General features: G+C 39.6%; 5 protein-coding genes across 11 annotated transcripts; 3 read left to right on the forward strand and 2 right to left on the reverse strand.

The window, feature by feature from the left end:
- Positions 1 to 20,865: 20,865 nt before the first annotated feature.
- nsfl1c (NSFL1 (p97) cofactor (p47)) lies at positions 20,866 to 30,952 on the forward strand. 2 transcript variants are annotated; one of them, XM_008412824.3, is made up of 9 exons: positions 20,866 to 21,025; positions 23,147 to 23,247; positions 23,366 to 23,443; positions 25,777 to 25,942; positions 26,022 to 26,117; positions 27,729 to 27,838; positions 27,919 to 28,056; positions 28,158 to 28,328; positions 29,977 to 30,952. In XM_008412824.3, the coding sequence occupies exons 1-9, from the start codon at positions 20,924 to 20,926 to the stop codon at positions 30,137 to 30,139; spliced, it is 1,125 nt and encodes a 374-aa protein (XP_008411046.1). In that variant the 5' UTR covers positions 20,866 to 20,923; the 3' UTR covers positions 30,140 to 30,952. The 2 variants fall into 2 exon arrangements, with proteins under 2 accessions (XP_008411046.1, XP_008411047.1); XM_008412825.3 differs by having other exon boundaries at positions 23,369 to 23,443.
- A 708-nt stretch (positions 30,953 to 31,660) lies between these two features.
- Positions 31,661 to 37,660, reverse strand: LOC103466914 (E3 ubiquitin-protein ligase TRIM21-like). The gene is made up of 2 exons (XM_008412826.3): positions 37,122 to 37,660; positions 31,661 to 34,760 (listed from the first exon to the last, which is right to left on the reverse strand). The coding sequence occupies exon 2, from the start codon at positions 34,749 to 34,751 to the stop codon at positions 33,141 to 33,143; it is 1,611 nt and encodes a 536-aa protein (XP_008411048.1). The 5' UTR covers positions 34,752 to 34,760; positions 37,122 to 37,660; the 3' UTR covers positions 31,661 to 33,140.
- Positions 37,661 to 42,754: 5,094 nt separating this feature from the next.
- fkbp1ab (FKBP prolyl isomerase 1Ab) lies at positions 42,755 to 53,636 on the forward strand. Its single transcript, XM_008412827.3, has 5 exons — positions 42,755 to 42,898; positions 43,033 to 43,080; positions 49,746 to 49,858; positions 51,098 to 51,251; positions 52,797 to 53,636. Exons 1-4 carry the CDS (start codon positions 42,862 to 42,864, stop codon positions 51,224 to 51,226), a joined length of 327 nt encoding a protein of 108 aa, XP_008411049.1. The 5' UTR covers positions 42,755 to 42,861; the 3' UTR covers positions 51,227 to 51,251; positions 52,797 to 53,636.
- A 5,234-nt stretch (positions 53,637 to 58,870) lies between these two features.
- sdcbp2 (syndecan binding protein (syntenin) 2) lies at positions 58,871 to 73,343 on the forward strand. Of its 2 annotated transcripts, none has more exons than XM_008412829.3 (9): positions 58,871 to 59,029; positions 64,405 to 64,456; positions 65,263 to 65,359; positions 67,253 to 67,353; positions 68,998 to 69,162; positions 69,653 to 69,828; positions 70,104 to 70,275; positions 70,983 to 71,074; positions 71,936 to 73,343. In XM_008412829.3, exons 2-9 carry the CDS (start codon positions 64,406 to 64,408, stop codon positions 71,988 to 71,990), a joined length of 909 nt encoding a protein of 302 aa, XP_008411051.1. In that variant the 5' UTR covers positions 58,871 to 59,029; position 64,405; the 3' UTR covers positions 71,991 to 73,343. The 2 variants fall into 2 exon arrangements, with proteins under 2 accessions (XP_008411051.1, XP_017161240.1); XM_017305751.2 differs by having other exon boundaries at positions 69,001 to 69,162.
- Positions 73,344 to 76,752: 3,409 nt separating this feature from the next.
- snphb (syntaphilin b) lies at positions 76,753 to 99,748 on the reverse strand. Of its 5 annotated transcripts, none has more exons than XM_008412831.3 (7): positions 99,333 to 99,748; positions 91,086 to 91,218; positions 87,705 to 87,860; positions 85,113 to 85,286; positions 84,579 to 84,686; positions 83,333 to 83,479; positions 76,753 to 83,223 (listed from the first exon to the last, which is right to left on the reverse strand). In XM_008412831.3, exons 2-7 carry the CDS (start codon positions 91,133 to 91,135, stop codon positions 81,288 to 81,290), a joined length of 2,571 nt encoding a protein of 856 aa, XP_008411053.2. In that variant the 5' UTR covers positions 91,136 to 91,218; positions 99,333 to 99,748; the 3' UTR covers positions 76,753 to 81,287. The 5 variants fall into 5 exon arrangements, with proteins under 5 accessions (XP_008411053.2, XP_008411054.2, XP_008411055.2 ...); XM_008412832.3 differs by lacking the exon at positions 99,333 to 99,748 and adding an exon at positions 98,913 to 99,314; XM_008412833.3 differs by lacking the exon at positions 87,705 to 87,860 and having other exon boundaries at positions 99,333 to 99,747.
- Positions 99,749 to 144,179: the final 44,431 nt, after the last annotated feature.

The following is a 144,179-nucleotide window of genomic DNA, read 5'->3' on the forward strand; positions in this document are numbered from 1 at the left end:
TTTCTAAGTTTCCTTTACAAATCTGGCCTTTAAATTTGTTCAAAGGTGCTATCTTAACCTAAGAGCACGTACCTTGTTGTAGTACTCAACAGCAATCTTAGTCTCCAGACTACTTGCTGATAGTCTCATCTTGAACTATCAAGACGAGACTATCAAAGGACATTTGATAAGCTGAGGACATGTGTCCTTGGTCTTGTCCCTGGACTTGGGATTTTATTTCAAGACTAGCAGTCACAGCCACATCTGCAGAAATATCACTAAATTGCCAGAATATTGTCCGATTCATTTATCAACATTCTTGCTGTCACTGGGCGTAAATCGCACTGATTCAAATCTAAGCAATAAAGTGACTTATTACTAATTTTTTATTTTTGTTTGCACTGCCACCCACTCCCACTCACTTACACTCAAAGAAAGCGAGGTGTGGTTGTCTGGAGCAGGAGGAGATGTAAATCTTCAGTAATACAATTCAGCTACAGAAATCAAAGAATATATTTTAAAATAACATCCAAAATGTTGTACAAATTTAAAGTAACAAGTAAATTTGGTGTGCTTCGATTTCAGAGGCAATGGGGACAACAAACTTTTAGTGTCACTTAGAAAGGAAGTACAAGGGAGGTAAGTTCTGTGTTAGCGATACTAGCAAAGCTATCTAGCTAATGTTAGTGATCTTCCTCTGTACCAAAATTCTTTCCTTCCCACCACGCCTGTCACACAAAGAGACTTAATTAATATTAGGTATGTTAAGTTAGCTACCTATGTATCTGGATGTTTTAGGGCACTGGTTTCTGTTTCTTGTCAACTGTTTGTCACCTAGCTAGTTTGGTACACAAGCTAACATCACATGTGGTATATTGAGGGAAGCAAAAAAATGTAATGTTTCACATTTTATTGTGTGATGCCCCTGTGGAGGGGAGGGTGCTGGTCTTCATCTTGACTCAGCGTCTCAGCCCCTAAGAGTCTTGGTCTTATCACAGTCTCGGTACGCCCTAGTCTTGGTCTTGACTTGGTCTCAAGTTAGCTGGTCTTGACTAACATTCATCCCATGTCGAAGCATGATCTGACACAGTAGCTGTAGCTAGCTAGTGGTGTGACATTATAATTCCCCTCCTACTGAAATCTGACTTTTCAAAGTAGAATTCAGACATTAGGAGGAGTTCATGGCAAACAAATAAGTGATGGACATTCAAAAATGCCCTGCTATAACACATTTCAACTCATTGAGGCTTATTTTCATCTCTAAGAAATGCCCCATCTTTCTGGGCAGAGAAGCTTGCTGCTTGTCTAGTAAATGTCAAGTTCAAAGGAAGAGCTGAAAAAGGAATTTCTAGAACAGTAAAAGGCCAATACTGATGGAGAGCAGAAAGAAAAACAAAAACATTAGCACATTGTTAAAGTGTTAGTTGGAATTTCCACAAAAATGAATGTATGTCCATTTGCTTGTCTGTAAGACAAATAAAATGTTATATCTTTGGGACTGAAACAAAGATGTTCGCTGTTTTAAAGTTTATTGCTTCTTATTTCTTGCCAAGTTGTTATTCCTTCAAAAATAGAAAAATCTGAAATAATGATCAGCAGACAGAAACCTTCCTGATGGGCTCAATTGTTTCTCAAGTGAGTTTATTCGGTGTTGCAAGAACTGTTCATGCATCGCAGTGTAATCTGAGGAAGAACCCACGGCTGGTGTGGAATTTCACCAGAGAGCGTGTGGATGTCTGCATGTGTGTGACGCAGTGATGGCCAAACTCATTTCTGTTTGGATGTGTTTCTGAATAGAGGACATTGTTCTTCACATCTAAAACAGTTTAGCTCTGTTTTTCTGAGAGCTAAACATCGCTGCTCTTTTATTACTTCCCTTTGTAAGAGAAATTATGAAATTATATGTCTGCAACAGCAAATGGATTTTTCCAAAAGGAAAATTGCTCAATTATGGATTCCCATAATCGCAGGCTGATGGCAGTTGTTGCAAAGTCTGAAAGAACTACTGTTGCAGCTCATTTCATAAATTTTTAAGCACTGTGTCATTTTCAAGGTTCATATAGACGCCAATATTTGTTGTTGTGCCTCAAATCAACAGTTCGAGGCACACAATATTTCTAAGACATGTAGTTTCCTTTTGTTTTTTTTTCTTTCAGGATCCAGATGGATACTGAATGACTTCATCCACATTTGTGTCATATATTTTACAGCCTGTATTGACAAATGGCAATAAAATGTTGCATTGGACAAGCCCAACAAAGCATGTGGTATGTGGTAAAGCCTCCCATTCAACAGGTGGCACCAGAGGCAAAGAAGACTGAGTACAATGCCAAGAAAAACAAGAGATTAAAGTAGAGAAGTTTACTTAAAACAGATGGTGGATGAGGAAATCTGGGTTCAGGGTGAGTTCAACCCTTTACCACTCAGATCCCTACTTTTTATGTAAGTGTTGCCATTTTGTTCCTCCTATCTCCATTTTGTACTTGTAAACAAATCAGTTCACACCCAGGCAAACGATCTGTGGTGTTACTTTAGAGCAGGGGTGTCAAACTCCAGTCCTGAAGGGCCGCTGTCCTGCAGTTTTTAGATGTGCCACAGGTACAAAACACCTGAATCAAATGGCTTAATTACCTCCTCAGTTCTCCAGAGCCTTGCTAATTACTTAATTATTCTATTCAGGTGTGGTGCAGCAGAGGCACTTCTAAAAGTTGCAGGACACCGGCCCTCGAGGACTGGAGTTTGACACCCCTGCTTTAGAGGATTTCCATTAGTGGAAGGAGAAGTAGTGATAAAAGTACTTAAATCCCATGCATAATTTAATTTAATACAGTGAATGCTCAAACTCTTCACTAACTGAATACTTTGCTGTGGTGTCCCAACCATTCAACTTTGACGCTATATAGGAGCTCATTCTGCAGATGTTTGCTGGAAGTTCAAGTGTTTATAACTTTTAAACTTAACTTTAAAATCTATTTTTCTTTCTTTCTTTGTTTAATCAAATAAGACCAATTTTAGTTACTTTTTTTCTAAAACAGTATTTCTATAAAAAAAAATGAGTGGTGCAAGTTTTGGAATCTTGCTGATACCACACCTTTAATAGCACAATTTAGATGCCAAAATATAACTTTTAAATATGTATTTTAATGGATTTAAAATACAGACCTCCAAAGAAAGAAAGTCCCATCCACCAATTCAGAGACTATGGCCCAAAAATTAGGGCAGGACACAACTGTTTAGATTATTATTTCTCCCATTGAGCTAGATTTCCCCTTTAGAATTTCATCCGGGCCAAACAGTGAACAGAAGGAGGAGTTGATGATGTTTCTACGATGTTTTAGAAGTGCAGTTTCCCTGTGGTTGTAGTCTGGCAATGGCAGCAAAGGAAATGAATGAAGCTGTTCAGTTCATGTTGGCCGCGCTTCCAATTAACATTGAATTAACTGAATTTGAATTAACATTAACAGCCATGTGGTTCGGTTTGGTAATTCTGTCTTCGCAGTGGGGGATGGTAATTTCCAGAAAGCTTCATCCTGTATGTACTGGTGCAGTAAATACAGGATGTTACGGCCAAATGCTAGTGACTGGCAGAGTCTACAAATCCAGGAAGCAGTTTCTCAATAGCTGAGCGTCCAGACACTATGATCGAAGCAAAACGAAGAACAACAGACTGGTTTTTAACGGGATAATTAAATTCTAACACATCCAGAAAAACACACACACCCTTCCGCTGTCTCAGAGGCTGAATCACCTGTGGCCGTCACTGTGACGGTGAGGTGAAAGAAGTCAAACGTAAAAGGCGCACCGCAGGTAACTGGGAGTATTCCATAAGTTTACCCAATCTCTCATCTTTCAGCATCGGTAACCCAAACAAAAAACACACATGTGCTCTGGATCCAGCACTTGTGAAACGTCTTCAAACCTCCTGTTTTTAGTTCCCGTTAAACTTCCAATCTCTTTTCCTTTTGAGTCAACTCTCCTTATGTTCCAATGCAGCGCAATCTGATTAACACATGCCACACACATTGTTATGTTTGGCTATTGGCATGGAGTCTTCCTCTGTGGAGTAAGTGTTCTGACAAACAGGCTTGTTTAAGCTTGTGTTATCATCAGTGAGAACATGAGAACAGGTCCAAATCTGTTTTTATGTGAGTGGAGAGTGATGGATAATATTTTAATCAGCCCTGTTTTTATTCTGACTCACACTGGAGGTTCTGAGCTGTGATTTGTGCTCATTATTCCTAACCCTTTCTTTGCTCTGTAGAAGTATTCATACCTCAAAGTTTTCTTTATACTTATACAAGTATAAATTAATGTATTTCAATGGAATACGGTGTGATAAAACAGAAATTAGTGCAGAAAATAAAAAGAATAATTTGATTTCAACAAATTGCACCAAACATATACAACATAAATAAATGACTGAATAAATGTTAACTCCTTTTGAAGTGACTGAACTAATTCAACAGAGGTAAAGTCAATTGGTGCTGTAGTCTCACAATGAGTGGAATGGGGGTGATATGAGTGCAGTGAGTGTTGCTAAAAGATGGCACCAGTCACTTGATAGAAATTGTTAAATACAAAAATATTTAAACAAATAGAATCTACAATGGAAGATTTAGATTGAATCATATTCATGTTTGAATCTCCTGGTCAAGCCGAGATCTATGAAATATTGAGAATCAGTGAGGAGACCTGAAAGGTTTTGTTCACACATGTTCTCCATCTGTTAATAGAGTAATTAATAGAGTAATCAAATAAAAAAAAATTGGATAAAGTAAAGTATTGGTAAATACTACCATAACATGTTTCACTGGCAGGATATTTCACATATACCATGGGAAAAATATATTTTCAAAAGTGAAATTATGTACCAATGGAACAAGTACTTTTTCATTAATATTAAGGAATTGTTGACTTAAAACAAGCTTCTTTATCTTCCTGAACAGTTACTTGAAAGTTAGTTCTCTTTTATTTCAAGTGTACTAACACATTTATTCAAGAAACCAAAAATACTTAGTAATAGTTTATGTTTTCGTGGTGCAGGACATTCATTCATTGAGCACAAATAAAGTGAACTTTTAAACACCTGTATAGAAAGGATGATGGGAAGATTTCTGGACAGACGAAGGACTTCATACACCTACGTTCTGTGTTGATATGGATTTGATCTTGCTGGCATTACATGTGACCTTCTCGTCATCATAGATGGGTCTTTAACCTTTATCTGTCACTTTGGTTTTGTATTTGGATTATTTTTGGGTTGTATTTTGGTTTCTGTCACTGACGGGGTTCCATACAATATTTACAAATGTCAAAACCTTTTGCACCTTCTGTTGGGGATGGATCCTCAAGGCTACAAAGCTCGACACGCCTTGTGGAATATTGTGCCTAAATATTAAAATTATATTGCTCTAAGTGATATCTATAGCATCAGAAATTACATTTTATTTTCATGTCATGCAAATGACTCTTGGTTGATGTAATGCAAAGACTCTGAACGTGTAATGCCACACACATAAAACAGAAGAAATGGTAAAGAACACTTCCTGAGACCTTTAATGAAACATTGATTGCATGGTGTTTCTACTGAATATTTCATAAACAGCCTCACTTTTTCCTTTTGAATTGGCACAAATATGGGAAGTTGCAGTGGACATAAAATATGGAACTTTTTCGTAATGTTTTAATTGCCTGAGAAGTACATTTATGTTCTTTAAAACCCATAAGGAGGGCAAAAAACTGCTCACCGACCATGACTACCACTGGTTTTAGCTGAGAAAGCTGTCAATATAGCACACTAAAGCTTAAATGTACGCGTGATATATAAAAGAAAAAGGGACCCATTTGCTACAAATTGTGAACAACTAGAAAACAAGAACTGGTAAAAGTTGTAATTTAAAAAATAGTGAGGGAGAGGGAAGTAGATCAGCTATGCTAGCTTGACTGAGCGAATTTTGCAGTAGATACATAACATGTACATAACATGTCTCAATGTACTTGAGACATGTTATGTATCTACTGCAAAATTCGCTGTTTCAGTTCACTTAAAAAACAGAAATGCGATCTACACAACAAATCTGTGTGTAGCATAGTCCACAGAGAGAGAGAGAAATGAAGAATACTAGTAGTTTCGAGTTGTTCTTCAAAACATTTTCTGGATTATTGGCCCTTTGTTGTGGCACATTACACTATCAGCGTTGTACGCATGTGCCAAAATTTTCAGTCGCAAACAGTGACATGCAACGTGTCCATAAGATGTCAAAGACGGCCTCCCAGACCGGCATGACTATACGGGACAGGAAGCTGCTTGGCATCACTTCCCCTCTGCTAACTCTGGTCCTGAAGGAAAATCCCATACAGAGAGAGAGAGAGAGAGATGTGAGGGGGGAGGGAGGAGGGACGCAGCTGTCTGGTTGCTGATCAAACACAAACGGTGGAGTTTGACAGGCAGAAGAAGCCGTAGATGTCGGAGGCGTTTATAAAAGAATATATTTACTGACGCTTCCCAATTTTAATTTTTTTATTTTTTTTTTGCATTCATAACGGCGAGACAAAATGGGAGCTGTCACGCAACCGTGCAGTCAAATCCATGTAGATAAAAAAGACAGAGAGGAAGCGCATGGGGGAGGATGACAGAAAGTTTGAAAGAGCTGTGAACCTCCAGCACACAGCGATAACACGGCAGCATAAAGTGTCACGATACCCAAGGTCTTGTTTTGTCTCAGAGAGAATCACAGACGAGGTGGTGGATGGGGAGGGCGGAGGGGTGAATGTGTGATGAAGACAGAGAAGTGTATGATGCTGGTGTGTGTCTGCGGTGGAGGGGCGGAGGAGCTCCGGGGAGGGGAAAAAAAAAAAAAAAAACCTCGACTCAGCCTCTAAAAACCTCTTTCATGTGCGATTGGGGCCGAGCGTCTGACTCCTCGTTATCTCGCCCAACAGACCGGCTATCGCTTTCTCCGCGCCGGCTGGCTGGGAACGTCTGAAACTTTGGCCTGCTTTCCGCGTCCCAGTTCTCCTGTCTGGAATGATTCCAGCAAGACTCCGTAGCACCGGGCTCCACTGTTATTTTTTGACACGTCATGCTATTCAAATGTCATTAAACACGTTAGGAGGAGAGAGTGAGAGTAATAGCATTTTATAGAGGCAAAAGATATGACTCATGGTTGTGTAACGTAGGGGGTAAGGATCACTGCAAAAGTATTCACATCCTTAAACTTTTTAAATGCTTTTTGACATTAACCACAAACTGCAGTGTATTTAAGGGATGCAAATGCAAATTAGCTTATCTTCAACCTTCCTAAAATAACCCTAACCACAGAATGGTTTAGATCAAAGCATGTGATTGTGATGTCCCAGTCAAAGTCCAGAGCCCAGATCCAATTAATCTGGGCTCTGATTGGATCTCTGATTATATCCTCTCATCCAATCTGACTTAGCTTAACATATTCTTCAAGAAGAAAAGGCAAAAATCTAACCTTTCTCAACCCACATTTTTAAAGTGACGATAATATGAAAAATTGACTTTTTTGAGCTTTACATTACGTTATAATGTTATTCCCTCATCAAAAACACACTTGGAGTGTTGCTTTGATTCTCTTCATGCATGTTTGAGAAATCCTTTTAATTTCCACGGCAACCACTCAGCTGTACAAAACTCCTGGTTGGACTGAGCCCTGTCTTCAAGGATAAAGCTCCTCCTCCATCGTAGAAACACTGAAGCTTTCCAGGCTTCAGAGCTTCTACTCCTTCAGACTAGCCAGCTGAAATTAGCAAACATGGAACTGCTCATCTGCTGAGCTTATTATACGAGCTACTTCTCATTTCTACCAGCAAAAATCTTGTTAAAGGGTTAATAGAGGGCTGCACAGTGGCGCAGTTGGTAGAGCTGTTGCCTTGCAGCAAGAAGGTTCTGTGTTCAATTCCCAGCCCCGGTCCTTCTGCATGGAGTTTGCATGTTCTCCCGGTGCATGGTGGGCTTTCTCCAGGCACTCCGGCTTCCTCCCATAGTCCAAAAACATGACTGTCAGGTTAATTGGTTTTTCTAAATTGTCCCTAGGTGTGAGTGTGTGTGTGCATGGTTGTTGTCCTGTCTGTCTCTGTGTTGCCCTGCGACAGACTGGCCAGGGTGACCTCGCCCGGAACGTCAGCTGGAGATAGGCACCAGCAACCCTCCCAACCCCACTAGGGACAAGGGTGTACAGAAAATGGATGGATGGATGGATTAATAGAGGAGCCATGTTGTGATAACTTCCTGAAGACAGAGTTTCAGAAAGAGCAGGAGTTTCTTAAAGAGACTTTAAATTATAAAGTCAAATTTCTTTTAAGTCATACAACCTCATTTTTATAACTATGAAGTTAACATAGTTACTTTATTGCGCTATAAAATATCACTATGTGGCTGGAAAACACATAATACAGCCCCTTTAAACATCTAAAATCACAAAATCATGGAATATTTTTCCATAGTCCCTCTGTGACAAAAAAAATGGACAAAATCTGCTATGGATGATGATCATGCAGCCTCTGTAAGGTAAAAATTGATTTAGTTATGTAGCAGACCTGTTCATCTGAGAGGAGAGTGATTTGTAAGGCTTTAGCACCAGTCAAGCATCTGCATAATCCTGTTAATCACTCCTTGCCTGTCTCTCTCTCCCTCTCTCTCTTTTTCTCCTTTTCTCATCTCACTGGTTTTCTGAGGCTCAGCCTTGTCTGCATCTTACGTAAGCTCTCGCGCAAAAAGAACGAAAAGGGAATCCTGGATCGGGGAGAACACAGAACACATCCCAGCCTCGTTTTCTTTATCAAAAGACCTACTTAGGAAATCCATATTTCATCCTGACTTCTCATTCCAGCTGTTAGTGGGTGCACTGAGCTCCAGATATTTTGCAAAATCTTTGGAAAAAAAAAATGTTTCACAATATCAAAGACTGTGAACATCTCTGATGTGCCCAGAGGGTCCCAGTAGTCTCAAGTCGTAAAAAAAAAAAAAAAACGGCAACCAGACTGGATTCACCTCCCCCCTCACAATTGTTCACCAACACACACTCAGCGGACCCCGAAGGCTGCCAAATGTCAACTCCGATCTGGGGCAGGCTCCTTGCAGGCACGGCATGGACGGACACACAGCCAGATGAGCTCCCACATCCAGAGGAGCGTGTGGTTACTACGGTAACCTTTGCCTCTCCATCGTAGAAACACTGGAAACCTGTGGTGTTGGGTGAGGGGATGGGGGAGTTGTATTGTCTGGAAGGCAGTTAGTGGTTTGTCATGCTGTATTATGCCAAGCAGAGAGAGATGTGTGTATGTGGAGCAAATGTTGGGCATTTAAAGTGTGTGTGTGTTTTTTGGGTGTGTGGGGGGTGTAATAAAACACAAACAAAGAGCCCCACTGGTTCAATATTCATTTATAGTGGTTTTTATTATCTTTTTTTACAACGTCTGATTTAGATTTAGTGGCCATAACAGCAGCACACAGAGCCAGGGGGCTTGGTGTGCTAATGATTACTCAGACCTCTTCTCTCTACTTGTAGGCTCCACTGTGAGGCAGACGTAAACATGTTTACTTCTAGTAACTGCAAATGTAAGATTTAGTCGTAGACTTTATAGGTAAATGAGAGTAATTTATGTTGCTGCTAGCATCTTTAAAACAAAGTGAGAAGTTTTGTTTCACACTCTTTGTCAGCCAGATCAGTGTGTCTTTCTGAGCGGTTTCAGTTATGGAGTTAGTTATGGAGAAAGTTATGGAGTAAATTATGGTTTGGATTTTTTTTTTGTGAAATTACCTCAAAATTCTGCAGTTTTCTTAAATACATTTCTAGCTACAGCTGTAGCTAAAAATGTTTTCACTACTTTTATTTATTTATTTTTTTTTCCAGCAGTCGGTCACAAAGATATTATTTGTAACAATTCACTTATCTGAGTACATAAATGATACCAAAAATAACACAGTTCCACAGAGAAAATGCAATTTTAGCTCCAATATGGAAATTCCCAGGATCTGCTGGGAAATTGTATCAACTGAATAATGACGCATTTTTCAGGTACTGAGTTTAATTTATGCTAGATTTTATTTATTTTTTACTACAAGCACATTCAAATGGAAGACATATTTAATCATTGTAATTATTTTTTTAACCCTCCACTTACTTGGTTGAATTAATTCCTCCAAATTCCCTTGAAGACTTAGACCCTAAACACACCGGATCTGTTTTAGTATCCAATCTGACAGATCGGAGCACAATAATGTATGCAGCAGTTAAAAAACGTTAGCAGACTGATAGCGATTTTCTGGGACTCCTTCTCCCACTGTCCTACCAAGGTAGACCCGAGGTCTGTTTTATTTTGAGCAACATTTGACGGGAGCACCATGAGTGAGACAGAAAGTGAGACGCAGTGGCAAAGTAAACTCATCTGCTTTGGGCGGAAATATTTTGCTAGCAAAAAAAGTAGTTTACTTACCCATGGTTGGAGCTCAGAGTTGAGTTTATGTATGTTTGCACTGGCAGGACTCAGATCTTAAAGTGTAGGTACAGATGACACATTCTGTCACAAAGACTTGGCGATCAAGTGGACATTAGTGTGGACTGGGAGGTTTGAACTAGGCCATAACCCCATTCTGCTCAGTCACCATCAGGTAAATTAACCTCCCAATAAAAGAACACAAAGTCTAAAGAAAATCTCTGAAAAACCGTCACCTTATGTTAAAGGTCGCTTCAAAGGTAAGTGTGAAGAACTGCATGCCAGTTCTTTTGAATTTAGACTCAAAGTGGACAAAGTAGCAGACTGGATGGTATTTACTACCAAATAAACTCGACTGATTTATTCTCTTAAGCTTACATCTCTATTTGCTGCCAATCTGTTGACCGTAACTCTTTGGAGAGTTTCATTAATATCTGTTCAGTGAGTTACAATGAGGGAGTGGTGAGTGCTTGACCTTTAGTGACCCTGGGCTGTGGAAGGAATAAACATGGCATCTTACAGAAAGACCCAGAAAGAAAAGACTGGAACCAGCCATAAATATGGTTCTGGCAGTAGAAAATAAGGAGAACCCTTTCATTTTGCTTTACAAAACATTCTAACTGTCAAAGCTAATACCACAGCATTTCATTATATATTTTATGATCTCCAACACTAAGCTGAAGAGTTCTTGCAATTCAATTCACACTTGATCCATGGACACTCTTTGTATGTGGGTCAGTAGCTTAAACCCAGTCTCTGCAGACCTGCTTTGGCTGACCGCATCAGATGATTGTCTGCTGCCATGAGAGAGAAATGGAGCTGGCTCTATCTTTTTGAACAGACAAAAAAAGAGACGGTTTGGAATAACTGAGCACGTGCTGAGAAGCATCTGTTAACATGGACGCTAAAACTAACAGCATAATGGCTATGGTGGAGATAATAAGCTCCTTCCTGGCACCTCCTTCCTGTTGATAGAAGATGTTTTTTTTCTGTAAACATCAGAGGCTGAATTAAATGTAGAGAAAGCTACAGATAAGACGGTCTGTACATCTGCCCTGCCCACAGAACCCAAGGGAAGCCTTGGTGATTGAGAGAGAAGATTCATTTTACCTACAGAAGCTGTTAGTTCTTTGAAAGAGGCAGAGAGTAATTAGGCAGCGTCTGGGCTGGGTAATATCTGGCCTCACCTTTTAAGTGGATCTATATTCAATTACACATCTTGCACACGGAGCTGATGAGTTGCATTAGTGTCTTCCTGGGGAGACTTTTTTTTTTAAACTTTGTCCCTCCGTTGTGAGTTTGTTGAGGGATAAACATACTTTTCTTTTTACTGTTACTCATTAGTGGTCAAATCTAAACCTGGAGCAAAATGGCAGTAAGTCAGTGGGTCCTTAAGGACACAGGTGTCCTCGTGACAATTAACAAGGCATTATGGGCCCAAGTCACATATTAACATCGCTCCTCTATTATATCTTATAAGCTGCATCCTGTAGGGCTGTTTCAATCACCTTCTTATGTTTTGTAACGAGACCCCGGATAAGCCCCTGTACAATAATGCTTACTCTGGTTGTGTCAATGTCATCGTTGACAGTGGCTTGCTTTAAAGAAAGCAGGAGTGTACTGACAGTATGACATCAGTATTTCCCCTGGGAGACATTTTTAGACGGTTTGACAGACACCGTCATGCAAATCCAGGTAAAAATGCTCCAACAAAGGCGACACCGGAGGGGCCCTGTCAGTGTGGGTTTTCTTCCTAACCGTCATCAGCCTGACCACAAGCGCTGAACTGCCAGTCATACTCTTCTCAGGAGCGAGCTGATTTGATACTGCTGCAACACGATAAAGGTGACCTATGGTGGTTTCCTGTTCCAGTAGAGTGAAGGACCTCCGGCGCTGCATACAGTTTAAATCAAATCCTTATGAGTAAACCAGAGTACAGAAATGAAACATACTTAGATTAGTTATCAGATTAAAAAAGGACTAGTAATATGAAAGTTTTTCATAGTCCACTTAAAAAGTTTTCTTTAAGCGCAATATAATATAAAATCAACTTTTTTGAGCTATAAATCCTGTAACACTGTTATTCCCTCCTTAAAAACATACCTGGAGTGTTGCCTTGATTTTTTCATGCATGTTTAAGAAATCCTCTAATCTCCCATGGCAACCATTCAGCTAGGCAGAACGCCTGGTTGGAACTAGTCCCGCCTTTGAGGACAAAGCACCTCCTCGAAGCTGCGGTTTTGGAGAAGCCCTCCCCCAGGACTCCCTCACTCAGCTCCTTCAGACTAGCCAGTAGCAATTAGCAAACACCTGGTGGAATTGCACATATGCTGAGTTCATTATGGGAGCTACTTCTCAGTGCAACACTGGTAAAAATGTTGTTAAAGGGCCCTTCGGAGACAATTGACGCGTATCCGAGTCTTTTTTACATGTCTGATTTGGCGCGTCGTAGCAGCAAGACTCCGCCTCCCCCAGTCTCACTTTCTACTGGTGTTTAAAGTGCACATGTTAAACTACACAACAGTTTTTAAATTGTGTTAATAGGCCAAGTAAAACCGGAGTTATGCTTAAATATGTAAACCATATTTGTTTCAATTAGCGAAATTGTAAAACCCGCTCCGTTCCACAGTGAGACGGAGCGCTCTCTCAACACAAAGAATACAACAGATCCCCTCACTCGAGCTCACGTATTCAACTGATAAGAGTTCACATTTTGTTGCAGATAAACGAAGGTAAGTGACGCAAGTAACGGCGCGAAAAAGTAAAAAAAAAAAAAAAAAAAGTAACGCGGGAACGGAGAACAGAAAAAAGAGAGGCACGTCAACAGATAGTTGTGATATCAGACGATCAGTAAAATCTACCTCGTAATTTGTATTTCGGACATTGTATTTTGTTTTTTCTGTAAAGAATGATGAGAAGAATGAATGTGGAGCAGGCAGCAAAGCTCTTTTTTGAGCTCTAAGATGAGGGAGACTCGCAGTCTGAGTCTGAAGCAGACAGCGAGGATTCTGATGACAATGTAGCGATTCAGTCATTCATATCGGGAAGAGAGAGAGAACATGGGTATCAGGAAGAAGATGAGGTAGGGACAAACGTAGGGACAAACATAGGGACAAACGTAGCTAAACGAAGATCGAAACTGAGAAGTAGGCGGCGATGTGCAACTGCGCGGTCTCGATCACCGAGAGGTGGCGCTGCTGAGCCACTCCCCCACAGTGATCCCTGGAAGACGGAGGAGGATCCTGACAGTGTGCCGGGAGTAAAGCAGGTTTCAGCCACGGCGAACACCCGGTGTCCAAATAAACAACCTGTCTTCTCATAGTCCAAAAGATCTTTTTTTTTATTATATTTTGCCACTGACAGTGAAAACAATTTGCCTCAACACAAACAAAAATGCAGCAAAAAAATACTTTAGGGAAAAAGTACAAATGGAATGACATTGAAATGGAAGAGCTGTACAATTTTTTTGGTCTACTGACCAAAAAAATTGGTCACTGCCCTGAATACCCAGTATTCAGGGCAGTGAAACTACCCTGAATACTGGGTAGTTTCACTGCCCAGTATTCAGGACTATTGGAAGCAAAACAATATTTTGTCTGTGCCCCTTCCATGCAAAGTGATGTGTTTGTGCACAAATGAATGAATTACCTACATTTTGTTGATGATAATCTTCTAAACATGAGTTGTTTCCTGTATTTGTACATATTGATTTTGAAATTTATAGTGTGCTAAAATTGCCAGGAGAAGTAATTCCCAGGATTTAAATATATTTAGGAAAGTTATACATTTTTTGGAATCTTGATTTGATATGTTGTAAATAGTAGCACAGGAACGAATGGATTACCTACATTTTATTGATAATAATTTAATATACATGAGTTGTTTGCTATATTTGTACATACTAATTTTGAAATATAGAGTATACTTTAGAATTCTAAACCATAAAACATATTTGTTATACATATTTGTGGGTTTCACAGTGACAAAAATAAAAACGTTTTCTACTCGAATTTTCTTTTTTTGTGTGATTTTAGGCCCAAAATGCAATGTCAGTATGTCCAAATGACAAAAATATGTGTAAATTGACAAAGTTCAGGCTGTCCTGAAAAAAATGATAGCACATAAAGCAATATTAATGGTTTTTATTAAGAAATATAAAGGTAAAATCAAAAATTAGTCAAAAACGGCCATTTAGAACACTGACTCCCAAGGGCAAAAAGTGTGATTGTATGTTTCATCACCTCTCTTTTGGAATGTGGTTATGGATGTCTGTAGTGATTCCAGATACAAAGTCTGGGTAAAGTATTCACACCGAGGAAGCTCTAAGTGTATTTTATTGGGATTTTGTACCAGAGTAACACAGAAGCAGTGCAAAACAGCGTAAACTGTTTTGCGCGATTATGCAACTATTATGCATTGTTAAAGATTTCAGTTTGACAAATAAAAATCTGACAAAGCATGTGGTTTGATGGCATAATCAAAGTCCAGAGCTAAATTCGGTTGAGTAATTACAGGAAGACTTGAAACCTGATCCTCGTAGGCAGCGTGGCCACTGCTTTCCTATGAAGTTCTTACGGCATTTCAGTTCTCAATCTGGGATTTATCTCACTAAAGTGGATTTCTCCGGTTTCTCAGGTTCCTTTTTGTTGCGGTCTCTTCTTTCTCAAGCATTTTTATACCAGATGTTAGTTTTTTTTCCCCTTGACTCTGGTTATCCTTTAGTTTTTTTATATAGAGTACAGAAATACCATAACTTGTTCTTTTTGATTAGCTTGTGGAATATTTTGTCATTAAGGCTACAATGTTTAGCTTCGAATGCTGAAAATAATTTTCTCTGAGATTTTCAGCAGTACTTTAGTTAAACTAACATCCGTGCTGAGATTTGCACAGTTCTGCCCATCTCAAATAACATTTCTGCTGGTATTTGCATGTCTGTTTCCACTCTTGTATTTCCATACATTGTAAGTAGTCTGTATTTTTAATGCATAAGTACACGTGTCCCTGTTTTTTTAAAATGATCCTACTCAGCTATACATTCCTTTGGATGAAAATCTGCTATTTTTAGTAACTTCACATATTTTATGCTGCTATGATGCCCTTACAGTACAATATATTGTTCTTCATCGTGATGGATCGTGTGTGTTTATTATATTTTAATGATTTTTAATATTTGTGTGAATCTACATGCTTCTACTGTATGTCCTTTCACTTTGCTGCTGTTACAACTGAATTTACCCAAAGTATAACGATTGTATTGTCAACAATACAGGAGGCATGTATTGTTGACAATACATGCCCCCTGTATGTATTGTCAAGAACACATTTGTGTTCTTATCTATTGAATATTTTCTAATTATGTCTGATTGCAAGATTAAACTTTATGTATTTTATTATTTGTGTGTGTGTGTGTGTGTGTGTGTGTGTGTGTGTGTGTGTGTGTGTGTGTGTGTGTGTGTGTGTGTGTGTGTGTGTGTGTGTGTGTGAGTGTGAGAGAGACAGAGAGACACCAAATGGTGCATAAAAAAGTGTAACAAAATAGAATGTCTAGTTTCCAGATTTACCTCTGCATCTTTTGAATCAGATTTACACACAAAGTCTGATTTCTTTTGCCCAAGTTCAAGCTCAGTCACATTGGATGGAAAACATCTGTGAACATTGCTTTTCTGCCACACATGGTGTTTTGCTCTATACATTATATAGTTCAGTTTGGGTTCAGTCAGAACATTCTTCAACATGTTGACTTGTCTCATACATGACATCATAGCTTTCAGGTTTTTACTTGTAAAAAAATAAAAAGTTTCATTTTTAAGGCATTGGAAAAGAACAGAAGCAGCAGAATTTGCGAGGGCAAGGAAATAAACTCAGAAGCAATTTTGTATCAATTTGCAAATTTGTAAAGCTTATACACACATAATTGCACCAGATTCATCTTTTTAACACAATAATTAATTAATGCGTCTCAGGTCAGTTAGTCATCAGACCTGATAACCCAGGACAGGAGGAAAATAAATTGTACTTAGTTTATTATCATTCCTAATCAGTGGTGGGAAGTAACGAAGTACAAGTATGTCGTTACTGTACTTAAGTACAATTTCCGTGTATCTGTACTTTACTTAAGTAGATTTAGTAATGGATACTTTCTACTTTTACTCCACTACATTTTACAGTAAGTATCTGTACTTTCTTCTTCACTACATTTCTACAAAAGTGTCGCGTTACTCGTTACATCCAAGTCGCGTTGCTCTTTATTTCCGTTAAAATGTGAAGTTCAGGGATTTAAGGCGGCGCCGTAAAATCCGAGCAATAACGTGACTTAGTGTCTGTTGTCACCCATCGGCTCCACCTTTACTCACACGTAGCTCTGAGACATGTGCAGTGGTTTCCTCTGAGCGGGAGGAGATGTCTATCTAATCGTCAGTAATATAATAGCTGCATAAATTGATATGGCGACATGTAAAATCAGCAGCGCTTCGCTTTCACAGACGGTGGGACTTCGTCCAACTTTTAGCGTCACTTGGAAGGAAAGCTTAAAGAAAGGTAAGATCTGTGGACGTGATGCTAGCAAAGCTAGCTGTACTGACGTAGACACACATGTTGCATCTGCGATGAAAAAAAGTTTGTCACTCATGCACTGAATTATTGTGTGGAGGTGTTGACTGAGGTGTCGCATATTTGGGACAACGCTGTGACCAAAGTGCAATATAGTGATATGACATTCCGATGAACAATCCGATGCTTCTGGACGGACGGATATTTACTGATTAAATTTATTTCAGCTCTAAGTATTTAATATCTAGTTTTTTTTATGGGAATGTGGAGCTTTCAGATCAATTTGAGAAGTAATTTTGATAGGTAAAAGTAAATTTTTTGTGTCACGTAGCGCGGGGTGCTGGTCTTGACTTGGTCTTGGGTAGGTGGTCTTGACTACAACACTGCTACTGTCTCCTTGGTTGCCTGTCCTCTCTTACCCACCTTCTTTCCATCCCCTTTCTGTTGTATTTCTTTAAAAATAAATGCCACTAGTGGCAAAAAAGTGAAGTTCATGTTATGTTCGGACAGGAGACAAGATGTTTCCATCCCTGAAATTATGATGCATAGAATCACATATCTAAGTCTAAACTATGTTACAGAGTAAACACAATAAAAACATGCTTTATCTGTGGCATTGTTCATTAAAATGGCACATTTCTAATGTATTAAAATTAAATACGATCGGTACACTTAATGATATTAGCAATTAGGTAATCCATTCAGCGAGTACTTTTACTTTTAATACTTAAGTATTTTTAAAAGCCAGTACTTTTTTACTTTTACTTAAGTAAAATGTTAATGTGGTAGTTTTACTTTTACTTGAGTACATTTTTGTCTGTGCATTTGTACTTTTACTTAAATAAATCTTTTGAGTACTTTCTCCACCACTGTTCCTAATAAAGTTGTTGAAAGTCTTCTTTTGTGTGTGACATCACATTTGGCTGTCTTCATGTAGATGTCTCTTCTGCAATATAAATTACGCATCTGTTAAAGGTATTATCTATTTTCCAGGCACATAGTGCCATTTTATAGTACAATAAAGTAATCATGTTACAGTTAGTTGTTATAGAAATGCTACATATACAAAACATGTAGAATTTCCTCGCATTGTCCAAGCAACTCTGAGGAGGAGCTTCATCCTGAAGGCGGGGTTGGGTCCACTTATGTGTTTTACCCAGGTGAATGGTTTCCATGGGAGATTAAAGGATTTCTTAAACATGCATGAAGCAATTAAAGCAACACTCCAAGTATGTTTTTGAAGAGGGAATAACATAATAACATGATGTAAAGCTCAAAAAAGTACATTTTACATAATACTTCCCCTTTAAACATCGGCAGCTAATTTTTTTTGTTATAAAAAGGATTTTTGTCTTTTATGGCCACAGCCAAGTAAAACGTCACTGGACCTCTTAGACATGTGAATGACAGCTTTTCATCTCATTTTCATAATCTAGTTTAATTGTCGTTTTGATAGAAGACAAAGTCAGTTTTTTGTATCTTTGTCATTTCTTGTCACTTGCCTTGTCATGAGTAGGCTATCTCTTCAAACTGAGTCCAGCTCTCCACCTCTAAGCCTCTGGAACAGGACACTTCGTCGTAATATTACACTGCAACTCCAGCTTCAAGTTTCATGGGAAGGCAAACATTAGCATCCAGCCTCACATGCCTGCAGGGCTTACCTGAGGAACGACTCCCTGATTTCAACCTGTCATGTGGATTTTCTTTGACTCATAACTATGCTGTGTTACTTAAACCTTAATAAGTCTGTTCCAGGCCAGAAGGTGTGACATTGTTTGTGGTACTTTACCTTCTCCTCTATCTGAATTCTTCTTGCTGAGTCTTTCTCATCTCTTTCTTGTTTTTGTCTGCTCATTCAAACCTTAAAGAAAGAGGGGGAAAAAATCACCCAGAGGGAATATAAAACATAACCCCTGCTGTTTAAGCCTTACCCATCTTCACTGTTCATCTTTTATCTAGCTTTGTGTTGGCATGTGCTAAGAGACAGAGTGTGGTGCTACAAAAGGTGAAATGCCAACAAGGTTTTCTCAGATTAATTAGTGTTGGAGATCAAACAACCAACAGCAGGTTGCACTAAATTCCCACCTAGTCTTTTCCCTTCCTGAAACAATTAAGATGCTCTCAATCTGTCTCTGTTACTGCTCTATCACATGTGACCACTCCGTCTGCAGTCACCTTATTGGGAGGTGCAAAGGTGTAACTCTTGTGGGAATACGCTCACCATCTGCTTATCTTAGTAAAATCAGAGCCTCATGTTTGCTGGAACAGTTTTTGGAACAGATGAGGGGCCTCGCTCTCAGTCAGCATCTGTTAACCAGAGACAGTCTCTGAATAACATGATGAGGGACAGATAACTATGTTTGGGTTTTCACAGAAGCATCATACCAAAGCATGAATAAATAAATGAATTGGGTGATACAAGCAAAACAAGTTGACTAAAATAAAACACATCATGAAGTTATCCCTGGTATTCTTCTGGGTCTCCTGGTGGATCATACCCAGAATACCTCACCAGGGAGGTGTCCATCCTAACCAGACAACTGAGCCACTTCAATGGCCTCCTCTCAACCTAAAGAAGTAGCCTCTCTACTCTGAATCCCTCCTGGATAACCGAGCACCTCATATTGCCTCTCAGGGAGAGCCCAAACACTCTACAGAGGAGACTCATTTCAGCTGCTTGCATCCGCAATCTCTTTCTTTTGGTCACTACCCAAAGCTTTTGACCATGGATGAGGGTAAGTAGGAACGTACACCAGGAAATGAGGGTCTCTCTTCACTACAACAGACCAGTACATCACCAACAGACGCAGCACAATTCCACCTGTCGATCTCCCACTCCATTGTTCTCATTCTTAAACAAGACCCTGAGATACTTAAATTCTTCCACTTGGAGCAAGACCTTGCCGGGGAGGACACTCTATTTTTTCTTGGCTCAAAACAGTCATCTTGGATTTGGAAGTGGTGATTTTCATCCTGGCCGCTTCACACTCGGTTGCAAACCGCTCACAGTGCAAGCTGGAGATCATGATCTGACGAAACCAACAGAACTACGTCATCTGCAAAACCAGAGACCCAATCTTTGGGCCACCAAAGCGGATCTCCTCAGCACCTTGGTTCTGCCTAGAAACTCTGTCCATGAAGTTTATAAACTGAATTGATAGAGTACACCTGACTAAGGTGCACTCTCAGTGTAAACAAGTCTTACTGTTAGCAATGTGAATTAAGCTCTGACACTGGATGTAGGGACCTAACAGCCTGTATCAAGGTGTACCCTATACTCCCAAAGTACACCCAGGACTACCTGAATAACACAATGAAACGCATTGCAGGTGATGGGCACAAAACACATGCAGAGTGGTTGGACAAACTTCTATGCACCCTCCAGGATCCTACTGAGGGTGTAGAAATGGTCCAGTGTTCCACAGCCAGGATGAAACCCACACTGTTCCTCCTAATTTTGAAGTTTGACTATATAACTTCTTCTCCAGAACCCTTGAATTTACCTAGCCAAGAAGAATATCATTGGTAAGAAAAGATTTTTTAGTTGTGCTAAAAATATACTTTTAATACAAATAAGTTTTAGACATTCTGTATTTTCAACATGGATGTTTAGTTTTGAATATCTGAACTAATGTCAAAGTTAGGTTGGCCTTTCTAATGTGTGCTTAGACTGCCCCCTTGTGGTTTTATCAATGCTTGCTTCAGTAAGCAAGTATGCGTGATATGCATGAACCTTAGAAAATAAGTCATTTGAGCGTGTTTTAATGAAAAAAAAAACTTTTTAAAATTCTGTATATTTTCAGTTTTATTAATTTAATTATGGTTCAGTCATATTTCTTAGTCATTGTTTCTACTTTGAAATCAGACAGGAACGAACAACTGTTGCTTGTTTCCTCAGGTGGAAGCGGACGGCTCGTTGAAGGAGCAAATCAAAATGGCGAGTCAAGAGGAGTCAGTGAGGGAGTTCGTCGCTGTTACCGGCGTGGAGGAGGAGAGGGCCCGCTTTTTCCTGGAGTCCGCCGGTTGGAACCTGCAGGTAGAGATTTTCAGCGGGTATCGAGCAGAACCGCGCTCTGTCACAAGCAAACTGCGGTTAAACGGTGTGTTTGATGAGTAGCTTACCGGCTAACGTTAGCCTGTGTCGCCAGTCATTTGTGCAAGTCACCCCTGGACAATACCGACCCGAGTGATTTCAGACACCAACAGAGACGTTGTCTGACAGCCAAATAGCGGTTACATCCACGGCTACATGAACAGCTGTACTCGTCTGTATGCGGGCATCTTTCTATCAAGTTTTAGCCGGTGTACCGTGGTTCCAATGAGCCGTGCTAGCCAGCGTTAGCCCCCTGTTAGGTTGGATTAAATTTAGTTGACGCAGTAAGGGTAAAGCTGCTAGCCTGTAATCTGAAAAGAAAGCAGAGTCAACAATCGAATTCAAATATGACATTGGGTTTATGGTTACAGACATATTAATAAGACACCTAAATAAAGGAGGGCATTTAGAGAAACTAAATAATCTCGAGTTTCTGCTTAAAAGCGACTCCGTAGATACAAAAGGAAACTTGTCAATATGCCAGTCATGTGAGCACAAAAGCAGACATTGGATAACAGATTTAACGTTTTTTTTTTCTCTCCAGGCATTGTTAAACTGTGTTGGCTTAGTTTAGTGAGAATTTCTTTGACATCAATAACTAAATGTAATAACTGTGAAAAACTCTTTAGTGAAAAATAAGAGACCTGGCAGCATTTTAGTGCAAGCAGTTGAGTTATAAAAACCTAGACCAACTACCTCTGCTGATTAGATATTTGAAACGTTACTTTAAAGAAATCAACATGTTTTTGTTTTTGCTTCTTGTTTTTAATTGTCAAACCTACAACAATGGCTGTGGGAAAACATGACGCTCCATCTTGGCGGTTTCAGTTTCATTCTAAAGGTTCCTTTGTTCTCACTTGGTTTTAAGGTTTGGCCTGAACGATCAGATATGAGTTACTTACTGTACAGACAAAATAAACATGTCCCTCCCACAGTGGTCAACAACACTGTTGACATGCTTAGCGGGCAAAAATAAACTACTTTTTTGTGTGTTGGACGTTAGCTAAGGGTTTGATTGTTAAAACCAGGGGTCAGCAACATTTTCAAAAAGCCACCTTATCTCTATTACTACAAAATTAAAAACTTGTCTATAGCCACATGAAATGTCTTTTTGAATGTGTACTAAATTAAGGCTTATTTTGAAAGCTACAGAAGCCAAGAGCAGATGTTTTCCTGCATATATTTTTTTCTGATAGTTTTCTTTTAAGTTGATTTCCTTTAAAATGCAGGCACAACCACATGCATTGAGGAATGGAGGTTAATGCACACTTCAATCTTCTCGTGTTAGTTTTGAGAAAACAAGGTTTGATTTTACGAGACTAACTCATCTTCAGAAAACCACTGGTAAATTAACTTATTTCAAGAAAACCACAGGGAAAAGTAAATGCAGTAAATGTCCACTCTCAGCTTCCATAGAAAGCAAAGGAAATTCAACTAAAATCGAAATATTTTTCATCAAAGTGACTCTTCTAAAAATTACAACAAAAAAACCCCTCTATTTTGTCATATGAGGACAGGTGAATAGACCTTGCCCATGAATATGTCAAATGAAGAAAGATGGGTAGCATAGTGTAGCGCTAGTTACTTTTGAAAGCTTTGGACAATTGGTGCCCTTCTGTTTTAGAAATGGGGATACTGCATAAAACCTACAAAAGAACTCATAAACCATCCTTTTCTTATTGTCTTCTATTAAAAAATATTTCTTATTGGAAGAGCCGTGGATGGAGGAGCCAAAGAGCCACAGGCTGCAGACTCCTTGTTTAATAGTAGTTTTCAGAAATCCATTGATCAATATATTTCTCAGCTTTCTAATGTTAGGTATCATACTATTGGCTAGACTTCAACCCCCATTCCTCATAGAGAGTTTTCTGTTGCTCACTGTGCATAAAGAACCAGCAGACCATGGAATGAAAGTTTGAAGGGAAGTTTTTCTTTGTCCGCCCTGACCCAGGACAGATGTTAGTTTCAGGTCGGTGGACGGTGATACTAGTTCACCAGTCAGGTGCTGAGTGAAAGCTGCCTGGCAGCATTCTGGCGTCTCATTTCCGTCTGTTTCCTCCCCAGCTTGCACTGGGCAGTTTCTTTGAAGATGGAAACGATGATGACATTATCACACTTCCTCAACCTGAGGGCGGCTCCTCTGTGTCTCGATCTACTGGGCCCAGGTGGGATCTTTTTTTATTTATTTTTACATTCTTCAACATTTGTTCTATTCAGACTAGTATTAATATTATTATTTTTGTTTAGTAATTTTGCAATATAAAAACTACCATTTATGTACAGTAGTCAGCCCAGGGTGACCTCCTTCAGAGATCTGATGCATGAGGCAGAGGATGAAAGTGATGAAGAGGAGGGTCAGAGGTAAGTGGACTGTCTAATCCCTTTTTTTCTTTTTCTCACCTGGAATTATTTCTACATTTAAATGTGCAATTAAAGAATAAAAGGTTATTCAGAGTATATTTTAATAGCTTCTTCATGTTGGAGGTTTTAGACACCAGTCATCCAGGGTGCCTAAAATGCTTTTTTCATTTGCATTTTTATGTATTGATTTAGAAAAGGTTGATGGAAACTGAAAAATTCTAAATAACTTGAAGTTTGTCCACTCACTTGACATGGTTTTTGGCTTTTCCAAAAAAGAGTTAATGTGCTAAAGAGGAAATGGAAACACATTTTCAGGATAAGTTCTGACATAGCGAACTTTCCTATCCAGTGGTGGGTCTGTGCCTTACCAGAGAGACAAAGTTCAAACCTCTAAAGTTTAACAAAGGATTTTCCATTTTCCTGAGATGTGTGCTCCATGCTTGTTATCAACGTCTGCTTCCTGTTTATTACGCCATGTGTAACATCAACATCTGACAAAATCCCGCCTTGCATAGCCTGGTTGATACACTCCAAACCATTAGATGGAAACACACTTAATTTGCCTGTTTTCTTTTTTCTTTTTGCAACGGTTTACAAATTAGTTGAATATTCAAATGACAATCGGATGGGAACATAGCTAACGTTAAATATAAAAATAAACACGTGGATATTTCAGAAGCTTTGATAAGTTCTAGATTAATGAAGGGAAAAGCGATTTGTACTTTCCCTTATATATGGCTGTTGCATTCATAGCAGCTCTCTGTGGCATCCTCATCCTGACTGAGGCCGACACAAGAAGAGGCACACCTTAGGAAGCTGGTTCCAGAAAGCACCAAACCAGTTTGGGCCCCCAACTCGTTCACTGGGAGCCGCTGGTATTTCTGCTGCATAAACAGATTCCTCTGCCAGGGCGATCCGCTGGGCTGCTTTGTAACGGATGAGCGAGGATTTAATGCCAATTTTATTAAATCGGCACATGAACCGAACATTTTGTCCAGAAATAGTTATCAAATATTTTACTAATCTACACTCTTGAAGTGGTTTTATGGTCTTAAACCAGGCTTCAATCAGACTTTTTGTTGGAAACAAAAGGTAGTCATCCTTTGTGTGTTTGTTTACTGGTATTTTCTGCACTGTTTGTATTGTGTATCTCAGACTTGAGTTGGTATGACTAGCTGCTTATTCGCTTTTTAAACAATGAACATAATAGTTGCTCACCTGACAGATGGTTTTTTTTTTCTTCTTTTTGAAATGCGTAAAGAATGCCAGTCCAAACCAGTTAGCTTCGATTTGACATATTTCTGGTTCTGTGTGCTGCTGAGAACTTTAACCTTTATGGAATAACCCAAAAACCGTTTGCGTTTTATTTTCTATTACTTTTAATATGCTTTGAGAAAATAAAGGCCCAGATCAAGATATATAATGTTGTCTAAATACTTTTAGTCAACATTAAATTGAGATTTCCGATAATCTCAATTTAAACTAACCCTTTAAGATACAATAACTGCCAAAACAGCTTCACAGTTCTCATTCATTAAAATGCCACGTATCTGCAACAAAATAATCAACATTCCATTTTCGACATCAGCGTTGTGTCCCATTCAACACCCTCCACACGAGCTGCGTTTTCCTTCCAAATGTGCGCAAAACTTAAAATTTCCGCTAATGTCTAACAATACAGTTTTACGATTGCAGTGTTTCCAATAAACAAATGCAATTAAAATTACACATGAAGTTGTAAGTTTGTTTACACAATAAGTCATTAAATACATGGGACTCCATCATCCTGCTACTACTTCCTGTCGTCCTCATCTTTTCCACCAGTTGTTGATCATGTGACTCGTGTGATGCACTACAAGTGTTTCCATGGCAGTTTTGAGTAAATTTCGATAGTCAGAAAAATCACCTCAATCTAGTGCGAAAACGTTTTAGTTTAAACAACAGCTTTGTTTTTGTTTTTCAAAATTGCTGTGTTTGTATTAAGTTAATTCATTTTCAAAATGTTAATTTGCGCAATTATATGGTCAGTGGAAACGCAGCTACTGACCCAATTCAAAAGACGGAAAGAAACTGTACTGCTACAGTGAAACTCATGTTTTGCTCTTGAGAAACATGTTTTCCCATGAAGCAGTTTACTCTGGCCAGGCTAATGATTGAATCATTCCCTACTGATTCATTTGACTCTGATGATTTGACCTTTAACAAAGTTTTGTGTGAAACACAAATTTACAGAGAAAGCTCCCTCGTTTTGCAGAGGTGGGCATTTATCGTATCGTTTATATCTTATTGTGAAATACAAAAAATTTTATTTATCACTGTTTCAATCATGTCAGGTTTTTTGCGGGGGGATCAGAGCGCAGCGGGCAACAGATCGTTGGTCCGCCAAAGAAGAAGAGCTCCAACGAGGTCGTGGAGGATCTGTTCAAAGGGGCCAGAGAACATGGAGCCGTGCCGCTGGACCGGACTGGGAAAGGACTAGGAGAATCCAGCAAAGCAAAGGTCCAGTTTACTTACGTTTTTACCGTCTGTTTTCTGTTTGTCTTTCACTCTGTTTTCACAACCTTGTGTCGTTTCTTAGGCTTTTGTTGGTGGAGGTTACAGACTGGGCGCCGCTCCAGAAGAGGAGTCAACCTACGTAGTTGGAGAGAGGCAAGCGTCTAACAGTCAGCAAGATGTAAGAGCAGATCCTCCTTCCCTTCACTTCCTGCTGGGTTTACCTTGGTGTTATAATGCCAATCAGATCCATGTTACCCTCTGTGATGCAAACAAACATGGAGCCACCTTACAAACAGAGGCTGTTTTCTGAGCAATAAAGAGACCACTAATGATCCAATGCAGAAAATTTACCACTTTAAAATCTCACTGAGTGTTAAAATAAGCTAATCTGCTTATTTTAACATTTTTAGTAATTGCGGTGTTTCCATTAAATAAAGCAATTAAAATAACAGGTGAATAAGTAAGTTCACATAGGTCATTAAAAAACACACTACGTCATCCTCCTATCACTTCCTGTTGTCTTCTTCGGTGTTTCTGCCAGTAACAACATCTGGTTATTGATCATGTGACTTGTGATGTGAATAAAGTGTTTCCATTGCAGTTTTGCAAAATCCACTTAATTTTTATATGGCCAAAAACACAACCTCATCCAAGCATCAAAACTTACCATCAAAAAACATTTTTCAAATTGCCTTCAATCCTATTAATCAATCCTATTTAAACACATCTAGTGTCCTTGGTGTGGCCATCCATCCATTTTGGCCACTTGTACCCGTGATCTCGTTCTTTCGGTCATGACCCAAAGCTCATGACCATAGATGAGGGTGGGAACAAAGATCGACCGGTAAATCGAGAGCTTCGCTTTTTGACTCGGCTCTCTCTTCACCACGACGGACCGGTACAGCGCCCGCTTCACGACAGACGCTGCCCCAATCCGCCTGTCGATCTCCCGCTCCTTTCTTCCCTCATTCGTGAATAAGATCCCCAGATACTTAAACTCCTCCACTTGAGGCAGGATGACCCCCCTGACCTGGAGAAGGCACTCTGCCCTTTTCCGGCTCAAGACCATGGCCTCGGATTTGGAGGCACTGAGCCTCATCCCGGCCGCTTCACACTCGGCAACGAACCGCTCCAGCGAGAGCTGCAGATCACGGTCTGATGAAGCCAACAGGACCACATCATCCGCAAAAAGCAGAGATGCGATCCTAAGGCCACCAAAACGGATCCCCTCAACACCTCGGCTGCGCCTAGAAATTCTGTCCATGAAAGTAATGAACAGAATCAGTGACAAAGGGCAGTCTTGGCGGAGTCCAACTCTCACCGGAAACGAGCCCGACTTACTGCCGGCAATGCGGACCAGACTCTGACACCGGTCATACAGGGACCTGACAGCCCGTATCAAAGGGCCCGGTACCCCATACTCCCGGAGAACCCCCCACAAAGCGCCCCTGGGGACATGGTCGGAACGCCTTCCCCAAGTCCACAAAACACATGTAGACTGGTTGGGCGAACTCCCATGCACCCTCCAGGACCCTGCTGAGGGTGTAGAGCTGGTCCAGTGTTCCACGACCTGAATCCGAGGTTCTACTATCCGACGGACCCTCCTCTCCAGGACCCCTGAATAGACCTTACCAGGGAGGCTTAAGAGTGTGACCCCTCTGTAATTGGAGCACACCCTCCGGTCCCCCTTTTTGAAAAGGGGGACCCCCCCCCCCAGCTGCATCAGAATTATACCCAGGGTGTAGTGATATTGTCTCATGTGGGTGTGGTGTGTTTCTTTTTGCGTTAGGTACATGTGGTTCTGAAGTTATGGAAGACGGGCTTCAGCCTGGATAACGGTGAACTTAGAACCTACAATGATCCAGGGAACGCCAACTTCCTGGAGGCAATCAGACGAGGGTGAGAACAACTTTTACAGGCCGTATGTCCTAAGTGGATAAATCCGATACAGCATCAGTCACATTGATGTGTTCCTGTAGGGAGATTCCTCTGGAGCTGAGGCAGCGTGCTCGAGGCGGCCAGGTCAACCTGGACATGGAGGACCACAGAGACGAGGACTTTGCTAAGCCCAAGGTCGCCTTTAAAGCCTTCGAAGGTGAAGGACAGAAGCTAGGAAGGTGAGATTTCTAACCAGGTGTATATCTGGCTGGATATAAACAATTTTTATAAATTTAACCTGATTATTGTATCTTTTTGGTTTTTCTTCTTTTTTCTCCAGTGCCACTCCAGAGTTGACTTCAGCTCCACCCACCTCCCAGCAGGACCAGGCCACCAACGAGGCCCAAGCCAGTTCCTCCGTCAGCCTTGACCCCTCCCAACCTACTACTAACATTCAGATCCGATTGGCTGACGGTGGCAAGCTGGTCCAGAGGTTCAACCACACCCACAGGTGAACGCTTATAGACTTCTGGAACGAGACTTCTGGAAGTGGAATAGTTATAAATCAGAAAGCTGCAGAACTTTGTGAAAGGAGCAGTATTACATTAAATTGACTTTTTGAGCTTTACGACAGGTTAAGTTGTTACTCCCTCATCAAAAACATATCTGGCGTGTTGTCTTCACTCTTATGCATGTTTGAGGAATCATGGCAACCAGTTGTACAAAACACCTGGTTGAACCTACTTTTTCCTTCAAGTTGAAGCTCTTCCTCAGCTGCAGGTTCCAAGCTTCCTCCTCACAGAGTAGCCCACCCTTGTGGCTCCCACACTCAGCTCCTTCAGACTAGCTAGCAGCAATTGGCAAACACCTGGTGGAATTATGCACCTGCTGAGCTCGTTATAGGAGCTACTTCTCAGTTCATCTCTGGTAAAAACGTTAAGGTTTAATAGAGGAGCCATGTTTTGATGACTTCATGAAGGTGGAGTTTCAGTAAGAGCAGGAGTTTCTTAAAGAGACAGAGTCCCAATTTAAAGTAACATTTCTTTTAAGTAATTTGATATATAAAGCATTTTATAATAACTGAAGGCAACATGGTTACTTGATTTGCTATAGTCAATAAATACTAAATATTATGTGGCTGGAAAACACATAATATTGCCCCTTTAAGATTATCAAAGCTGTAACCTAAGCGTGAGTTAAAAAAAAAAACTTCACTTTTTAGTTAAACCTCATTTGTCTTTTGGAATTTTTTAAATTTTTTATAATAAAAACGATAAGAAATAGTCAACTTCATGCAGACAAATAACAAGGAGATTATGTGATCACAGTTCTTATTGTCAGCTTTCTTTTCTGTAAACGGATGAGATCTGACCAGTCCCAGGTTCAACATTATCGGACACCATTTAGGATGATGCCTTCAGGTGCCATCATCTGCAGAAACAAAACAAGTGCAAGTATTTTAAATGGGTGTCATAACGTAGTTAAAATACTCTGATGGCGATTGTTCATTCAGAAAGGGAGCCTCCTTAAAGTAAATATTTGGTCGAGTAATGTTAAGCTAATACACCGCCACACCCTCATTGGAGAGAAGTCCCAGTTTTCTTCGAGAAACCAAAATATCTAACTGGTGCAAATTCTAGTGCTGGCAAATATTATTCAATCGATCTTTTTATTTATTTATTTATCTTTTTTTTTTTTTATGATGCCTTGGTGAATTTAAAACCAGTGGTCATGCGAGGTCAATCACTGTTAACTGAAGATTAATCAAGCGGGGCAATTAGTTTTACAGAGAGGCAAGTTATTTTTTTTCTTTTTTTTTTTCATAAAATCAAAGTTTGTTTGAACAAACATCTCGTGTTTCGCTAGATGTCTTTATTGGGGGAATAACGTCAGCAGAAATATCCTTTATTGTCCCACAACGGGGAAATTCAGTTGTCATAGCAACATGTTGGAACATGCATAATAATACAAAGGTTTAAAAAAAAAACTCACAAAAATAACAGTGAGACTGTACAGTAAGTATGTTACAGAAGTAAATGCATGTGCGTTAGCCTGTGAAGGGAAAACTAACTGATGAAAAACTAAAATAGTAAAGCGTTCTGCATCATTTTCTCTCTAAGCTAATGTTAGCTTTCCTTGTTTCTGCCGGTGTTTCTCAGGATTTCGGACCTGCGGCAGTTCGTGGTGTTGGCCCGACCCGCCATGGCTGCCAGAGAGTTCGTTCTCATGACGACCTTCCCCAATAAGGAGCTGGCAGACGAGAGCCAGACGCTGCAGGAGGCCAACCTGCTGAACGCTGTTATCGTCCAGCGGCTAAACTGAGGCTGGGACAACGAGACAGCCAACATCCCCTTGAATCCCCCCTGACCCTTTGCTTCCCTCACCCCAAAGTGGCTGAAGAACCACAGCCCCTCTGAGGGAGCAGAACACACAGACTTAAATGGACTTCTAGTTTCTGATTTTTGTTTTTCTAAAATGAAACATTAAGATGTTGCTCCCCCTCTCCATCCTGTTTTCCATTCTCATCCCACTCAGACTCCAGAGGGCTGAAACGCTGGTGAACCAGTCAGAAACCACCAGATGCTGGTCACTTCCTCTTGTCTTGATGAGTCTAGCTGAAGGAACATTATGCTGGTCCACTTTGGAGTCCAATCTACACTTTAGCTTGTACTATAATCTGGCCACTGAACAAAGTTTATATTCTGGTACAGGAGCAGATTTCCACTTGTAAACTGCACAAACAATAACAGAGATTAGATTCATCATGTTTTATTTTCCCCACACAAGGATTTAAGTAACTGATACCAGTAGCCTTACTCTCCTTTCTTCTATTGTAACGCCACAACCGGTCCGTTGTTGAAAAGCAAATGACTTTATTTTTTTAAAACGCCTCTGTTTATTAATTTCCTTTTCTCAGTTAAAGATGCTTTGCCCTGTTCCCACAGCAGCACATTAGCGAGAGTCTGGTCTAATAAACTGGTTGAGCAAATGAACATAGAGATTGTAAACACTGGTTTCCTTTAGTAGAATCTGAATTTTTGTGACAATGACATCTTCTATGCATCCTGGGGCAACACAGAAACACGTTTGGGCCTCCAGTGAAATAAACTCATTTTATGGTTGATGTAAGGAGAACCTGCTGTCTTGTTTTTATTATTAATATTATTTATTTAAAAGGTGCAGGTGGAAGATTTATTTATTCATGTAATATTGACTTCACGACTTTATTTCTCCATATGGCTTTATTCTCGTACTTTACTCGCGTAATACAACTATATAATAGTGTTCATAGAGGCAGGAGCCGGGGGAACGGTTCCCGCTAATATTGGAGACAGTTGCGTTTGCTAAAAATATTTGATTTTGAAATCTTCAACTCGCATGCTTTTATTTTGAAGGCACAACACAGCCTTCAAACCCCCCCCCTCCTCTTTGACGGTGCAGAGTGTTGGAAAGGCGGGAGGCATCAGCAGGAGTCAGAAACTCCTTTGAATGAGGTAAAACGGTGTCTGTCGGGAATGTTGCCTTGAATATTGCTTTGCTATAACATTTTGTCAGTTTACTTTAATGTACAACCAAATCTTTTTGGCAAAGTCGTTTTAATTCTGGAATAGTCACCTGTGCAATATTTTATTGCTAATTATGTCTAAAATTATCTTGTCATTAACATAAGATGCATTACTCCCACTAGAAATATTACATTTGTTATTCACAGTTGTGAAAATTTACAAAACTTTACCAAAAAATTACAATAAAGTAAAAATTTTTTTGTTAAAATCACGTTTTGTTGATCATGACTGATTTGTAAAAACAAAAAGGCCAATAAGAAAAAAAAAGACAAAAAATGTGTGATTACTTCATATACGACAAATCAAGGCACAAGTAATGACAAAGGCAGATGCAGTTGCTTCACTGGGTTTTACTTGCAGTAAGGAGAAAATACAGTTCATATCAGAACATTCTTTAACAAAAATTAGAAAAGATTGTGCTTATAAACAGTACATTGCCTATGCCTGCGCAAAGATGAAGAGAAGATGCATTTTCAACCTTGCAGAAGACAGACAGGAAATGAACTAATTACTGCAAAAATTTAAAAATGTTACAATGAGCAAATGACATACTTTTCCACAGTTAAACTATCTGGAAATGAAGGATAAGAACATAACAATTAGTACAAAAATGTAATGATTAAATGCCAAATGATTAATATATTGAGAAAAATATGTGTGTAAATATGAGTAGATAAGTAAAAGATAAAAATCAGGATGAGAAAACAAACATTTTTTCCAACAAAAACATAATTTGGTGTATTTTTTGATGAATGATTTGATTTTATTTTTTACATCCAACAGGTCAGTTTTCCAGCTCATGATGCAACTTAAGATGTAGACCAAAATAAGACGTAGACCATACAGTTCTGTTCTGTCATTTTATTACCAACCAACCAGGTCTCTCCCTTGATACGATTATTAGTTTCTCTAGAGTACAGTATAGAATTTATCTGACCTGATCAATAAAAACAAACTAAACACCAGTTACAATCAAAGTAAAGAAATATATTGAAACACAAATATGTTTGTGTAAAGATAACAAAAAAAAATTAGTCTCTGTATATTTTACTTGTATTCAATGATCTAACCAACAGTTCATCTTAAAAGAAAGAGAAGAGAACATGAAAGTGATGCAGGAGGAACATGTGACTGGCTCTGGTTCTGGTCCAGAACTGAGAACCCAAACCTGCTTCTAACAAGCCCAGAATTATAAACAGCTGGGTCTTGTTGGCATATCTGTTATCATTATCTAAGATTATTTGTGTGTTTTTCAGTCTAATTTCACTGCTGGTTTTAAATGAGTTCATTTGTGTTTCTAGTTTTTGAAGAAAGTTTTTCAGCGGAACCACGGACTGGAAGCCTGCTTCGCAAAACCAGGATAGCAGAATGAGCCGGGCTTCTGGGTACCCTGGCTGAATGAAGCTTTGATTCGGTTTCACAAAAGCAGTAGTACGTAAGTTGCAGTGGGAACTTACATTGTCCAGATAACATGGAAAAGGTAGCTCTCATGGTCTGTTGAACGAAATCTGAAGAGGCGCATTCACCTGAATTACTTCAGCCTGGCTCAACATAGTCGCACCTCCTGAGCCTGGTTTTGGTTTTGTGAAATGGAACTGATCCCATTATGATTATGTCAAGCCTGACTGTATCTCATACCCTGGATTTCTGAATCCTGCTTTTGTGAAACAGCCCTCTGATCATAAATACTCTAAATATTTATGATCAGCTCTAAATAACAAATGTATAAAAGAAGTTCTGGATGGCACTTCATCAGATCAACGACCGGCCTGATTTACGGGACAGATGATCATGGGAGCAGAGTTTCTACCTCCATCTTTGTTACAGGGGTCAAAGAACAGGTAGAGTTTCTGAGCGAAGCTACAGCATGTAAAAGAGTAGATCCGATCTCCAGCACCTGCGTCATAGAAAGAGACCAGACCCCCCTCATAATCCACAAACACCCCCACCTTCTCAGGACCAGGCTGGAGATGGAGACGGACCGGGGAGTCAGCACAAGCTGTGTACTCATCTACATTTCTCAACATAATGGTCCAGAAGCCGTTCTGAGGACTCAGTGGAGTTATTCTCTTCCTGTTGATGGACTCTCTAGCCACTCCTAAACTCCATTTAGTCTTCCCTTTAACCTGAACCTCAGAGTAAAATCTGCCTGAAGAGAAACTCTGCCGGCCAAAGACAGAAACACACTTGGAAAATCTCTCTGGGTTGTCTGGAAGGCTCCTCCAAACATCAGCCACTTCCACTCGTTTTCTGTCGTCGGACAGGACGAGCTTAGGATGAGCTGTGTCAGGATCCAGAGTCACGTCCACCGCGAACTGCCGGACCCTCTTCAGTTCTGCCTCCTTTATAATCTTCTTCATCTCCTCCTCCAGCTGAGCCACAGCTCTCGCCACGATCTTGTCAATTGGCGGTGGACAAACTCTGACATCCATCCAGGTCTTGGTGGGTGGAGTGACTTTCAGGGAGGAGAAGCTTTGGACCACATGGAGGTGGTCTTCAACCTGGGAGAGCAGCTTCACCTCGGAGCTCCTCTTCATCAGCACAAAGATCTCCCGTTCCAGATCTCCGATGAAATCTTCAGCCTGTTTCTCTGTAGCTTTCTGTTTGTCCTCTATCTCCTTGATGAGCTCTTTCAGGCCTCGCTCAGCAGACTCCTTCAGCGCTGTGAAGACCCGAACGCCTCCCGCTTTCTCCCTGTCCGCAACAACTTTGCTGATCTTCACCGACTCTCTGATCTCCTGAACCTTCAGTCGCCTGTTCTGGATCATCTGCTGAACTTTGACCTCCGTCTTCCTCAGCTCCGCCTTTGTTCCTTCAGATTCTTCTCTCAGAGGGACCAGTTCGTGATTATTGTGACCTAAGACTGGACAAAGCGAGCAGACACACATCTGGTCGGTCCTACAGAACAGCTCCAGAGGTCTGTCATGTTTCATGCACATCCTGTCCTCCAGGTTCTTCACAGGCTCCATCAGCTGATGGTTCTTCAGCCGTGGAGCGGTCAGGTGAGGCTCCAGGTGTGTGTGACAGAAGGAGAGCAGACACACCTGGCAGGACTTCAGGGCCTTCAGTTTGGGTCCCGTGCAGATGTCACAGGGAACCTCTCCTGGCTGGACAGCTTGTTCTTGAGCTTCACGTCTGAACTGATCAACCACCTCAGAGAACAAAGTGTTGGTCCTCAGCTGAGGCTTGGAGGTGAAATGCTCGTTGCACAGAGGACATTTGTAGAGACTGCTTCTATCCCAGATTTTAGTGATGCAGGTTCTGCAGAAGTTGTGGCCGCATGGTGTGGTGACCGGATTCACGAACACGTCCAGACAGATGGAGCACAGGAACTGATCTTCAGACCACAAGTAGGTGCCAGAAGACATGTCTGAACTCTGAGAACAGGAGACACAGATCAATGATTTATCAAGATACTGTGAAGGTCTGCAATGACGTTCTGATCAGGTTCCATGTAGGGAGATCAGTCGACGGGATCAAAGGAGTAGAAAGTCTGATCACCCTGAGCCCAGACGGCATCAGGAGCAACGGAAGCTGTTACTTCAGGACCTGTTGTCTAAGCTTTCTGAAACACTTTCAGTGAGAAATAAGATGAATCCTAAACATCGATTCTTGTTCTCTAATGGTTTCAACACGTCCAACCAAATCAGACAAAGACATAAATGATCTGAGCCTCTCTGAAACACCAGTTCAGTTTCAATTTAGTTCATTTCTATTGCGGCAGTTTACAAGAAACATCAAATGGAATACATACATTCCAACGGATCCTATATATAAATCACTATTTTTAGTGTTTATATAACACAATAAATAGTGTTATATAAATAGTGTTGTTAGTTTAATGTAATTGATTGAGAGAAGGTTTCTTAATTACAGCTACCTTCATAGCTTGTGGTACATGTCCATAGGTTAGTCATAGCTAACTTGGCGGTAATCGACTAACTAAAAGTGTTATAGTTTGGCGAAGGGTCTTTTTTACACAGCTATAGACTATTTTTATAAGTTAAGTAGGATTCCTCTAAATGTGTAGCATCATTTTCTCTCAGATTTCCCAGTGTTCTTCTTCAGAGTACGCAGCACTGAATTAAATCAAAGGGCCAACCTGTTTTTTTAATGGGGCTATGTTGTCTAATGCCACATGCAATGAGGAAGTAACATTATGAAGCAAATGAAATTGCTGCCTTCTGATGTGTTTCTCTGAGATTCTGAAGTAATATGGCATGAAATAGATTCTTTTAACATTTTTACAGCATTATCTATCTGATAGAGATTGTCTATAATGAGATTTTATTAGAGGTTATCAAAAATGTTCAGACAGCACAGGGGCATTAGGTTATTGCCGTTATTTCTTCACACTCTGTCATGTGTCAGCACAAGGTCTAAGGTGATGACCAGAGTAGGTAGAACTGTGAATTTTCTTAATAAAGCCAATTGAGTCTAAGATAGCATTAAAGGCGGCATTTAGGCTATCGCCCTCAGTGTCAACATGGATGTTAAAGTCCCCCACTACATTGAGCTTATCAGTATTTAACACTGATTCAGATAAAAAGACTCAGATAAGATCTGAAAATTGAGAGTAAGGTCCAGGTGGATGATACAAAGCAACTAACAGAAGTGATTTTATTGTTCCGCAACTAGGATGAGGAAAACTAAGGGTTGGATGTTCAGAAGAGCTGCAGCTATTAGTAGGTGCAGGACTAATTAGTAAATCTGAATAAAAAATAGTTGCTACTCCGCCTCCTAATGTTATACTTTCAGGAATATGAAAATATGAACAATTAGAAGGGGTTGGCTCAGTTATACTAACATAATCTTTGTGCTGCAGCCAGGTTTCTGTGAGAACAAAGCAACTCACAAATCAAGTCATAAATTAGAAAAGCCTTCGAAGAGAGAGATCTGATGCAAGTTAAACCGCGTTTAACTTGTTTCCATTTCGTTAGACATGTTTATCTTTATGACAGTTTTATAACTTGCTCCTTTCAGGTTAATCTTTAACTCATTTGACATTGGCACTGCCCTAATGGGGTGATGGGTGAGTAACAGTGCAGAAAGAGGTGCTAAACTGCAATTATGCTTCCTGGTCTGGGCCGTGTTGTAACTGTAATACTCACCAAGCGATGCTCCAGAAACCACCAGAGGTCCAACTGTAACATCTCAGTTCAAAGTGGTCCAGAGAAATGACTGAGACAATGACAGAGATGATCCTCTGGATGTTTTCTCATCCAGAGAACACACTTCAGAGTTTACAGCTTTAATCCAGATGCTGGATAGGCTTCAACTCCTCCTGGACTAACTTTGACTAGACCGTCACGGCAGAAGACCAAAAATTGGACGAAACACGAACACTAGTCCCTAAGAAGCTGGAGAATCTCCCAGTGGACTTTGTTTTGACACATTATATAATCTCCTCAGAGGCATTAACTGGGATTATTCTGCCTGCAAGAGTCTCTCTGTGAACTTTAAACTGGGTGGAGAGTACTTGTTATTGACTGGAGTTCAATAAAACCGACTTTTGAACCCCACCTCATGTTCCATTTTTCTTAATGGAAGTAAACGAGAAAATACACTTTGCAACATTTTCATTTAGAAACAACATACACAAGACAAATGATTGCAGATGATTTGTGTTTCCGAAAGTAATGAGATGATTTTCCCCAGTTTGCTGCTTATTGAAATCTTTAAGTTGGATGTTGATGCTGGTGGTAAGGAGCACAATCAATAACATCAGCTGTACTCACCGATGGTTGACTCAGGTGTTGAAGAAGAAAAAAACAAACTCAGACACAGAGAAGCCAGTCTCGACTGCAGCTCTGCTCTTCTTCATTAACTTTGACCTTCATTTGCAGAAGGAGATGCTTAAATTTTCCGTTGTTGCTCCGCCTCTGTCCAGAATCATCATCGGTATGGGCAAGAAGATCATTGGCACAGAGCAAAGGATGCTGGGAGATTTATACAAAAAGATAAGAACAAAATAAATGACCCATCAAATTGTGAGTGATTTATTCCATGGCCCATTTGGGGAATTTAAGCTTCCCTCTTGAAGGCACTTTTAACAAGAAATCATTTGTCTCAGATGCAATAATGTTTCTAAACTGTTGACCATTATTCAGACTGTCTTGTCAGCTTGTGAGTCTGTGACTTTAACTGAAACGCTTAACTGATACCAATGTCAGTTGGTATCAATAATTGTTGATATCAATAATCACTGATTCGTTTTTTGTTTCATCTGAAATGCTACATAGAAACTGTCCACATTTAAAACTCTCTCCAATAATTGTTAAACCTTCACCTTTGTCTCCAGACTTTATCATGCATGTTGGGTTAGGAAGAGATTGTCTTAAATCATATTAATTGTTATTATTTATTTTAATGTTGAGCTTTCGTTTAATTAAAGATATGTGACAATAGCTGCTTCCTCCCCAGACTTTTATTTTGAAGAACAAGACAGGTGGTGCATGATGAGAAAAGCCAGACTTAACAGTCTGATCTTAATTTTATATTTTGCAATTATGTCAAACAAGATTTTAAAAAGCATTCCAATTAACGATGACTTTTTTCTTTTTTTTTCAAATCAGCATTCATCCTGAAGCCCTGCACACCCGCAGTCCACATGTCTGACACTTTCTCCATGGTAACAAGAAACAGTCCTGATGTTTGGTTTTTCTCATGTAAATGTTAGAGGATTAGAAGACAGGTATGGTTATATATTAGCGTTTAAATCTCCTTATTTATTTATTTATTTTTTTATTTTTTATTTTTTTGTATAATTAGAAACATCTAAGTTCTTCTTTACTCTGTATTAATTCTACACCCCATGTGTCTGATGAAAGGATCGAAGTAACCAGATCTATAATAATAATGGTTGTTTATCTCTGGATTTTCTTTGTGAATAATTATGACTTACATGTAGCAAAACGTACTTCTGACCACAGAAGAACAGAAACCAATAGAAAAACTCCCACCCTGCTCACTTTGCTACGCTGCCCACCAGATGTCAGGTTAGTCAGAAACACAGGAAAATGGTGCACCCAGTGGACTTTCAAAATAAAAGCAGGAAAGCTATCCAATTCTTTATAACAAGGTTTACTTTTAGACTTTATTTGTAATCTTTACTCTGCCAGTCAGGCGCGGAGCTATTGGGAGGGTCGGGGGGCGGCTGCCCCCCAGCCCGGGCCCGGATGGGTGCCCATGGGGGCCCGGGTCTGGAGGTGCCAGGGAGGGAGGAATGGTTTCAAGTCGCTTTAATGTTTGATTATAGACGGAGAAAGTGCGCCCTCGCCTATTAAGACAGATTTATGTAATGTTAAAGTTACTGTCCCTCAATGGAATATATAGCAGTCAGTCCCAGTGACTGACTCACGGTTTAGCCAATGTGCTTCCTTGGTAAAAATGAAACGAGAAACGCAGCCCAAACCGCATATATATATATATATATATATATATATATATATATATAGAGAGAGATATATATATATATATATATATATATATATATATATATATATATATATATATATATATATATATATATATATATATATATATGATCCTAAAGACCTTTATCGGAAATAAAGGCCCCTCTTAGAGGATTAAGAGGCAGAGCGACCACAAAGCTGAATTGTTGGATTCTGTGAAGACGTTTGCAGGCTAAAGAGGAAATCCCACCCAATTCAGGAAGAATGGGTCTAACTGGTTCCAGCACACAATCTCCTCCTCAGGGTGAATTGTTTGGAATAAAATGCTGAACATAAATATTTTGTTGATAAATTACAGGCCTTAATATGTTTAATTTTTCTTAAAAGGATCAATCAATTAATTAATTTTATTTATAAGGGACCCTTTCATACTAAAAGCAGCTCTAAGAGCTGTACCAAGAATTAGCCCTCAGGTTTGTCTGACAAACTGTTCCACACACAGGAGCCATAATACTGGATGGATAATAAATGGCTAAAACTATATGATCATGTAAAAGGTTAAAATAAGATTTATAAATATAAATGTATATGTATAGAAAACAGCAAGGAAAATGACAAAACAAACCCTAATGGATTTCTATTTGCTTTTTCTCTTTCCCTCTGTCTGAGCCTCACGCAGTGCATCTGACCTCTGACCTCAACTCCTCAAACCTGTCCTCCCATGGACCAGATGATGTCCCTCCTACTAAACCAGCCAATGAAAATGATCGAGAACATCTGGAGGATCAAGAAGACAAAAAAGATCTCCATCACCTCCAGGGGTGTGAGACTGAGCTTTAACAACCTCCGCTGGTCTGCTGTCCAGTATCACCGTAGAGGAAGAAAAGCTAAACATGCTTCGGAGCTGTGAGAGAAGAAGACTCTGAACTGTTGACGCTTGTTTCATCTGTGGACAACATGGACATTTCCTGAGGGACGATCTGGACAACCCAAAGATCCAACGCCAAAACCAGTTGGACTGACAGGAAGCCAGAGGAGAGAGACGGGGGAGGATTTGGCTGCAGCAACGCTGAGACTGAGTGGGGGAGAGGGGCGAGAAGGAAGGAACAACCTGGATCCACATCAACCACTGTGAAGGACGTCCTGTCTGTAATGTCCATCTAGATCATGACTTTAAATCTGACACAGCAACAGAGTGAGCAGAAAAACTTCACTCTACCAAGTATCAAGTACTTCAACTTTTGACACCAAAGAGGACAACGTCCATAGCAACAGCTAGTTTAGATGTTTCTGAAAGGCTCTCCAGTCAAAGAACTATTGCTGGTCCACTGGCGAGTGACTGAAGAGGAGAGTGAAGATTTACACTGTCCTGTTATCCTTAAATATGCATTTAAAAGAGAAAATCAACTTCAGAAATTACTTGGTTTTTCATATGTTTAATTTTGACCAAAGACGATGAAATCAGATGTTGCCTGGTTGTTTATAACTTGGGTTTATTTAGAATCAGAGAGGATGAAGATCACTTTGAAACGGTTTTGTTTTAATTTGAAGTGTTGGCATTAGAATCAGATGGGGCAACATTAACATTTTACTTGTTGATTATAACGTGAGTTATATTAAAATCAAAGAGGATGAGAATATATAAAATTTTAATTAGATTTTCATAGGAGGATGACTTAATATCACCTAAACTTTAAATTCACATTTAGGATTTAAAATTAGTGTAAAACCTACATTTTCATGAACAAATTATTCATAATTATCGTGTTAGGGATGTATAAGGATTGAAATGCATGCACTTATTGTGCAGGGAAGAATTTGAGATTAAAATAATTTCTTATTTAAGCAATTTCAAATGTTACTTAGAAAACGGTTTGGTATCCCGCTGCTACTTTACTTCCAAATTTCAAATTCCTCCTTTTAAAGTTTTGTGAAAGATGACAAAACATATAGATGACCGTCTCCCTGGCAAGGAGAGGCTGCAGGGTAACTTTTCCTACCTAACAGAGGTGAAACAATAAATGGATGAATGCCAGTGGGTTTTTTTGTATCCTGCGTATGATTTTGTTTCATCATATAGAATAATGTTTCAATGACTAAATGAATATGTAATGTCTTAAAATATATGGGATAATTTTTCACTTCTCACCATAAAAATTGTAGAAATGTCCTTTTAAATAAGACTCATGTTGTCTCTGCCTGGCAGAGCTTTCCATCCAGAATTGCTTCATGATTGATTGTCCTACTCTGTATTGTGCACAATTCATAAATAAACCTGATTGAGTGATTTTACCTGAACAGTGCTTGGTAACAGTTTTTCCACAACAATGGACAAAAACATTAAAGGCTCTCAAGTGAAAGGCGTGGTGGTTTTAGCTAATGTTGGACCCATGAGCAACATGCTAACATTAGCATATTAGCCTGCAAAGACTTTTGTGCGTCATCTTTTTAAAGAAAATTCAACCTGTAACCATATGTATGCGAGTAGTAAAGGCATACATGACACATGAAAACATACTGAAGACGAATAACTCGCCTTTAAAGAAGCTCTGCTTCTTCCAATGTTTCCCACGCTGAGCTGAAGCATTCACTCCAGTAACAAAAATAGTCAAATCCAGTTTACTCAAAATAATGTAGTCTTGTACTTTTCTCAGGCCAAACATGTACATTACTCACATTACTTGAGTTGAATAAACAATATAGTGAGACTTGAGTAAAGCATACAAACCTAATTTAAGTAAGAATAGGTAAGCCAAGATACTGCGCAGAACCGTCAAGCTCCCAGGCCTCTGGTAGAGGACCGAGCTCAGAGGATGAGAGAGAGAGAGACCAAGAGAGAAGGGCTATATGCCAGTTATCTTGTTTTGTCACATTCAGAATAAATAAGAATATTTTAGATTTATTTGGTGATTTAAGTTACTGAAATGAATGATTTTTTTGTTAGTATTATTCTGTTTTATTTCATGGATCTATAGTTGCACTAATAAGATATATTCCAATTATATGCAGAAGCGAGGCTCCCAATTTGTTTTAGGTTTTCAGACTGAGATGACCAGACTAGCTAGTGATGCTAAAAGACAAGACAAAATCAATTAAATCTGAATAAATGACTTTCACTGGAGTTCAATCTGAATTCATTTCCTCTTGTTTCAAACAAAAGACAACAGGAAGCTCCCTGACAGGAAACTCTGAACATAATTTTCTTTTCTTCTTCTTTTTTTGCGTATAGAAATTGATCTCATTCTGTCTGCAGAGCAATGCTGTTTACATACAAAATGTGTATTAAATTTCTTCTTAGAGATTACATCATTATTTTATAAATTTTTTTATTAACATGTTCTGTCTGGTGGTGTGACACAGAATTGTTGTCTGAGTGCCAAGGTGAAGTCCATCAGATTCACTTTCACATGTGGAGCATTGCAGCTTTCACACTATAATGCTCCATGTGACATTTAAAAATATTTATTAGAAGTTGCTTTGGGTTTATCTAATGTGTTAAGCACATGGAAATGGAAAAGAAAGGGAGAGAGGTGGGACAAGAACTTTACAGGGAAAGAAGGAAATGAGAGCAGAGGAGACAAAGAAGGATTAAAAGGATAACAGAAGTCTGTTTCTACACATGCAGAAAGAGAAAAAGAAAAGGAAAATTGCAAATATGTATATATTTGCAATTTTGATTAAAGAAAATAACTTTGTGTGAACTCAACATGATTCTTTGGGGTTGCCATTGGCACTGTTGCCTTTGGGGGGCGCCTTTGAAATGAGGTAGGAAAAGGATAAAAGCAAGGATATAATAGTGGAAGAATATTTCCTCCATATTCTTTTCTTTTTGTGTGTTTTTCATTAAAATTGTGAAATTAAGTGCCAAACTTCTCCAGACTTCAACTATTTTGAAGTCCGAAGCGGAAGCGATGCATTGTAGCTCTGTTTACGTTGATTGCAGTGAGAGAGAGAGAGAGAGAGAGAGAGAGAGAGATCCAGTAAAGGAGCGATCAAACAGGCTGAAGGACTGCACTAAGAGCGCACCGGGTCCTTGGGCAGTAGGAAGACGCACACCGCTGACATGGGAGTCGAGATCGAGACACTCACGCCGGGAGACGGTAAGAGACGGTGGAGAGGGAATGTAGGAGAGCCCGTCTGTCCGCTCTCCTCCTATCTAATTCCGCTGCAGGACGCAGAAATCACCGCCTGTTCTGCACGGATCCAACTGAGCTCCTCTCTGCTTCCTCCACAGGAAGGACCTTCCCCAAAAAAGGCCAGACGTGTGTGGTGCATTATGTGGGTGAGTTGGGGAAGGAGATGAAACTTGTTCCTTTTCTGCTCCCTTCTCTGGGGATTGCTCTGAGACGAGCTGGGTGACTGCTGCGGGCAACTGTCTCTGCACCCCAAATAAAACCCTGGCTCAGAATAGTTCTATCCTGGAAGCACCGCGGCAGAAATGATCGGGACCCACAGACACGATGTGAGGCACAAATGACATGTTCCTGCCTCACACCTGCAGCAGCTGAGGCTTGACTTCCAGCCACGCACGTCCCTGGGACTGGTTTTCCTACGAGATTTGGCAGGAAAAGTCCCCCATAACGCGTCATGATCCGCGCTCTGGATTCCACATTGCGCTTCAGTAAAAAAAAAAAAAAAAGAAAAAAAAAAAACATGGCTAGAGATCATCATCTGTCTGCTCTGAATACAATAATACTCATAAACAGCGAGTATGATGAATCCCACCTCAGGGTTTCCCCAGACAGACAGACAGACAGACAGGGAGCAGGGGGCAGACAGCCGGGCTTTAAATCCTGTCTGATTTCCAGCCTGGTTCTGTCTTTTGTTGGAGTTTCTTCGGGGTCGAGGGGGGCGGGGGTCAGTGGCAGTTGAGCTGAGCGGATTAGAATCGTCTGAGAGGCTGGAATAATGGCAGCCTGGCTTGTATTGTTGTTCATTTAATATTTTTCAGCAGACACGCACATGACCGCAGTTTCCCTCATCAGATTCGCCTCAGCCAGTCCTTCCCTGTGGAGCCGACCATCCTCCTCATGGAGATGAAGCTCGTCACACGTCAATTGTAGCATAAAAGGGAATGTTTTTATGGTTTACAAAAAGGAAATGCATGGATTTCAAAATGTACCAACTAGTGTGAAAATTATTATTATTATTATTATTATTATTATTATTATTTATTATTACTATTTAAAATGTAAATAGTTTCGTGCTTCTTGTCTTTTGCTTGAGTTATATAACTTTAAAAATATCGTGACCAGGTTGTTTTTACACCGGGACACTTTGATTTGTTACAGCTTTCACACTGCACTATTTCAAAGATCCCTTTCTTCCCCTCACCTGTGGTGGCGCTGCACCACGATCTACTAAAGAAAACGACAAGAAAAACATTAAAAGAAGAAACTGAGTGCAACTTCATTCTCATTGAAATTCAAACAAAAATGGAGTGAAGTCTGATTTTAGCGGTTGTAGGATTTCCTGTTTCGTCTTTGATAAAAGACCACAAGCCATTTCTCCCACAATCGCAAGACATGCACATTTGTTATGGTTGTATTTACCCAGGATGCCTCACGCTAAAGTCCGCTTCCTATGTTTGGAGTGGTCCCCGGCCCGCTTGCATTCGCATATGCATTCCAACCGTACCAGCGTTCACTTCAACAGAAACGAAACCTAGGTTTGTAGACAAACAAGTTTGCTTTGTTGATCCACATCAGAGTTTAATTGCACATCAAATTTTTGAGGTGTTTGGAGTGGCCGGGCTGTGCAGGGGTTCGCATCGTGTGCTTGTGCTCTCATTGGCTTTTTGGGGTGGAGTTCTCTTACACTCACCCTGAGAGTGGGAGGTCCATCATATATATATTGGTATGTTATAGATAACATACCAATATGTTGGTATGATAGGTATTTTTGAACCTCCATAAAAGAACCACAGAAAAGAGGTCTCCATAAGAGAACCACTGAGCGTTCTGGCCTCAGTGAACGGCTGGTTGGGTGTGGCCTAGTGGGGAATTCATGTTAGAGGACTGTGAAGGGTGGGGGAAAATAGAGTTGGACCTCTGTTGAGGCTGATCTGGTTGATTTGTACATTTGGACTGTGAACCTTTTTTGCCACGGTCTCTGGATGGGGTCGTTGTCTGTGCGAGGATGGGAATGTGTGATTGTCTCTGTGTCTGCCTGTTTATCTGCCAGGTTTGGTCTTGATGTTCCCTCTCCTGAATCATCTTTGTGCCTTCTTCCCCCTGTCACACTTCCTTCTGGTGGCTGGTGCCTCTGCCTGCCAGTGCATTGGTGGTTTTCGCTGTCTGGGGTTGGGTGTTTGGGTAGATTCCACTTCTAGTGACTGCTTGGCGCAACCTGGGCGCCCTAGCTCTTGGGAGCTTGTGTCTTGGTGCACAGTGATGGATATGCTGTTGGTTTCCACCAACAGCATATCCAGTTGTTGGTGGAAACTGTGGGCAGGCCACTTAGGCTTCTGCATTGTGGCTACCGGGGGTTCCTCTGGGACTCAGTGCTCATTTCTGGAAGGGAGGTGCAGTCGTCCCTGTGGTGGGGCTCTCAGGTCTCTGTGCTTTGGATGTCTGGGCTCCAATTTCCCTCATGTCTGCCTCGGGTGGGTCTATTGTATCGCACACACGCTATTGAGCATTCTTATGGAGAAACCTTATATACACAAACGTGCTCACACACATGTTTTCATTCAGGTGTTTTCAGATACATTTATTTTTGGGCTGCGGTTGCCGCTAAATACATCTTGTATTAACTAGAACCGTGTGCTTTTCAATGATGTTGTAGTTTTTTTTATATAAGCATATGTCATTGGTTGCTATGGTTTTTTGGTTTTCTGTTTTTTTTATTGTCCTCTCCTACTGCAGGTGTAGAGGCAGACCTCTGGGGTGTTGTCTTGCGTTCTCTCTATCCTTTTTTCTCTCTCAAAGCAGTTATTGCAGAAGAAGCTGCCGTGAACAGGCGTGGCTTCAGACTACAAGTCAGACAAGACTGTCTACAATTTCTCTGATGGATTGATGTCTGGACAAGACTGTCCGACTTGTAGGGTGTGGCACACGGAAGAATGTAATTGTCCTGTTTGGCAATAACTCAACAGGATCAGGAAGAGGCTCAAGTGGAGCATCAGAGCTGAAGACGTAATTCTCTACTTGTGAAAGTAAATCTGTTGGGAATCGCTGTCTGAGTGCCACACTTTGGAACAGGATGTGTTGGGAAAAAAAAAAAAGAGAGAGAGAGAGAGAGAGAGAGAGAGAGAGAGAGAGAGAGAGAGAGAGAGAGAGAGAGACTGCAATTCTACTCCATGGTTCCTTGCAAAACTCTTCAAGTTCTGTGAACATCTCTTTCCAGATCCAGCTACAATTTCTCTGATGGATTGATGTCTGATCTTTGACTGGGCCACTTCAGAACATCCACCTTGTTTTCAAACCATTTCTTTGTAGCTTTAGCACATGGCCTGTCAACAGGTATCATTTGGAAATATGTTTTAGCTATTAGCCTGGAACTCAGACATCATTTTTAAATACTTAATCAGATGTTATAATTAAATATTAATCAGTTACTCTCTACTTCAGTACCTTTTTAAGGAATACATTTAGTCTTATTTGAGCAATTACTAGGACAGTTACTTTTTACTTTTTACTTGAGTAAAAATACACTGAAGTAGTCCCTCTCTTCCCTGAGTACAATTTTTAGGTGCTCTCCTCACCTCTGCAGTTACCGAGCATAAACTTTTAGTAGCAGCCCGAGGCAATACATACCTGGTTAATGATGAATTATTAAATACAGCCGTGTCTGATTCCCTGCACTACTTTAAATGGTTCTAAACAGTAAGAAGTGGGAATACAGATGCACATTTATTTTTTTCTGTACTTAATTTTTGTTGGGAAAAAGACAAAAAACAGACCAGATGTTCAGCATCCAACAATGTAATAATAATTACAAAGCATATTTATGTTTTTGGTATCTTCAAAAAAAGTCCAATCCGTGTCTACTTGTTGTTGGTTCTTATTTTTTATCCTTGATTTGAATTTGAGGTGTTTAAACAAGTTAATTCTGATTTATCGAGTGCCACCCTTCAGTGTATAACTCAACAGCACCCCCTGCTGGTGCCTTTTTTTCCCTTATTTTTGATTTTAAGGGAGATTTTAATCAAAAACCAAACAAAAAACTAATATGAACGTCCTGGTTTTGCAGGACACGCCAAAAGTTAAAGGTAAATGTCTTTGTTGTAAACATAGTCACATCCTTTATTTCTGTAAAACATGGGATTTTCTTTCTCTTAAATTCCCAGTTTTTTTCCCCGCCTCTGTTTATTGTGGCAGCTTGTATTCTTTGAGACGTGGACTTCACTGATGGAAAAACAATATTCCCCATCAATCAAGTTACAGCATTCTCTACCACAGCTGAGGGATCAACTCTGTAAGATAAAGCTAGCCTTTTTTATTGTTCCAATACAGATTTTTGCTACAGTAGCCTGGTCATTGCCTTACTACGCAATCCTCCTAGATTCTCATTTCCCTCCAGTGCTCTATCTGGAATTTCTCATATTGAGTTGGATTTCTCAGAATGAATTGAGCAACTAATGCTGGAGTATAATGAATATTTAAGTCATTGCTAGCAAAAATGTTGCGGCCCCTCTTATTGATAGATACCTCGCTCCGCCTGGCACTTCTCTCATCGCAGTTTATAGCACAGGCGATTTCTGGTAAGCTTTATAATGTAGTTTCTTCATGATCAAGTTGACACATTTCATACATCACTGCCAAACATTAGCGGTTGGCTACAATTGGATCCAGTTGTTAGAAGCGTCAACAGAGTCCATGCCTCAAGCAAGCAGTTGTTCTCTATAAACGAGTCAAAACTCTCTGTACGAAGTAAACAGTAGAACAAGGATGCTTTTGCCAGACTGGTGCTCCAGAGCTCCACTTGCAAAAACAACAGTCTGACAGCAGAGTGCCCAGATCAGAACTAGGCACAATCTTGGCCAAATAAAGCTGATTATGATCTACTTATCTTAGATTAGGTCCAGTTGGGAAACCCAGACACTCTGCAGCTAGTTCTGGGAGCTTCTTGGTGCAGTGCCACCACAAACGAGAGGGAAAAAAGGGTTTTCAAAGGGTTTGGGTCATTTGACTTAGTGCAGAGCGTGAAAGAGAACAGCAACAACTGAAAATATACCAAATGTTCAAATTTTGGTTCTCAATTGAACTGTATCAACTGGACCATTAGGCCTGAAAACACCCTAAAAGTCACTGACCAAGTACCCAAACTGGTTGTTAGAATGTTTTTTGCTTTCCAGTATGACTGTATATATCAGGACGTTAACTAGTAGACTGGAGGAGAATCACATACGGTAACATTAGCCTGCTTGCTTCAACATTATGTAACTTGCAGTAAGGCCTAATTTTAGTCTTTCACCACAAGGCATTTCTATTTACAAGATAGCTTATGTTCTCCTTATTTCTTTTTTTTCCAAGGAGTATCACCCAGTCTGCAGGATTTCCTTTCTTATCCATTTTCCTGACAGAATACAAAGCAGCCCTGACATTGGACATGAAACAGGATATTCTATTAAAAAGCCAGCCTTTTTTTTCCCCCATGCAGTGTGAGGATCTCTTTGAAGGGATGCTTCTGCAGGAAAACGGTCAGTGTGATGCTATGGGTATCAGTGTGTTGTGCTGTTGGCTGATGAAATGGGGGAAAAAGAGCCTCATGATGCTTGGATCGAACCTTTTGGCTCTTCTGGATAATTCCATTAGACTGCTATCAGGCTGTCCGGCAGCGGAGAGGAGTCCCACTCAGCTGGCTGGATTAAAGGTTGCATCCCTCCCAATAAGATGAGCAAAGCTGCACCCACACAGACACATCACGCCTTGCACACCCACATCTTGTTGGTGCTAATAGCTCTAAAAGCCTTGCTGTGAATTATTTTTGGAAGGCGACTGCCTTGGAGGTTGATGCATGGGTTTTCCTGACGCTGCCCACAGACGGCTGTGGTTGCTCCACAGAAGACACAAAGTTCATCTATTTTCCTGCCAAAAAGCAAAGATGACGGCATCAACCCATCAACGAAAATGTTTTATCTTTAATAGTATTTTTGATAACCATAGTGTGGTCACAAAGCAGAAGTAGTGCAAAGATTGAAGCAATGGGATGCACCGATAAATCTGCTCCAGTTTCCTTCATGTTGGGTGACATGCGATCTGCCGTAGCTTAAATGTGAAGCGAATCTTCTGTACCGATCTTATCTACGACTTCACCGCTACATAGTTTTTACAGTTAAACTTATTGAAACGAGTACAATATTTTAAATTGTATATAACAAGGCGCATACAATTTCTTTACCAGACAATATAATTGTAATTGTAAATAGATTTGTAAAAAGTGAAAGCAGCTACAACTTAAAGGGAACTGAGATTTTCAAAAAACGTTGAGTCAAAACGGCGACAATGGAAAGATGTACTTCAAATAAAGGGGTCAGTTTATGGACAGTGAGATAAAATAAATCTCTTTCTCTTCTAAAAAAAATGTGAAAATTATTTTGATGCAGCAATATGGTAATGAATCAGCTGATGTGTTGCTGTGCAATTTTTGAAATATGTTTGTGATAGCCTTCTGAGCTGAATAGCACATTTTCTTATGCGAGTAGGGGCCAGATATAAGTTTATGCTTCTTTCTGCTTCTTTTCATACATGATTTCTTTTGTTACGTGAACTGTTCATATTTATTATTGAGTGAATGAAATTAAGAATGAAATTAAATGAAGTATAGCGACTTTTCGCTTCAGAAAACTGGAATCTACAGGTCAGGTTTTTATAAGATTTGCTATTGGCCAGAAAATTGTAATAAAAGTGGTGTACTGCTAACACTTAATATGTAACATGCTATAAAAACTCTACAAACTAGCTGCCTGTCTAACAGCTCTGTTCCTCTTTGCTCTTCTCGAAGGCTCCCTGACGGATGGACGGAAGTTCGACTCATCCCGCGACAGGGACAAGCCTTTCCGGTTTAAGCTCGGCAAACAGGAAGTGATCCGAGGGTGGGAGGAAGGAGTGGGACAGGTAGGCTGAAGGGTATTAATAACGGTTTTATTAGACAGCATGTGACAAGAACAAAACTACTTTTGGGAGTCGTTAGAAAAACAACTAATTGGACTGAAACAGAAAACCTTTGGAAAAGCCCAATATTTAAAGCTGCAGTACGTATTTTTTTCTTTCTCAAAATCAAAACAGCAGAATCTTTCTAAAGATTCATTTTCTAAAACATATCTCCAAGGAATTTCAAATAAGTCTGTAGACAAACTCATAAAAGAAAACGCAACCCAACCTTATTTTATCTGTTTAGCAAATAATTTTTATATAAAAAAAATATTGACAGAGTGAAAACAATTCTGCATGTCTAACTAAAGCACAATTGTTCTTAATATTTACTCCGACCTTTGTTTTTTAATGAAATCCTTCTCCCTTATTCATCATTTTTCTTTTATTTCAAATGACTTCTAGAAGGAGTTGATTACAGGCTTTGTACAGAGTGAGTGCTGTTGTGAGCTCTACTAAATCATAAAATTTTAAAGCAATGTAAGAAATATTTAATTAGTTGGATGAGAATAGGCAGACACAGCTACAATTCAAATAGCTTTCTTCTGGAGAATGTAGAATTACCTATTCAATACTAAATATTTGTATCTATTTGTCATTATTTTTGTAGAAATCAGTTTTCTTTTTGACATTAAAGGGATTTTCTTCTCAAAAACGCCAAATTTAGTTGATTGCTGTTTATTTGGAAAAGCAATAAACTGAAAAAAAGGATAAGATATCCAAGTGGGTGAATGTTTTTTTTTTTACATGCACTGCACTAGGAATCAGATGAAAAGTTGTGCTTTTTTTTATCTCTTAAAATACGTGAAGTTATTAGTGTTTGGTCAGAAACGTTTCCTAAGCTACACTTATGAAATGTCGCCACGCTCATCTTTGACGTGGAGCTGCTCAGTTTGGAGTGAAGGCGAGCTGCCGCCTGTTTGTTGCGTAAGTTGTTTAACTGAAAAAGGCTTGATTTTTTATTTTATTTTTTTTCCTCTGGGATGATGACGACTGCTGCGTGAGCTGCTGAGAGTAATAACAGTGAAACTGATGTAGTAAAAGTGAAACATCATTAACAAATCAAGATGCTTCCCCCTGACTCCCTCCCCTCCTCCCCCCCGCCGTGTCTCCTGTGAGATATTATCTCCCTTCAGCTGCATTATGAGCAGCTCAGTACACCCATTATCTCTCCTCTCTGTTTGCCCTCTCTGCTCTCTCCAGATGAGTGTGGGTCAGAGGGCCAAGCTGATCTGCTCGCCGGACTACGCTTACGGAAACAAGGGTCACCCGGGCATCATCCCCCCCAATGCCACTCTCATCTTTGACGTGGAGCTGCTCAGTTTGGAGTGAAGGCAAGCTGCCGCCTGTTTGTTGCGTAAGTTGTTTACAGAAACTGACCATCCGATAGCGACTCATGATGCCGCTCTGATCTCGGTGCAATCAGCCAAAGCATTTTAACATTTTTGTTAAACAGAATAAATAAAAATGGGAATTAATGGGGAAAAACTGTATACCGTGCGTTCCTAAAATTAAAACACACTGAAATTATGCATATTGCATCCTACGTTTTTGTGTTTATGAATCTATTTACTAATGTCTTGATCTTATGTGAAACTGATGTTTTTCACATCCCCTCACACAAACAGTTTATGTCTGCCGTCGGCAAATTACGGCACTCCATACTCCTCCTGGTGGCAGCTTCGCTGGTCTGCAAAATGTCAAGAACAAAAATTGTGAGGAAACACCAGTCAGTTTGTTGTTCCATAATAACTGAACACATTTTTTGAAAATGATATCTTCTGTTGCATATTCGTTACTCAATCGACATATAAACAATCACAATACGATACTTTTTGGATCCTCTACCTTAAGCTTAACCAAAGCGCGAAAAAAACTAGTAAAAACTAAACAATATTTAACTAATGATAACTAATGAAACCTAGCAAACACACTCTAAAAACTAATTAAAACTAACTGACTTAGACAAGCAAAAATTCACAACAAAAATAAAACTTAAGTATAATGAAAAACCCAAAACTGTCGTAACCCTGGTACCAACTCTGATCCTGTTAGCGGCCAAAACTCTACGGATCGGAACTAGAAGTATTGGGAGAATGTATGTTGACTCTACAGAGGCTGTGTGTGTACGCTCTTGGATTGTATATCTGATGGTGTTTTAATTATGTTTTTTATGTGTTTTTTTTTTCTCTTATAAAAGTTTTACCTGCTTCGTCGGGGACCATAGATGATTAAATGAAATTAGCACCTATGTTATACCCCGGACCAGTGCATCTATCCATCTACAATAAATTGTAGTACTGCAAAAGAGAGCAACATTTTCACCGCGGCTGATGGATCTTGTTCTATTTTATGGTATGATTAGGTTCAGGACTTTGACACGTAAATTTCTATTAATTAGTTACATATAAAGATTTAAAAAATATAAATTCAGTTAATTGCTTTTTTTTTATACATAAGTTCCGCCCAGAATCTTTATATTCACTGTTTCTGGTACGCCAATAAGTCTGACGCACAAGCGACATCCGCTCACCGGCAGGTGAGGCTGGATGACGAAGCCACTTCTCTTGGCCCACTGCTGGTTAAGTTTTGCTCAATAATGATCTGATGGGGTGATGCAAAAAAATATGGCTGTGTTCAAGTTGTGCTAAAAGGAGTTAGTCTATCAGTAAAGCCTTTCAAATAGCACCTCAATGCTAAACATGCTACAATAGCACAGACGTCCCCTACGCAAACGCCCTCTGACCTCTGTTGAATTAGCTCAGCCACTCAAAATGGGGTGAATATTTATGCAATTACTTATTTTGTTACATATTTTTATTTAATTCTCTTTGTTTTGTATAAATCGATTTAAGTTTTTATGTTTTTGTAAAAATAATTTTCCTTTTTGTCATCCTCACAGTTAACTTCGCACCTGGGCGACCCGTAGAGAAGCTTGGAAAGTCTGCGCATGATTCTTTCAATTCAACGTTTTCATCAAACCGTCTGTTTTTGTTATTTTTTGTTTTTCACTCGTCCTCCATTTTGAAACATCTTTTTTCAATCCTACATTTTCTAAAAGTCTTGAATTGTTACAATTTTCTTTTTTTTTTTTTTTAAAGAAAGTGTTTTTTTAATTTTGTATTTCTTAGCATTCTGCTTGTGTGCAAACACAATGAATTGGGTGTATGAAATGCCATTGAATCACTAAGCAGCAAGGTTCAGCTTTTATGAGTCAGTTTGTTCTGGTATTATAAAATTCTGCAGCTTCTTCTATTGTATTAGACAGAAAAGTGAGCAGACATTTACGATTTTAAAGGGTGGGATCGTATTAGCCTGAGTTCTAATAAAAGGCCACACTTAAAACTGAGATTTCTGCAGAAACAAAAACCCTACGTTATTATTTCTGTTAAAGAAGAGTGAGAAGAGTAATTGGTGGGAAGGATAAACCAGGCTTAGTTCCAGATACTTGTGTGCCTAAATATGGTTACTACCTTGCCCCGTGTGCATGCTAAAAATCTGATGGCATTCACTTTGCATCCTTTCTATCTCTTTAAGACCCATTTAAAGCCATACCTAAACAGTGCACAAGGAGGACTGTGTCAACGCACAGGAATAATCGGAACTGAAATTAGTCTGAGATGCTTGAAACTTCTAAAAGGTGGGCAGGGCTTTGAACTCTTGACACTTTGTGTAATAACTTGAATTATGCATTTTCTTTGATGCCAAGAGTCTCTCTGAGAAAGCTTAAAGCAGAAACTGTCCTTTTTAGAATTACTGTTAGTAGTGCGCCACGCCGTCCCGGCGGATGTTGGAGTGGAGGTGTACCGTGAAGAAAAAAAAAAAAAAAGGCCAACGTCATCCGAGTGTTTTTTCTACCTGAACTAGTTTTAAATGGAGTCTAAATGAATGACTTGTGCTGGCCTGGCTCTCTGACACTGACCACGACCGTGCTGCAAGCGGCAGGCCGTCTGTACTGTGTAGTTTTATGTGCTGAGATGTTACTCTGTGCAGGCTAAACCAATGATGTATTTCAAATAAAATAAAATGCCCTCCAACTGCCTACAGTTTTCTTTTCACTGTTACTTAATTTCTCATTTTTCCACAAAGAAAGAAAAAGAAAATGGCTGACGATTAAACGCTTGTTTTATACTTGCTACTTGTTTTATACTTGCTACTTGTTTTATACTTACCTTTTTAAACATACATAACACTTTAAAATATGCCCATTCTGAATGAAATCAGACAGACCGAATAATAAAATAAGCAAGTAAACTTTTTACTGGATTATGAATTGAAGACAAAGTGTAAATTTGCCCCCATGCACTATAAAATTGTATAGTCGAAGAAAACGTACACAATTTTGTTTGGACAACTATATAATTTTTTTTGTTTTACTTTTTTTATGCATAGCTATGGCAACAAGGTTGTTTTTCTGTCTGGAAGCAGATGATTATAATCTCAAAAATTCAAATAATACCTGATCTATGACGCCAAATCCCAATGAGAAGAGAGAGGAGGAAGTTTAAACTACTTCTTCAATCAATCATAATGAGCAACACCAGCATCTCTCAGCCCTCGTTCTAATCATACAGGCAGAGATTAAAGAGGAGCAGCAAAAGCAAATGAGGTGGATTGGCAGCCCCTGCTAACTGACAGGAAGTGTGGTCTCTGCTGGCCGGATGCTGAGCTGTTGGCGTGTCATAACAGTCACAAGACTATTATACAGCAACAGTCTTCAGTCAGACACTAAACTAAAGTGATTGCTACAAGAGATGCTTCCTGTCTACATATTCACCATCCATAATTATCCTTTTGACAATTATGTGGATTATATGAGTTATGACAACATTTAAGTTGCTTTTGGGACAAATAAAGTGTTATTGAGCTGAATTAGAAAGAAATTAGATTTTTTGTTAGCTCTTACATGAATGTAATGTAGTACTGAAGACAAGTTGTTATTGTAAGCAAGGAAGAAACCTGGATAATTTAATGAGTAACTTTTCAATTTTATAATCCCAGCCAGATTAAAAATATGTTGATTTGGTTTGCATTTTATTTAATTTTTCACCTTTATTTACGCAGAGCATGTACAATAAATTACTGCAACAGCAAGGCAGGCATGAGAATACAAAAATACAAGTAGTATATATTAAAAATCATAAAATATCTTTGATGTTATAATTGAAATTCATTACAAAGTGTTTTGGTCTCCAGCATATAGGACCTCCAAAGATTTAACTTATTTATTTATTTATTTTAATAATTGCATGTTTTTGAAAATATTATAAAACTCGTAGGCCTATAAAGGTGAATTGCAATAATATTGGTCTTGGTTACAGTAATCTAAAGTGGACAGGAAAACATACTTGCATAAAACACTGTATGTATTGTGTCTAGGCCTGTCACGATAACAAATTTTGCTGGACGATTAATTGTCTAAAGAAATTATTGCGATAAACGATAATATTGTTTCAAGACCTTTTGACACTGATTTAATGGAAACGACTAATGATACATGCGATTTCCTGATATTTATTTTCAAAATAACACAAAACACTGGAACTGATAAACTATCCATCCATCCATCCATCCATTTTCTTCCGCTTATCCGGGGTCGGGTCGCGGGGGCAGCAGCTTCAGAAGGGAGGCCCAGACTTCCCTCTCCCCAGCCACTTCTTCCAGCTCCTCCGGGGGAATCCCAAGTCGTTCCCAGGCCAGCCGAGAGACGTAATCCCTCCAGCGTGTCCTGGGTCTTCCCCGAGGCCTCCTCCCGGTGGGACGTGCCCGGAACACCTCACCAGGGAGGCGTCCAGGAGGCATCCTTACCAGATGCCCGAGCCACCTCAACTGGCTCCTCTCGACGTGGAGGAGCAGCGGCTCTACTCTGAGTCCCTCCCGGATGACCGAGCTTCTCACCCTATCTCTAAGGGAGAGCCCAGCCACCCTGCGGAGGAAACTCATTTCGGCCGCTTGTACCCGTGATCTCGTTCTTTCGGTCATGACCCAAAGCTCATGACCATAGATGAGGGTGGGAACGTAGATCGACCGGTAAATCGAGAGCTTCGCTTTTTGGCTCAGCTCTCTCTTCACCACGACGGACCGGTACAGCGCCCGCTTCACAGTAGACGCTGCCCCAATCCGCCTGTCGATCTCCCGCTCCCTTCTTCCCTCATTCGTGAACAAGATCCCCAGATACTTAAACTCCTCCACTTGAGGCAGGACGACCCCCCTGACCCGGAGAAGGCACTCTACCCTTTTCCGGCTCAAGACCATGGCCTCGGATTTGGAGGCACTGAGCCTCATCCCGGCCGCTTCACACTCGGCTGCGAACCGCTCCAGTGAGAGCTGCAGATCACGTTCCGATGAAGCCAACAGGACCACATCATCCGCAAAAAGCAGAGATGCGATCCTAAGGCCACCAAAACGGATCCCCTCAACACCTCGGCTGCGCCTAGAAATTCTGTCCATAAAAGTAATGAACAGAATCGGTGACAAAGGGCAGCCTTGGCGGAGTCCAACTCTCACCGGAAACGAGCCCGACTTACTGCCGGCAATGCGGACCAGACTCTGACACCGGTCATACAGGGACCTGACAGCCCGTATCAAAGGGCCCGGTACCCCATACTCCCGGAGTACCCCCCACAGGGCCCCCGAGGGACACGGTCGAACGCCTTCTCCAAGTCCACAAAACACATGTAGACTGGTTGGGCGAACTCCCATGCACCCTCCAGGACCCTGCTGAGGGTGTAGAGCTGGTCCAGTGTTCCACGACCAGGACGAAAACCACACTGCTCTTCCTGAATCCGAGGTTCGACTATCCGACGGACCCTCCTCTCCAGGACCCCTGAATAGACCTTACCAGGGAGGCTTAAGAGTGTGATCCCCCTGTAATTGGAGCACACCCTCCGGCCCCCTTTTTAAACAGGGGGACCACCACCCCAGTCTGCCAGTCCAGGGGAACTGCCCCCGATGTCCATGCGATATTGCAGAGTCGCGTTAGCCAACACAACCCCGCAACATCCAGAGCCTTAAGGAACTCCGGGCGGATCTCATCCACCCCCGGGGCCCTGCCACCGAGGAGCTTTTTGACCACCTCGGCGACCTCGTCCCCAGAGATTGGAGAGCCCAGCCCAGAGTCCCCATGCTCAGCTTCCTCAACAGAAGGCATGTTGGTGGGATTGAGGAGGTCTTCGAAGTATTCCGCCCACCGGCCCACAACGTCCCGAGTTGAGGTCAGCAGCGCACCATCCCCACTATAAACAGTGTTGGTGCTGCACTGCTTCCCCCTCCTGAGACGCCGGATGGTGGACCAGAATCGCCTCGAAGCTGATAAACTAAATAAACAAAACAACCAAAAACAAAAATAAAATGGATTCTCAGCCTCCATTAACAAAAAACATACTTGAATAAAAACTAAACAACATAAAGCCAAAGTGGAAATAAATACTGCATTCAACCAAAAGAGTGCAGATCATGAAGTCTGTATTGGCCTTCAGTAATCACTAGATTTAAATAGAAAAAACCGGCACATCCGACTACCTAATGCAATAGTTCACACTACACCATTTTGTGACCCTATTTTCCACTTATGACAATCTTAGATTGTTGGCCGATCTAACAGATCATCCTGCAGTGTGTGGTGGGTTACGGTAGATCGTCCTGGCCGCTCCGATCTAAATCAGGGGTTTTCCCCGACTGGGAGCTTTAACACTGAATGTGACAGGTAGCCAATCAGAAAGCGCGGATTCTCCTCCTGCTTTCTGAGGGGAAATTACTGAGGGGAATCCCAAACAGCTGACACGGCGCAACCCGAAGTCCAGCGGACATCGGAGATGATATGTGGTAACAACATTAATATTTATTTAACGTTTCGTGCAAAGAATATAGAAATGACAAAGAGAGGAGTTGGAGCCAAATTACTACCTCAGTTGATAAACCCGGTAAGTTTTCAGCTGTTCTTCGTTAACGTAACATAAATAGGTTATAATGATTTTCATTCAGTCAGGACTTTACTCTGACTCTATAGCCACATGCATCACAGGTAGATTCTAGTAAAGCATTGATCAATGCCTGATTTTAAAATTAATTAACTGGACTTGCAGCCGTTATTTTGTGCCCATGTGGCTGGACACCACACGGCACGACGAACCCGATCGAACCGTTATACCTGGGATTTCTGTCGGCTAATGTGTCTCAGGTTTTGAAAATGGGTCCGACAACTCATGTAATGTGCGCTGGACATTAGACTAAGGAAATGAGGACGGGAGGATCAGTGGAGAGCACCGGAGCTGAGCCTTTTTCATTCAGCGTCATCAACAGAAAGAAAAAAAAAAGCAGGAAGAGACGATAAAGACGACAATTAAAATTATCTCGATAGGTTTTTTTTTATCGTCCGATTAATTGATTTATCATTTATCGCGACAGGCCTAATTGTGTCTTTCCAAAATAACGTGAAAAGGACAGTTTAAGGACAGATCCAGAAAAGTGATTACCTTAGAGCTGGGTCTACACTGGGTCAATGCAAAAATATTTAGGCATACTGCAGGAATCTTCTTCTTCTTCTTCTTCTTCTTATTATTATTATTATTATTATTATTTACTAAGTAGCGAAAATTGTTCCAACCAATATCACAATTTCCAAGAAATTATCCCTTAAAAATGCAGAAGTGTGCTTGATCACATTATCAGTTTTCCAGTACAAATCTTATTGGTTAGCTGATGTGCCTTTTTTTCCTTCCAAATCTCTATTGAAAGAAATGTGATACATACAAGACAGTAATTAATATGTACATAATCTAGACTGGTTATTCCCATAAATACATTTAAAAAATTACAAAAATCAAATGTTTTTCCACAGCTTCCTTTTCATAGAAGTCAAAGCTATTTATAATGTACTGTCCAGACTCTTTATGTCAATTAAAAGCGGAAAAATAACGTAAGGTTGAGTCATGACTCATGTGACCGATACGGGGCGTGGCTTTCGGCGTCAACACTGATTGACGTGGATCGGAGCAGGAAGCCAGCAGTGACATCACTTTCCAGAAGTCCCCTTCAGGTTTCAGACAGCGACGAAGAAGCAGCAAAATAAAGGGAGAGCGCTACTCTCTGGGAGTCCTGTCGGTTCGAGTTGATATCCACGCAAACACTGAGCAGGTGAGGCTGTTGTTTCTAATAGCGTTGAGGTGAACCTTTCTCAGCGGTGAAGGGTTTCGTTTCGCCCACCAAGCTAACACCGTCTCGGCTAGCTCCCCTCCACCTCCTCCGCTGTTTATGTCGGAACAAAGACGGTCTGCGTCGCGGCTCCGCGACTTCTGTCTGCCGTCAGATTTTCACACACGGTGCTTTTACTTTTATCGGGTTTTTTTTTTTCCCTACCTGGTCTTGAGGTGGTTAACAGAAGTCTTTTAAAACCAGTCAGGCTTGTTAATTTTTAATGATTATGCAGTAAGGCTAGCTTACGTTGATTGGCGAGGTTTTGTGTCTCAAATACAACCTTAGTTTCCGAATAAAGTTGTTTAGGTTGGAAAGCAACCTAAACTAATATTGTTAAGATGATTAGTTTTTACATCTAGACGAGATCACCTTACACCGCATGTATTATTTCTAACCCTTATTTATTTATTTTATTTTTTACGTCACCTATAAGAATAAATACGACTGTCTTGTTATATGTCCGTTGGTTTGGTTTGTTATTTGCCTGTACTTGATGTAATGGAAGACATATTTGGCAGTTACAGCGCTCAGGGTGTGGGTCAGTTCATATTTTCCCATCAGTCCTCCGACCTCCCTCTCTCCCTTCCTCTTTTTGCTTTCCCAGCCATGTCAGTAGACCGGAATAAGCTGCCAAAAACACCACATTCTTGGATCCAACCAATTCGTTCAGGCCTCCTGAAGTTAGCTGTCCAGCTTCCGCCTGCTTTTAATAGCGGTTGTCACATACTACTGTTGAATAGAAGCTGTGGAAAGTGACTGAGTTTGCTTATTTCTCTGAGTATTTCTGTTTGAGTTACTGTTTGCATTCATTTCTCTGACCTCGTTACATATCACTTGGACTACGAGGAAGATGAAATATACTAAAGATGAGAATACATAACTATCTGGCTTGTGAAGTGTAGATTTCCACAGCAGGATAAATAAAAAAATAAAAAAACGTTATTGGAAAAGAACAAACAAAAAGTGATCAGGCTAACTCCGCTTTGTGTACATTTAGGCTGATGACATCACAAGAAGCAGAGTAATAATAATAATAAAAAAAATCAACTAGCATTAGTAAACACAACAGCTGAGTGTTGAGAAAGAACTTCCTGATATTTAATCTGCCAAGTTTTCATACTTACTCGTTACTCATGAAATGAGTAAATTCAGTACTCTTTCTGTTTTACAATCAGTCTGAAACTCTGCTAGCTTTCCTGAACAACTTCTGCCTTTTCAACAATGGGATTTTTTTTTCTTACTTCTACCCTCTTGTGGAGTCTTCATGGCGATGGTGTGGAGGGTTGGTATGGCTATAGGTGGTTTGTTGGGAAATTAAATGTTGCTGTAACTCCTGCCATTCACAAATCTTCAGAGTTGTTGTGGATGGTGATCTTGGTAGCAGTTAGTCTCGCAACAATCTGAAGAAACTTCTGACTGAAGACACTGTTGCTGTTTGACAGTGTCATGACTGTCATACATGACATACTGAAGGCTCAACCTCCTGGCAGCATAAACAATACAGTAAAATGTCCTGTTTGACACTGTCAGTTGTTAGCAGCTCTGCTAACTCTCCTCCTTTGCTTTTGCTTCTCCCTCTCTCTCCATGCTCTTTTTGGTCCTTTTCTTCTGGGTTTTGGGAGTTGTAATTCAGGTATTATTTGGACTTTTGAGATGCTAACTAGCTTCTTCCAGTTATAGAGAAAATACCTTGTTGTCATGATTATGCATCAATTTTCCTGAAGTTGAAAAAAGTAAGAGCAAAAATAAATCCTTCCAGCTTCACAGGATCCAACGCCAGAAGCAATAATTGTTGAAAACAAAAAATAGAGGTATTGATTAAATATTTTTGAAATGGGAACTTAATTGCAAACAAATAGAAGAATATTTGATAGAAATGCTGATTTGCAGAAGAATAGCTAAATAAGAACAATACCCAATCATTAAATGTAGATTTGGTGACGAGTTATATTTGAAGTGAGTTTATCTTCTAGAAAAGAAATGTTTTGCTTGTAACTTTAAAATAATTGGCAGTTGTGACTTAATGTTATACTTTTTCATCTTACAAATCATGCAATAAATTATGTTGACGACCAACTTCCACTGCCGTTGCTAGAGGACCAGGTTATGTCATCAGGAGTTGCTCAAACTCCCATTTTCTCTCCAGTCCCATTCACAGCGAGTCCGCAGGTCGGTCCGAGAGAAGAACACAAAGCAAGCAAACGCATCGCTGAAAAGTAAACAGCAGAAGATATTTAAAATGGCCTTCTTTGTGCGCCAACACAATGATGCGTTTGTGTGTATGAGGAGTGTGAAGAAGGGAATAGAGTAGTGGCCGGAGTAAAGCTGGAGGACTGAGGTATCTCAGTGATGCGATCGTGGCTGACTTATTTGCTTGTTTTGAGGGCTCTTTGCAGATTTGACATGTCTGTGTCAGAGCAGGTCTCCATGCACATAGACTGTGGTTATGTAAACATGAGTCAGCAGTGTGATAATATTGAACATTTGGTATTTGGGAAGATGCATTTATGTGGGAAGGGTCTGTTAGTTTTGATATCGTTCAGTCACACCTATTGGTGTTTTTCTATTTTGCGATGAGGAAGTGTTCTATCCACACGTCTTGTGACTGACACACATTGTTGTGTAATGGACTGAACTAGATCTGATCTGCAACTACTGACTTTGATTTACATCCTGAAGAATGTTTTTAGCATATTTAATAACAAGGACTTCTCCTTTTAATCGTTATCGGAAATGTCCCGATACAACTTTTTCACTTCCGATCTGATACAAATATTGTAGTTTTGATTATTGGCTGATACCAATATCGACCCACTTATACTTTTATTACTCATTTTGTAGAGTGGAATGATAGAAAAGGCTTGATAAAGTAATATTACTCGGAGAACAGCAGTCCACAACAATAGGTATGAAAACAACTGACGTATTTATTATTAATCAGTGGGTCTGTGTGAGGGATACAAGTACTGCTGGATAGGCTTGTCACAATAAATCAATTATAATAAATTAAAACAAGCTCAATAATTTCCATTTACATGATTTAGAGTTTTTCTCTTTTATTTTCCTTCTCTTTTTTACCAAAAATTGGATGATGAAAGTTTTCAGTCTGATGCTTTGGCCTCAACTAGCCCATCTTTGTTTACAGAGACTTCATAATTAATTTTGTTTGTTGTTTTGTTAATTTAATTTGGATATTTAAAATGTCTTGTGGTGTTTAATGTTCATTGGAATTTTAAAGTTTATTGATGTTGGAGATTGTGTTCCTGCGTTATTATGCCATTACCATTACGTTACTTGAAAAGGGTCTCAAAACAACAATATTATAGTTTATCTTTTGCCCAGCAAAATTTGTTATCGTGACAGGCATGCGGGATAGAAATTCTGGAGTGGACTAAACGCTGGATCGGACTGCAAGTAGCAAAGATTTTAGACATCTATGCCAATGTAATACGATACCGATTCAGACCAAGTTCCAAAATCAATATTGAATTTGGACACTGGGTAGAAAGACTTGTAAAGTTGTCCTTTATATTATTAATAGAAATATTGTGTTTTCTTTATTTCTTCCTCATATAATATATATTTTTTTTTTTTATTTTTATGAAAGAGGCAGCAGCCAGCTACGTTTTATTTCTGTTGCACCAGAAAAAACAGATTTGAATAATTAGCTCAATATAGGGTTCATGTTACACAGAATAGTCTCCTGTCTAGCAGTTTGTAAATTTCCTAGCTGATGATCTACAGAGAGGTTTGGCTGATGAGAAAACAGTTGAGAGCAGGTATTAGATTTGGGTTATGATCTTTATGGATCATAGCCTAACAACAACAGCCAGGAAGTTCTACTCCTCCTAGTTTCTCCATATTTTGCCCCTCTGCCGCGTTCTGTTTCCATCTTTGTGCAGCCTCTGACGGCCTTTGCATTTCACATTTTAGAGAAAGATGAGGAAACAAATAAAAGGCTCATTTTCTAATTGGGTAGTTTTGTACCCGACTAAGTCGAGCGTGATGCACGGTGAACTGATACTAACCGTGTATCATTTTGCACCTTCCTTAAGGATGTTTCTAAAAATACTAATGTAGTCTTCTGTAAGTCAGTGTAAATGCGTCTCAGATAAATAATATCTAACAGCAGATTTGATCAAGAGTCATAATTTGAGATCAGATCCTCAGTTGATGGTAACGGTGTATTCTTCGGCCAAAGACTTGGCCGATTACCAATCTCCCAAAATGAAGGAAATCGGCACCGATAAATCGGTGCACCCTAGTGATTTGCATCACTGAACTTTACACAGTAACTGCAGTTAATCAGTGGTACAAAAGTGGGTTTGCACTACGAGGGGCCAATATGTGCACCAAATTATGGTGAAAAAATTACTTCTCGTCGACGTTTTCTGTATTTAATTTGATATCTTCATTGAACAAATGGGAGAAAATAGTAAAATTCGGACAGTCGCAGTGGGCTAAAGAAGAGAAGCCTTGATCTGTGGATGATTGGATGGAACTTAATGTCAGTGATAAATCACCTCCCTCTGTTGGACAAGGTGGTGTTTCTGTAACCTTTTATTTGGTGCAGGTCAAATAAAATCCAACATATAAATGTTTGCCTTTGGAAAAACTCCTTCCAGAACATTGATAAGAGGCAGACAGTCAGATAAAAGAGCGACAGCTACCGCTGCAGTAAATTCACAGGCGGACTTTCACCTTTCCAGTTCTTTTCATTTGCTGAAGCAGAAGTAGGTTTGTGGGTAATGAAGTCATTTGAGAGGATTCGTGGCGCTTCTGTTCGGTATCTGTCGTTATCTTCCTGAGAGCCTCGCCCTGCTTTGCTGAGCTGTTGCTCAACCTCAGTCAGCTGATTCCCTTTCATTTCCTCATACTGGTTCAGACTGCTGTCATGTTTATATCCAAGCTAATGACGCTGGAGCTAAACTGTGCTTTCAGGAGACCTTAAGGGAATTTATAATGTATTATAATGGAGAACCACAACCCTCTTTTGTGTCCACTTTTTTTTTCCTGCTTCCTTCATGCTATTTCAATTAAGGCTTCAGTTAGTAGTTTATTTTTGGATAAAATGTCTATTTGTTGTTTGTTAAAGTGGCAAAGTCTTCTTTAGAACTGCCTGTGTTTGGCTTTAACAGCTGAAGTCTTAATATTTTATTGACCTAATCTATTCCAGTAATGCATTTCAGCTTTGCAGAGTAGTTTGATCCAGTTGTTTCAGTAAAGTAGCTTAAGTTCTATGCTAATGGATAACATGGAGTTAAGCTAAAACCTTGCTGCTCACAGCCATTTTATGTTTTTTTTTTTTTTCTCAGAATGTCTCTGTATCCATCCCTGGAAGACCTCAAGGTCGACAAGGTCATCAAGGTAAGAGAAATGTGCTGCTATGTCTCTGTTTATAGCATGTCGATTCACCGAGATGTTAAGTTATTATTTGTTGGTTCTAGTAACCAATTCTACGTGAGCGTATGTGAAGGAGACCAGCCCGATTGAAAGAAGCTAATTGGATCCCAGCTCTTTAAACTGAAGAATGTTGCAAAGATAAGATTCTTGGGGAAATCAGGCATTAACCAGTTCCAATGTCTCTGCAAGAGCTGGGATCTGAGAAGATAAAAGAACATTTGCATTATTCTAAGCGGTCATTATTTGTTTACATCCATTAATTGTTTAATGTTGTTTGCAACATTAATACAACAGGAAATCATAACAAGAACTTAGCAAAAAAAAATTGTCCTTTTGAATGTTCTTCATTTGGTATCAACAGCCACACCAAAATGTGTTGTGTCCACTTGTTTCACATGGTTAGTCCACTCTTCAGAAAATGATGGTGTTTATGAGTTTAAAAAAAAAAAAAACAATCACTGATAAAGGCTGATTAAGCTAAAATCGTCACACTCAAGTCAACAGACATATTTTGAGTGCGTCTCTAGTCTTAACTCAGCCCTCATTTGTTTGGCTTCCATGTTACTTTATGTAACACTTATCCAGATTTATGTTTGGCGTAGTTGAAACCAAACGAGTGCATAACAATTCCTGCCCTTTGCAGTGTGTTGTCCTGTACCTTATCTTTCCCCAGACCTTCACCATGTCTCTGTTTTGTCCTTTTCTGTTGTTCTGAATGGAATCTACTTCACTAAGCTTTCATTTGACTGCTGTGTCTGATTGCTTTCTAGGCTCAGGCCCAGTTTGCACAGAGCACTGCCCCCATGCCGGCCATCACTGAGGGAACCTACCAGCCTCAGCCTGTTACTGCTGGGATGCCAGGATCCAGTGAGTCCCACGCCATGTTGCCAGTGCTAAAGCGTTTAAAACAGATCACTGTATCACTGAACTATACACAGTAACTGCAGTTAATCAGTGGTACAAAAAGTGGGTATCTAAAGTTTCCTATAATGTTTTTATTTCTTGCTCTTCTTTTCTGTGCTTGTGTCTGTGTCCTCATTTTGAGTGAAATTCTGTCAGTGGCCCACATGTTTGATTCATAATCATTGGAAATGGACTGAAGATGGGCAGAGATTAGAGACAGTGGAATTTTTGCTAATCTTCTCCCTTTTTCCTGCATCCCATTCTCCCACCCCTTCAGAGACTCCTCTCTCTCTATTCGGATGCAAAGTCCTGTGGGTTTTTCCTCTTTTGTTTTCACCTCAGCAGAGCTCGCTGCGAGTCACCATGGCGACAGGCTCTGGCAGTTGTGCCGGGATAGGGCGAAGGGAGGTGAAGGAGAGACTCACGGGTATTTAGCGAGCTCGAGAGGAAAAATGGAGTCTAGTTAAAGGAAAAGGAGATGAAATAGTCAAATTACTGACAGAAATATTCCTTGCATTAAATATTATTGTAAAATGCAAACGCTGATTTTAGATTACTTTAATAGAAAATTAATAGGTTTAAATATTTATCCAATTAAAACCTGAACATGTCAGTGGCTCTGCTGTTGTCCAACGAAGATTTTCATCAAGCATTTGTTTCCTCACCTGACATGCCAGCATGCTTCAATGCCTCTATCCTTATTGTATTGGACATATATTATATTTCCTTCTGCAAATGAATTTCCACACTGCCAAGGCAGCCTTACTAAGTATTTCTGGCCTCGTTTCTAGTGCAAATATCTCATTGCTCTTGAAATGAGACAAAACTAACTTACAAGTAACTTTTCAGCAAGATATAGGAGCTTGTTTTAAGTCATTTATTCCTTAATATTAATGAAGAAGTACTGGTTCCACTGGCAGTGGGCAGGAGAAAAATTTATTGTTACAAGTGCAGTAATCTGCCAGTCAAATTAGTACTTTTGAAAACCTTCCATGTGTTCTATAACAGCTGATTAGAGAGTAATCAGATTCTCTATCCACCATGTTTGTTTGACATTTTTAGCACAGACAAAGGTCTGGAACCACATTGGTTTACTCAAGGCACAGACACAGACTTACCGCTACAGTCTGGAGGAAAACTATTGTGAATTTGAAGAAGATAAAAAGATGAAATCCTCAAAAATTTGGGTTGCCTGAAAATATAGGCAATGGCAGATTTTTTTTATTTTATTATTTTATAGTCGTCACCGTCAACGATGAGGCCAAATTTCAAGATTTCTGTGTTTATGACTGACTCCATTCTTTCAATATTTTTATTTCCAAACTGGAAACCCATCAATCAACATTATTGCTGGTCATTGTTATTCATTACTTGACTGAATGTCTTATTTAGTACCATTAGTAATCATGCTGTAACTCCTCAGCTACTTCCTGTTACCAAATCTCCATCCTGTTGGTCAGGGTGATTCTTTTCCTGTGACCTTGTTTATACATAGCAGGCCATCATAACTAGCATCACCTCATTTTGTTTCTGTTTATATATTTGTTTAAAGACCAAAGAAGATGAGTAACTGTAGAACATACAGTTATGTGTTCATGTTTTCACAAGCAGGAAAAACCTGCTAATTCCAGTAATCTGTAACTGAACACTGCTGTTGTAAAACATGGCTGCCATCATCTGACATTCTATCAGGTGTTTTTACGCCTGTGAATGAAGGACTGATTGTGTCCGTGTTCAAAGTTGAACAAAGACCTCACTGAATTTCTGGAAGCTATTATCCAGTAGAGGGCAGATCATCTTTTCTGTCTTCTCAGACTCATTAGTTTTTTTTCATTTTGCCTCTCCTCTTTTTTTCAGGCTTGTACCCTAATCTGGAGGAGCTGGGAGATTACATGGGTCTGGCCCTCAACAGCGATGAAGTCCAGAGGAACCTGGCTCTTGTTCCTGTGGCTGACAATGTAAGCAGTTTAGTGTTTGTTTGCTTCATCATTATCATCAGACTTGTTCGTTTGTTTTATAGAGGAAGTGTTATGTAAAATGGACTTTTAAAAACATACCTGAAATGCTGCCTTGATTCTTTCATGCATGTTTGCAAAAAAATCCTTTAATCGCCATGGCAACCATTCAGATGTGCAAAATGCTTGGATGGATGTGGAACTGCCTTCGAGGACGAAGCTGCTCCTAAGAGCTGCAGATTTGGAGCTTCCATGACTCCCCCTCTCAGCTCCTTCAGACTAGCCAGCAGCAATTAGCAAACACCTGGTATAACTGTACATCTGCTGAGCTCATTATAGAAAATACTTCTGAGTGAAACGCTGGTAAAAACATTGTTAAAGGGTTAAACAGAAAAGCGATGTTGCGTTGACTTTATGAAGGTGGAGTTTCAGAAAGAGCCTGAGTTTCTCAAAGACACAGATGCCTAATTTCAAGGCATTAAATTACGAAGTCACTTTTCTTTTAAGTCATATTTGTCATAGCTTTTCTATAACTGATGGCAACGTAGTTACTCGATTGAGCTGTAAAAGAGCGTTCTGTGCCTGGAAAACGCACAGAACGTTTTCCAGGCACAAAAGAGAACCAGAAGAGGTCAGGCTGGATTGGAAACACAGAAAGCTGCTGCTCTGCCTTCAATGCAGCAGGAGCAGGAGATCCAGTCTGCAGAGTGACTCACTGCAGGCCTGAAGCTGAGTGGGAGACTGTGATCCCTTCACGCTCCTCCAGCAGCCTGCTCCCACCCCCAGCCTGTCAGCTTTTCTGCTGTTTGATTCAAACTCTTATCTTGACGCTTCACATTTTTCATCTTCTGTTTGAAAGCTGAAGAAGTGAAATTTCTAAAGAGCTTCATGAGACATTTTTAATTGTTCTGCCTGCTGAAGGAGGAGATGAAACGCAGTCCTCCCACATACAACTGAAATATTTATCAGTGTCAAAATGTGGAATGGATCGAACGATCTCAAATTATGTGCTGTTTCGATGAGCTTTAAAAGAGTCTTAAAATGTAAAATTATAAAAGCTCATACTGGTATTCAGATGTATATGTGTTGTGTACCCATGTACAGTTGAAACCAAATATTTACATACATTGAACTGTGAGGCACTCTTTTTCTCACTGTTTGAAGTTAAATCTGACCAAACTTTTCTTAGTTAGAATGACCAAACTTAATTCTATTTAAAATTTCAAACTTGTCGAACATTTTTTAGAAGTTATTTAGTAAATTTCCTCGAATTCAAGACTTTACATGGATTTGGTCAGTATCAAAATGTTTGTGCCTTTTTATTCACTGTATGTAATTATCTAGTTTCAACTGTATGTGTGTAATGTAAGTGTGTAATATTTAAATATACACACATTGAAATATTTAAATAAATAAATGTGTAATGGCACGTCTCTCGATATTGTTGACATTTTGTTTGAGTCTATGAAAATGGTGGCTAAGTCAGCCTATTCCTTTGTTGGTAAATTGTAGGTTGGAAAACAGTACTTTATTTTGTTTTCTTCTTAGTAATACAAATTTACCAAAATAAGTTGATCGGAATAGCTCTTTTTAAATCAGTCTTCCCTCTCCTCCTATCTGAACCTCCTTGTTCTTCTTTGCACACAGCAGGTGGCGCTGCCCTCCGGCTCTGGCGTGGGGGCGATGGTCCGCCCCGTGACGGGAACAGACATGGGCGTCAGGAGGGCAGAGATCCGTCCTGGCCTTCGAGAGATCATCCTCTGTAAGGACCAGGATGGGAAGGTCGGGCTCCGGCTGAGGGCCATCGACAACGTGAGTCAGCAACCGTCTCGCCTGCGCCGTTGACGCTCGTAAATTATTTAGCACACACTGATTTCTTAACACCTTGTTCCACGTAAGTGCTTTTGAAGTGCTTTAGAGGTGGGCCCTTTCTTACACTGCACTTGGTTGTGTGTGAAAATAAGAGATTTCTGGGTTGAGTTGGATGATGTTTTGATTAAGCCTGAGACTTTTTGTGTGTGAAGAAATTGTGATAACCACTAAACTGATTATCTATGTGACATTCCTGTTAGAGGGTCCAAAATTTGTCAAAGGCTAATTCTAATAATAGGCGGTAGACCAAATGTTAGTACTTCAGAGTATGCTATAAGGCATGTGGTTCTCTCACAGAGCGCACTGACCTACAGATGGTCATGCTGTCAAAACGTTGTTTCTGCCTAATTTCAAATAAGAGTTCTTAAATTAACTTCTCTTCCATTCTCTCCCTCTGCTCCGCTCACTAACTGAATGCTTGGGGCAATAGGGGCTGTTCGTCCAGCTCGTCCAGGCCAACTCCCCCGCTGCCCTGGCCGGGCTGCGCTTTGGGGATCAGGTTCTTCAGATCAACGGACAGAACTGCGCTGGCTGGAGCACAGATAAGGCCCACAAGGCTCTTAAAGCTGCGGCGGAGACCCGCATCGAGATGGTGGTCAGGGACAGGTGAGGACCGTTTGATGTGAAGAGGCGGGGAATAAAACATGACATAAAACTGTAATTCCAGTCATTTCTATTTTATACTGGAGGAAATTCTGTCTAATTAGCTCGTCAGAATTAAGAAACACCCACCTAGTCACTGTAAAGGACTGAGGTCATTACTTTATTTTTTGATGTTACATGATCTATTAATCCTACATTTTAATTTATCCAGGACATCAAAACTGAAGCTTTACCCTTGTAAATCTCTGATGGTCCGCTGTGAATTTTTTGTTCCCAAGACCTTTTCAGCGCACCATCACCATGCACAAAGACAGCTCAGGACATGTGGGCTTCATCTACAAGTCTGGAAAAATCACCTCCCTGGTCAAAGACGGCTCTGCTGCTCGCAACGGCCTGCTGACCGAACATTACATCTGTGAAATCAACGGACAGAACGTCATCGGACTCAAGGTCTGTCTGCATTTATGACCATCAGCCACGGTTTAGCAAAAATTCTCTTAAATGCTGTAAGAATTCAACACAGGGTGGGATTGTTACGGTTGTTACGGGATTGTTTAGGAAAAGTATGATTAGGTGGAATTATTGTCTTGTCAAATTTTGATTCAGTTGCATTTCCTTCACCTTTTTTCCCACAACCATGATGCAGTAAACATGCTTCCACTATATCCACTATTTAAAATAATTTACCAAAAGTTGAATCCAGATTGCTTATCACATTTTTGCAAGCTGATGAAATGTTACAAACGGTGGGTTTTAATGGAAAAAGAATCAACGTCTTTTTGCTTAAACTAATGTCACCAGTTTTGGGTCACGACCCCGTTAGCTAAGAGGTACTACTGTAGGATACAGAGTCCAACACTTGTATACACTGCTTTGTTTGAAAGGAAATAAATGCTGACATTTTAGATAGAAGATTCAGTGACTATATAACTACAGTAAAAAGATTAAAATAAAACAACTTAACATGTTTTATTAAAATAATTTAAGATGGCCAGAGTTAAACTAATGCGTGTCTCAACAGTCTGTTTTTACATTGGTATTCCACACATCCACATGTTAATATGTTCTAGAATATTTGTATGTGTGAGTACTAATTTTACCTTCTGTATGTTTTTTCCAATAGGATTTAATTGCTGACATGTCTCTGTATTTTCTAGGACTCTCAGATTAAGGACATTCTGAACACTTCCCCCACCACCATGACCATCACCGTCATGCCCAAGTTAATCTATGAACACATGATAAAGAGGTACGCCCAGCTCCATCCTTCCATTTTAATCAGTTTGCTCATTTAGAATTTAAGATGTTCATTTTTTTCTGTTATCTCTCTGGCAAAAGTGTGCTGTCGATGTTTTTGGTGCTTTAAACCAATAGTTTGACTGAGACTCTCTGCAATAATAGTTGAATGACTCTTTTGCTAATGTTCTTTTGGACAAAATGAAATGAAACCCACATTTTAATTTATTGATTGGTCATTTTAGCAGTATGTTATATAAAAGATCTAGATTCATATTTGGTTCTAAAGTAATTAGTTGATAAATTGACTGAGATTGAATCACAATTTTCTATTTAACTGAATCTCCTAAAAAGTGCAAATATTTAACTTTATGCTATATATTTTTCAAGTATTTTTTAATTGTGTGATGCTTTACTCTGAAATTGTAATATGCAACACTGTTGAAAATTTAGTTCTGCAGTTCATCAGAAGCAGTTTATCATTTATTTCTGATAAATGGTCACGATAACAAATTTTACTGGATGATGAATTTCCCCACAATGTTGTTCAGACAATCTCAAAGTAATATATTGCTACTAATGCAAGTCCACCCTTTAAATAAACTTTAATTTCATAAATAACTCTCAACACTGGCATTGTAAGATATTTTGAATATCCTAAATGAAATAAAACAACCAAAAACAATAAATAAAAAATAAATAAAAACACCCAAACTAAAACCATAAATAAAATGGATTTCGATGTCTCTAAGCAGCTCATTTTGAATTATTATTCAAATTATTATTTGAATTAAATTATTACAGTGAAATTGAATAAATGATTGCATCCCGTTTATTTCCAAGCTGATGGAAACTGTATTTGTTTTCCGTTCAGGATGTCCACCGGCCTGCTGCGGTCCGCCATGGACCACTCCGTCCCTGAGGTGTGAGGACCGTCGGCCATGCTGAAAACCGTCACCATGTCTGCAGAATAGTTCCTCTTGTCATTTTTAACCGTTTTTTTTCTTCTGTCTTCATACCAAGAAGCCTTCAACTTCACATCACAATTGTTTTCCTTCATTACCTGTAACATATTCTTAAAACAAAACCTTTTTTACTCTTCACTTTTCTACATTTTATCATTAGTACTGTCTGTATGTTAACTTAGTAGTGTGATGTTTAGTACACATCTGTTTTTCCTTTTTTTTTATTCAGGATTAGGACTATAGAGTAAGTTTTTTTTTTTTTGCTGTTGTTTTTTTCCTTCTTCTGTTTAAAAAGAAACATGCACAAACTATCATGAGTCCAGATCTTCCTCCTCAGTTTGGAGCCAAGTCGGTGACACTTCATCCTTTCCTAAATGCTGTAGAAGTCGATCGGCAGCCATGCGGATAGTAGATGTAGTCTCTGCACACCTTTCTTTTTCTGTAAATAATCCAATCTGAACTAACACCTGGGCTCTCCGAATCAAAAATAAACTCGTCTAATTCCAGTGTACAGCCATATACCAGGGGCCAGTAGGAGTGGTTTGTTTTTACTTCCTCTCATTTAACGGTGAGGATCAGGTTTTAATGAAACAATGTGAGTGTTAGCATTTTTTTTTAATTATTATTGTTGATTTGCTGTTCCGAGATTCAAAGTCTGAACGCAGCAGTTTTCCATATTGTCCAGCAGGTGGCGACCTAGAACAACACAGTTCCAGCCTCTGATGAGCTGCAGCTACAACAAACACTGCATTTTCCAGGGGGAACTGTTGGGAAAAGAAACAATGTTTGGAGGGAAATAAAAGAATAATCTGAATATTATTATGGTCACCTGTTAATTGATGGTAAAGCGTTGTATGGTCTTGTGTTTCATGAGGAAATGGCTGATATCATTTCATTGGGGGCCCCGAGTCGGGCCCGCCCACTAAGTGCACTTTTCATTACCTTATAAGAGTTGTTTTTTTCTCCTGTATTATCCATTTCACCTTTTTTAATCTTTGGTGCCTCGTGTTAACCAGACAACTCATAAAAAAAAAATCCCATTCGGTCATTCAGACAGGACTTCCTGCTGTCTTCTGCTGCGTCTTGTCTCACGACCGATGAACAAAATCGACCTTACACTTGTAAATTCCAACATGTTCCTCCTTTTATTGCTGTTCATTTTTGGGATGCATGTACTCTTTAATTTTCTCCGTATGCAATCTGATAAACAAAAAAAAATGCTGTCATTCTGTAAAAAATATTACAAAAAATCTAAAAGTTTATATACAAATGTAACCAAGATAATATTGTAAAACTGAATAAAGTCTTTTCTGTTCACACCCTGATTCTGCCTCATTGATTCGCAGTTCGATGACAAAGACGACAGGAATGCTTCCATCACGCTCTTTTAACAAGTTTATTTTTGACTTCACACAGGGTGGAGGGACCTGGGCCCCATTTGTTTTTATATGGTTTTTTTCACTGCACACCCAATTATTGCATTAAAATAGTTATTTCAGATAAGCTTCAAATATATATTCATTCTGTACAGGATAACAGACGCCTGAACAGGCTTGATAAGGAACTAGACCTTAGAATATATCAGGGTTACTTGGGGAAGGGAACACACACACAAGTATGTTGTGTTTACAAGGACATTCCAGTGACTTCCATTAATTTCTACCGTCTAACCTTTAACCTAAACATAACCACTACATGCCTAACCTTAACTCAGTTCACACCTTAGTCCAAACCTAACCCACAAGCCAAGCAGCACTTCTCTTGGTCCCTGCATTGTGGTGTGCTTTAGGACAACAATCCTTGCAATTTAACAAATACAAGATCACGCAAACACACACACACGCACACACACACGCACACTAGTAATTTATGTAACACATGTTCCTGCATAATTCATAACATTAAGATAAAAGATTTAAAAAAATATGTTTGATGTTAGTGATAAGAATGTAATTTATTACTGCAACCATCTTAGTTCCACTAAATCATCTGAGTGTTTTGCAATGTGAATGTTATTGAGACAATATCTGTTGTGAATTGGTGCTATAAATATATAAACTGACAACTAAATTTAATGTGCTCGACATTGTTAATAATCTTAATATTTCATTAGAAATTATTGCTCAACTTGATTAAAATGCAGTATCTACTGTATTCAACATTCAGGTGCATGAAAGGCAAATGATATGAAGTAAGTGGTGTACAAAATATCAAAACGACCAAAAGGGCTTGTTTAAACAATGAGCATGAACAAGACATGATGTGGTTCTGCTCAAAAGTCATTGGAGGGCAAAATATCAGTAGATTTTCAAAGCTCAAATATTCCGGAAACTGAGGAAATTGATTTAATATTTCATGACTGTGAGGAGAATTAATATTCTACCATCTGATGCTTTAGTATGTTTGTTTTTCAAAGTCTTCATCGGTCCTGCACACCAACCTGCTGCTGGTTCCATCTCTCCACATTGCTTTATTTAAAAGGGATAGTTCAGATTTTTTAAGGATGAGATTTTGAACAGAGATGCAAGATCTGTTTCTTGCAGTAAAAGTAATTTTGGGATTTTTTTTTTAAGCAATGTTATTTCATTTCCAATAGATATCAAAACAGTTTTAAGATTGTTCTTGACTTCTATTAATTTAAATGTCATAAATGTTATAGCAAATCACAAACTCATTCTACAGATGTCCAGGTTTTTCAGGGGCACTAAAAGTTGCTTTCCATAGTTTCTTACACTGTACAGTATTACTTTTGCAGCAAATAAATATGCATGAGTAAATATAACTATATTGTTGAAATATGATGATACTTTAAAGACTCTTAATGATATCTGCTTTACATCAGCAACATTTTGAGACTATTTTAAAATGGCAGAAGACAATTTTTGTCTTGGCCCAACTATGATGAACCAGAGTTCATCAAAGTGAGAAGCCGCCTACAGGAAGTGAGCAGTGGCGCCCCCTGGAGGAGATCTGAGGTTGAAAAAAGGAGCTTTTATCTGGATACCTCAGCTGTCTGGTCATTTTTGATTGGATGTCGCTTAACATCCAGCCCAACCAAAAACATTTTGACATAATGTATTTGCTTCTAACAAATAATTTTCCCTGCTCACGTTTTGATTAATTGAAATAATCTCCTTCAACTGGATGGCAACTCTCAAGAAAGCAAGACACATTTTCCTCAATAGGTATGTGCAACAATCTTGTCAATTTGAATTGACCTCAGGTGAAACTGTTTTATAATACAAAACCAAAATGTATATCCCATGCATCAGAAAAATAAGTTGTACCTGTTAACAATAAAAACAGGGAATATCAGTAAGAGATCTTCCCATATCATAATCAATTAATAAAACTCTATAAAATGTGGACTTTAAGATATGGACTTTAGAGGCCAATATTGCAAAATCATTTCTGTTTAGGAAGCAGGGAGATCCTGTACAACAAGCCTGACTGGACAGAAACATGTGACCTAAACTACATGTGCATGTCAGTAAATGAGAATATCATCCGAATAACTGGATGATATTATCCAATTAATTATTGGATAATATCACCTAATTATAATTCACTTCAAAAACTCTGATATCAAACAGATTCACTTAGTAACGGGGTGATATATTTCAAGCATTTATTTATGTTAATGTTGATGGTTATGGCTTACAGCTGATGAAAACCCAAATGTCAGTTTGTCCAGTAATTGCATAAAACCATCTTACTAAGGTCTTTACTACAGAAATGTTGGTACAGTTGATACAGGCAAGACTGGCTGTTGCCTTGTCGACAGCTAACAGCGTTGCAGCAATGTTTGCATGTGAATAGAAAGTTGGTTGGAAGAAAAAAAAAAAGTTTGGTTGAAAAAAGCAACAGGAAAAACTGCAGCCTCAGCAGGATTGTGAAGCCAAACTTGTTAAAGAGTTTGAGGAAGAATTACAAAGAGGAATTGGTGTTTCAAGAAACGCAACTCACAGACATGCTAGTGTTGATATTTATGCAGTGGACCAGAAGCTGCCCTGGAGTAGCTCAGATCCACTGAAACAAAAGGTTTAGACCTCCTGTAGAATAACTTATGACTGTGTATATTGTAATAGCCAAATAAATATATCTAAATATGCATTAATGTGCACAGTGGAAACCCTCTTAGCATGTTTGCAGACACATCAATGGTCCTCTATTACTCGGGGGTGCAGCCAATCAGCTCTGAGGAAAATGATTGGCGTTCCTGGATTGACTGCTTTGCAAACTCCAGCCAATAGAGTGTCAAGTTGCATTACACCAAAGTATCTTTGTTTATTTTTGGTACAATCCACGAAAAACCCTAAGCATAGGCAAATTCATCGAAAAATATTTAAAAAAATATGCAAAAACTGAACTTCGATTAAGCGGGGGTCCAGCCTATTTCTGTATTAGATTTTCTGAAGAAAAACAAAAACCCCTAAACTGCAAGATTTAATTAGCTGAAATACATAATTGTCAAAATAAATAGAAGTAAAGATTTGAGTCTGTGTGCTGAATATGAAAATATATAAGTTTGAACTTACTGCGATAAATGGACTTTTCTTTGTTCTCATTTCTCAGGAGGTTCCCAGTAAACTGCATTAAGTCTCTACAGATGACAACTTCAAACTTTCTTCGTTTTATTACCCTGTTAGTCACAGCAGCCTGTGGTTAGTAACAATGCGAAAGAAAACTACAAGATACGGGAGGATTGCTTCACATAACTCTGGTATTGTGTTTGTTTTTTTTACATTACTTTGTAGCAGAGAGGCTGACTCTCACATTCCCACACTTTTACCCTGACAGCTCTACAGCATATGGCTTTTTTTTTTTTAAAAACATGGTTTCTGCCTCTTAATTTCCTTTCATACAGTCAGACAAGGGATCAAATCTACAGTTCAACACACAGAGAAACAACAGAGGACATGTTCTTTCTCTAGAACCTTCTATGAAACAACAATAGACAGACGTTTCCATGGTTACCCCAAACATAAACTCACAATTGTTGTAATTTCTTTACCAGTCAGATTATAGCAATAAGCATCAGTTTGGAGATTTCCCTTTTAAGAGCAGCTCATTTTAAGGATTAAAGGAAGATAAATTACAGTTTTTATCATACAAAAATGATCAACATTAAATATCTGATTTTCCATTTTCCATTAAGCAGTGTACCACTACCAACCCTTATGGACCTAACAGAGCATCAAAAATAATCAGTGAGGAAAAAACAATTAGTACAGATACATGTACAGTTTACTTCAAGTAAGTCCTTAAAACATATAAAGTGAATAATAGTGCAATATATGGCAGTAAAAACTTAAATAAAAGAAGGACATTGCGTATTCACGTGTTGGTGGTTCCAGAGGATTCTTGAGTCTGTGTTTGACTCTGACATCTAACAGAAACATTTAGATTCACTTTCACTGGAGACACATTTATACCAGAATACAGGAGAATAAAAAGGCCAGCAGAACCTTCATCTGAGGAAGACGAGCAGCACAGACTGAATTCAGCCACAGTCATCCTGGAACGCACGCTCTGTGATTTCTGTCTTTGAAGAAGTTTGTCATTTTCTTACTTTCCATCTTATGTTTTTATCATAGACGTATTTGCCTATATCATTTTATGAAGTCATTCATGAATGTTCTGTCTCTCTGAACATTACTACACAGTGTGATGTTGTATTGTTCCTTCTGCTGTCATTTTGCTCTTTGCAGCCTCTGTAGCCCTTAGAGTTATATGGCATATTTTTGTTGGAACTTTTCATCTCCAAAAAATTATCTTGGGCCTGCATGTTAGTTTTTTATGTAGCTATTTTGTAACTTATAGCGTGCTGTGAGTTAACGTGTTATACACATATATATACTTTCAATTTGATGATTGAAAGTACATGTGGTCTGGACACTTTCTACTCTTTATTATTGAACATGAGCTATTTCTCAAGAATGGGCAAGGATGTACAAAATACAAAATGTTGATGTACAAAATAGTAGGTAAAACATAATTAGTTTTTGTTCACCAAAACAGATGGTTAAAAAGAAATTAAAAACCACAAAACTGTTTTTTTCCCCATTTCAAAATTATGCTTCATTTTATATTGGTTTGTTACATAAAATTATTTTTTTAAAAAAATAAAAAAAATAAATAATAAAATAAAAATAAAAAATACGTTGAAATTTGTGGATGTAATAAAATATAGTTAAATGTAGTTATTTCTTTTAAATGTTTGCAGAATGTATTTTGTCAGTATCTTGAATGCTAAGTAAAAAACGCTTTACCTTACTGGTACTTAACCATCAATCTGCTACATGTTTCTTGAGTTTTGACATCAGCAAACACCAACGTCAGCCTGATAACAGATACACAGAAAATAAAATTCAGCTGAATGCAACTGGATCCAAACAACACATTTTGAAAAAGTAAATGAGTTTACCCTAACAGATTCCTAGAATGTCTTTGCAAGACAATTTTAGACACACAGTTTGTTTTTGTGATGGACTAATTTGTGTACGATGGACTTGAGAATACATATCGACAGTTAAAGACCAGCTACAGCACAAGAGCATCAGGGTTAGCAGAAATATACAGCACAGATCACAGACTGAGCACAACTCACTTCACTCAGATCTACTGATGGTGTCAAACTGAGATAGTGAGTATCTACAGACATCTGATCATGATTTCACTGTATGACTAAACAGTTCTGACTCTGCCAGCGGTACACTAAACAGCTATATAGGTAACTGTGTATAGAAAATATTCCAGGTCCACATCATTCCCCGGACACCAATGTGAAATTGGCAAATAAAAAGGCACAAATTAGGGAGGAATAGTCTAAGAGCAATATATTTCTCAATGTACAAAATTTACACACTGAATTTTCCGTAACATTTCATGAATTCGCACAAAGAAAAACAACAACTTTGATTTATTTAGCGTTCTTTCAAAGATATTCAAGATATCTAAGTTAGCTATTCTAACTCTTAGCTAAAGGACGATTCAGAGCAGGTGTAAGGATATGATGAGCGTTGAATGTGTTGTCTGTGAACTAATTATGTGATGGCGAGAAATTAGTGGACAGGGTAAACATTTGGAGGGGCGGGAGGGGACGGCATTATTAAATCACTGTAAGAACACTTAGCACACAAGTGATACAGTGAAAATAAACAGGTGAGTCTAATGAAAACAATCTCAGGGTAGAAACACAACCAGCAATCTGCGAGAAAGCAGATCAGTGTCGACTCCAGAAGCAGACGGCAGAAAAAGGGTTGGACTGAAAAGAACACAACAAATAAACTAGAGAGCAAACAAGGGAATAGGATGCAGCCTACCACATGTGGAGAAAACTAGCAGGAAAACCTGCACAGTTTGTTCGCTGTAAAAAATGACTGAATGTTAGCCAAAGTAATGGCTAACATTGTTCATAGGTTATCATTACTTCTGTTTGAACTTCCACCATGACGGTGGAAGCTACTGTGAAGTGACCTGTTTTTATATACGTATTTTTGAAGTGTTTACAGCTTGGCTAACATTTTTTAAAAATGTTTGTTTAAATAATTACACAGGTAAGGTACGTGTCCCTGTGAAACTAAGACATATCTGGGTGACTTGTTGCACTGCTGCACCTAATCAGAGCCAGATTAACTCCAACAGGTATGTTTAACATGCACCCAGAGTGAAACTGGATTACAGCTAAATTCACTGGATTATCTTCCATCAGTTAACAGATGGGAAATCCAGACAAACGACTGACCGTCATAGAAAATACATTTAGTTGTAAGAAATAAAATAACAGCAATGCTCAGAAAGGATCATGTAAGATTTTAGGTTAATAAAATCACAAATAATCTGTATTCTTTTTTACTCTGCAATCATTAATTAGCGCATGACCTCACTGTCATGTGCTCTTAATGATTTAAATTTCTATTTTAAAAAATGTCTGACCAATTCTACTCTAAATGGTTTACCTCCATTCGCCGTTATGTCTTGTCCATTGCTGGAGCTAAAGGTAGTCAAATCTCCTTCCATCTAGAATATTTTACTCCCCTGAAAATGGAAACATTTCAGCTGAGCACCACATTGGGAAAAGGTAAGAGAACAAAACCAAAGTTCCTTTCCACTGAATAATTTACCATTACTAAAGTTGTCATTAAGAAAACCTTTAGAAAAGGAATAAAGTTAATCTAAAGAATAAATGTCATATCTTTGAATTTATTCACTTCTGCTTCTGGCCAGTAGAGGGAACCATTAACATCTAAATCAGTCATTTAATTGAGAACAACCCTTGATCTTCATCTAGACTTGTGTCAGTCAGGAAGTGAAAGAAAAGTGAAGCGTTTTCTTCCTGTTCTAAACCTTTTGTGTTTTCAGTGGACACTAAAGAGGCTGTTTATAAACATCTGAACTGTAATATCCAGGCCTTTCCATTAAGTCTGCGCTCTGCAAATTTCTTATGCTGCAGTCAACAAGCCATACGGAGGGTACAGACAGCTTGGATATCAAAGACAACATTTTCACCGTAAATATCTCCACTGCTAAATTGACTGAAGTTCATTTAGCATACCACTGTGCAAAGCCGCCTGTCAGGATCGGTTGTGTTTCTACCCCTAGCAGATACCTGAGTTCTGTGTCTACCATGCTTTTTCCCCACAGCAGACAAATTCAATCTATTACCTCTTGAAGTTATTGGTGAAAAGTGTCTGCAGCTTTGGATTAAAGTGGATTTTTTTCCCACTACCACTGGTCAACAACCGTTACCTTAGTTTGTTCTAATTTAATTTTACATATACACGCCTATACATACATACAAAGTATTCATGTACACATTCACCAACATGTGATCATTGTATTACGTCATAACTGACAGCTGACATGGCAAGGGACATTTTCTCTACATTCAAAAATAAATTAAACAACCAACACCAAAGCATTGATCATTCATTTCAAGCAGTTCATTCAGCTAGCACAAGCCAGTAGTACATGGATATTTTGGTAAAGACAGCAAGGACCAAGCAAGAAAAAGTAATTATCTTTCTTGCTTTTACAATATGTTGGAGGGTCAAACAGAGTAGACTTGATCGGTCAAAGGTCTTCCTCTTTGATGCCCAACTCTTGTTCCTAATATTCCCATTCCTTATTACCATCCAAAGCAGAGGAACAAGAAGTTCTTGCTCTTCCTGTCCTTGCACTTTATGCAATGGTCTCACACTACAGACCACACAGGAGAAGTGACACACCACAGTAAAGAATCAAAAAGACGTCATTCTGCTATATTTGTGTGCCCCCAAGATCCCCCCCGCCTGCGGGGTAATGTCTCAGGCCACCGCCCCTGCGCAGCGAGTGCAGTGCAACAGTGCAGCAGCCTCTCAGCAGTGAACCGAAGTGATACATAGGCTGGCCGCCACGGACCGGGCCACGGCACAGCCACGCCACCGTCGGCACCACAGGGATGGCCACCGCTAGCAGATCAATCAGGAAGTGACGACTCCAGTAGCTTTTTTGGATTTTCCCAGAGTCCTCGTCTTCTGCTACAGCAACCCCCGTGGCCTCTTGTTCATTAGTCTTATCTTCGTCATCATCCTCGTCGTGAACTTCCACCACTGTGACACCAGCTATCTCTTCACGGGAGATAGATCTCCTCGGAGGTTGGGATGTTTGAGGCTCTTGTGCACCAGGAAACAGTCCGGTGTGCTCAGGAGTAATCACAGGGCTCATTTCCTCTGTGGATCTTTCTCCAATCCCGGCCTCTTGCTGCTTGTCCTCCACTCTCTGGTCATCTTGCTTGTCTTCTCCACAGCAGCCTGTAAAATTAAGTTCACCCTGCATTCTTCCTGCTAAATCACAGACTTTTCTTTGTTCTGCCTCTTCATCCAGTACCTCAGTCCCTTCCACTGAGCTTTGAACTGTCTGCTGCTCCTCTTCTGATTGTCTGACCTTAGTGTTTTCCAACTTTTCTCCTGCTTTCTCCCTTTTTTCTTTTTCTTGCTTTTCCTCTTCCTCCACTTTGTCATTTGCCTGATACGAAGGACTCTCCATGGAAAATGCCACAGTAGCCGATCGTGGAAGAGGTGGAGCCAGTGGTGTTTTGGAAACTGGAATTGGTTCAGTGGCTGTGCTCATCACGGTCGCTGTTGTCACTGAAGTGGTGGTGGTGATGGAGTCCAGATCCTCTTCCCCCTCATCAGACATCCAGGTGGAGGTGGGGCTGCAGGCCTGAGAGCGAAATGTACGTTGCTCTGCAATAGTATCCAGATCAGAGGGATATCCCGCTGTTGCAGGGATGGGGCAGCTCTCAGTCTGAATGCCCGCCTCCCTCAGGGGGTGCAGGTACAGGTGGTGGTGGGACAGGCATGGGTGGCTCATGCAGCTCACTCCACCCAAACTGCAACGAAATGGAGCCAGCCGTTCCCCTGTGCAGAGTTTCTCATAGGTGGAGGAGTGAGGCATCGTGTGTGGCATGGAGTGGGACATGTTGTGAGGGAAAGAATGAGGTAAGGTATGGGAGAAGGTGTGAGGCAGAGAGACGGGGGCAGAATGAGGCAAAGTGTGGGAGAAGGTCTGCGTGTAAGAGTTCAGCAAAGATGCCGTTTCCTCTGAGAGGTAGGCGGCTTCCAGGAGGAGGTCTGCCCGGCTGGGGACGCTGTTCTCTCCACAGCACACAAATCCGCTGTCCTGTGTGCCGTCAGCTGAGAGACAAGGAAAGTCTGCGTCATTGCAATTGCGGTCTCCCAGTGTCTGGTCGCTCAGCTTGGTGTAGGTGGAGCTCCGGGTCAGAGAACGGGCTGGAGAGCCATCGCAAGAACAAGACCCCCTCCCTCCCTCTGGCAACTTAGGTACAACTCCAGGGCTTTCTCCAGAAACAGATGCCGGAGCTGAGCCCCCGGCACGGGTTCTGCAGCCTGGTATGGCTTCTCCTTCCTTGGCTAGTCCGGCTTGTGCTATCTCCATGTTAAGCAAAAGGTTCTCCAATTTGTGATTCTGAATATTGATGTCCTGGAAGTACTTTTGAACCCCTACGTCTCCACTTAGCCCACCGGCATCACTAAGTCGGGTACGAACTGTGTCCACTGCATGTTTGAGCTGCTGAATTTCCTGACGGGCCTCCTTCAGGGCTAACTGAGCCTCCACGCGGTTACACTCCTCCTCAACCCAGTCTTCCTGCATTCGGTAAAGCTTACTTCGCAGTGTATCGATCTCTGTGTCCCTAAAAGGTTGAAAAGTGAGAGGAACGCCAGAATGATCAAAACTAAGTGGAATACAGAAAGACATTTTAAACATCAGTTTCTATCCAGGTTTTTGTAATTCTGTCTCACCTGTCTTGCAGGGTGTTAATGGTCTCTTTGAGTTTGGCTCTCAGGTGTCGGATACACACTTCCTTCTGCTGGAGAGGCGTGAGGTACTGCTCTGGGGGAGGAGGGCGAATACCATGGTTGTCCGTACATGATGTGTACTTCTGACGTCTGGGACACACCAGACATAATCAAATATAAGTAATCCGCCACAAGTTGAGTATTAATAAGTTGATTTGACACTGTCCCAGCACTTGGACTCGTCTCGGACATTAATGACAAGACCAGTCAAGGCCATTACTGTGGAATTATCAATACATTTCCAGAATACTGTCCAATTTATTTGTTAACATCCTTGATTCAAATCTAAGCAATAACATGAGTCATTGCTAATTGTATGATTTTTGTTACCGTTGCCACCCATTCACACCCCTTTTCGCTTGTAGTTAAAAAAAACCTGTTATCTGGACGTGGGAAAAGATGTCTGCAAAATCTTCAGAAATTCATAAAGAATATATTTGTAAAACAAGACCCAGAAGAAAGCATACAGTGACTTATAAATCCCACAGTCCTTTACTTTTACAGATGGTGGAGACCATGCCAATGTTTTTTTTGTCACATAGAAAGGGAGCATAGAGAAAGGTAACCTAAGTGTAAGTAATTATAGATAGCCAGCTAGCATAAGCAATCTGCCTCTGTACCAAAAATCTTTACCCAGACCTCACACAAAGAGATTTAGTCAATATTAGCTACACATTAATTTATCTGCCTGTGTTCAGTATATCACATATGTTTTATGGCACTAACACATGGAAACACCAAGCTGCAAAAACTAATGTCACCTTATATAGTTAACATATTGAGGGAACTAAACAAATAAAATGTTTCACATTTTATTGTGCGATGCAGAGCAGGGGGCTGGTCTTGGTCTTGATTTGGTCTCAGGTTATGTCTTGACTATAATAATAAAAAAATAGACTAGAATCATAAGATTAAGCTGATTGTGTCTTTTTACACAACTTTAAAAGAAATGTCGGGATTCCTGTAGTTAAAGTAATATGTTTAAATGTAATAAGCAGTTAACACCTGACCATTCTTTAGCGTCTTCGTTTAGAAAAAAATAGCAGTTCATTTTGGAGGTTCCAAAAATATCATGCTGGTTCCAAAAATATCATGCTACTGTGGCATGAGTTAATACTATCACGTTTACATTGCATAGACTTTGCAATGCAAAATCTATGCAACACTCTTACTGTTCAGAACTTCTTACCCTTTGGTGGGGCTGCAGTCACTGCCTTTACACGAGCCTGAGTTGCTGCCACTGCTGACGGAGGCATTGCCATGGGGATCTCTATTACTGGGTGCAGCTGGAGGCCGCCTGGAAAGAAGGAACCAACTCTTCACCTCTTACCATGCAACTAAAGACCACAAGTGGACAGATAAGCAGTTCTACTACACATACAAAGACGGAAATGCACATAAATACAAAGCACTGACTCATGGTCACCAGCATGCCACTGCAGCATACACACTGACAGATCACAACACTCAGACATTTAAGTGGATATCAACAGAAAATAAGCCTGCATGAGGAACATGGACACACTTCTCTGGGTACTGATGATATTATTATCAAGAAGGGAAATGGCTCAGTGATTTAAAAAAAGACAAGCAAAGTAGCATACGACAAAAGCAAGCTAACTTGTTGGTGCACAAGACCGCTTTTTTCCGACCGTAAGACATCGTGAGACACCAAAAACATTCCCATGCTCAAAAAACACCAAGACTTGGACTCGCCACAGACCGGGAACGTGGCGTGGAGGGAGAGTTTGTCGAGCGGCGATCCGGAGACTTTGTTGACGTGTATCCTTTAGTGGGCGACTTGGTCGATGCGTAGCCTTTAGTGGGGCGCATTGAGACCATGTAGCCCGACTCCATGGGGACATAATCTAGCTCTATGAACCTGCAGTAGTCAAACCTGAGCAGGCAGAAACAGGAAGGTGTTAAACCGCAGAAGGCGGATCAGCAAACCACACCTGCATGACGCGATGTGTGTGAACGCATGCAGGCAAACTGCACATGTCCTGAGGGGACAGGAGAAGCTCTCAGGTGGCGGCTGCACTGAATATCACCTAGCACTGAACTGACCCAGGAGATGATGCCTTCTGAAAGGCTCTGCATTAAGGGATGGGGCCCTCACTCTGGACAATCTGCTGCTGTAGGGCTGTACTGACGGAAAACATAAACTAATAGTGTGGATATTGAAACACAATCTAAAAGTGAGGAAAAGAATGGCCAGACGTCTTAGAGGGATAGAATAGGATGTGTCGTGACAAAACTAAAATTTGCTCATTAAAACCTGGATATCCAGAAGCACTTTATGCCAAATAGGTTTTCACACAAATGATTCTTAACAACAGAGGTCATGAACACTAGGTAATACTGATACAGAAATGATGACATGTCTAAAACCTATTTTATTTCAATACGAAGAACATTTTTTGCTTCAGAAAATGCAGTAGAGCTGATCACTAAGACCTTTCTATCACTCCTACAACAGAAACTATAAGACAAACTACAGTATAGCCAAAGGATGCAGCAGTAGGGAACTGCTTCAGGATGATGAAAGACAGCTTGAAAGTTAGTAGGAATAGCAATATTTGCATATTCCTGGTAGAAATTTAACCTGTAGTAGACAGTCATCTCTTGTTTGCACTCTCTGCCAGACCAACAAATATAAAACAAGAGGTTAAAAGACTGAAAGCATTTAGCAACAGCAGGGCTTTCTGTGTTTTTTTGCTTTTTTTTCCCTTTGTATTTACTTAAACACAGAGGAAAAAATTGTCTACCTTTTTCATTCTTCTACATCCAGTTGTTACGGATGAGTAGGATTTTGCCAGCTGTTTGCCCATGATTCCAGCTTTTATATAAAAACATGCTGATGTTTTTATATAAAGAAAGTAAAGCATTTTATGTAAAAGCACATCCGTCCCAGGCGGGAAAAAGGAAAAATGCTCTGTGATGGGCAACTTCTATATCTGTGTTCTATAATTATAGAGAGGTTTTAAAGAAAAAACATAAATTTTTTTTTAAACGACTGTTGCCAAGTCACTGACCGCCAAAAGTGGAAGAGGAGACAAGCAGATCTACTCAGAGCAGCCATGAGGGATTTACACACAGGACACGGTAACTACAAGCTAAACCAAGGCTCCAGTCTTTGCTTTGCTTCCTGTTGTCATTTAGGGCAGCGATTCCAAAGTAGGGGTCAGGGTGTCGAGGGCCAAAATAAAAAAAAAAAACTATATCAAATGTGAATGTACAATTAAAAAAATACATGTATCAAAAAATATTCCATTAAATATTTAAATAAATTTCTTAAATGATGAAAGTAAATAATATCATTTTAGTCCTAAAACATAAATGCATTTTGAAACCATATAATATAAACCACTTAATTTGGAGAAGAAACTCAAAATTAAGTAACCTGGTGTTTACCAGTCCCAAAAGAGATGGGCAACTTGAACGAGTGGCAAAATGGATTTAAAGCTGACAGATTCACTGTGGAGATGTGGCTAACTGTTAGCTTGCAGAAGAAAGTAATCTCAAGCTCTTTGGGCTAAAGCATCAAAATGTCTACATATTGGCTTTACTTGTGGTTTGTCATCGTGTCCTGTGCAACACAACGAGGGAGGAGGTCAGATATTGACAGCTCAACAGATCTTTGAAAATCAATATATGACAAACAAGCCCAGACATTAACGAAAGGTGAACCAGGCAGACAGGAGCAGCTCAAAACAGGGGATGAGCCTAAGAAGTGACAGAATACACAGAGAATCAGTGTCTCTGGTCTGTTTTACTCATCTACAGACGGTGCCTGTGACAGGTCAGTCAGGTGAAGGTGAGCATTAGATGACAGCATGAGCAGCAAGCCATTGCTACATGATGGAGATAAAGTTTAAAAGGCTTCAGTCTTTTTAATAAATCAGGTACAAGAAGAAAAACAACAAAATGAAACAATAAGATCTTTCCCATTTGAAGTGAAGCCAGTGTCTCAAATGTATCCACAGGCTAAGCAGTGAGTGGTGAACCAGTGATCACTCATGATCACAGTGTGCTTTCCTAGCACAGCTGCTTCCACTATAGCCACTAAACACGATCTCACAAGAACACCGGTCCTCCAATATGAACTCCATGTTCACGTTTACCAGCAGTGTGTAAGGTATAAGCAGGTCTACCTCATCTATTTGGTTGAACAACAGCTCAACAAGAGCAGCAAAATTAAGTTTTAAAAAATTTGCCTTTGTTTTCCGTTTCTGGTTTTAGTGGCTAGAGCGTCAGAGCTGCAGCTACAGCCGGGGAGCATGCTCGCTAAGACTGCAATTCAACGGTGTCTCACGCAGGGGGCGCAGGCACCGGAATGGCCACTGGCGCAGTGGCCGCGGCTGTACTCGTCCCCGATCCCAATGCCGGCTTGGAAGCCGCCGGCACGGGCGAGGACGCCAGTATTTGCTGCAAGCGGCGTTTGGGCTGCAGCGCTTTCAGAGGGTTGAATCTGAGGAAGAGGAGAGATGAGAGAGGAGGACACCATGGCTTCAGACTGAGGCTGCTGCTCATTACCATGACCGTAAAACGCAGATATCTTAACACCTGTCAGAGAGAAAAGTGATGACAGAGCTTATGTACAACCAATAACCTAAACTTAACTAATGCAGTTCATCTTTATTAAGTTATATGTGGAAAGGTTCTAAAAACTTCCGGCATTTGTTTGTATAAGAAAGATGAGAGCCAACTTATTTTCTCTAAGTAGTCTGTTAGAATAAAGGGGACAGGTCAGAACATGACCACACAAAGGCACAGTTCCACAGAGAAAAGGCACTAAATTAACAGCTGTTCATTGTCTGAAAAAACCCCAAAACAAACCATCATCCTCCGACCACTTCCTGTTATGTTTTTTGTCATTTTCGCCAGCAGTACCATCCGGTTGTTGATCACATGACTTATGTGATGCAAAAAAGTGTTTCTATTGCAGTTTTGTGAAATACACCTAGTTCAATAAACCACCTCGTCCTAGTGCAAAATCTTTTAGGTTATCCTAGCACAATAAACTTTTTTTTAAATTGCTGTGTTTCCATTAAGCAATGTCAATTTGTGCAACAATCAATATAGTCAGCAAATCATGTTCCTGTTTCCTTGCCTTTTCTGGCCCATGTAGGACGAACTCCGGTTTTAGAAAATAATACCACCACTCTCCCTGGATCCCAGGAGTTTCCATTTCTATATTTGAATGACACAGATCCCTCAGGCACTAAAAAGGCGACACATTTTTGTAAAGGCAAAATTCAATTATGCATTTTTTTAATAAGCAAACTGACAGACCACATTGCCACTATAACTTCACAACTTGTTTGTCTGAAACATGAAATATAGACAGATGGGTTCAGGACTGGCTTGAATATTTATGTACCGCTGACCCACAAATTGTCTGACCACAACTGCATTAGGATCCATTTGGTATGCAGACACTTCTGCTCATCTCCATCTCACACCTTACACAAAACTCTTCTATGTCCTGAAAGAATTACACACAAACATTAACTTACTTATTGACCAAAAAAAAAAAAACATACAGTGCATCCAGAAAGTACTCACAGTGCTTCATTTCTCCCTCAGTATTGCTGCAACAGTGATTGGGTCTAAAGTTGAAAGAATTATGCTAATTAGTAACTCTCAAGTTTCCTTGTCATCTTGAGGCACTGTGCTAATGATCATCGAGTAAGTTTTCTGCAATAGCCATTAGAAGAGTTTAAAGCTACATGTGACCTCAAGTGTTGTGAAATAGGAATCTCTTTTAGCCACTAAATGTCCTCTATGATACACAGAAGTAAGTAAAGCTATACAAACCCTACAGAAACAGAATAAAATCACTTACACAAAATGTAAGTCACTTCTGAAATATATCCCTGGTTCTGGCACCATGCTTAGGAATGACTGGATAATAATTGCATACTAACATATGAGGAACGTGAAAAATAATAAGCACGGAATACCACTGTTTCTGATAAGCCATTAACCAATCCGATTTGCCCGTTTAATCAAGGTCCATTCAGAAAGAGTTGCTAAAACTCTATGCTGACAAAAACCATTTAAATTACCATAATATAGGATAACACGGCAGATTGCCATTAAGCTGGACTTGAACCAAACACAGAAAAAGGATGTTTTCAAAGAGATTCAGGGAGTTAACTGACAGGTGTCAGACTGAGACAGGTGTGTTTTTTAAAGACTTTATCAGGATCATTTACAGGGATGTTCTCTTTGAAGACATCTGAACGCAGGATATCACTGATGTAGATGTAGAGATGTGCCTTCAGATTCATTACTGGACGCGTGATTTCAAATGCAGCTGTCTCTGATCTGGTATTCATGGCAGCTGGAACATGGGGCAGTGACTCAGCAGACTGTTTGATGCCAGAGATATGACACAAGATGAAGCCTGCCCCTAAACATGTATTAAATTAACAGTGTAGAAAAAGATTAAATGGGAGGGTGCAAAAAATATGTCATATTTTGGCTTTGTCCATCTTTGACTTGATGACAATTTTTAACACTAGATTTATTTATTTAGCTATGTCCGAAATTCCCTTATTTTCTGTCAAGTCATTGTGATGCCAATATTCATGTACTGGTATAAAACCAGAACTAAGTTAAGTAAAGGGTAAACTGATGGAATCCCTCCCTCCCATTGGCTCCTCCTTTTGCCACAAAAAGCTTACACCCATCAAATCATATCCAAACAATCTAGATGTCAAGTTAATGTCTAAGCTTAATTGTTTTCCTCAATCCATTTTGTTGTAGATGGGTGACATCTTTTGTTTCCAAAAGACTACGAGGACTTGTTTTTCTTTTTTTCTTTTGCTTAGGTGGCACACTTAACACTGAAGAAGTCAGATAAACTTGGGTAAAAATGTATAATTTCATGTGGTTAGGGGATTTTAAAACAGTTAATCAGCCAGCTCTGAACTTGCAAACAACTCTATCATCTTATTTAGAGCAATAGGTAACACTCACTTAGTTTCCACGCCTTGAACCTTTGTGTTTTTACACCCAGAGACATTTCCAAACAGTTGAATTCATGTTGTCAGATAACATAGGAAAAATGTACATGTTGGGGAGGGACAATTCTGCTACGTTTTGTTTAGCCAAAGAAAACGCCAGTCACTATGGAGCGTTCTATTTCATCTCAGTTGAACTGTAGGGACCATATGGCAACAAGTTTCAGAAGTAAATCGTGACTCTTAAGACCTTAGTGGAGCTTGAGACTGCTAACCGATTGTGTTACCTTGGAAACTGGTCCATACCTGCTCAACAACAGTGGCAGAGTCTGAAGAGGCTTGTGCAAAGAACTATTGCCCACACAAGACTGGTGTACAAAGTCCTCCATTGTGATATTCCATGTACATTTTATCCCAAAGGGGACATCCACTGTTACAGCAACTCAAGATCATAAATAGACCTTCATAGCAATAAGTGTCAACAAACCCAGATCATGTTCTACAATTTCATTCATCCACGCTTGATGTTAAAGTCAATGTGAAGCTAATGGTAAATACATGGTACCTACCATATAGGCTATCTGATATGCTGTCTTATGTCAGTGGTCAAAATGAAAGTGTTTCATCAAAAAATATGAGCCCCAATCCTCAACACTGAACAATATCTACCTCGAACTGAGCAACACGCGTATAGAAGAAAGCTGAAAGTCCCGTTTACTTCTTACCGGCGAGAGCCTGACGTCGTCCTCCGACTGGCTGGAGCAGGTGCAGACATGGAGTCAGACAACCTCTTGCTAGGCCTCAAGGTTTGTCTGTTGTCGGCCTCCTGTTTTCAGCTTAAGTCCAGAAACTCGGAGGCTGAAGGAAGAACAGACAAGCATCAAGAAACAACAAAGGTCAACAGCTGCTTCATTGACAGCTCCTGTGTTTAGGTCTGGGCACTTCAGCATGCAGGCTGGCATTGCTGACTCAATTTGACAATTAGCTGGATCATACATCAAAGTTAATCAACCAATCATCTCTCAGCCTTATGGGTGAACCACCCAGTCAACATTAGTCTGTCTTTTCTCAAGTCAAATGCAATGGAGACTGACATTTGCTTCTGTAGCTCAAGTCCAATTTAAGCACAGATGTGACTTTATAAATGAAGAGAAAAGGCAGCTCAAGGTAACAAAACCAAACATGGTGCAAATATGTTGTATATTTCTGCCACAGCTGATGCAGAAATATCCTGTCAGTATCCAATATGTGAGCTTGCAGGCTGAGGCAGAGAAAGGGGAAAGCACATGGAAGCGGATTATTGTCATCAATAATGTATCACCACTTGGTTGGGCCTTGAGAGCCAGGCTTGTGTATGTGAGTAACTGCAAGCTATTTCCTGCTGTTCTGTCTGCCAGCTGTGATTCACTCAAAGAATCTCACTCATACCCCTTTCATCACTTGCACAGCATATATTTCATTCAATCCAGGACATATAATGTATTTACCATTAATTTCTAGGTCTATTTTAAATCTTTTAGCATCAGTTTATGTTTAACTTTTACATCAGCTTAATGTAAATAACGACATGCCACTTGAAAATTGCGAGCAATACACAAATCATGTCTTCACTCTGTAGGTGAAGACGTTGACCAAAGTGGAAATTCACTTTATAAAAACACTACAAAACTTATCCCAAACATGTGGGACAGGTGTCACACATGAAATGTTGGCTCAAACAGTCTGGCAGTTGATGTTTTGGTATATATTTTTAAAATATAAAGAATGATAAATGATACGTTTTGTTTTTCTTTTTCGCTACAGTTTATTGTGGTGAACTATGATCTCAGGCCTCACAGATTCATTAATGCATGAAAGGTCCAATGTGTGGGAAACATGCAAAATTATCATGGATACATTATCCATGTCTTAAATGAATTATCAATGCACTTACACTGTTGCCTTGCAGCAATAAGTTGCATGTGTCGGGGTTGTCGGGAACTCCACTTGCCTCCCACAGTCCGAAAATGAGACTGTAGAGCTAACTGCTTGACATTAATTGCCGTTAAGTGTGAGTGTGTGCATTTGTTTTTGGTTGCCTTGTGTGTTTCTGTGTTTTCCTGTGATAGACTGACAACATGTTCAGGGCATATGCTGCCTCTCACCCTGCCAGGATAAACGGATATTGACCCTTTACACTTTTATTTAGTTGATTTCACAGTTTTGCGTGTTTGTCTACACAAACAGACAAGGATGCAAACTGAACTTGTCATTTTATCAGGAAACTTTTGATGAGGAATAATGGAGAGAAGCTGTCAATAGTAAGCACTGGCAGCTCTTGGTGTGTTGCAGTGAACACTTTTGACAAGGTAACAAGACTGATGTCCAAATACTTTCCAAAGTAAGATTAGTAAAATGCAAAAAAATATTGCATTATTGAGGAGTTCTGCATTTTGACATCTGTTACCATAGAGGCAATGCCTCACCATCATGTAGCCTAGCATGTACGAAAAAAACTGGTAAGCATCTAGACTTACATGCTTTTAAGACTGATCCGATGTAAGGGGAGACGCCGTTTATGACATAGTGGTATAAATTACGTGGCATGAATTCAGTCAGATTTGATCAAATTAACAAACACGTTGGAAAAAAGATGATATTGTTCAGTTTCTAAGCCAGCTATTCCCAACTTTTGTAAACACCGCTGTCTATAAGACCCCGATAGGTACGCTACTTCCACAGGCAAGTTAGTTTGACTTGAACAAATTTGAGAAGAAATAATTAGTGAAATCAATCACAGTTGCAATGTTTAATACTCCCGTCCCTCTGACTTTCAACGTCTGTTATGACGCCTCGTGTGATTAAGTGTGGTGTTGCCAATGATCAACAGAGAAAGGATGGATTTTTCCAACATTTACTGTTTGACCTCAGTGACGAGCTTTAGTTAAACCTCTTGTCTAAAGTAAATGAGTCTTCGAAAGAAAGCCCGTTCTCCATATCCAGCTGCTGACACAACACATCAAACAGGAGAGGAGTGCATCATCATGCAGGATTTACTAAGTTAGGCTGGTTATGTAATGGTGTACCCGTACTCAGAGATTCTGACACGCAAGCAGCTACTGCACCAACTCGGCAGAAGTACCGAGCAGGTTACGAGAACGGGACAACCTGTGAAAGAACGAAGAGTACTGGGAGGGACCAGGTGAGACGAGAGCCAATGAGATGACGGGAAGAGATGGCACGTGTAGCGAGGGAGAGAAGGCGGCATGCAGAATGAAGAATTGTGTGATAAGCTAAGTGTCTCTGCAGCAGAGGAAATACTGCAGTGTGTGCTTGCCTTCTAAGCCTTGTGTGACCTTCACAACACCCAGCAGGATTAATAGCAGCATCAGTGCATAAAAATACTGACACCTGACTTTCAGAGGGCAACAAAACACAATGTAGATGCAGAAAAACATCAACTGAGCTCAGCTTCCTGAGAAGACTGCGGCGGCTGACTCATGACTGACAGCGTACAGGCCAGACAGACTGGTGAAGGGTCATGGTGAGCCAGGGAGTCTTCTGTCTAATGTCCCAGGACATGTGTACTGTGTGATTGCTGTGAGTGTGTTTGTGTTTATGTGATGTTCTGCAGAGGTCAGTATGATGCTGAAGGGGGATGATAGGGTGAGTTTCTCCATCAGTGAGACGGCCTATTGCAACATGACTGTTTGTTGCATGTGACACTTTGTGTTTTGTTAAGTAGATGCCAAGAAATTCCTGAAGAAGTCTGATCAACTTCTCTAATTAGCTAGGAGAATAGCAAGATGCTAATCATCTTGAGAACTTGTAGCAGACAATACCCATAAAAAAATTAAAAATAAAAAAGATTTCCACTTAAAATTCCATATTTTTCAGACTCAACCACCAATAATTTCAATGTTTGATCCACTGTTGATGTCCTGGTACAAATAATAACAATAAATTAGCTCAAGTCTGTCTGCAAAAAAACTCCCCCCCCAAAAAAAAACAAAAACAAAAACAAAAAAAAACTCAAGACCGCCAAAAAATACAAATACCAACAGACTTAGAAGTTTTTAACCATTCCTGCAGAGCTACATTTATGAGGTCAGGCAGTGATGTTCTCCACTCTAATTCATCCCAAACCTGCTAGGTTGAAGTCAATACTCTGACAGACCTACCCAGTCAAGACTCTGGGTAGGTCTGTCAACTTCTTAAACTAGTTTTATTTGAATGATTAAGTTATATGTTTAACAGTTTAGATGTTGGAAGCAAAGCAAGAAGAAACAGTTTTTTTTGCTCAGCATTGCATGCTGGAACATGTCAAGATGTCAGTAAAGGTGTAATATGCAATGAGTGCTATAAGAAAACAGACTAAACCACACTAGTAGACATGGAATGTGGACTCTTTCCACTAAGTTCTTGATAGACTTGGGGATGCTCTGAGCAGCCCTTAGAGAACATTCACACCAGCCCCACTTAGTCCTGTCTAGTCTCTTTAATCGAAAGTTCAATTCAAGTGGGGAGGTGTGAAAGCGTAACCAAACTCTTATGCAGACCTAAAAAGCAAACTCTGGTCCGCCTACAAAGCTATGTAGGTCTAGGTTTGGTTGAGGTGAACTCTGGAACGGCTTGAATGCATATGGGAAAGCTAAGTGTACCAGAGACCACTCCAAAAGCAGGACTGTAGCACAGGGCATTCTGGATAAATACAACCAAACCAAACGTGCATGTCTTGTGATAGTGTCAGAATTGGTCTTTTTTCAAAACCAAAAGAGAAATCCTACAAATGCTAAAATTTGGGAGACAAGTTTTTGGAAAGGATTGGTTGGTTTGACACAGTGTAATGTGAAAGTGAATCCCACCAGCTGAAAATTTCACAGATGTTGTAATTTTGGTCCCTGAACCAAGTCTACCAGACTAGCATGTGTGAAAAAACCCTGATTGTATGAAAAAGTAAATGAAAACCTTTTCTAACATTAGTACATCTTGTGGAACCTAAAATGTGACGTTTGGCCTTTAAAGCAAGCAGAGATCAGGCCAGTCCTGCAGAGTCACCCTGCTGCTGCTGCAGTACATGTTGCCCAGCTCAGCTAAACTTTTGCCAAGCACCACAGCACATTAAAGCCCAATTAACATAATAAGTCTGATGCAGTTCAACCGATCACAATCTGGAAAGTATCTGACACATTCATCAGAGGTTTTAATCTTAATAGTAGTTGCTTGACAAAAGTCCCTGCAGAGATTTTCTCTCAACAAACAAGACTTAGCCCTCATTAGGCTTATCTGGTGCTCAATGTGAGTTTATTCAGGTCAGGAGCCTGAAATATCTAATACACTAAGGGTTTGTCAGTAGTGAGTCAAGCTACATTGACAGAAATCATGCCTGAGTGCTGCTACCCACAAAATCATGCTAGTGTTTTACTCACAGCCAGGAGGAGCAAAGGGGCATTATTACAAACCAGAAAATCAATGTTTATGATCACATTAGAAGTGGGAGGAGACTGAACTGCATTCATTTGTGGCACTCTGCAAATCTACAAGAAGCTGACAGGGAGGAGCCTCTGGGTTTGTAGAGCTGTCTGTTCTGTTATCAGAGCTTCTAAAACACTTTTCCAAATGAGACTGTTGATATTTCTAGAGACCAGTCAAGTCAAATCACATCTTTAAAGGGGCAGTATTGTGTGTTTTCCAGGCATATAGTGCCTTTTTATAGCACAATCAAATAACTGTATTACCATCAGGTGTTGACTTAGTAATTTAATGCCTTGAAATTGGGCCTCTGTCTCTTTAAAAACTCCTGCTCTTTCTGAAGCTCCACCTTCAGAAAGTTATCACATCAAGGCTCCTCTGTTAACTCTTTCACAACATTTTTACCAGCGTTTCACTGAGAAGTAGCTCATATAATAAGCTCAGCAGTTCCACCAGATGTTTGCTAATTGTTGCTGACTAGTCTGAAGGAGCTGGGGGGAGTCTGAGGGGAAGGCTGCTCTGTAATGTGGAAGCTGCGAAGCTTGGAAACTGCAGCTCCAAGGAGGAGCTTTGTCTGGAAGGCGGGGCTAGGTCCACCCAGGCGTTTTGCACAGCTGAATGGTTTCCATGGAGTATATAGGATTTCTAAAACATGCATGGAAGAATCAATGGAACAGACCAGGTATGTTGGATGTAAAGCTCAAAAAAGTAGATTTTACATAAATTTGACATGATTTCTGCGGGTAGACATGTGTGCAGGTTTTGAACCATTGTCCTACACAAAGGACAGCTGGTAGCACGGTTGGCTTTCAGTAAGAAGGTTCTGAGTTCTGAAGTCTTTCTGCATGGGGATTGCATGTTCTCCCAGTGCATGACTGGGTTCTCTTCAGGTACTCTGGCTTCATTCCACAGTCCAAAAACATGACTCTTAGAGCACTTTAAAGAGACCAGTAACTTATAGTGTGAGTGTGTGCAGGGTTGGGTGTCCTGTGATTCTAAACCATGCTGTGACTGTTTTTTGCTTTCAAATAAATGCTGTTCCTAAACTTGTCCTTTGTGATTAGAAGCACAAACTCTAATTAAAAAACAGTGCAAACAACTCCAACTGACTGTGGCACATAGAGTCAAATAGCATCATTTGTACCACAACCAACACTGAAGATATTTACAAGGATTAAAGAACTGAAATTCCTGTGAAAATGTTTTGTAGTCATACATATTTTACTTCTTAACTATGATTGTTTGCGTTTACTTAGTTAATAGAAATATGGAACGATTAGGTTTTCTCTCCATGGGTGCATCTTACCAAACACCATGCGGTGACAATGAGTGCCAAGTCACCATGGAGACGGTCAGTTTTCCACTCGTGTGTGAAACGTGAGCAGAAGGAGAGCTGCGGCCAACGGATAATGCTGGAAAACGGGACAAGAGGGGGAGTCTGCAGATGACGAGGATGGCAGGCTGCAAAGGACAAGAGGAACCAAAAACCAGAGGGAGAGGTCTGGCTGGTTTTCATCTCCTCACTCTTGTGTTGCGTCGCTGTACAAGTTGTATTTGGATTTATAAATAGATCAGGGTGCATATGGCATGGCCCCTAGAGCACAATGTCTGATTGTTGCAATATTTAATAACAAACCCAAAGGACTGAGTACAGAATCAAAAGGACAAACAAAAACTTGCTCAGAATGAGTATCCTGTGAGCTGTCAGCCAGCTGTGTATGACATCTGGAAAAACAGAAAACTTAATCAAACCAACTGTTTCAGATCGAAAAAAAAAACAAAAAAACATCCAAGAAACAACTAGAAGATTGTTTTGAAGTTTCAAACCTCAGACTCCCAAAAAATGTCATCATCATGCTAAGTGTTATCATGCCTGTCAGTGAAATGAACAACCTTCTGCAAATTCAGTACTGGACACTTAACATTGCCATTTAATAGGCTAACTTGCTGTTAGTCTATTGGGAAATTGGGAATGTTACTGTACAAGGTATGTTACTGTACAATGTAAACAAATGCAGGAAAGAAAGTGTATAGTACTTAATTTTAGACACATAATTAGATTTAATTTAGTTGGCATATTTGAGGCTGAGAGTCATCTTTTAGGAAGTTTTTACATGATAGTTTGGTAGACTTGGTTTGAATGGGGAGCAAAACTACAACATTTGTTCCATTTTCAGCAGGTACGCTTTGCTTTTGTATGCACGGTCGAACAAACCAAACCCTTGAAAAACCTGCTCCCCCTCCTCACCTGTGATGGCGCTGCACCAAGGACCACAACCCGAAAACCTAAGAAGAAGACACTGACAACTTAATTTATCACAAAATGTAAACAAGAATGGGGGTGGCATCAGATTTTAGCAGTTACAGGATTTCTCTTTTGTCTTTAGTAAAAATCCACAAGCCATCTCTCCCTCTGGTGCTAGACTCATGCGATTGCATTTACCCAGAATGCCCTTTGCTATAGTTCACGTCCTGCTTTTGCAGCAGGTATTGGTCTACATTCAAACTGCACCAAAATTCACTTCAACTGCACCAAGAGCTAAGATTTTAGTTGGACCAGACTTCACTCTTTTGGTCCGTATCAGAGTTAGATTACGCATTCCCACCTCCTCAAACAAACCGACTTTCTAAAATTACTCATAAAAACCAAGCTAAAACAAAACTATATTTAACTAATAATAACTAATAAAAACTAGCAAACCAATAAATAATAAAACAGGCTGAACTAGACACACAAAAAGCCACAAAAAAAAACATAAAACTCTTCATGAATTAATTGATTTTGCATAAAGATTATTGATATATTCTTGGTAATCATCCTAACTTACCCCTGGGGTTGAGTCTGACTGTGCTGACTCCATGCATTTACAACAAGCAGTCATTGATTCAGTTGTGCACATAGAAACATAGTTATTCCTTCCACCATGAAAAATATTCCGCGCCATAACATATTTAGAGTTAAAACCCCTGTCATTTATCAGGTTGGGGCACAATAAGAAGAAAAAAAAAACAAAAACAAAAAAACAAATGCTGCAAGGTCAAACTGCAGCGCACAGCAACCTGTCACGACTCCACTGCGAGCAAACATGGACGACTCTTACCCAGAGTCCTGGGCTCACTGTCCTGGACGCTCATAGTTCCACAGGAAATTAGACGCACAAATCGTTGGAATTCCAGTTTTGGTGCAGTGAGTGTGCACGCAAAGGCTGTAAGGAGTTGAGCTGAATCAGGCGCACAGCGTGAGCAAAACATCTGCCGGCGCAGGAGCGCAGTGCGCAGCTTCCTTCAGCTGCAGCAACATAAACAGAGCAGGAAGCACACCGGACCGGAGGCCTGACTCAGAGCTGAATTAACCATCGAGATCTACACACTCCCTGCATAATCTCTCCATACAGTCATTGTTTTCTGCTTAGAACAGTTTTAGTCCTTGACGCACAACACGGTCTTCACTCTTCCGCCGCAAAACGACAAGTCTGTCGCAGTCACCAGTGGCTCTGACGGCTGCACTAACCAGACCTTACCTATGCTCCTTATGTCTCATCCGGAATTTTTCCTCTTTTCACTCTCCCATGTCCTCGGTTCTTGTGGTTGGAGCTCCGCTCGATGGAGCGCTGATCTCGGCTCACACGCCCGGCGAACAGAGGCGGAGGAGGGAGGGGCTGGTCCAGGGGGTGATGCAGGAGGTGAGCTGGATGGAAGGAAGGAATAAGGATGGATGGATGGATAGATGGATACGGCGCGAGGAAGAAAAGACGAGAGAGGCGCACGGGGTTTTGGACGGAAGCATCTGCGTCATGTTACGTCGGGTTATTTTTTAAAGGGAAATACCACAATACCACTCAGTCTGTTGTGGCTCATAACTCGAGATTGCTTGATTGGTAATTTCATAAAGTAAGAACTTAAAGGGATAACCCTTTAAGCTATCCCTTTAACTTAAAGGGTTAAAGTTAAAGGGTGGATATACATATATATATAGTTTAAAGTGGCAACTCTAGGCCACTTTCACTTTCAATGGAGTACCAATTGGGTTCTTTACACTGTCATAAGGAAAGACGGAGGTTAATTTTTCATAGGGCAATTGTAGATAGAAGAAAAAAAGAAAAGTAAATTTCCATCAAAGCACTAAACAAAAATGTGTTAGCTAAAACTCAGAATTTTTTAGATTAACCTTAGAAATGATCTAGAAAATCTTTTCTACGAGTTACAACACCGGTATTTTCGCCCTGAAATGAGTTGCACTGCAGCCCAACGCTAATCCACTCAGCACTAAAAGGTAAAAAGTCAAGCGACCTAAGCTGGAACATTTGCTTAATAAAATGAAATTATTTTTCAAAATTACTTTTTCCAATTGTACTCTGACAGCGATAATAGAAAGACATACTTCAGACTAGCGATTTTGGAACAGATGTTTATTAGAACAGTTTATGCTCATCGATGCCTTACCACCAGTCTTTACTGCCACCTAGTGGTGTATATGCAAAATTGAAGGTCAGATATCAGAGCTTTGGACGGAGCCCTGTGTGCTGGTAGGATGTTCTCTACCAAACATTAACAACTCGATTATTCCTTAACTATTTCATAGATAACCAGAGCAAAGACATAATAAATCAAAGCTAAGTAAATAATAATAATAATAATAATAATAATAATAATAATAATAATAATAATAATAATAATAATAATAATAATAATAATAATAATAAGAGGGCTGCACAGTGGCGCAGTTGGTAGAGCTGTTGCCTTGCAGCAGGAAGGTTCTGGGTTTGATTCCCGGCCCCGGTCTTTCTGCATGGAGTTTGCATGTTCTCCCTGTGCATGCGTGAGTTTTCTCCGGTTTCCTCCCACAGTCCAAAAACATGACTGTCAGGTTAATTGGTCTGTCTAAATTGCCCCTAAGTGTGAGTGTGTGTGTGCATGGTTGTGTGTCCTGTGTGTCTCTGTATTGCCCAGCGACAGACTGGCGACCTGTCCAGGGTGACCCTGCCTCTCGCCTGGAATATTAGCTGGAGATGGGCACCAGCAACCCTCCCGTCCCCATTAAGGGACAAGAGTGTAAAGAAAATGGATGGATGGAATAATAACAAGAAGCAAAAAAGAGAGAGATTCTGCTGTTGCAGGTTCGGTTTTGAGTCATACGAAGGAAATTCATAAATGTCCAGGCTAAAATGTGTTTGCATTTGGTCCAAAAGTGAACTTCTTTAAAATTAGTTTCTAAACATTTGTTTGGAGTCTAAAAATAACATCTTTTAGTCAAGAAAACCAGAACTTATTACTGAGCTCTATTAAATATGTTACAGAAACTTCCGTGTGCCCCACCCACCCCCCAACAAAAAAAAAAACGAAAAAAAAAAAACAACAACCTTTTCTTTCAAATAAATTCTAACTGGGAGTAAATGGGAGTTGATTCTTTCCTATTGAATTTTGCTAATGTCTGCAGAAAGAATGTTCACCATCACTTTAAATGCAAATGTCAAACATTAGACAATGTAAGGTAAGTGGATGGTTGGAAGGGTGATTAAGTCCTGGGTCAAAACTCCATTAAACAATCATTTGAAGTCCCTTTGCAATACTTGCAATCACTTGTAATATCACATCCTCAACCCCAGAGGTCACTGTATCCTCGCCACTCTTATCTGGACATGCTGCAGCTCTCTACTGAGACTGGATCCGATAGTGGAAAAAGCAGAGGAAAGTATATCAGGAAGTCATATCAGCTGACGAAAAACCAGTAAACTCATCTATTACCAAGTGTTTATATGGAGAAAAAAAAATCCTAATTTAATCTACACTTAGACCCAGGATTCATATATGCTGGAATAAACACTTTTTAAAACCAATCAAAACTGTAAAAGCATATTTTCAACAATAGGTGTATACATTAATTCTGTTCTACCACAGAGTCAGTATTAAGGAATGCTTAAATCACAATCTTTTCATGTGAAGGATGTTCTTTAATATGCTGGAAGACAATCAAGACTTCCTTTTGCATAAAGATTTTGAGTCGACAGAAAATACTTCGTATTCTTACTGCAACACTAGAACTGCAGTAGGAAGCTACATTTGACCTGCAAAATTAAACGTTTGAATCAGAGTTACAGTATCTGAGGACTGACAGCTCTGCCTCTTGTTCTACTAAGAATCGGTGCAATATGTTCTATGCTTCAAATCTTATTGAATAATAAAGAGCAAAGTTCAAATCATATAATATTCACTGAACTGCTCAGCTAAGAAAAGGACTGTGATGGAAAATCAAAGTCTAGTTACCATAACAACTGGTTTCAAACCAATCAAGCAACTTGTTCAACATAAACAACAACATAAACAATTATGTTTAAAACATGTTTAACATGTAAGGAGGTTTCACGCTGTTCATTTGTGAGACTATTAAACTCCAAATGATCTTATAATTCATCATATGATCCAGTATGCACGAAGGAAAAGAGAACAGATGGAGTGAAAAATGTCAGTTTCAAGTTATTAATCAGATCAGAGATCAGTGAAATGAGTCCTCTGGTTTTATTTCAGAAAAGTCAACAGAGAGCTGAGCCTGAGCAAACACAGCAGAGGCCTGACTGTAGTCACAAGCAGCTGTGTGGCTCACAGAAAATCTAAGTGTGTTTGGGAAGGTAAAAGTAAATCCTCTCCTCCTTCACAATTACAAAGACTGGAGACTGGGGCTGATTATTTTTAAAGCTAATCTGGAACAAAAAATGACTCTTTACTCATTTGGCTCTTTAGTGTATGATGGGTGAAATGGTTTGGAAAAGTTATTCCCTCAGACTGAGTGTTGGGATACATGACCAGCTGGCTTCCAGGACGTAGCGTCGAACTGGAGTTATTTCCCCCAACACAGTAGTTGAACTGAATACAAAAAGTAATCAATTCAATTCAGTTCAGTTCATTTACATACATTCAGAATAAATGTTGTCAGTTCAGTCATATATTTATTGCCATTCAGTCTAGTCATCAAGTTAGACATTAAGTATTTTTGAAAGGTTCCTCTTATAAATCAACCGATGTAACTGGATTTACAGTTGCAGTTTAGTACATGCTGGTTTGGAAGCATCCAGAAAAGTTCAAACCTGGGCTGCTTCATCCATTCACTGATTTAAAAAGTAAACTTAAACAGCCAGGAGTTTCATGTGTTAACCCAGACATTAGAGCCGCTGTCTTGGTCCAGATGGTATTTCCTCATCCCTCCAACCGTTTCCAGTGTAATCCACATGAATCTACAGGAGAAAATTGAATTCCCAGGACAGAGAGCTCCTGTGTGTTTCCACAGAAGGTCTTAAGTACACATACATCAAGTTCATCTAAAAGCAATCAAGAAGCCACACACTGACTGTGTGGCTTCTTTTATATATATATATATATATAAAAGAAGCCACACATATATATATATATATATATATATATATATATATATATATATATATATATATATATATATATATATATATATATATATATATATATATATATAAACACCAGAGCAATAGAGGCTCAGATCTACCACACCAGAGAAGACCCAAGGTGTAGGTTGTGCAAGGAGGCCCCTGAGACAGTCCAGCACATAATAGCAGGGTGCAAGATGCTGGCAGGGAAATCGTACATGGAACGACATAACCAAGTGGCAGGCATAGTGTACAGGAACATCTGTGCAGAATATGGACTGGAAGCCCCGAGATCAAAGTGGGGAACACCCCCAAAAGTGGTGGAGAATGACCGAGCTAAGATCCTGTGGGACTTCCAGATCCAGACAGACAAGATGGTAATGGCGAACCAACCGGACATTGTGGTGGTGGATAAAGAACAGAGGAAAGCCGTTGTGGTGGATGTAGCAATACCAAGTGATTACAACATCAGGAAAAAGGAGCATGAGAAATTGGAGAAGTACCAGGGCCTCAGGGAGGAACTGGAAAAGACCTGGAAGGTGAAGACCACAGTGGTGCCTGTGGTAATCGGGGCCCTCGGGGCAGTCACCCCCAAACTGGAGCAGTGGCTCAAACAGATCCCAGGAACAACATCAGACATCTCAGTCCAGAAATGTGCAGTTCTAGGCACAGCCAAGATACTGCGCAGAACCCTCAAGCTCCCAGGCCTCTGGTAGAGGACCCGAGCTCAGAGGATGAAACAGACCACCCGCGGAGGGTGAGAAGGGAATTTTTTATTTTTTTTATATATATATATTAATACTTTTTTTTCAGTTTTTCTGAAAAAAACTGACTACAGGTATGACTTGCATACCTGTAGTATGACTTGCATACTACAGGTATGCAAGTCATACCTGTAGTCAAGGTATGACTTGCATACTACAGGTATGCAAGTCATACCTTGACTACAGGTATGACTTGCATACCTGTAGTCAAGGTATGACTTGCATACCTTGACTACAGGTATGCAAGTCAAGGTAAAAAAATTTGGTTGAAGCGTAGATGAATTATATTCCAAAATAAATCAGAATATACTTTACACACTCATAGCCTCATCACATTAATGGGTGTCTTCAATGGCAAACCAAATGCCACAGAAAAAAAAAAAAGACGTCATTAAATGTAAACACAATTTGATCACCAAACAATAGACTACGACAGAACATTTAGAAGAATAGACATGTGGCAGTAAATGTGCACCACTGCTACAAAAGGTCTGGTAACATTTTGTAAACTGCATATAGATCAAATATTCAGCACATTATGAGTCACCAAGCTCACCTCTCCATCCAAAATACAATACACCCTCATGTACTGCTCATCCTCAATTGCTGGAAACAGCAATTGCAACATTTTATTTTTTTACAATAGCATAATATTAAACTTTTGCACACATTTGTAATGGAAACGCAGCAAGTACGTTCTTTTGCCAACATTAGCACATTTACATTTTAGTTTAAAGTTACGTTTCTAGGGGGGAGGACTGAATTTTCAAACCTTAGGTTGCTGATTTATAGCACACAACATAATCAGAAACTATATTCACAAACCACGTAAAGATGGTGTTAACATAAAAACATTAAGGTCTGATGATCAGTTGTCTGCTTGACGGTTGCATCATCTCATGTTGTTTTGTGTCGGTTTGATTTATCGCTGAGTGTGCGTTCAGACCGGCACTGCTGACACCACTTCTCTGTGTGAACCACTAAACAAAGGCAGGATTCAATTTCATGGTTGAGGAGTGTTAAAGACTGAGGGACATTTCTATGACTGTAGCCATATGTTATCAGTGTTATGGGAAGAATTATGTCATCACCACCAATGGTTACGGTTTATGTCTACTGATATCCTAATGTGGCATGTATAGATTGCAGCAGGTAGCTCAAGGTCCTATTAAACTGAATTACAATAAGTCTAACACATATTGTTTTTTAGTTGAAAATCGGTTTTCAGATTAAGAAAAGATGTGGATTAAGAAAACCTCTCATGATGATAAAGGACATTTTATCTTCACAAGCAGAAGATAAAAACATTATTTAGATAAAGTTGTTTCCTTAAGCAATTTGATGATTCAGAAATCAATCACCCTTCGGACAACTGATTCTAACCAGTCAGTGGTGATGGATTTAATTTTAGTTTTTGGGTCATCAAAATTGGCCGCTTGAAGCAGGTGTACCTTCACAAAATGGCAGCTTAAAATGGACAAAAAGAATCTAGCATTTTCCTATTTTAGTAACCGCTTGAAGAACCATGTTTATTTTTCACCAACAATAATAACAATATTATTAGTGTCAACGGTTTACTACAGCTGACTGTGGAATGACTGAAGAAAACTATTTTGTAAACAACAGAATCGATAGTAGCCACCTGGATGGCTATCTTAGTTAGCTTAGCATAGCATTTAGCTTTCACTGTTAGCAGTACTTATACCACAGACTCTGTGGTTTGTTTGCACCAAGCAGTTTGGATTAAATTCCTGCAAAACACAACAAAAACTTTGATTTAGGCCATCAGAAACAATATGTAAATGATTTTATCCTCAGATAATTTGCCTCTGACAGAAGCCTTTCTTTACTCGTTCTTGAAACAAAGGAGATTTTTGGTGAGCAAATACTATTTTTGTTTAGTTAGTTGCAAAAGTTATACAATTTTAGAAATGTTGTTAGATTTCAGTAAAGCTATAATTTGTTTTTGATTTAACAAAGTGGTATTTTTACTGAGTAAATTATATTAAACTATAAAGTGTATGTACAGTGGTTGTCTAAATGTCACAACCATCAGACTGATAAACATGAGTCCATGGTTCTGTGACTGGCTCCTTAGCTGATATGTTTTCACAGAAAACTCTCATGTGTTCTTTGATAAATAGTTTCCATGGTTACACACCCGCAATAAATCTTTATATACCGAGTGCCCTTGAACACACCCAAGCAGTAGGATAAAAAGCTATGTTGTTGGGTAGAACTTAATAGTGAAGAGGTTTGTCCATGAATATCTATCTGTCTCTACTAATGTGTTCACACAAAATGTGTCTATGTTACCTGTTTATGTGTAATAACAGAATAATTTTCTACTGTCTGAAGAACAGTAGGTCTTGTCTTGTGGGGCCCAAACATCATTTGTAGGGTTAGGGGTTAGGATTAGAGCTAAGGTGTGAATCAGATTTTAGATAAGGGGTCAGTTTAGTTTATTTATAGGTTCAGTGATATGATATCACCTTCTAACATTTCCCTGACGTCTAGTAGAACGATATCAAAATGCCATGAGCTTATATAAAACTGAAGAAATTCTCAGAGCGGTGGAAAGCTGGCTGACACTCAGATAGAGCCCACATTTCAGCTGATTTGAACCATTTTAAACATATTAAAATTTTCTACAGCACTATATTAGGGGATGTTAACCATCTACACCAGTGGTCCCCAAACTACGGCCCGCGGGCCGGATCCGGCCCGTCTCCACATTTGGTTCAGCCCCCTGAACAATACCAGAGAGCATTCTGATTGTTTTTCATATACCGTATTTTCCGGACTACAAGCCGCTTATATGAGGATTTTTCTTCAACCACCAGGGGGCTCTTTAGCAGGAAGTGAATCATTGGACGTCAAAATTGGAAATAAAAGAAGAAAGCACCCATTAAAACGGAATTAGGTTTTAATAGGGAATTGAAATTTGAGAATGTTGTTGATCAGTTAAATAGCATTGAGGGGAAAAGGAAGATTTTTCGTTCTTTTAAATAATACTGGGATCATTATGAGAATTTGAGGTATAGATATTAGGATCCAGTAGAGGGCAATAGTGCAACAATAATGGATGCAAGCTGTCGTTGATATCTAAAGAAGAAGAAGAAGAAGAAGATGAAGAAGAAAGCGCTTATTTTCATTTAGCACATGCTAGTAACAGACACGAAGGATCAGCACTTTTACTGTTACAGTTATCATTCGGAAACTACTGTAATCAGTTCAGTTAAATCTAAACTTGGCAACTTTTTCTTTTTCAACCGTAATAAATGTGATATTCAATTGACTTGTTATGACTCAATTTTTGGGTGTCCGAACCCCTCTGCAGCTGCTACATCGTTGTGAAAAACCTGGAGCGGCAGAGATATCTGCAGCTTATATGTGTATGTTTACTGTTTAAAAAAAAAAAAACTTTGGGGTTGTGGTTTATAGTCCGGTGCGGCTCATAGTTCGGAAAATACAGACTGTAATCCTTCCTGGATTTATTCTGTGAAGAACAAAGAGAGGGTTATTTGGTTATTCATTTCATTAATAGTGTTATTATTTATTTCCTGACTTTTGTTGTGTGAAGAAGGTTATTTGATTGTGCTTTCTGGAAAACAATACATTTTTACATTTAGGCACTCCTGCAATCGTCACACTTTTTCTGCTACAAACTGACTCCGGTCCCCGACCAGAGAAGGGAAAAGTTATGTGGCCCTCACAGAAAAAAGTTTGGGGACCCCTGATCTACACTTTCACAAGATACCATTGTGAGTTTGTTGCAAATTTCTGCATCTTGGACGTCGTAGAACAAATGAAATCTTGTTTCAAATTCCAAATGTTGTCTCGACTTCTGATGACTATAACTGATGAAGTGGACCCGTCCAGCACCAGCCTCCACCCACATCACATTTGTGTAGTTACACAAAAGGTGTTTCACAAACCTAACAAAAGTTTATTGTGCAGAAAGTTAAAAGGGACAGTATTATGTAAAGTTTTATTTTTTTGAAATTACATAATGTTATAATGTTATTCGCTCATCAAAATCATGCCTGGAGTTTTGCATTTTTAAGAAATTCTTTAACCTCCCATGGCAACCAGTCAGCTGTGCAATCTAGCGGGTGGACTTGAACTCAGTCTACCTTTGAGATGCAGCTCATTATATGAGCTACTTCTCAGTGCAACACTGGTAAAAACGTTGATAAAGGAGTGATGACAGAGGAGTGATGTTGTGATGACTTCCTGAAGGCGGAGTTTCAGAAAGAGCAGGAGTTTCTTAAAGAGACATAGGCCCAATTTTAAGGTGCTAAATAATGAAGTCAAATTTTTAAAAGTCATGTTACATGTATATATACAGCATTTTTATAACAACTGGAGGCAACATAACTTGATTGTGCTATTTAATTGCACTATGTGGATCGGCTAATGTGGCCTTCAAAAACTAAAGGATCGCCTTCACCAGCAGATGTTTTAGGGTGTGTGTGAAAGACTTAAAGAAGTACAAACCATAAAAAGTTCAAATGCATCTTTATTTTAAGAACACAGCAGCCAGGCTGCATTTTAAACTACAGGCTGCTCATAAACTTCTCGAAACCCGCCAGTGAAAAGGAGCACCACAGTTGGTTTATGTCACAATCTAATAACGAAGAACATGGTTCATCGAGCCTCTTCTCATTCTCGCTGTGCTCTGGAGAATCCACGACGATCAAACAATTGACCCTGCAAGCATTCATTCAGCACTCCATCTCCCGGGACTCGGCCTCGTGAAGAATCTATTTCAGTGCTGCAATGTTTTCCAAAAAGCAGGCAACCTGACCCCGCTTCATTTGTTGATGCCATGGTGCAAACACAGACAAGGGTATTACACGGTCCCTGTGATCTCATTTATACTCTAAATGGGGGGCCCTCTGATTGCAAACTCATGATGGAGTCCATCAGTCGGTCACAGTACTGAAACACGTTGGAATTTAATCGTATTTAATGTGTGTTTAATATTCTCCTTCCGTAGAAAAGATTACAGCTACAATAAAGTCGTTGTTGTTTACCTGCAGCTTCTCTCCTGTGCTCCTTGTCCCAGTTAAATCATAAACCGTTTGTGAAAATGCTGATACTGGTTCATGAAACTGTGTTGTATAGGTTTCCATAAGGTGATATTTGGCATGTGCGTCACATTGTTGGCTGTTTGCGTCACCTGAGCCGACTGACAACAGGATTTTCTCAGTTTTACTTGCCACCTCTGAGCACCTCTGTGAGAACTCACGCAGAGCTGTATTTCCGTGCAGTTGCTCCACAATGAAACTTTTAAATTGAACTGTGAGTCTGAATAGGTCCAAAAGGTAAACAATTTTATGCCTCATCTTATACATCATCTTGTACAGCCCACCATAACAACGGTGTGTGAAGAGAGGAGGCAGGAGGCAAAGCAAAACCTGTAAATGAAAATGCGAAATCGAGTTTGATGTTGTGTGTCCCGCTTGAATTTGATGACTGTAGAGAAGAAGTTTTGCCTCATTTAGATGAGAACTTTTTCACAAAAGCAGAGGAAGTACTGAGCTTATCTCTCAGGTGTAGGAAAATGACAAAAGTTGCTATTCATTACATACATCGTCTTAAAGGGGCAGTATTATGTATTTTCCATGGACATGGTGCCATTTTATAGCATAATCAAGTAACTTTGTTACCCTCAGTTGTTAAAAAAATGGTGTACATACCAAACATGACTTAAATGAAATTTTACTTTAATTTTAATTACTTTAATTTAATGCCTTGAAATTGGGCCTCTGTCTCTTTAAAAGCTCTTGCTTGTTCTGAAACTCTGCCTTCACAACATGGCTCCTCTTTGAACCTTTTAACAAAGTTTTCACCAGTGTTGCACTGACTATAACGAGCTCAGCAGAGGTGAAAAAAGAACAATCACTTCAGTCCAGTCATACAGACAGATTTCAAGTCAATTATAAACAATCTAAGTGATCCTAGAGCTCAAACTGAAGCCAAGTTCAGTTGATTTCTCAATGTAATCATGTGAATTGATTGTGGAAATCGATTTTTAAATCGAACATTTAAAAAATGTTAAAACATATTTTAAATGTTTTAATTTGTTGGAATTTTAGTAAATTTTGAAAATTATTCCAGAAGGAAAGTGCTTTAATTCAACCAAGTACGGTAAATGAGCCTGCAAACTTACCAAAAGTGTAATATCTAATGTGGCCTTTTGAGTAAAATTGCTGTTGAAACAACAGAAAATTCAGTTCTCAAATGTCAAGATGGTTAAATAGATGCAGTTATCCACGTTTTTCACTTCCACAACACATATCTGAGGTCTGGTATCAACCAATACTGATCTGATACAGACAAACAGCTGAACTCACTTAAAACATTTCTTTTTTTAAATACAGACATAAATGTACTGAATTACATATATAGATATATTTGAGAACTCTGCACCAATGCCTCACACTTAGATACACCAACAGCTTCACAGATTTGATCAAAAATGTAAAAACAAAACTTTCATTTGTTCAGTACTAAATCAAGCTGTTATTAAAGTCCAAGATTAAATAAATAACAAAGGGAACTGAAACAGATAAAAACAATAAGTTGACTACCTTGGTCACCAAACCTTCATTCAAACGGTTCAGAAAGTGCAATTAGGAATTATATATCTGATTTAAAATCAATAATAAAGCATGATGTCGCTCAGAGCATAAAATAAAGAATTAGACTATGGATCGGGCACATTGTCACAATACTCATGCTAGAATGTTTTTTGAGACCGATGCAGATATTCATATCGGATCGGTGCAACTCAAGTTACTCAAGTTAACCCTTGTGTTTACAAATGGGGTCCAACCGACCCCACACCCGTATCACTTGTATCATTTGCCTCAGTCCTCATTCGTTTGACTCAGTCCTCGCACCCACAAGGGTTAAACCCAATAAAAGCTAATTCTTATGGGGATTTTCCTGCCAGATCCTGGGGCCTGCTGGGCCCAGGATCACTAAATAAAACATAAACTGCATGCCTTGACTTAAATATACTTTTAATAATTAGTTTACCGTATTTTCCGCACTATAAGGCACACCTTCAATGAATGGCCTATTTTAAAACTTTTTTCATATATAAGGCGCATAGAATAAACACTTTAGTTTGGGTTGCCAACTTGTTCCGTACTCTATTATTACACATCTACATTTGTAAAGAAGTGGCCCCTGAATACTTTATATAGTAGGCTGTCCCAGTCGTTGTTTCACTCACGGTGTTGGTGTTGCGATATTGTGTCCAACTGCTTTCTGTGTAACACAGACCAACCGACACGCTGCCGCCGCAGTCTCTGTCTCTCTTCCCCCGCCCCTCCGCCCCCCCTGGCTTTAAATGTATTATCAAACTTTATTAACAAACCAGCGTTCTGACAACTATCCCAGCATGCACCGCGCACTTCTTCTACGGGGGAAAATGAAGTCGGCGGCTGCTTACCGTAGTTGCTAGACCTGTTGTGGCTCAATATTGGTCCATAAATAAGGCGCACCGGGTTATAAGGCGCACTGTCGGCTTTTGAGGAAATTGAAGGATTTTAGGTGCGCCTTATAGTGCGGAAAATACGGTACCTAAATTGAAGTATACACTTTCTACACTTTCTAAATGCTTGAGTTTCACTTTTCAACTCAAACATTCAACTCATATTTGCATCAGATTTACTTGCAAATATGATGCGAGTAAAATCAGCAGCTTGAGGACTAGTTCAGCTCAGATCAGCTCGTCCAGTTCTTAGCGATGCATCTTCAGGCTGAATGTTCTCATTTCTGTGTGATCCTGTAGGCGAATAAGGATTGAATGATTCAAAGGAAGTCCAGCCTCTATTATTCAGAAACCCTCTGATGTTAAGACGAATCATGCAGTGAAACATTGTTAGGTATGGATGAGGTTCACTCTCAGCTGCTGACTGCATGGACAGGTTTGATCTAAGCTGATCTTTACTGACTCATTTTGTGGAAGCTGGATGCAGACTGCACCACCAGTACCAGGCTTCCTGCAGTAGGCGGCCAGTCAAACAGACCCTGCCCACTCTACATTCTCACCTTCCTGTCATTGTACATCCTTGTTTTCATTACCTGTTGGTGGCGTTGGGGCATGTTTAGCTCCAGCTGTTGTTTGGACGTCCAGTCTAAGAGTGAAACGCCCGGAGATGTGTGAAGTCTGTGTTATGACAAGATTCTAGAACCTAAAGTTGTGAATCTGATTCGCAAAGAAAGTTCAGACACAGACAGCAAGGAAAGATCACTGCTGTTTCTTTTTTATCAGCAGGTTTTATTCACCTCTGAACCACTGAAGATCGGACATTAGGAGGTCGGCTCTGTTGATGTGAAGTGAGAACACTTTGCAGCTGCTGCAGGGTGCTTACAATGCCGTGTGCTAAACCTTCTAATTTCCGTGTTTGGCCTATTTTTTCTTGAGGAGAGCTTTAAATGTGTAAGCTTTAAAACTTCAGATGTCCTTCACTCCTCTCAGCTCGCTCAAATAGAGGGCAGGAGTCTGGATCTCCGCCTCCTGTTATTCAGCTGCTGTTTATTTTCAATCTCGCATTTCAGATATCAAAGTCTTTTGCAATTTCTCCGACATCTACTCCATTTGTAACCTCGAATCACAAATTGTTTAGCCTGCTGTTTCTGCCCTCCTTCCCCTTGTCTCTGTAATGCAGCCTTTCTACTCAGCTGCTTTAAATTCTTCACACCCTTGACGTCCTTTCGAGTTGCTCCCAATTGATACTTCTCGTTGGGAGACATATTCAATATATTTCAGCATCAAATGGGAAAAAACCCCAGAAATTGAACTTTTGATCGTTGCATAGAAGTGATAAAAATTGAATTTTAAGTCTTAATATATTGTATTAAGCAATATTTGAGGAAAGGTACAAACGGGGCAGGCAAACAGAGAGAGTTTGGGGGCCCAGTGGTAAAAAAGGTCAATATTAATCATGAAAAGCTGGTCAGAAGTATGGCTGGAGAGGATAAACAAGTTTTCACTCCTGGTAGAGTTTTTATACTTTATATGTATATATACTGACTTCATGGGGCACATCTCTCTCTTTCCTCACACACACACGCACACACGCACGCACTAAGTCTATCCCTACACACATACAATCTACATTTTTAAAGAAAAAAAGCTAAGTTCCTTACCACAGGCATAAGGTTATCTTTTACATTTTTATTTATGTTCATGCCATCAGATACAACAAACTGATCTTTGAACTCAAACAAACTATTGAGAGCTGTGAGTACATTGTAGTTTTCTTTTCTGAATTTGATTTATAATATATTTGCAGAAATAAAGATGAAGCTTTTGTCAGTTTGCTATGAAGTTCTAAATGCTCTTGCTGTGAATCAGTTTGACACCACAGGCTTTACAGAGTTTGCATCAAAACTGGAGGACAATGTATTTAGTTTATTTGGAATTGGGGCTGTGATGAGACAAAATATGGGGAAAGTGAAGAGGTGTGAGGAACTTTTAGGATGCTGTTACAAAACAGAATAACTCACAGCCACCAAAACATTCTGACCTGACACTGCAGCTGATGCTGTGCTGAACAATAATACGTCCAGATAGCTGGGAGTGGGAGCCTGACTGTGTTTATCGGTGCAGTGGTCCACTGAGCCCTCCGTTAACCTTTCTACACCCGGAGGCTCCATGTTCTGGCTTCTGTAATCAACTTAACCTGCTCCCATTTTTAGATGTTACACAGGGCATTCAGTGGAGAGAGCCTGAAGCGTTGTCTGTAATTTCTGTCTGCTGCAGGAAAGTAGCAGAGATCAAGATCACAGATGAAGCGATACAGTAAGTTTAATGCAATTTGTAAGGTGAATCTCTAAGATGAATCTCCAAGGCCTTCTCTGAAGCAGTTAATGTACAAAACAATGGGGATCGATAAGAACCTCACAATTCAACTTTTGATTCAATATTGATTTAAATACTTTAAATGCTCAAATACTTAGTTGTATATCAATAATTAATCGGAGCACCTTTTAAGAATTGTATGCATTACTCGCCCATGTAAACAATATAAATTATTTTACAGTGCATACATTCACATTTTGAGCAGTAAAATATCTGGAAATAAATAAGTAGCACAATAACACTTGTGCTCAATATGGAGTACAAATGTTAAAATATGACTGTATTAAAACTGAAGTAAAGTGTACATAAATGTAAATAATCTCCCCTGTGGAAACTGAAATAATTCACATATTTATTCTTTTAACCATTAGTTTTCTACTCATATTTAAACAATATTGCGATTCTGAGTCACACTCCTCATCAGTAGTGGTAATGAATCGTAGTTAGCTGTTTGACAACCGCAAATAAACACAAGAAGAAGAAGAAGTCGGCTCCACATGCCGTGCAGGAGTATCTATTAAGGCTATCTTAAGAATCATCCAAATAATCGACACGTTCTGAAGATTGTTGGAACTGGACAGTAGAGGTTTTAAAAGACACAAGTTCACCTTCCACCAGGACAACGACCCTTAACTCAAAACCAGAGTTACAGCAGGCAGTGGTGGCAAGCAGCACGCTAACTGGACTAATGATGAATGACACAACTTTCATTCATCATAAGACATCAGCTATGTCTGTCTATGTTCCAGTGTCAGTGATACAACACTGAAATGCTCTCTTCTCTCTAGAATACAGGTTCCCTAATGTCTGTGAGGAGAGATGGGATCACTGTACAAGCAGAGGGAGAGATGGATGTCTGTAAACAATCAGCCCAGCAGCCCCCCAGCCATCTCAGACAAACCTTCACATAATTGGAAAAAATAATAAATAATAAAAAAAAGGTCCTTGTGTTTTCAGAGTGGGAGGTTGTGCTGTGGATCAGGAGCCATAATGAATTGTTTTTGTGTGTTTCTATAGTGTCGCAGTTTTTGCTCAGGCGGCTGAATGTCACTGTTGGAGTGGCATAAAGAGCAGAAAGCACTCATATTTAATACATTTAGCTGGAACATTTTCACACTGTGTTTCAACAAGTTGTTTAAAAAAATGGCATTTGTTTTTGTGTGTGTTTCAATAAAACTAAAGAAGCGTTACTCCTCTGCTTTTGTGCAAGACTGCACTGTAAATATCTGTTGCAATCTATGATGTGTTTTTGTGAATAAACACATTTCAGGAGAGCGCAAGAGACAACAATTCATCTTCTTTTTGATTTAATCTAGAGATCCATTTAAAGTCTCCACAGGAAAGAGATGACGTTACACGTGGGCCACTTCCAGTTCTTCAGTGGCATTTAAAGGAAACATGACGCGTGAGTGACTGAGTTTCTTGTTAAAGCAGAACTGCTGATTTCAACCTGCTGCTTATCTGTTGGAAAACTGAGTCACGTTTCTTGTCTCTGCACTGATTAGAGTCAACATGCGACACCATGAATCGTGCGTATTTCTGTACAAAGCTGATTTGTTTGTTTTGTTTCCAGGGACAGACTGGATCTTTTGAGATGAGTTTGTGAGAAGCAACTTGTCAGAAGTGGTTCCCTCACCTGCAGCAGACATGCCAGGTCACTGTCACGATTGTCATTAGCTGCGTTTCCACTAACCATGGAATTGCGCAAATTGAGTTTACGAAAATTTATTTGCTTAATGGGAACACGTCAATTTCGAAAAGTGGTTCGCCCAGGGCACCAGAGAGCCTAGAACCGCCTCTGATCGCTGCTGTCTACTGATTGCTGATTGATGCCACCTGTATAGATTCCTGCCCTAAAATCACTAAGAGTGCGATTGTGTCATCAACCCCTGACTTGTTTACATTGAATGCCTATGATTATTTAAAATATGTATTTGTTTATTGATCTGATGTAATATTCACAATTTTTTGAGATGCAAAATTTTTATTATGTGAAAGCCATAATTAACAAAAATGTATCTATATTAAAAGGAGTTTCACTTTCTGAACTATGGATGAAAAAAATGTGAACATTTTCACAGTATTCCATTATTTTTGTTGTATTGTTTTAGAGCTGTGTCAAGGTATCCACAGTGCTTCCTTTGCAAACGTTTAAAGCTTGTGTAACTTTGTCTCAACTCGTCCCTGGGATAAAATCATTTCTAATGCTGCTCATGTTGATGTCACTCAGAAAATCTTCAGCTCCATCTTCTGTCTTTTTCTTCGCTCCGCCATCTTTTCCCGTTCATCAAAGCAAGTCTTATAAGCCAGCCATCCTTTTGTCACACCTTCCTCCTCACACTCATCTCCTCTCAGCTCCTCTCCTGTTCACTGCCTTTGTTTGTTGACTACAGGTCCTTCATGGTGCTTCTTCTGTAACTCCGCTCCTTGCAGTTTCAGTGTTCCACGCATTTCCTCCTGACATGCCTTTACTGATTTTTAGTCCAGTTTTTTTTCTTTCAGAGCACAGGTCCACCTCTCCAGGCTCTCTTCCATCTGCTCACCATTCTTGAAAATGTCCCACTCCACAATCCACACGTCTCTGCTGAGCCCTGCATCTCTCTGCAAAGCCACTGTTTCTCTCTTGGCTGTGCATCATTAAAAAAGGAAGAAAAAAAATTTAAATTAAAAATACATTTGCATTTGTGAGTGTGTTTGTTGCCCTGGACACCCACCGTGCCACAAACAAACAATTCACTCGACTCTTTTTGAAGGGGTACACTTCAGAAATCAATCAGTCTGACCAAGAAGCTACGACTCCGTACCTTTTCTCCAAATCTGAAAACTTGAGGCCGTTGCATTTGACAGATCACCATGACCAGCAGTCGAAGCAACATGTGGGAAGCTGAAAATACAGGCATGATGGAGCTTGGGATGAGACTGGGTTTTAAAAATGAATTTAGTCGTCTCTTTTGAGTAAAGCATGAGGACAACCGCATATTAAATAACATTAACATGGATGAAAATGAAAATAACAATCTGATATTTTCTTAGGGGTCCTATCACATCCCCTAGTGCTGCCACAGCTTCTCCCAGTGCTACCTACAGAAATATACCACTGAGTCAGAAACAACCAATCAGAACCAGGAGGACGATCGAGGTGGATGAGCTTGATGTTTTTTTGTTTGTTTTTCACAGATTTTCTGCCTCATATTATACTGTCACAACATATTGACTAAATCATAAAATATATAAAATGTTTTATAAAAGTTATCGTGCCCTGCGACAGACTGGCGACCTGTCCAGGGTGACCCCACCTCGTTGGCTAGAGATACCCTCCTGACCCCACTGAGGGACAAGGGTGTAAGGAAAATGGATGGATAGATGGATCTTACAGTCAAGCCTTTCCAAGTCTTACCATGTAAGGATTTGTCTATTTTTAATGATTCTGACCATATTGTGTGCCCAGCTACCTCTTTATTTTTCAATATGCAATTACATGACCTGTACAAAGAAGACAATCCTGCTACTTTGAAATCACAGACTAAAAATAACTTTTTAAATATTCCTCTCAGCATGTTTGTCTTCATCTACATTTTCCCCATTATCCTAAAATTTTTATTATTTCCTGTTTTCTGCCTTCCTTGCTGTCCGTAAGATCGATTTTGTTGTTCAATAAACATTCTAAACTGTTCCCTGCATGTCTGCCGGCTGCTCCTAAACAAGACATGATCATTCTGTCTGTGAGTGGTAATAATGTGAGCTTCATCAGTGGAGAACTGTGTATAATGAAGTAGAGACGACTGCTGTTCACCAGTACCACTACACACAATCAGCAAAGACACATTGGCGCTGCTAAATACGACGGAAAACTTTCCATCACGCCAACAGGGTGAGAAAATCCAGCAGTGTGACATATTTTTGATTTCCTCTTCATTTGCTTTGTCAGCAGAGAGAACGAACCACAACCCATCTCTGCTCTACCGCAGCGTATTAGGGCAATTCTAGGTAGAAAAAAAGGACAAGTAAATTTCTGCCAAAAAACAAGGAAATTCCTGAGCTCCAAAAGTTGAAAATTTGGAAAATTTTGAGTTTCAAATGTTGACAATTTTCAATTTTTCAAATTCAGACAGTTTGAGATTAATCTCAGAAATTGACTTTTGGAATTTTTGTCATTTTTTTCTAGCAAATTTTTGACATTTGAAACTCAGTATTTTTTTTCTGGAAAATTGCTCAAAAATTTTTTGGAGGTTAATATAAAAAAAATTCTGTCCGAAATTTAATCTTCCTTTTTTTTTCTATCTACAATTACCCTACTAAATTATCACATGTCTCCTTCTCTGTAGAGTCTTTCTTGAAAAAAAATTGCTCGAAAATATTTGCATAATACTTTGTATTAACAAAAGTTATGAAATAAACGGGGAACTGAAGGAGGAATAATTCAGAAACATAAAGATAAGAGACCCAGAAGAAGAAGCGAAAAAAGGGGGATGAATATTAGAAGGATTTTTTTTGTGAGAAGCAGACGGACAGCGGGTGGAGGGTTTGGTCAAGCGTGTTAACAGCGTGCTGCTGGTCAGTCACCGGTGGTAGGTAAACCAACACAGGAGGTAAACAACCCTAAACTCTGGGAACTTGCAGAGCAGATTGTTTCTAGAGCCAACCCAGGAGCTTAGAGATGACTTTCCCACAGGTCTTCATGAGGGAGCCGTCACTCTCATTAGCTGCAGTTCAGCGGAGGAGGGAGAGCAGTCAGAAAGGTCAGGTCACATATGAAAACCCAGAAACAATCCTGTTGTTTTCTTCCTCTCTTTTTCTTCTCTTAAGAAGATTAGCCAATTACAGATAACTTTCCAGAAATCTGTAAAGCAAAGAATGACAGCATAAGTTAAAATGGAAAATACAAAATAAAACTAGTCAGGTCAACTAGCATACTAACTTTCACCTGATTGTCATCTAACGACTGAAAGATCAGTCCTTCCTAAACTGTGGTCTCTTTGTCTAACATGTTACATTTATTGTTTTCTTCCGCTTATTTGATAGAATCCCACGTCGTTCCCCGGCCAGCTGAGGAACCATCCAGTGTGTATTTTCAGGCCTGGTTTAATTCCATGAGAGCCATCTTCTGTTTTTCATTCAGTGTTTGCAGATTTAGGAGCCACTCAGTCGAAACTTAGCAAAAGAAGAAAAAGCAAAGTAGATGTCTTTGAGTCTGTTTTGCTAGCTATAGCAGATTCTACGTTCCATGAAGGTCTTAGAGTACATGGAAGTGACAACGATGAGAAACACAGTTGCTGCCTACAAACTGTTTCAATACAATTGTCATGCAAGTTTCCATCTACTGGTTTGGAACGAATCGACTAAGCTACACAAAGCGTAATTTCATCCGATGTTGATGCTATCCATGGCTATAATAAACAGGAAGTAGCAGATATTAGTAGAAGTTATAATGGGAAAATGATTTATTATAAGTAAAATAATCCGCCAGTGGAACGAGAAATTTTTCATTAATATGAAGGAATTATTGACTTAAAACAGCCTCCTATATCTTGCTGAAAAGTTACGTGTAATTCAGTTCTGTCTTATTTCAAGAGTAGTAGCACTAAAATCCAGACTAAAACAGATTTTGTGTTTTTGCAGTGCATGCTTTTGGTAAAAATGTGTAATTAAACTGACTCAAAATTCCTTCACCGTGGCTTATGTGCTGCTGTTTGTGGATGGAAAAGCTGTAAAGCCAAATGTACAATTATTCTGCAAGAATACCCACTGAAAGCCTGTCATGATGGAGTTAATTGTTCAGAACTTTTGCCCCCAGCATCATAGGAAGATGGCCTGTTGATCTGTGGCACTCGGAGTTCTGACAAAGTGGCAGAAAGTGATGCTTTTGGAATAATAAGGAACCGGGATGTAATTGGTATGTCACACTCTGGTTCTCAGCAATTCGGCTCCCTGATCACATCGGCCTTGTGTCGACGTTGGTGAGGTTTCCTCTAAACTCAGTTTTCCTTTTGCTATTTCAGCTCTAATCTGGTGCCTCTGTGCAGTCGGCCAAAACAATCACTCCACACACAGTTCTTCAGACTATCTGAACACGCTGTCTGTTCACAATGTTAAGAGAGTTAATGGAGGAGAGACTGTGTAATGTAAACTGTGATGAAAGTGCCAACAGTTGGTGTTGCAGTCAGCTTTTCAAACCAAGCGACTTCATGGAGGGCTAGTTTTTTTTCTCAGCTCAGTGGTTTCTGCCTTTCATGGTCACTCACTTTATATAATGTTTTTGTTTTGAACACTCTAAAAGCTCCATAAATACTGCATACAGAAGCCGTAGACTTTAACTACTTCCTGCAGATTACAGTTGAAAATGACAGAGTATTACAGGCTAGCCTGAGAAAAAAAAACAAGGTTGATTGACAGCTCTAATCCCCTCCTCCCGGCTCTGATTGGTTGTTTTTGGTCGCGCATTTCTTCAGACGGCAATGGTAGCTCAGGGAGGAAGTGGAGGAGATTGATCTTTTACCAGATTATCAGTCTCATATTATAATGTCACAACATAGTGACAGCTTTAACAAATACAGAAAAAACAATAATGCTGCTTTAATGAAGAGTAATTTTGACAAAAAAAATGGTGCAGAGAGAAGACAGAGACCTGCACCAAACTGCCCAGGACTGGGAATCGAACCCAGGACAACCACATTGAGGACTATGGACCACACATGGTGCTGGGCTGCCTCGGTGTGGCCACTGCTTTTCCAAATTATCTGGTGACCAATGCCATCAATTTCACCACAGCAGCTTCGAGCATGCTCCAGACTGTTGGCTGCTCCTACCTGATTGAAGAGGAGCACATTATGGGAGGACCTCTCCCTGACCCCGGAAAGGCCACCCATGTTCATCCATCCAATTTTCATCCCATCTTCCCTAATAAGTTAATTATCTATTGGATTTGCTATAATTAGAGATGGTCAGTATTTGTATTGCAAAAGTGTAATGTGCTATTTAGATGTGGAAGGTTAAACGGCATTGTAATACCACAAAGGTTTTAGCTAAATAGATACTTAGGCATGTTGTTCCTCTGGGATGCATTAGAGCTCAGATTTCTCTTCTTTGTGTTCACTGCAATAAATATACCAACACCCGCTTGATCTCTCTCTCGCTCTTTCTTACACACACACACGCACGCACGCACGCACGCACGCACGCACGCGCGCGCACACAGAGGTAGCTGCCCTTCTGACATGCCAACCAATATACATTCATACTCAAATGCCTAGTTGCAGAACTGGCTTGTGTGTGTACCAACGATGCAGGTTAGGTGATATTTTCACTCTGTCACCCTCCATGATGAGGTCCTTCTGGCCCGCAGGAGTGTCAGAGAACACATAGACTCTTGTGCTGCATGATCCTTTAAACTGGCGGCTGCAGTTTGAATAAACATTTTAAAACTCAACTTCACAAAATAACTTTTTTTTTTCTCTTGATGTATAACAGCAGCAGGACAGACCATGGCAAATACCAGAAATCTGGTTTTAAATCAGACATTATGTTGTCCACATCCTAAATGCATATTTTTGAGCCAACTATAAATTAAACAAAAAATTTAAAAGAATGTAAATAACTTATATTTCTGTAATTAAATACTTGATGTCTGCATTTAAAAACTTAACTAAGGTCAAAGAAATTGTATAAGTTATTAGGAATCATCATGATAATTAGCTTAAACTTTCATGTCTGACTGTAATTAGGCTCAAATTGCAAGTTCAAATAAATTTGACTAAAAATGGCATAATAATGTTAGACCTTGTTGAGTTCATTGTGTATAATAATTAAAGGTGCAGTGATTTCCAGAACTATTCCAGGCGCATAGTTCAAGCACAGTCAAGCAGCTACAGTAACTACATTAACTTGGATAAATATAGAAATTCTTCACACACCAAATATGACTGAAAAGAAATTTGACTACATAAATTAACCCCTTGAAATTGTGCCTCTGTCTCTTTAAAACTCATGCTCTTCCTGAAGCTCCTCCTGCAGAAAGTCATCACCCACCGCTGGGTGGTTTCTAGCATGGTGAAGCGACATGAAGCCATCTGTCAAACAAGTCCAGTGGTAAAACTTTCTTCCTTTTAACTATTCAACAGTTTTGTGGAAATAATGACAGTAACTCAGCCACAAAGTGGAACCACATGTGTCATCATCGAGGGGGTCAGTGGATGCTGAGGTGTGTGTAGTGCCCACAGGTCACTAACCTTCTGCAGAGTCAAAGGCTACACTCAACCAAACTCCATGTGGCCATCAGATTGGCTCAGGAACAGTGTGGCAGCAGCTTCATGGAACAGGTTTCCATGGTGATGCAAAGGGTCAGGCGCAGTGGTCAAAAGTAGTCAAGTCTATTTGGATAGCACATTTCAGCAACAAGGCAGTTCCAAGTTCTTTACTCTATAAAAACACAATGCAGTAACCAATCACAAAACAAGCAACAAACGAATGTCATCATCAAATTTATCAAACAAAAATACATGAAATATTTTTTATCAATGTTCCACTTACTGCTAATCAAAAGCCGCTCTAAACAGATGGTTTTTAGTCTAGATTTAAAGGAACTCAGTGTTTCATCCGTTTTGGATTTTCTGAAAGTTTGTTCCAGATTTGTGGTGCACAGATACTGAATGCTGCCTCCGATCTCAGACTACGATACAGTTCACGACTTAATGAGCACGAAGACTGCAAACATGGAGGAGCTTTCAGCCTGAAATCCATGGATGCATTCAATCGAAGTTTAAAGGACGTAGTAACTCCTCGTGTGAATGATTTGGTTCTGGTGACTGGCAGAGTAAGTACAGGTTGTAACATACACGTAGGCTACATGTGTGCGTAACTTTGATATTCCACTAATGTCGGAAAAACACAATTTCACAGTTGTGGCGTTTACATTAAGTAAGGATCGCAATTAAAATCACACGAGAATACATTTATTCACCCGATAAGTCATTAAAAAACATTCAGCCCCATCATCTCCCTATCACTTCCTATCATCTTCTTTGTGTTTTCTGTTGATCATGTGACTGGTTTGGTAGAACTCAGCCTGGATGAGAAGAATAAGCTGTAATTAGCAGAATTGGTTTTTTTTTCTGTCAGAGATGAAAATAGCTTTCATGAACTTTTTTTTTGGAATACTGTAAACAAAAATCAAATACATTCCACATAAACACTTCGTTTTCTGCACTGACTCGAATTTCTCACTTCAAGTCTGCACCTCCAGCAGAAAATCTTGCACTTGAAGGTGCCAGGATCCAACTCCCAAACATGAAATCCATATGGGGAAAAAACTGATTTGCCTCTGTAAAGGAGAATTGGACTCCTGCTTCATCACAGACCGATTATAAACCAACCGAAAAAGCACAATACTGGAAGTCTTTCTATTTCGAACTGACTTAGAGAATTATATTAATGCGCTTTAGAACGACCTATAATTGGGTCTGTGGCTTATTTCCAATTGAGCATTTGACATATACCGACTCACATTTGCATTTCTTCAGCACTGCCTCAAATTTGTTGTTTGAAGTAATTAACTGAAACCAGAAAAAAAAGAACAAAAATGACCCGCCACATTGGTTCTCCATTATTTTTTATCAAGGCTTTCCTGCCAAATCCAGTCCTCAGAGCAGAGAAAACAGTTTGCTACATGAATATGCAGTCAGTAAGTCAGACATGACATGATAGATGTGACCTGCTGTCCTAACCAGGATTAATGAAAGCTGTCACCATGTGTCTAATGTGAGGCCGGCAGCATCCTCTCTGTTTAGGAGAACTGTGAACAGCCTGTAGCTGATTGAAAAGCTGACAGTAAGAACCAGGTGAACCATGTCAGATCTTGTACAGTAGTAGTCAGTAGTGCTGTTTTATGATCTAGTTAGTAGGTAAACCAGTTCCTATCTGCCTTGAATCTTCTTTTGTTCCATCCGTTTCTCAGGCTTGCATCATCTTGACAGGTAGTATCCTGAACATACCTCTGCTGCCTGCCATGCCACTTTAATGCCTGTTTTTTTTTTCTTGGCTTTGTTCGAGTTGACTCATCTTTTCTACTTCTTTTTGTACCAGCCACTCCCAGTCCATCACTGCACCATTTTACTTTTAGATCCAGCAATATATAAAGTAACAGAGACGTAATTGAAGAATCCATACTTAATTAACACATCAGTGAATTACTCAGTAATCTACTTAACTTTAAATCTCAAAGTGTTTAATTAGACTAAATTATGCCCATAAAAAAGTCCTAGCAGCACTTCATGTTCAGCCACTTTAATGCTGGGATATTTATTTCATTAGTAAAGTTTGTGCTCTGTAACTGCTCTAGAACAGTGTAGAAAAATAAAAACTAGATGGGACATCCATTGAAGAATTGGACTATGGACAGAAGTTGAAGAAGGAGGTTGGCCCCAAAATTCAGTCCAGAGCTCAAATCTTTGTCGATATTCAGCTGATGTCGAAAGAGCACAATTTCGCAATTGTGGCGTTTCCATTAAATAAGAAATTAAATTAAAATAAGCTTGTTTTTGGTAAAAGACCAAAAGTCATTTCTTTACAAAAGAGACAGTCTAGTGGATATGAATCTGCAGAACAACAGCAATATCTGCAGATCATTAGTCAACTCTCAGTCTGACTCCAGCAGCTAAAAGTTTCTGGCGATATTGCGTCACTTGGTGCGTTAATGTAAAGCCAGGTCTCTTTGTACCTCAGGTAACCTGTGTTTAACACCCACACTCTGAATCAGAGTCACTTGAGAAATTTTCCTTCAAACTTCCAACTGATTATTTGGAGCCACAGAGGTATGAGTGTTCCCAGACGTTGTTCTCACTCTTTACTTTTATTGAAAATTGTACGGAGCACTGAAGTACGTCAGAGACAGTACATGGTTATTCTTCCCCATATCTTTTTATGCACCAGCTTCCTTTTTACAATGGGCATGTATCTGTTTATGAAAGTATTTATGTTTATCCACAAAGCCTCATAATAGATTGGTTTTACGTAAGACCCCTCTTATGGTCCCACCGGCAGAGGAGAATGGGGGAGTAGAGAAAAATAAAAGTTGAGGACAAAACTTTCAAGTGGGCCGTTTGCTGTTGCTCTGTACCGCTTCCTGTACTTTACTGAGGTTAAATTAACACAACTAACCTGTTTAGTTTCATCATTATATAAAAGCTTGTATGGTTTAAGGCAACGAGTTTACATGCAATTTTTTTGGTAAAGTCAGTTCATTTGAATCAAGAGTGTACATGTAAATCATGAGATCATTGTCACATGCCCAGTTCCAGCATATGTCCATACTTTCCTGCAGGGGAACTCAAATCCAGGCCTTTGAGGGCCGATGTCCTGCAACTATTAGATGTGTCTCCGCTTCAACACACCCGAGTCAAAACATCAGGTCATTAGCAGGAATCTGGAGAACGTTACTACCTACTGAGAAGGTCATTTAGTTATTTGATGCAGGTGGATCAGGAACACACCTGAAAGCTGCAGGACTGGAGTTCAACACCAAATCTGGTACGATTTGTCTGTGGATGATGGACCAAAGTACATCATCCACTGGGTGAATATGATGATGAAAAGACTCTTTAATAAAGAGTCCAAAAAATATAACATACTTACAAAAACAGTGGGGACACATGAAGAGGATGCAAAAAAGAGTGCAGGGTTCAATGGGAAGGTAACGAGATAAAACAGGAACATAGTGGGAGGAGCAAGGAGTGAGAGCAGGACAAGTAAGGAAATAAGGAAACTAAAAAAATCGGAAGAAAACATAAACTATACCCAAGAAATAAACACAACTAGAATCACTAAGAAGAGCTGAACTGAAATAAAACAGAAACAAAACTGATCCAATATTTTAATGTGGTTTTAAAAGTTTTGCATTTCTTCACAGGAGATAAAATAAATCAGACAGCCATCACTCTGAAATCCTCAACTGTTAAAACCTCGTTGTATGTCGGCTGTCATAAATGCATGGCCTTTATTCCAGGATTAAACACAAATCATTTGTAATTTTTTAAGGGGTCTGAGCCACATCAGGCAAATCTTTTAAAACTACCTGAAGTTTTTCTTTATAAAGACGCTAACATTGTTTTGGTGGTTTTCTGTAGTATCCTCTTTTCAAGCATACAGTTCTTAATTTCTCCTTCTGATCCTTAAATAAAAAAGTCAACATATTTGCACAAATGAAACAAATAAAGTCCTGACTGAGCAAAAGACTGGCGATTGCACAGATTTAATCCAAACACACACACACACACACACGCACACACACACACACACACACACACACACACACACACACACACACACACACACACACACACACACGCACACACACACGCACGCACGCGCACACACGCACACGCACACGCACACACACACACACACACACACACACACACACACACACACACACACGCACACACACACGCACGCACACGCACACACGCACACGCACACGCACACACACACACACACACACACACACACACACACACACACACACACACTATTCAGAAAAAAAGGCACATATGATGAGACACACACACTTTAAAAATATGACAGAACTAGGTTTTCTCTAAAGTCTGCTTTGTTTCCTCATGTTTAGACATACGTAACTCATTTTCCAACATATAATCCTACCTGGCATGTTAGAAAAATATGTGACATAACCAAAGCTCTCGAAACATAGCATTGGACAAAATGAAAATTATTTTCACAATTGGTGATTGGATGTTTTTATGACGCGAAGCACTTTGAATTGCCTTGTTGCTCAAAAGTGCAACACAAATAAACTTCACTTAAAAACCACTGCGTCATTCTGATGTAGGCTCCCGATAGCAGTTTTTCCATTTCGACCAAAGTAAAACCATTAAGCTCTATTTAAATGGGTTGCTCTGTCATCTAAGAGTTTTCTAAAGAATCAGGATTCCACTGGTGATTTATTGCTCCAAACTGCATTCAGTCTGATCTGTAAATCAAAGCTGAAGTTAAAAGAAGGGGGACAACAAAAGAGGCTGTAGAGAGAATGAAACACATCATCACTGCAGTAAATCTGAACAACAGCAGGGATTCAAAGTGTGATGAAAATGAAACATTGGAGAGTCCTGATAGGCAGAATATGAAAAAAAAATGATGAAACAATACCCCATCAGACAGTTAGAGAGCTATTCCTGCCAACTCGAGTTTCACCCTTGGACACGGAGCGCCTGGTTGACCTTCACTTGAGCTGTCTGTCAAACGTGGTTTGGCACTAATGAGACAGCAGCTGACTGCAATGGGCTGTGTGGCTTTGCATCATGTTAACAAACCGGAGCGTAACACCGGCAAACCGTAAAACTTTCTAGGTAGTTCTGAATCCCTAGAGTGTGTGCAATAACAGTATTGTGATAGAGAGGTTTAAACAAGCAACAGGGTGTCTAATTTGTCAGGTTACATACGATGCTGTATTTGGCAGCTTACAGATTTCTTCTGTTTTTCTTTATTTGACACACTTAAAAGTTTCAGATCATAAAATGTTCATATGGATTTCAAAAAACAAATGTTATGGGGTAAACATGAAATGTTGAATATGAAATGTGATAAATCAGTTATTTCATGATTTAACAAGAGGATCTTTATCGTCTTTGCTGTCCAGTTCTACAGCACGCTAGTCAGCCACAGAACGCACCGGCAGATCCGAGAGCCGGACCAGGACATTCAGCTCCAGAAACAGCTGAATCACAGGGCCGAGAACGATGAGCTGAAGGCAGCTACTGTGAGACAAAGTGTCAAGCACTTGTGGATTTTAACTGTTTGCAGGCGACTTTGGTCTCTAATCCCCCAAAATACTGCTGGTTCCACTGCATTGTAAAAAAAAATTGCCCACTTATTTGTTTTGGTTCACTTTTTTTTGTCACTCAGTATTATTTCAAATAATTGAACCGATTTAAAAACAAATTTTAATGTGAGACAAAAATATATAGCTTGAGTAAATAAACCAACTTTCTTAAAAAATAATTTTCCTACTTGTCTTTGATGTGTTAAGAAACATCAATGCATCCATGCTTTTCATTTCTGACGTATATCCAAAATTAAATTCATTCATCATTTCCACGTGTAGCTCAGACTGCATACTGTTGAAGAACAGAACACAAAACGGAAGGATCTGACTCAAAATACAGAGAAACAAAATTGTTCTGCATAAGGGATTTTACAACAAAGTCTTGCTATCATATTTGCCAAACTTTACCAAAATGATGCTTCTTGATTGGAGCAGATTTTATGGCTTGTGATTTTTTCATGTAGTTTAGGTGCAACACAGCTAAAGGTATTGAAAACTGCTTGGAAACCACACCAAAACGATAAATGATGGACATGGAAGACAAAATAGCCCTGCACTGGGGCTAAGTACGACTGAGCACAATAAGATCTAACATGTAATAAGTGTCTGACATGATAAGTACATAAAATAGCAAAGGTAAAAAGTTGGAATCTACTTTTACAAAAACGCCAAACTGGTAGGCCTTCAGCTTAAAATACAGGACGATAACAATTTGTAATGAAGTGGTTTTTTTGGTTTGGAAGACCTTGAAAATTTCCTGTTGGGCTTTGATGGAAGCAGAAATCATTATAAGATATTCATCCTGTTTCTTCTGATTATGAAAGCTCGATTCGAGACCTCGGATGACGGAAGCCCCGGACAAAGAGAGCTCTCCTTCCTGCTGTCGTGAGTTTTGTGTGGACCCGAAGGATAAGTGGCTCCTTTTCGTTTGCTCTGACTGATGCCACAAGTATTTCTGAACATAATATTGCAACAACATATAGTCAATTATTAAAAAAATAAAATTACATGAACACACAAGATTGGGATTTTGTCTTTGAAGTACAGAATATATAGAACTACTGGGTGTGGTCTTTCATCTGTAAACAAACATTGCTCGAAAATCTATGGTATTCTAATATAAAACAAAAATAATGAACAGACGTGAAAGTCGCTGACAGTTGTTTCTCCGTTAGTGTCTAGAAGTGAAACACAGCTAACACATCTGTCAGGTCTATAGGAAGGAGGAGAAAAGACAGGAGTAGTAGAAGTTCAGTCAAAGCAAAGAGACAAAAGCTGCTCTTCCCTTACAAATGTGGGAAAAACCTTGTCAATTTTCCAAAAAAAAGAACACAATTTCACAGTTGTGGTGTTTTTATGAAATAAAAAACACAATCAAAATGACACATGAATAAGTTTGTTCACACATTAATTTATTTCAAAAACACCATGCACCATGATCCTCCGACTGCTTCCTGTCGTCTTCTTTGTGGTTTGCTCCAGTAGTAACATCCAGTTCCTGATCATGTGACTCGGATAATGCAAAAAAGTTTATTTTCCAAAACCTCCGTTGCAGTTTTGGGACATAAATCAATTACATGAGATTCGAAAAAAGGTCAAATGGAGACCATGGAGTGAGCGGTTATTTAATACGTATGATTAATGGATGTCTGGATTCTTTGGGTCATTCTTGATGGACGAGCTGAAAAGCAGGGCTCTTAAAAAATCAATAGAAAGAGTTAGGTCTCTTTTTAGTTCACAGTCTAGTAAAATAGAGATAAAAATAAACAGAGTAGGGTTTATTTTCAGCCTGGCTTGTAGTGCTTGTAGTCACATTAAATGGCTTTTTATCACTTCTTTTTTTATTTATTAATTCTGACTACTCTAGGGGTTTACACCAGAGCCACAGTCATCTCTGACACACAGATCGGTAGGCAGGTCGTGTCAACAGGAACCCAGAAGGAACCTAAAGTCGAGTAACTTCTGCATCATCTAGGATATAACTTTGTGTTCTTGTACTTTAAGCCATATGTGTGGATGACTGATGTTGAGGCATGAAAGCAAGACAAATGCCGACCTCTTCACACACCCAACACACACAAACACTGTTTGTCTGTCATGCTAATCTTTAATGGTACATCACTGATGCAGGAAACTCAATTATTCTTATCAGAATCCCTTCTGTCAGCTTCCAAAGACTGCTGGTGCAGCAAGATCTTTTAAATTTTAGTATTCAGTGTTTATAACATCTTAGTTTTCATGTGGATTTTATTATGCTTCAAAATATATCATGACTTTATAAAGACCCCAGTCTCTATAACCTGTGCAGGTTATTCAGTCTTTGGTGTCCTGAAAAAGGAAAGAACCAAAAGAGACAACATGTTTTCAGGGTTTTGTTCTCTGAACAAAGCCATTTCTTTCCGTTTCCACGTCTGTAATTTGTTGTTTCTCATGGCTTCTTCCAACCTGAAGTAGGATCGGTCCCAACAAAATACATTTACATTTTAAATGGAGAGAAAAGAAGAACGCACTGTTCTCTGTCTTCACTTTGATCACGTGATAAAGGTTTTTTATACAGTGTTGCAGTGAAGCCTACCATCCTTATGAGGTTTCACATAAAAGAATTGCTTTTTTACATAGCAGTGACTCAATAATCAGAAAGTTTTTGAAATGGTTTGTTTTCCAGACATAAAAAAACCCCATTAACTTATTGGCAGAAACTGGAAAGATTGTTTTTTATGAACACTTGGGCTGTTTCTAGAAGTACAAATCCGTGCAAAAAGTGAATTTGGTGAAACAGATCCCTTTAAAGTTTTTCAAAATGTTCAGGTTTTATTTTTGAAAAGATTCCAAAGCAAATTTCTATTTTCACTTCACCATCATCAATTTACAGTATTTTGTGTGTAACACATAACATCCAAATCAAACACACTGAAGACGGTGGTTCTAATGTCGAATGTGGAAAACATCACCTGGTCCTCCTGCAGGACGCCTTCTTTATCAGATTCTAAAGCTTTGTTCATGTGGACTGTGACATAGAAAATTCTGCCGAATAAATATTCTGACACGTCTAAGTTTGAAAATATCTCAGTTTTTCTGTAGGTCGGTGATCAGAGCTGTAGCAACCGTTTCCATGTAACATCCAGACGAAGGCCGCATGGAGAGCAGGAGATCATCAATGTGGGAATATTCTTTGTAAATAATTGAAAGTATTCATTTTACATGATTCCAAAGACTTGAACAATGTGACAACTGTCTTCTGAACATCATAATTCACCCCCACCCCCTACTTTCCTTTCATCACCTCTCTTCATTGATCTGAAAGCTCCAAAGTGGTCCAGACACACACAGCCCAGTTTCTCAGTGGTTGAAATTAGCACAGTTGTTAAGAAGAAAAAAATAGTAGGGCAATTACTCTGCTTCATGTTGCAAATCACTGTGAGGAAAATGGCATCATAGTTTGGAGCATTCATAAGCACACACTTGAACCACATTATCTGGCATCGTCACTCACTGCTAATTAGAAAGACAAAGTCCCATAAGTGAACTAGATGGAAAATGAATGGTGTGAATAAAATGAGTGTTTGGTTGGAAAGGAATTGATGACAGATGTGCATGAGGAATAACACAGGCTAGGATTTGGGTCCTTCAAGTCCATATTTGACACTAGAGCATGAGGGATGTGTATTAATGAGTTATTACAGCAGAACATTGTGAATGATACAATAAGGGCCCAAGAAATAATTAGTCTTATTAAAATTTTTGAAAGACCTTTGACACCTTATTCTTTTTTATTCTATTGTGTTTTTCAGCATTTTTATTCAACAATTTTGTAAAATGTAATAAAAAAACCCTCTCATTTCAGATTTTCATACATAATTTATTAAGGAAATATGAACCTCTAATTTTCCCTCGTCAAAGGTGGAAATAGTAATATTAGGGCCTAAGACAAAAGGCATGCATGGTGTCGTCCCTCTTCCTCCCTTCAGTCATTCAGTAAGATCTTCTGAGAGTGAATTTAGAAACACAAGGAACTATCAAATATAGGTTTAATTCTTTAGCACTTTATTTGACGTTACAAATCCTCCAATGACGTTACCACCTGAACTTCAATCTATTGCCGCCTGCAACAAGTTTTCTAGTTTCTTTTCAGAGAAAATTCAAAAGATCAGAGGATTAATCTGCTCATCCACTCCAAAGACAGTACTAATGCTGGGCCCAAACAAAACAAATGCAGGACAAATGACCCAATTTCTACTACTAAATTATAAAACCCTAGAAGAAATTATAAGTCAATTAAGCTCCAGTTCCTGCTGTCTGGATGTCCTACCCACACATTTCTTTAAGAAAGTCCTGCCTGTTGTTGCTAATGATCTGATCCAAATAGTCAACTTATCGCTCTCTTCAGGTGTTTTCCCCCAGGCTTTGAAAACAGCAGTTATCAAACCACTTATAAAAAAGAACAATCTAGACAAATCCCTACTGCAGAATTACAGGCCGATCTCCAACCTCCCATTCATCAGCAAAATTATTGAAAAAGCTGTTTTTAAGCAATTAAATAACTTCCTAACAATAACAAACTGCTTTGACTCCTTCCAGTCTGGTTTTCGTGCTCACCACAGCACGGAGTCGGCCCTTGTAAAAGTGTTCAATGACATCCATATAAATACAGACTGTGGGAGAACCACAGTGCTGGTTCTGTTGGACCTCAGTGCAGCTTTCGACACTGTTGACCATGACATTTTACTGAATCGACTTGAGAGTTGGGTCGGACTCTCCGGTCCAGTGCTCAACTGGTTTGAATCTTACATAAAGAACAGGGATTTCTTTGTATCAATTGGAAACTTCTCATCAGAGAGGTCAAAGGTCACATGTAGGGTACCCCAAGGTTCAATCCTAGGACCCCTTCTTTTCAATATTTATATGCTCCCACTGGCAAAGATTATAACAGGACATAGGATTAGCTACCACAATTATGCGGATGATACACAGCTCTACATCACGATGTCACCAGGTGACTCTGAACCCATCCAATCACTGAATAGATGCTTAGAACAGATCAATGTGTGGATGTGCCAAAACTTTCTCCAGCTAAACAGAAACAAAACTGAAGTTATTATCTTTGGACCTAAAGAGGAACGAACTAGAATCAATGCACAGCTTCAGTTATTACAACTAAAAACCAGCGATCAGGCCCGAAACCTGGGAGTAGTGATGGACTCTGACCTGAACCTTCAGAGCCACATTAAGACAGTCACAAAGTCGGCCTTCTATCACCTGAAGAACATCTCTAGGATTAGAGGACTTATGTCTCAGCACGATCTAGAGAAACTCATCCATGCGTTTATCTTTAGCCGCATTGATTACTGCAACAGCGTCTTCACAGGTCTGACTAACAAATCAATCAAACAGCTGCAGCTGATCCAGAATGCTGCTGCTCGGGTTCTCACTAAAACCAGGAAGATAGAGCACATAACACCAGTTTTAAAGTCCCTACACTGGCTCCCTGTAGCTCAGAGAATAGACTTTAAAATACTGATGTTAGTTTATAAATCTCTGAACGGTTTAGCACCACAATACCTTAAAGATCTGTTATTACTGTACCAACCATCTAGACCCCTCAGATCTTCTGGTTCTGGTCTGCTCTGCATCCCCAGAACCAGAACCAGACGAGGAGAAGCAGCATTCAGTTTCTACGCACCACAGATTTGGAACAAACTTCCAGAAAACTGTAAAACAGCTGAAACACTGGGTGCCTTTAAATCTCAACTTAAAACCCACCTGTTTAGAGTTGCTTATGGCTAAATTAGGGTTAGAGTGCGGGTTTTGATGTCTTCCATGTTTTTATGTCTTTAATGTTTTAAATTTTTTTTTTTTTTTTTTTTTTTTTTTTTCTTCTTTCTTTTATGTATGGGGAAGAAAGTGAAAAATGAGGGTGGAAAACGATGAAAATTAAAGTGGAATGGAAATGGAATGGAACCAGTTAAAGTCCGCGGGAGGGCAGACTCCTCTAACTATAAGTTAGTTAAATTCTGTGTGGGACGGCGGCGTCCTCTGGTAAGAAGAGTTTTTTTTTTTTTTTTTTTTTTTTTTTTTTTAATTTCTCTCTTTCTCACTGTTTGTTTCTGTTTTTGTTTTAATTGTGTAAAGCACTTTGAAATGCCTTGCTGCTGAAATGTGCTATACAAATAAAATTTGATTGATTGATTGATTTGTTGATGTATTTTAAAATCCTTCCTGCATTGATCAAAACACCAAAGGAGTGACATGTACATGTAGTTACACAGTTACATTTTATCAGATTATATAGCAATAACATTTTATACCAATCATGGCATTTTTACTAATATAAAGCATTCTTGTCAGTTTTTTGGGTTAAATAAAAGCGCTGACGCCTATGAGTGTTGGAACAGAATTTGTAACGTCTGACCTGTACGCTACCAGGAATTAACGTTTCATATTATAAACACCCAAGTTTGCAGATGTATATCTGAATGGATGTATTTTACTTTTTAGTAACTTTCAATTTCAGAATGCACTTGAGAAAAGTAGCAAAATTTAAATTATTAACCAATTTTGCTAATTTTCTCAGACAAAATGTTATCATACCACCAGAGCTCAACTATAAAGCCTCTCAGGGAAAAAACCCACAGATTTAGATGAGCAAAAAAGTTGTGCAAATAGAAAATTACCATACAAATGAAGAATACTTTTAAATGAATTTGGCGTGCTGCCTCTTGGTAGCAACACGGACTGTAAACCTCAGCCTTTACTCTGCGTTGTCATCACCCTTTGAGTGTGTGTGTCTTATTGTTGAAGTGATTCTCTTCCTGGTGTGTTGCTGTCGCCAGCTGTTTCTTATCAGACTCACTTTCCAACAGCACAAGAGGAGCAGCAGCAGTAGATCTCTGAACACACCAGACGGCCTCCTCACACCCATGTGGCATCCAGGCTCTCATGTTGCCCTCTTTGTTTCATGTTTCCAGGTACTTACCCGTTGGATCTCCTGGTTCCAGCTGCTGGAAGTTTGGTGGACGGCTTCCACACCATTGCACCTACTTCCTCCTCGCTGAAGATCCTCCAGAGTGTCTCACCATTCCTCTGATTGCACCCCCTGGGAAACGAGCTACGATCCTTCCCACAACAATCACCAACAGCGAGTAAACCCAGGAGGACAAACGGGATTCATCTTGCTCGCCGCCGACTGCAGACACAGATGGAAATTCGGAACGTTCTCCTCAGAGACAGAACATTTACCACCAGCTACGACAACCAGTCTGTTCTTCAACCCTCTGCTGTATCAGATGTCCCTTAACTGCTAACTCTGTATCAGCTCATCTGTTGGCACTTTTGAATAAAGTGAATTATGGTGAACTGGACCATAAGTTATGTTTGAATTAAAGTAATCTAATTTTGCTTCTTTTCACCGTGGGATGACTTCCTTTGGGGAGTTTAACAGAACCGTGGAAATAAACTGTATAAATTCAAAGGTCCTGAAGCTCCACTGACTAAGAGCTAAAGATATCTACTGAGAATTCTGCATGTCACTCCACGCTCAATCACAGCTCCTCTGATCGTTTTGCTCTCAGACGGGGGAGAGGATTAAGATTTTATCCTTTGCCACATCAATGGTGTCAGCATGATGTTAAAATTCACCGTCTAGTTTACGCCCTGGAGTGAAAGTTCATTCTTTGGGTCTGTGCTCCTATACAAAGAGACGATCACTGCACTCCACAGAATTATATTATTATTATTATGTCATGCGCAGACACATACCAAATAAAACAAAAATATTATGAAAATGTAATTCATTTCAATAAGTGGAATATATTTAATAGACAAACTACAGTATGATTTTATATGTTTAGACTTACAGTTAATAGAATCCAAAAGACAACTTTTTGAAAATTTCAGTAATACCAATTGTTATAAATTATTATTATAATTTCTAATGATTGGTTATAAATTATAATAAAAATATCTCTAGCACAGAACTGCTTTTACAGTTATGAGGGACGGATAACAACTGGACAGCTGTGCAGCGAACTGACACACGGAGGGAGAGTTAGGCATAAACAGTCATAGCTACAGCAGCTGGCTGTTGAGAATGGACAGTTGAGCTGAAGGAAAAATGTGTGGTAGAAAATGTGCTTTTATGTTGCTTTTACATTAATTCACTGTAGCAGTAATTATTGTAAAATTAACATAAAAAGTCAAGTTACAGATCACAAAAGCACTCGAAGACAATGGCCTTAATTTTTGGAGACAGATCTTGTGGTCTGATGAACTAAAATAAAAGTTTGTGGCTATAATGACCATTGAAGCTTAAAATCCTGAATTTGTGAAGTATGTGAGTTGGGATATTGAGTTTGCAGCAGGAAGGACTGGTGCACTGAACCACCAAATGAGGAGATTACATGGCTTAATGACAACGAAGTCAACATGTCTGGATTGTGTTTCAGCAAATTGGCATTTGAACCAAACTAAGATAAACCAGTCCTGCCAGGAGGAAAAGCTTAATGTTTTGGATGTTTGGATGTTCACTTCTTAATTTGAAAGTAAAAAAAACTAACAAAAAAACTAACAAAAAAAAAAAACATTTCAATCTGGCGTTTAGGAAATAAAAAAATGTTAGTAATGCTAATACTGAACAAAAACAAGAAAGTGAGACACAGAGAGAAAACTATATTTTTATATTGTGTATATAAATATCAGGTTCCATCTGCACACCGATGTTCCTCAGTGGGATCGTCAAATCCGTCTCCAATCTTCACTGACAAAAACTGAAAGATACTTTGCATATCAAGCAGGAATTTTTTCCCGTAGAGGAAGTTTGATGATGCATGTTTCAGCTCCCAGGTTTTGACTGAACCACACACAGATCAGTTTAATCATTTTGTTGCACTGATGGAAGTAAACAGTTTTTTTAATGCCATTTTCTGGGGTGGCATGAATTGGATAGATAATAAGCGTTCTCTTTCAATAAACATAGAAGAAGATGAAATCACATGAAAGGTGTGTTGCGCTTAGCATCTCTAAGAAAGGTTAACATTCCCTTTGATCAGTCAACACTGACGAGGACCAAACGTGAAGCTGGTGTAAAACCTCCTGCTTCTGTAACAGAATCATCCTTTTAAATGCAATTTACAAAAGATGACTCAACATGCTGACAAAGAAGTGCAAATATTTACAATGTGGAAATGATTTCCTCTTTAAAAAGTACATTTATTTCTAAATGTACCTAGCTCTTAGTAGCTTTGGAATAAAATCTAAACTAAACTCGCCTTCAGATCCAAAACTCAAACTTATTGGAGGTTTATGTGTTTATGCGTTGGCCAGACTGGATGTGACTCCTCACATCTACACTTTAGATTATCTAAGTAGTTTATATTTAGGTTGAGTTTAGACGACTATATTGATTTATTATACTAGGACAGGACATATGGTTTAAACAGAGTCCTATTTCAAAATCTGCTTTTGGGTAATGATTGACTGACTTGAAATAAACATAAAAAATATGTCAGATGATTGTAGTTTTTACTGTTTGGAGGCCAGGATCAGACACATCAAATATAGCGTATTTCTTATGAAAACATGGAAGAAAATGATATGAGAAACAGGATATTATGGACAGTATCACTGAGGAAATTAAATTAAAAATGAAAACTAACAGATTGGATGGATTTACCAGGAGAACGTTACACTATTTACTTGTAATATTTTCTCATTTTCATAAATAAACAAAAATTGCTCTGTATTTCTCTGTATTACTGTATTTCTCTGAAATACAGTACTTTACAACATCCCACAAAAACAAATGGCTAAATGTTAGAAGGGATAGTCAGAAATCATAATGTGAATGTGATGAATTTCAGACATTTAAAGGAGAAATTATAACCTATTTAGTTCACATACAAAGTTGAAAATCTGGCTTCAGGTTTGACTCACAAGAGAAAGTTCTGGGTTCTGCTGGATTCTGCTGGGTTCTGCTGGGTTCTGCTGGGTTCTGTGTGGCAGTTGCATGTCCTCTCCCTGCATGAACTGGGTTTTCTCTGTATTGGCCCGGAGACAAACTGATGATCTGTCCAATCACCTGTCACCCATTCAGAGCTGCAGAGAGGAAATGGATGAATTCATTTTTCTGTTTGTTTTACAATGAAAACAGATGATGTGAAAATAATGAATAACTTCATGATACATATCAAAAATGTGACTTTCTCTTACAAGACAGTCTTTCAGACAGTGTTCATGTCACTGTGTTGCAGGAATACAACTTAAAGAAGGTACTTTACCTACAATTTAACAGAAGGTTTAATGTGACTTTGCTCTTTGGTACATGAAGTGACTTCATTTTCCACAAATATTTCACTGTGGGTCAAACCATCTAATAGTCTCCTGACTATTGACTAATTTACTGATGACCCATAGCAACAGGTAAAAGTAGATCTAAGAGATTCCGATTTCCTCAGAACCATCTCTAGCTGCTTTTCCATCCATTTCTAACACCCTTGTCCCTTAGTGGGGTCAAGGAGGGTTGCTGGTGCCCATCTCCAGCTAACATTCCAGGAGAGAGGCAGGGTCACCCTGGACAGGTCGCCAGTCTGTTGCAGGGCAACACAGAGACTGACAGGACAAACAACCATGCACACACACACTCCTAGGGAGAATTTGGAGAGACCAGTTAACCTGAAAATCATGGTTTTGGACTGTGAGAGGAAGCCAGAGTACCCGGAGAAAACCCACACATGCACAGGAGAACATGCAAACTCCATGCAGAAAGATCTCGGGTCGGGAATCAAACCCAGAACCTTCTTGCTACAAGGCAACAGCTCTACCGCACGTTTTTATATTTATTAATAATCTCTTTAACCTTTACTGGTTTATAGTCTGTGACAGTTTGGAGTGGAGAAATCTTATGTATTTTTCTTTATTTTCCAATACAAGTAAATCTGTGAAAAACAGCAAATTTGTTCTAATGACTGCAACTTGAGCATTGAAGCATTTCTTGTGAAATACTGGAGGAACATAATGGGTTTGAGATTTTTGTAGTTGAACAAGGTCAGTGATGACTAAACAATAGATTCTCAGCGAAAGTCTTTTCTTAAGTAAATCATCATTGTAAAGCAAAGTTAATGAACCTCCTCAGACTCTCCGACAACTGGAATCGACATGATGTATTTGTGGGTTTAAACCAACAAAAATGTAGGCATTTCATCATTTAAATGATTTGTGTTACTAGCTCAGTTCTTACTGACCAATGACATTGAAGTTCTAAATCTTAACCTGATGTGAGTGAAATTCAGGGATGAGACAAGACAAGCATTTCTTTGAAGGGAGAAATAGGAGTCAATTTTCCATCAAAAATATAAATTGAACTTGATTGTAGCTTCATAAAATAGCTCTAGATATAATGCTATGAATTTCTAGAAGTATTTAAAGTTATTTCCAAAATGTTTTCTGTCATTAAGTTGTAGGATTTTTTTTAAGTTGAATGTCCATCCCAGTGGACATCAGGAGTTGTGATATATTGGCCAACACTTACTTATTCAGTGTAAACAGCAGGGGTGAAAGTAGTTTTACATTTTTGGGGGTACAATGACAAAAAAAAAAAAATAAAAAAATAAAAATAAAAATAAAAAATAAATAAATAAAAATTATATATATATATATATATATATATATATATATATATATATATATATATATATATATATATACATCCACTATTGTGCACAGAAAGGTAGCAAGCATTTTACTTGCACACACACGCATGCATACAAGCACACACACACGCACACACACACACACACACACACCTACTAAGACATGCTACTCTGTTACTGACATCGTGGAGATTCCTACACACATCTACATCTTGAAATAGCACCTGACCCAAACTCTTGCCCGAGTTGTTCTTGAAATCTGCCTTTGAAATATAATCATGAAGCTTTTTTATCCCCAAGGCTCCTGAATGACGCAAACCAAAAACGTCTGGGTTCTGGACCTCAATAAAAAGATGTATAAGTGCAGGTCTGGATCGCTCTTCTGCTTTAGTTTCTTATGTTTGGTAAAATAGTCACAGCATTAAATTGTCTGCGAAAATTAATAAAAATAAATATAATAAGTCACAGACTGTTCCTAGCACTGTGCAATGATTAATACATGAATAATCCTAATGAATTAAATGTAATTAACAATAATAGTGGATAAAAGGCTTCAGAACATTTATACCACAGCAGGTATGGAAAACCACAAAAGCAAAAATTAAATCATATACAAATCTATCCATCTCTTCATGTTAAATACATAAAAAAGTATAACGTTTTATTTAAATATTTATGTCAGCTCGAGTCATGCAGAGCTGATCTGATCGTTTCCATAGCAACGATCAGAAGTAAGGCGTTGCACCAGAAGTCTAGTGAGCTCACTGATGAGGTCATAGACATCATGTACATCACAGTAGATCAGAGAAGTTCTAATGCTTGAATACTGGAATCTCTAAGCATCAGTCAGGATCCAGACATTTCTTGGAGTTTCAGATTCGTTTATAGCAACAATGTTCAGTTTTGCGACGGCGCTTGTTCCCCTGATATTCCCGGTTGGTTGGGGCATTGGATATGCCGTGACCACCGGGATGAAGAAAGTGTGCAATCGTTTCTTTCCAGGGAAGGATTGCAATGAAGAAAACGATCAGGATGAAGAGGACGATCCGTTTTGGAAAGGATTTCCATCCACTTCCAAAGAACAAACTGACCTGGCTGGGAAGGTTTGTTCTGAAAAGGCGTTGGATGTTGGGACCTCGGACTCCATCTTGTCCTCTGTACGAGACAGTACAGAGGATGATAGTACTGTCTCTGGACAAACTGACCCGGCTGGGGAGGTTTGTTCGGAGATGATGGTACAGCGTGAGGGTGAGACTGCAGTCGCAGAAAAATCTAACCCGGCTGGGGAAGATTTGTCTGCGGCTGATCTCGCAGCCAAAGCTGTGGCTGAAGTGACAGCCAAAGCTTTGGTTTCGCTGGTCCCATCCTTGCAGGAGAGTCCTCTGAAGGCCACTTTCACAGGATCCTTTGAATTACAACGTTCCCCAGACGGGGAACGTTGTAATTCAGATGAAAACAGTGTTGCTTGTTTGTCTGAAAAACCATCTCTGAATGTAAAGATTTCCATTGCTGTCGAGGTTTCCTGTTCCACTAACGTTAATTCAGTAGCTAGCGTTGGCTCTGATCTGCTAGATGTAGAGAGGACATCTGCAGGACCAGGACAAGCAGAGGAGAACTTCTTCAAGTTCTCCGATGAGCTCCAGAACAGCTGGGTGAACGCTGCATTCCAGAGCATCCTAAACCTGAGCGTCACCAAGCGGTGTCTCGCTAAGGAAAGGGTTTTTCTGGAGGCATCGTCCATCCCCTGCTGTGGGAGTCTCATCCTCTCAGCTGTCCGTCAGCCCGGCAAGCATTTTAGTCAACAAGACCTTTCCCCAGTTCTGATGGAGCTGAGGGAGAAGAAGCTGCCGTCAGACGTGGGAAAGGACTATGACATAAAAAGTTTGCTGGAGTCTGTGCTGGTCTGGCTGGATTCGTTTGGCGGCGACACAGAGAGAGAGTTGTACGACAACGACTCTTGCTCTAACTGTGGAGCCACTTCCCTCAAGCTGCTGAACAACGGCGCCATGATTGCCCTTCCACCAGTATTATTTTCAACCAGTATATCTATACTGCTTGAATACTGGTTGGATTTGGCGTGCAAGCGCCGTTGTTCAGGCTGCGGGTCACCTTGGCAGAAAAAACACTGCCTGACCGATAACAAGGTCCTGGTATTTTTTCTGCACAGGTTGACCAGGAAGCACCAAACCAAAGCCACTCAGACCATCGATGTGCCTGCAGAATGTGGGACGGAGACGTACCACCTGTCCTCCGTCATCTGTGTGGATCCAAAGCTGACAGACGTCTACTGTTATTTAATGAAGGGAGAACGAACCGTGAAGGCAGACAATGAGCATGTCTTCACTGCAGACAGCGACTGCAGTGAAGACACGTCCAACAACGGTTTCATTTACATTTACGAGAAGAATTGATCAGACACCAGCGGACAAAAGGTAAAAAGATTTGACAGGTTTCCTGTTTGCAGGTTTCTCTCCGGGCACTCCGGCTTCCAGCCACAGTCTGAAATCTCCACTGAAATGATCCAGTAGGCAGAGGTGGACCCTGGAGGCGGGTCCAGTGGACGGTGCAGGGGGCAAAGAGCACTGGGGTTAGCACTGGGAAGCAGAGCCTCGGACAAAACACAGGGAGGCGGAGGAGCAGCGGGAGACACTCTCTTTGTAGGTAGGTAGGTAGGTAGGTAGGTAGGTAGGTAGGTAGGTAGGTAGGTAGGTAGGTAGGTAGGTAGGTAGGTAGGTAGGTAGGTAGGTAGGTAGGTAGGTAGGTAGGTAGGTAGGTAGGTAGGTAGGTAGGTTGGTTGGTTGGTTGGTTGGTTGGTTGGTTGGTTGGTTGGTTGGTTGGTTGGTTGGGTGGGTGGGTGGGTGGGTGGGTGGGTGGGTGGGTAGGTAGGTAGGTAGGTAGGTAGGTAGGTAGGTAGGTAGGTAGGTAGGTAGGTAGGTAGGTAGGTTCTACAACTAGACACATATCGAGGACCAAAACTGACATAATAAGAAATAAAAACTAAATATGTAAACAAAAGAATAAATATATATCCGTCATATAGACAAATAATAACAAATATATAAAATAGCATATATATATATATATATATATATATATATATATATATATATATAAATATTTATTTATTTTTTTTTTTTAAGATTTTTTTGACTCTAGTGGCCTTTATTTGATAGTTAATTGACAGGAAAGTGGGTAATGAGAGAAGAGGAAAGACATGCAGCAAAGGTCGCCAAGGCTGGGAATCAAACCTGCTACAGCTGCGTTGAGGACTAAGGCCTCCATATGTGGGTTGTGCTTAACCCCTGCGCCACCATAGCATAAAAAAAAGAAACAATATATGTAACCCTAACCATATATATATATATATATATATATATATATATATATATATATATATATATATATATATATATATATATATATATATATGTATATATATATATAAAAGCTGGGTATCTCTTGAATTGCTACAAAATAAAGCTGTATTTCTCTCAGCTGCAATGTTGACACCTTGAGATGCCATGAGACCTAAATTCTGAACATCATGGCATGGATGCATCCCAGGATCCATGTCTGGAATATAACCATTCATTTTATATTTTAAACTGGTTCTATTGATCCTGTGTCCAGATAGAGAGATAATCAGTAGCCTAGCATCATGACTTGTTTGTTCTGAAGATCCTGCAGCTTCACTTCTCTTCCTAACATGGCACCTCCTCACCCTGGCTCTCATACTGACAGGAGGAACCACAGAGCTCTGTTAGGTTAAAAGCACATCTGAAGTTGGGATATTTTTCCTCCAACAGGTTCCAGAGGAATCATCTCAAACCAGATGTTGGACTGGATTTTATTTCAATGTCATTTGTGAATGTTAGAGCCTCATTTTCAACAGTGGAGCTATAAAGGTTGAAAAAGGATTTTGGAGAAAGTCTCATCAACATCAATATTTCCTCTAAATAAGAGGCAAAAAACTAAATTGTTTAATAAAGGAAAAACCTCAGACTCTGAGCCTGAAGGCACCAAACTATCTTTTATATTAGACAATTAATTTAATTTCAAATAATTATCGCGGTAGAAGCCATTTGTTTGTTAAATACTTAATGAAACGTATTTACCGTGTTTGATGTTTGTTGTGATCGACATATACTCACAAAGAACGAGGTAATTAGTAAAAGTTTGTCGTTTGTTGAATGTTCAGAAACTACAGCAGCTGTGATGCGCCAAGCAAAGGTAAAACAACCTGAACAAGAGATCAACTCTAAACCACTCGCACCTTTTTATTCTCCGTCTCTCTCTGCCATTTAAGCACACCCGTTGCCATGGCAACCTCCTGCGCTCCACAAGCCGACCCGAGATTATGTTAAAAACGTTCAGTCCATTACGATATTAGGTTTTCAGGCTTGATATTTATTTTGCGATCATTAATAAGCCTCCTCTGGTTGATTAGTTAATTTTAAACTCCTGCTCTGCTGGAAATTTTGGTAATGGAACCGAAACGCACAGAATTGCGCAACACCTTGTTGAAACAATAATCACTGAGATTATTATTGTTGATGGATCATTAATTTGAACACGTTTTGTTGATGTTTTTGTTGTTCTTTAATAAAGTTACGAATGTTTTTGATACGGACCCAGAGGAGAACGTTCTGGTCTCAACGCCCTGGCGCCGTTCAGTTTGTCACCTCATGCTGAGATCGACTCAAAACCCTCAGCGATTGACGTGTTGGAGCCCTGCTGCTCTATAGCACGAACAGTTCAGAAACAATATGAAATGGGGGAAAAAAGTTATTTTATAACTGATTAAGTCATGTTTTAGATTGTTCTTGAAAAAACTAATCAGTCACGGCTAAT

The sequence above is a fragment of the Poecilia reticulata genome, chromosome 7 (assembly GCF_904066995.2).
Source record: "Poecilia reticulata chromosome 7, P_reticulata-male-v2, whole genome shotgun sequence".
Lineage (NCBI taxonomy): Eukaryota > Metazoa > Chordata > Actinopteri > Cyprinodontiformes > Poeciliidae > Poecilia > Poecilia reticulata.

What these genes read in the sequence shown, in the direction of transcription:
- snphb (XM_008412831.3), bottom strand. Translation starts at nt 91,135, where the DNA reads ATGTCTGCACCTGCTCCAGCCAGTCGGAGGACGACGTCAGGCTCTCGC. An exon ending in CCCTCCACGCCACGTTCCCG is followed by an intron (nt 84,687 to 85,112) that starts GTCTGTGGCGAG and finishes CCTTCTTTCCAG; the next exon opens with GCGGCCTCCAGCTGCACCCA. An exon ending in GACTGCAGCCCCACCAAAGG is followed by an intron (nt 83,480 to 84,578) that starts GTAAGAAGTTCT and finishes GGTGTGTCCCAG; the next exon opens with ACGTCAGAAGTACACATCAT.
- sdcbp2 (XM_008412829.3), top strand. Translation starts at nt 64,406, where the DNA reads ATGTCTCTGTATCCATCCCTGGAAGACCTCAAGGTCGACAAGGTCATC. An exon ending in TTGTTCCTGTGGCTGACAAT is followed by an intron (nt 67,354 to 68,997) that starts GTAAGCAGTTTA and finishes CTTTGCACACAG; the next exon opens with CAGGTGGCGCTGCCCTCCGG. An exon ending in TATGAACACATGATAAAGAG is followed by an intron (nt 71,075 to 71,935) that starts GTACGCCCAGCT and finishes TTTTCCGTTCAG; the next exon opens with GATGTCCACCGGCCTGCTGC.
- LOC103466914 (XM_008412826.3), bottom strand. Translation starts at nt 34,751, where the DNA reads ATGTCTTCTGGCACCTACTTGTGGTCTGAAGATCAGTTCCTGTGCTCC.
- fkbp1ab (XM_008412827.3), top strand. Translation starts at nt 42,862, where the DNA reads ATGGGAGTCGAGATCGAGACACTCACGCCGGGAGACG. An exon ending in GACACTCACGCCGGGAGACG is followed by an intron (nt 42,899 to 43,032) that starts GTAAGAGACGGT and finishes CTTCCTCCACAG; the next exon opens with GAAGGACCTTCCCCAAAAAA. An exon ending in GGGAGGAAGGAGTGGGACAG is followed by an intron (nt 49,859 to 51,097) that starts GTAGGCTGAAGG and finishes TGCTCTCTCCAG; the next exon opens with ATGAGTGTGGGTCAGAGGGC.
- nsfl1c (XM_008412824.3), top strand. Translation starts at nt 20,924, where the DNA reads ATGGCGAGTCAAGAGGAGTCAGTGAGGGAGTTCGTCGCTGTTACCGGC. An exon ending in GAGAATCCAGCAAAGCAAAG is followed by an intron (nt 25,943 to 26,021) that starts GTCCAGTTTACT and finishes GTCGTTTCTTAG; the next exon opens with GCTTTTGTTGGTGGAGGTTA. An exon ending in GAAGGACAGAAGCTAGGAAG is followed by an intron (nt 28,057 to 28,157) that starts GTGAGATTTCTA and finishes TTTTTTCTCCAG; the next exon opens with TGCCACTCCAGAGTTGACTT.